The sequence below is a fragment of the Alligator mississippiensis genome, chromosome 1, assembly GCF_030867095.1.
Source record: "Alligator mississippiensis isolate rAllMis1 chromosome 1, rAllMis1, whole genome shotgun sequence".
NCBI classification, from domain to species: domain Eukaryota; kingdom Metazoa; phylum Chordata; order Crocodylia; family Alligatoridae; genus Alligator; species Alligator mississippiensis.
Genome location: NC_081824.1, coordinates 269,246,075 through 269,390,253, shown reverse-complemented (window position 1 = coordinate 269,390,253; position 144,179 = coordinate 269,246,075). Strand labels below are relative to the sequence as shown.

Sequence of the window (144,179 nt, the reverse complement as noted above, 5' to 3'; positions counted from 1 at the left end):
CTCGCTTTCCTTGATTTGCTGGCAACACTTTCCTCAATCTGCAGGCAACTAATGCAGCCCAGTATGCCATTAGCCTTCTTCATAACAAGGTCACACTGTTGGCTCATATCTAGCTTGTTGTCCACGGTAACCTCCAGGTCTTTTTCTGCAGAGCTGCTGCTTAGCCAGTTGGTTCCAAGACCATAGCAGTGCATGGGCTTCTTCTATCCTAAGTGCAGGACTTTGCACTTGTCCTTGTTGAACTTCATGAGATTTCTTTTGGCCCAATCCTCCAATTTGTCTAGTTTACTCTGAATCCTAGTGTGGCGGCGAAGTGCCCCCACAGGCTAGTGAGGGAGAGAAGGGGGGACCCACAGGCCCCAGACCCCAAGAACAAGCCCCCAGAGGGGCATACGTACCGGCTGAGGAGCAGCGGGAGGAAGAGCCGCATCCGCGGCTGCAGCCGCGCGAGCCGCCATTATGCCGGCTCTGGCAACAGCTGTTCCCCACGCGGCGAACAGCTGAGCCAATCCCAGCGGCTGGAGCGGCCGCTGTGGGAAGGTTTAAAAATGCCGGCAGGACAGGGAGGGAGAGAGAGCCAGGGAGAGAGCATACGGGTGTGCTGCCCATGCTGCGGGCTCTCGCACAGAGTGGAAAGGACCCAGCCTGTGGGTCTCCAGCAGGCAGCTCTGACAAGAGCTGGAAGCCTTTCGCAAACAGCAAAGCGAGAGGCAGTCAGAGAGTGCAAGACGAGGCACTCTCTCTGCATCCTGAAGCGGCCGACACTCAGGAGGCAGGGGAGCGCTCTGCTGACAGTAGGAGAGGGGAGACAGCGGAGGCTCCAGGAGGAGGCTGGAACCAGGGGGAGCACCCACCAGCTCCCCCTGATTTGGAGGAGTATTATCTGTAAGAGAGGAGAAAGGAGAAACCCCTCCCAGCAGGAGGGAGGATGACCGGGAACCAGGGAACTGGTCAGAGGCCATCATACTGGGCCAGGCAACATCTGGAATGCATTGCCCAGCGGTTGGCGTGTGGACGGGGTGTAGGGGAGGCGGAGCCCCGTGGATCACCGCGTCCGACAACTGTGAGTAACACCATCTATCGGGAGGCCCCACCCAGGATAAAGATCTCCACTGTAGACCCCTCTGAAGGTAATTGATTACATCCAAGTCGTGGCAGGCGAGTTGAGGGGAGGGGCAACACCCCGATAGGCCAGGTGGAGCGAAGCGCAGGCTCCACACCTAGCCATACTCTCAAGCTTATCTACTACTCCTCACAGCTTGGTGTCATCCGCAAACTTGCTGAGGGTTCATTCCATCCCATCTTCTAGATCGTTGATGAAGACATTGAACAAAACCTGTCCCAGGACCAACCCCCCTGGGGCATTGCACTTGATACCAGCTGCCAACTAGACATCAAGCCATCAATTACTACCCTCTGAGCCCAACAATGCAGCCAGTTTTCTATTTACCTTATAGTCTATTCATCCACTCATACTTCCTTAGCTTGCTTGCAAGAATATTGTTGGAGAAAATATCAAAAACCTTGCTAATGCCAAGGTGTATCACATCCACTACTGTCCCTGCATCCACAGAGCCAATCATCTCCTCATAGAGGACAATCAGATTGGTCAGACACGGCTTTCCCTTGGTGAATCCATGCCAACTCTTGCTAATCACCTTCTTATATAAGTTTTATTTTACATCCTTGTATTCTTGCTCAGCAGTGAGGCTTTCCCTAATTAGTGCAATGCATCCTATTTATCCATTAAATCAAAGCACACAGAATTTTTGAAACACAAGGCTTATTTTCCTTTCCTGAACTGTTTGGAAGTAGTATCACAGAAAGCATAGAACATATGTTTCTTATATGCAGTAGTTTAAAAGAATTTTGGAATTATTCTTTTTTGTCTTTTAAAAAACATACGTAACCTTAGCCTCATTCTCCATGCTAATCATATGCGTGTAACACTTAAATGTGCAACAACAATACTTTCTGAATTAATGTCATCATTAAAAGAGAGCAGATATTAATACCAAATACCTTATGAACAGAAATATACTTAAAGCTCCGCACCAATATCCATGTGCAAAATGAATACAATATTAATTTGAATATGTAAAAATTAAGAAGCCTAGCCTCATCAGTATATTGATCATTAAAAGTCAAAATCTTGAGGTGCTCTATCTGGCATTTAGTAATGCCTTTGTATTCCAAAGTTTCAAAAATATTTATTTTTCCTGAAGTATCTGAGCTCCATGAACTAATAGTTACACATACTCCTGGAATGCTGGGCTGGTTTCACCTCAATATCCTCAGCTCCTTTCTAATTACATCGACACAATTTGAAGGTTGCTCAGCCCCCTTCAAGAAGTATGGTCAGAAGACACAGATGAAATAGAATTTTTTTCAATTCAACAATGTGGGTGAATAGTAGACATTGGGTATAGGAGCTTTTGTGGAAACATATTTTATATTTCCTTCAGTAATAAAGGAAAAACCAGCTTCAAAGTATCATATAGAACAATAGCTCAGCAGAATTTCTTTAAGGTGGTGTTTTACAAGAACATTCACACTTATGTTACACAATATTTGTTTTAAAAAGGTTTAGAAGGGATACAGAACATCATGCGTAAGCCAACCTCCTATTGAAGAGTTTTGAAAGAAATATGCCTCATCTGGGTAGATTTTTCCACAGCTGCCTGCTTTGGGTCTTTTGTGCTTTTTCAAGAAGCATCTGGTAATGGTCTGTGATGAGGCCAATTGCTTAAATTCAAGGAGAAATTCTGCAGTAGGAAAAATATTAATTTCACATAGTATACTACTATTACTTGTTCCTGTAACATACATTTATAAGACCCAATTCAGCAAAGCATACACCACATAATAAATTTAGGAGTAGTCAGTAGAAATATACACATTCTCCCCTGTTGCATGAAGCTGTAAAAATGGTAGCTATAAAAGAGTTATCCATGTCAGGAAAACCAGGAGGGAAACCTGACTGAGCAGAGAGGAAAAAGTACTGCACATTGTTTTTTACTTCCTTTTAAATACTCATCTGCTTGATTCAAGAGATTACATGAGAACCACTGCTTTCATTTTATAAGTAAATTTCAAACATCTTCTTTCTTTAAATAATAGGATATATAAAATACATGACAGCATAATGTTTACCCTATGATATACCATCTATCAATGTGCATTATGTGTACATTGGTATATAGCATACCATAGGGTATACATTATACCATCATGTATTCTATATATCCTATTATTTAAAGATTTAAAAAGTTGTTTGAAAAAAAGCGTCATAAGTATTTACGTTCTAGTAAAAGATTAAGTCCCATTTGTAGAAGTGTCCAGAGGTCTGGCAAAATATACTGAACTTATTGAATAAATATCCTAGTTGTTTTGCTTGTTACTAGGATTTTTTAAAAAGACATCTTAGACATTATTGGGTGCCTGGATTCCAATTTATAGACTGCAGAAGGCAATGAGGAATAATAACTAATACATTTGAGAAAATAGCTTTTCTATGCATTGTAAGGTAATGATTTTAAAAATCAGGTACCTTGGTCCTTTCTGTGCTGGAAGGAAATGCTGGCCGCATCTACATGTGCTATTAATGCGAAGCAATAAACTACAGCACATATTGCACCAGAGTTTATTGCTCCCAGGCACAACATTTACATGTGCACCCAGAACAGGGGCAGAGCAGCCCCACCTGGCAGGGGGTCCTGGGGATCAGTCTGCCAGCCCAGGGCTTCTCCAACCTGGCTCAACATGCTATGGAGAGGTGAGGTGGAGCACAAGGGTGCTGCAGTGTGGGGCTAGTCATCAGGCAACCCTGCACTGTAGCACCTTCATGCCTCAGCCAACCCCAGTCACTATCTGCACATGCACTGCAGCACACTAAGTAATGCTGCTATAGGAAAGTACTTGTGTTGGTCAGTGCTATCTTATGGCAGTGTTCATTAGTTTAACAGGAGTCTCCTGTAGATTCACAAGGAACACTTGCGTGGCCCTGGATTTATCTGGGCTTAGCTGTCTATCTTAGACGTCTTTTGAAAAGCCATCTCCCAAAGCAAACACCAAGTTATTTATATATGCCCAATCCCTGTGCTATCTAGCCACAGGGCATTGGGCATACATGGTAGGTAGGAAAAACTGGCTGATCTGGAAAAAAAACAAACAAACAAAAAAAACTTCACTACACACACTATTATTGTCTTGCTACTAAAGCTTACTAACGTCCAGGGCATTTTTTTTTCATTTAGAAAGAACATACCTTTCCCATCATGTTTAAAATAATTGTTCCATTTCTTCACTTGAAATCAAAATATTACACACACACCCACACACACACCCCTATTTGTGTTTTTAGAAAACCAAAAAAGCAGCACTGAAATCGCTGTGGCTTGGCTCAGTAGCATGGTTTTCAATTGCAGCATATGCTACAATACTAAAATTTGGCAATGTGAGCAACCTCTGTCAAGAAAGGTCCTAAACCAAATTATTGCATAGCAGGTTGGGTTTGAGAAATTAGTTAATTTGTGATAACATTTGCATCTGTCTACAATATGTTCGACAAATCAGTCCAGTTCGTCTCCACTTCATACTAACACTTTTTTACAGAATTTAAGTTTAAAAAATGTGAAGACATTTCTAACAAACTTTGAACCAACAAACTTTCATGGTTGCCAAAAATTTTAGCCACCAAGCTACTCAGATGTTATGGTTTAAAATGGAAAAAGAAATGTTAAGTGATAAATTAGCCACCAGAGGGAGTGTCTCCAGTTTCATAAATATAACAGAAACAAATGAAAGCTGACCAAGAAAAATACACTTCAACATTAAAATATTTTAATGTAGACATCTGCAGAGTTCAAAGTGCATTCCAGCTTTCATTCCAACCTCTGTACACACAACTTAATGGGGACTGGGAGGGAAGAAAGTCAGATTTTATTGTCCATACTTTTCATTCTCAAAAAACAGGAAGATAGTTAAAACATGAGGAAATGTGCTAATACATGCACATACGCATGTAATATAGTAACATGCATAATACTCCACATTAACACAACTATTAAAGCAAGTTTTACAATCATGCCCCAACATATGAAAGATGCGTACCTTTCAAATAAAAAAAAAATACCATTGGAGCAAAACTTTGGCTTTCCAATTAACTTGTATCTTGACAAACCACAAGGAAAGGTGGAACAAAGATGCAACAAAGCACTCTTTGACCATACAAAGGTGGAACAAAGCACTCCTCTGATTTTGGTGCAGCTGCATCTAAAAAACAACTAGAATATTTAGTGCATTTTCCCATCTTGCTGCTGAACTAAGGAAGTTTTGTCTATCACATGTGATATTTGCTCAATGTTATAGTTTTATGCCACAACTGTTAAATGCTGCAACTACATTTTACACGGTTCATTGTCCTCATAACTTGCTTTAGCTTTGCTTAATTTTTATAGACAAAGCTATCACTAGCATTTTCACAGATCTTTTCCACATTTAGTCTTTAAGAAAATGTTGTACCAAAATAAGTGATTTTGTGATTATTTTCAAGAACACTATAACCTGGATCAGGTAATGATTCTGAATGGCCTTTTCTGTTTTTGTTGCTGCATCTGAATGCAATAGTTTCTTGATACTGTGCCTTCCTGAATAGTTCTGATTGTTACTATATACAATTCCATACACATCTTTTTAATAATATGGAAGTTAAATATGCTCCCTGAACATATAATATATATCCAGAAAGAAGAAATGAAAGAAGTTGCAATAAAAGAATTCCACAAACTCTGAGATACCTGAATACAACCAGAAGAGTTCATATTACTATTGTCAGTGTGTAACAAGCCTATTAGTACAGGGTTCCTACAGTCAAGGTATAAATTAGAAGATAGAGACCTAGATGAGTTAAGGATCTGTCAAAACCCACAGAAAGACAGTAAAAAATAATCCCCTACCTGTAATAAAAAGATGGGTGAAAGAAATATAGTATATGAAAACTCTCAGATCAAGGATTTATCCCTGAGAATGACAGTAAAACTAGCAGGTGCAATTTAATTATGAAAGAGAATGTCTGAACAACAGATTTATCATGAGGGTCTACATACAAATTATACATTACTCTGTATCTTGCAGGGTTACCCCAACTCACTATAAATCAAGGTGATAGATAAGGCCTGATCCAAAGCCCACTGAAGCCTAATGAGAACATTCCTACTGGCTTCTATAGACCAGGTCCTTAAGTCAGACCATTTCCCTTTGGATTCAGATGGAGAAATATATCTGCAATACCCATTTTCCCCATAGTCTCACATAGCACTCAAATGATTCCAAGGAAAAAAAGTATCTTTCCTTATTAAAGAGCGAAAAAAGGTAGCAAGGATGAAACAAAAAGGGTTCTATCTAAATTACCCTGAAATTTCTTCTTATAATACTTTTATAGTGAGGTGCAACAAGCCATAATCACCAATACAATACTGGTAATTCCTGGAACTTGTAGTTAATTGTGTTTAGTCATTCCATCAAGCTCCAATTCTACACTCCTTTCCTACTTAGCAAAGCACTGAAGTGTATATTCAAAATCCAGTGGGACTTAGATATGGACTATGGGACTTGGCTTTGTGGAACAGAAACAGTTTAGGTATGCGCACAGGCATAACTGTTTTGCCAAATTAGTGAGTTACTGGCGTTTAAATAAGCAAATCTCAGAGGCCAGGTACAGACATTACACTTTTACCAGTATATAAGTGATCAGAAACTGGTCCATACCTGTAACAGAAATTCAGCACACACACTTGTTTAAAAATGGTAGAATCCTGTCCAAGATTTGCCCCCACACCCTCAAGGGTGTTTTGTTCGTTACCAATGTAAACTACTCCACTTACCAAAAACAGCGTAACTTAGATCACTTTCGCCTCAGACTTTTTGAATGTCTGTACCTAGCGATAAAGTACATGCTCTTAACCCACTACAAATATGTGCAGCATAGTTGGACAGTAGGTAAATAACTTTAAAAGTCTGTATTCAGGCAGAGCCTGAGTAAGGAAAAGCAAAGTGGCTATGCAGGATTTAATTACAATGCGGCCAACTCATTTTTAGCTATTCTTTATGTTCTATAATTATCACCTCATGCTATTTTTCTAATTACCCATATGCATATCATGCACTGACAAGCAGCTACAGTGGTAGAGCTTAATTAAAATAAAATTAAAATACCTGTGGTATTGAAGATACCTGGGGGGGGGAGGGGGGGGAAGAAAGGCTTGAGGGTTAAGGGAATTCCTGCGTATAGACCATTGTCCTGTTCTTAAATTTAAAAATGTTCACTTGTGTTGATTTTCTGGTGCGCAATAGAACCCAGTTCTGCATTAGGTTGGCACCTTGTTTGGTTGTTTTACACTTAATTAGCCAAAAGACAGCAACATCTTTAAATCAAAAATAGTAGCATTTTTCACATACTTTGCACAGCTACAGATGAATGCCAAGGGGCATGACAGTGGTGAATCAGGCCCAACATTTCCCAAGTGTCCATGATGAACAACATTCTGCTACTATTGACATCCAAATTAGGAGCCACATGCTACCTCGGTTGTAAGAACACATTTTACCCTGTTATACAAACAGCAGAGAGTAAAACAAGCCCCTGTAATTCTGAGTCTACATTGCCACAGTTGAAGTGACACTTCTCCTCAAACAAAGTAGATGGGGCTGATATGGAAGAAGTGCAGTATGTGGCATTTGATGGCAAGGAACTCCAAGGCAATCCTCACAGATCCTGATCATCCATATGCAACATTCTTTTCTGTACCAAGCCTTCCGATTCCTCCTTGCTGTACAACCTCTAATCAAGTTGCCACCAATTCACCCAGAAGTTTTTTGCCGATGGATTTCCAACAGAAAATCCATCCCACTCCTTGAGGGGAGAATAGATTGCCCAGAGTAGCTCCTTTCCAGCTGCACCTCTTCATACCAACATGCCTACCCCTCTTACACAACAGAGACATTACAGCATGAAGGAATGCAGCATAAGACTCACTGTTCTCTTCCTTTTACATGTTAGAGGAATGTCTGCCACATCTAACTCCCCATTATATAGCAAAGAGATTCATGTACCTTGCATTTGTTGCCTAAGAAAGTTTTAGTTGCTTAAGGAAGTTTTGGTTGATGGTACCTTTTTAAGTTCCTTGCTAGTATTACCAGTAGCCTGATGAAACTGACAGCCTTTGTGACAACGACACCTTGAAGGCTCCAGAGTAGGGATTTTAAATCCGTTTTTATCGACTTTAAAGTTGAATTACTTAATAATCCTAAATGTGCGATTTCTGTCAAAATATTACACGATGAAAAAGGCAAATTCTGCTAAATAAAAATCTTCTGTAGGAAAAATGATTGTTAAAATGTCTCATTTACCCACCGGAAAAAAAAAATGCATCTGATATTTTGTTTCAGGCAAAAGGCACGATAAAGGTACACCTTACAGACTAACTAAATCTATAATCAAAGCTATATCTCTGATTCAGCTAATCCAGTAGTTCTCAACATTTTTAGGTGCTTGGCACCCCTCAGAAAATGCCAGCTCTTAGTTTTTATTCATATTTTGACGACAGAAGAAATTTAAGCCATTCTTCTGTTGCAAAGAACTTAGAAGAACACAAGAGGTCACAATGTGTTTTGTGCTATTGATTCCTATTTGAAATATCTGGGTTTATCTTGTGAATCATGTTTACACATGTAACAGGACTATCATTGCAAGGCACCCTGCAGCACCCTTTAAAGGCTCTCAAGCCACCCTAGGGTGCAGCGGCACTCTGGTTGAAAAATCACTAAATCATTCCATAGGTGTACCTCTACCCTATTTTGTTCAAGTTGGGTTGACTGGAATTGAAATTTCCCCCATTCCCAAGCCAAACTGAAACATTTTATTTTAACATGAATCTGCATTCACTCGAGCTGCTACAGGACCTTACGGAAATTGGCACATATGCTCCTTCATGGGATGGACTCATTGACTAAATGACATATCCTATGACAACACATCATGGTTTCTGCTGGGGGAAGACCAAACTAGTTTTAAGAAGAAGCTTGATCTGTTTATGCACAGGATTATATGAAGTGGCTGCCTGTGTTAGGAAAGACTGCATTCAGTGACTCAGAAATCCTTTCTAGTCACATACATGTTCCTGAGTTTTAATAAATGTAGAATATCACATGAAGTAATGCAGTCTGACCAGGGACTACAAACTACAAAACTCATGCGCTACAACATGGGTTCTTCCTATATACAACTCAGCAGTTGTTGTCACTTTCTAAAGCTTGCAAACATCCTGTTAAATATTCACCATGTTTATGACACTTTCAGGGTAGGATCTTGCCTTAATTTGAAAAGAAAATTTATATTAACCACTACTTTCTTCATATATCCACTCCCCCACTATCTCCTCAGCCATTCCCCATCATGTTCTTCTCCTTCGTGTTGTCCTTAAAGTATCCATCTACTTCTATCCCAACAGCCTGTTTGTTCCACTCAAGCACATACTCTTCAGAGTTCTTCCCTCTCTTTCTTCAGGTTCCCCCCTCTCTCCTCAAACATGCTAGAGCAACCTCCATATTTACATATCTAAAAACCCCCAAAACATAACTTTGACGAGCCTTCACCTCCACTGGGTTTCCAGTCTCCCAGAGAACATTCCTCTTATATTTAAAATAGTGCATATTTAACTTAGTGCATTCCTCTTGTATTTCATAACCTCCCATATACTCTGCCATCCAGTTTCTACCCTTTTGGACTTCTCCTTGTCAGCATAAAGGACCTCTTTTCTATTCTCATCTTTCTGTATTTGCTATAATTGGTCATTTGTTTCTGTTAAATTGGCCTTTGTAAGATTTTGGGGATTCAGTAGCTAAGTAGATCTTCAGTTGCTCACAGGTTTCTCTTTACTTGATTGCCCCTCTTTGTGTCTGCACTCCTCAGGGCTCCATGGTTCATCTTTGCTGCAAACTACAGTACAGGGAATAGATAACTGAAGTAGCTTTTAAACAAACTACCTTAAGTACCTTAAGGTAGCTTTTAAACAAGCTACCTTAACTTCCATTCTGCTGAGGCAGTTTAGCCACAGCAGAATGGAACTAGCTTCTGCCAAGCTAATTCTAAACTAGCCTGGGGTTCTTTCTACACTACACTGAAGTTGAGGTATGGCATATGCTTCATATAGTCCATTCTCTCTATCCCTAGTAAACATAACAGCTCTTTAGTTACCATCTTCAAGGGGAATATTCCCATATTTATCACTTTACTTATTACATAGTCTCCCCGCTCCTCCCTTTCAGGGTGATGTCATATCTAAAACCAACTTTTTAGTATCTCCCTTAGAGAAGCTATAGTAATCCAGATACAGCATAGCAGAGACATGATGGACCAGACTCTCAGCTCCTGTAATTTCACATAATTCCATTGACATCCACTGAATTACTGCAAGTTTACCTCAGCTGAGGTTCTGACCCAAAATCTGTATATGGCTTTGAAAATTATAGTAAAAAACTGAAGAGTTTTGTATTCTTTCAATGTTCTTAAAGACTGGTAGAAGAATAGGGGTGAAACGATGGGAGTCGATCTATACAAGATGCAAGAGGACAATGTTAGTTTGCTCAACCAACTTTAAAACCACTATGCATACCCTGCCGTGCTACGCATATTTTAAACTGAGACAGTTACATTCCATGTATTTTCCATTTAAATTATTCAAATAGAAATTTGGATTATAAATCCCTTGAAAATTCAGAGCCATTTAATATACAGTCAGGAGCGAGACAGGTTATATTTATGAATATGAGTCTTTATAATTTGTTTCAGTGCACATATAGGCATGCACTGATTTTAAATGCCATTATGGAACATTACAAACTAAAATGAAATATTAATTAGAAAAAGATGACTGGCTTTACCAGCAAAAGTGATCTTTGCAACAGTTTGTTTAAAATTTGTTTCTAATCCGGAAGACAAAAAGAGACTGATAGTGCCATCTGTTGGTCGAATTAAAATGGCCATTTCAACAGAAGATTTGTGACTTAAATTTAGCTAGCTATTGCTGTAGGGGAATTGTCAGTGTGACCTTTGTGAACCTCCAAAGTTCTGGTCCTCAGAGTAGAAAAGTTCTGATGAAGTGCTGATGAAGCCCAGTTGAAATGTCAACACTACAAAAAGGAAAAGATATCTTTGAGGTGCATTGTGCTGTACCATGTACATAAAATAACAAAAAATAAAAAGGTTCATTTTGGAATCTAACTAATAAAATGACTTTCATTCCCATCTCACTTGCATCCAAAGAGCTCAAAACATTTCACAAACATGTTAAGTTTCACAGCATCCCTGTGATACAAACTACACAGGGGAAACTGAGGCAGAAAAAAAGCTAAATTACTTTTTTCAGAAGAAATAGACCCATTCAAAATAATGCTTCAGGAATGTCTCAGGAATTCTGTCTCTCATTCTCATACTCTAAGAATCAAGATGCTGTCATTCACTAGAAGCATCAAACACTCAACTAAGGAATATTATTTTTCTAATATACATGTATACTCAATACCTTGTTTTTCTATTTACACTTGTACACAAGTAATGGATTAGATAGCTGTGGATTAGCTAACAGCAAGGGTCAACAGAAGATCACACAAAGCTTAGCTGGGATGCTGGGCAAAAGCATGCTTTAAAGATGAAGCAAGGCTCCTCAAGGGATTTAATGTCAAGGGGAATCACTTTCTCAAACATTTACATATTTAGTTGTACCACTGGGTGATGCATTCTTTTCTGCTGATAGCTAATTCTGAAGCTGTCATCTTAGCAGCAGGGAGGTTTTAGGGAAAGGAAGAGATAGACAACAGTTTATGAATTCGGTATCAGTTTGCAAGAAGGCAAATTTATATTAAGCTACCCTCATGGAATGGTAGCCTCGGTTTACTGGGATGCTGTGCCACTATTTTCATTCTTTAGATCAAAACACTGAAAAAGAGCAGTTTAGTTGCCTTCGGCCCTATCTGTCCATGTGTAATCACATGTGTTCCTGGATAGCAAACTCACTAAAGCCTTCTGTTCACCTTGCATATATTGAGCCCACATTTTAAACCTTTCCTTATTAACAGGATTATTTTCAGTGCATTCATTTGATCTCTCTCATACTTCCTATTAAAAGGTGAGAAATGTGGTTACATTTATGCTTAACATGACAACTGAGTTCTGTCCTGGCATTTCAAACCATATTACAAAGCCCTTGGGTCAGATCCTGAAATGGTGTAAGTCAGTGCAGCTTTGCTGACATAATTTCAGAAAACATCAGTTAATACCAGCTGAGAATCTAGCCCTTACATTCACCACTGAGAAATGACAATCTGTCACAGAATTTTCTTTTCCTCTTTAAATTATTTTAACATTTTTATCAGAAAGGAAAGGTTGTCTTTTTTTAAAAAAAGAAAGAGTTGGAAGTTTGCTTTTACAAGATATTTGCAGTTTTAATTGGAAAATGCATTAAAGATGTTTCTAATCAGCTTAATTGATGTGAAAACCTGACATTCTCTTGCAAATGTGGATTTCCAGGGGAAAGTGTGGAAAAGAAGGACTTTATAAAAGAACACCTCCACTAAGAGAGAGGTTTTCTGAGTAGAAGAATATCAGAATAAGCCATAATTCCATTAAATTTCTGTGTGTGTCAATAATTTCTCAGTATGTACGTTAATTATCAGAACTATTTGTGTATAGCAGAAGAAAGTTTTTCTTTTTCCTTCTCTTACTGCACTGGATAACAGAACAGTAGCCAGAAGAAACTATTTATATAAATATTTTCAGATTTCCTAATGCTATGGTTCTTTTGAAATGAAAGAAGCAGAGACAAAGAAATATGGAAGCAAGAATAGTAATGAGTAAAACAAAAGCTCTAACAAGAGGTGGTTTCATCTGTTATGCATAAACTATGTTTCCAGGACTGCTTCCAAACTTTCTTTGAAATCCTTCAAGATCCACTGTTCTGCAATATATACAGGAAAACTGACAATATCAACTAATGGTTATTCAACTGAGACACACCCACAGGAGCTGATATCTGTTTGTTTGCTTAAATCAGATAATCTATTGTTTTCCAGTTGTGGGCTAGAATGACCCACCCCATACCAGAGGCCAGCAAGCAGGCAGATGCTACTTATCTCCATGGCAGCACAGAGAAAGCATCTGCAGCCAAAGCACCCTGCCACCAAAGCCCTAAGTCCAGTGGTTTGGTGGGCCTCATTTGCCTTATAGGCCATAGGCTGCTGATCCCTGACTTAAGTACTTTCTTTTGGATACACCTACACGTCACCCTATGGCAATGTAGCAATGTGCTACATCACCATACTGCACACTATAGTGATGTAGCAATCATGTAGGTCTACATGTGATCACCAAAGTGGTGTGCTCCCTGCTACAGTGACGTAACAGGGAAATTTAAGTTTGAGCCACCTGTACTGCATAAAACCTTGTCATTATCTCTAAAGCAATGCTACAATTCCATGGGTTAGCAGCAGTATCCCAAATTAGGACTTTGATGCTTTGTACAGAGAAGTGGTGGCACAAGTAAACTGATTAGGATCACATAAGAGAATGATAATGGGCGATTATATACCGTACACTAGGGGTGTGCAAAACGGGCTGTATTCAATTCGGATTCAGATTCAGCCCAAACTGGGGACAGTGATTCAATCAATTGATTCAGATCACTGTTCTGATTTGATTTGGCCAAATCTGAATCTGAAGATTCAATGCTAATTCAGAGAATCAGCAAATTTGGCCATAGACACAGCTTTAAATCTATGAAATGTTTTTTCTACATACCTCAAGGCACCAGGCATGGCTCGTGAATGCTGTGATGTTGGGGTGGATGGAGCATCCCACAGGAATGTGAGGGCCCCCCCCGCACACTATGCAGCGAAACCGGAAGTGGACTGAAAGTATTTCTGGTCCACTTCTGGGTCCGCCACCAAGCATGCTGGGGACCACCCCCCTCCCGGCTTGGCAATTAGCTGCAGAAGGACCCTGGGTGCCCTCCCAGACCCAGGAGGCACCAGCCACCAAGCCAGGGGGGGAGGTGTCCCCCACGCACTCCCCAGAGGACCTGGAAGTGGATCGGAAGTAATTCTGGTCCAATTCCAGGTCCACTGCTGGGGACCCCGCATGCTCCCATGGGATGCTCCATCCGGCTCAGCATTCACAAGCCACCTGGTACCTTGAGGCATGTAGAAAAAACATTTAAAGCTGTGCCTATGTCTGAATCATTGAATCTCTCCGAATCGATTTGAAGGGGTCTGATTTGATTTGGAAAAATTAAAGGGTCTCCTGATTCAATTCAGATTCAGAGATTCAGCTGCCAAATCGAGCCAAATCTCCACCATATCGAATCAGTGACTGAAGCTTCACACAGCCTTACTGTACATCTCTTCCACCAGTGTTACAAAGAATAATAGAAGGCATTAAAGACGTTTTTGGACCCAGCCTGGAGACTACCAGGCCAGAGAATGCACGTACCCCAGACATGCCAGCTTCTCATATTATGCCAAGAGAAAGATTTACGTTGCTAGTAAAAGGCCCCTCTTCCACCTTCAGCACCAGCTCTATCATTAACAAAACAGCTGACAAACAAGGAAATCAAAACAGTATCAACCATTCTGATACCTCAGTATTTTCACATGGGACTGGGAGAACCCAAATGCTTATATAATGAAACATATGAGCTAATCATGTTAATACCTAGAATCTGTCTTCTAACTGGAGAAGTCCAGTGGCCACTGATATAAGATAAAGGTAGATAGACTCAGGCCCTCTGCTGGCTGCCAAGGTCTTCTCCCCAAAGTGCATTAAGGTCCAGAACTTATTCCAGTTATTAGACACATATGTGAAATTTTATCTCACTCTGGTTAAAACCCTGAAAAGTTATGTCTATATTTGTAACATGCTGTCATCTTCACCCTAAGATCAGGCCACAAAATATAACGAGGAAGAAAACTCACTTGCCTTTTTCATACTTGATCAAGGAACAGGTCCCTGCTCCCTTCTTTGTGCTCCAACTGCTGGCCTGGGGGCTACAGCTGCAGGCAGCAGCTGTGTAGAGGGATGGGCAGGGCTGGGAATGGCAGCATCAGCTGGTGATCCTCCCTTCCAAAGCCTGATCCTGTATTGCATGGGACACCTGGGGGGGAGCGGGCAGAGAGCATGAGCACCTGAAAATAGGGAATCACCCAATGATACCATCATCCCATCTTGCCCAGCACTTCATGAAGCTGCTTCCCACAGCAGGAGCCCTCAGCCAGAAGGGCAATGTGGTGGAAGCAGGGACTTTACCCTGCCACTGACCTTGACCCAGGCCTCTCTGCAGCTGCTCCCCACAGCACTCATCTGGAGTGGAGCAGGAACATTCCTGGGGCTTACCCTGCCTCCAAGTCAGCTGGAGATGAGAGCAGCAATGGCCTTCCTGGTGCTCCTGCTCCCTGCCATTCCCTCCAGATTTCTCCCATGATCTGAGAGCAGACATTGGAAGAGGGGACCCACCCGTCATTGCCACTAGTATCCCCAGACAAGCCTGATGCTGCCACTTACTGAAACCCCCAGTTGGAGTAGAACAGGAACAACCCTGGGTCTCCTCCACCCCTGGATCAGCCACGGACAGCAGCAGTAGCAGGCAGTCCCTGCCTTCCTGCGCCCAGAGGGAACTCCTGATGATGATGGGGAAAGGAAAACGGGAAGGGGAATGGAGGTGTCAGCAGTGGAGAGGGTGCCAGGAGCACTGGTGGGGGTGAGGGGGAAGATGAAGGCTTACCTGCTTCAGGGACTCCCAAGAGTCCCCAGTAGTTGCTGCCCTGGTGGGGTCTGCCTACAGAGGTGGGGGGGGGAGGGAGAGACTGCAACCTTCTCTGTGTCATGAGTGGCACCTCCCACACACCCTTTTCAAATTCCTGGATCCTCCCATGCCCACATATAAGCGTTAATGTGTCCATGGTAAAACTGAACTGGATTTGTCAATGCCTGAATGAAAATCCTTTGACAATCAATCTATTGTTTTCATTAGCTATAAAATACTGATACACGACTAGTTACTAATTTGAGACAAAATACACTTTGGTCTTATCTAATCTTCAAGATGATCCCCCTGAACAGTCAATGGACTTGGCTACAACTAGTAACTATTCTGAAAAATTCTCCCTGCAGCTTCAAATATGGACTAAAGCCCCTTCTCAAATGTGAAACATACATCCATATGAATTTGAGCATTCTGGCTTTAGTCAGTAATCCTTTGCTGTGGTAAAGAATATCTTTTATAACCAAACTTAGAACCAATAGATGTGCATGCATCACTTATTTTAATGAGATTGTATCCACTTCAACCAGGTCTCAATATGCAATAAAAATGCTGAAGTATTGTTACGTGAGAGAAATGAATAACCAAGTTTAAAAAAAAAATATAAACAGTAACACAAAGAAAAAATTCTACACAATTAGGTCCATCTGAATAAATTACTAAAAAGAGTATCATGAATAATCCATTCATTCTTATTCACTACCTAACACTTGTGCAGAATGATGCTCTAGAGAGAAGAGATAAGGTTTCTTTTTTCCTTTAAAAAGGAAAGGGACAAATTAGCCGTATTTTTCCACTGGCTAAAGGAATATTAAAAAAAAAGTAAGTTCTGAATTTTTTTTGCATTTAATGAAAAAGGGATTTCTTCTTAAAGAAAATTTTCATAAAAATCCATCCATTTATTCAACCAGCTCTGCTAAAAGATAGACACAAAAATCTTGTCTGCACCATGACTGCAAACATCCACACTCAAACCTACACTATATGGCAGCGGAACCCCTTTTTTCTGTTGTCAGAGTTATACCAACTCTGAGTGGAACAGAAGTTGCCTGACGACTCATTTGCGTCACCATAAAAATGTTTATGGCAGCACAAATGGTGAGCAAATAGGTGCCAACACCCTTTGTCGCCACATATCAAAGGAAAAAATCAGTGGCATGACAAAAAGCGATAATAGATTCTGTCACTTTATTGTGACAGATGTCTATTACTTTTGTGGTGGAAGAGTACAAGCAGCCCAAGCCCAAGCTCCTCAAGCCTCTGGAACATCTGTCCAGTTTCCCCACTTACACAGAGGCATCCCAGGGAATCTCAGGGTGCCTCTCCATAAGTGGGGAAGTCAGGGTTTCTCCACTCACCCAGACCTGCTCCTCTGCAATCACAGGGGAGTGCATCTGGCCCACTTTCAGTCAGGATCAGGCCCTCAAAATCTTACAGGGGTCCACCCTCCACAATTTCAGGTTCACCATACACACCTGTAAACACAGAGGAGGGAACCTGTGTGGGAGTCCCATGCTCCCCAGCAAAGGGGTGAAACCAGCTTGCAGATGTACACCAAGTCAGGCCACAGCAATTAGATAGAAATGCTTGCAGATGTCTGTAAAGTGTGATCAGTTGTGCTATGACTTTTTCCAGCACAGCTGACCATGCTTTACTTAGCGCATCTGTTTACAGCCACTAAGTAAAAGAAGACTTCTACCACCACCTGGCCACTGATAGAAGATACAGGCAGATAGACTTGGGCCTTCTGCTGGCTGCCAGAATCTATTCAGCAGCAAAGTCTCCCCAAAGTGCATTTTTGTGACCTGTCAGCACAGCTGATAAAATAAGAGCTGTGTGGAGTCATCAGAACCTGTGTAGGTATTCATGTGCTCTTGTGACTTCCCTATGGTGATACTGTCCGCTAGCAGAAGTTCTGACAGCCAAAGATCCTAAGTGTACACATGGCTTAAGGAGATGTCAGATTTGGTTCTCATTTCATTTGCACCAATGTAAACATAAGTAATTCAAATTAAGTAAGGAGAAGTACAGGGTGCATCTACATATGAAACTGATGGGCAGCAACAAACTGCAGAGCTGTTACAGCCAGAGTCATCTGATCCCAGGCTCAGCGTCCACTCATGCACCCAAGAGAGCAGCACTTTGAGTTGGGGTGAAGCAGCCCTGGGCTGGCAGCAAGCTTGGGGGCCAGGTCCAGGCTCCAAGGGGTGGTGTCAGGCACTGGAAGGGCTGGCTGGGGCATAAGGATGCTAAAGTGAGGAGCTGGGCAGTAGGAGCCCCTGTATGCCCCAGCCACCAGCCTCTGTCACCATCTACACATGCATTTTGACTGAATAAATGCCATAAAACAGTACTGTCCCCAACTATCTTATAAGACAATGATCAGGCTTATTGTCTACTTCAACTTCTTTTCTTAGACATTATAGAGAATCTTTTTTATAATAGAGAACTTACATAGAACCTAGGGAAGTGTTTGTTAGTAAACCTACTAGCTTATAGGGACAACTGTTTATGTATCATGTAGTGCTGTAGGGCTAGATGAGCACAATGCATTACCCCAACGCATTAGAAAACTCATATCTGGAACAAGTTATATCTTATTTGCTACTGATTAAAATAAATAATGGACTGTGGCATTTTGTCCAAATCATCATGGCATTTGTATGTAAAAATGCATTTGTCTAGAGAGGCTTATTGCTGGGCTAGTAAAACTTCTCCAAGTTGTTTTGAGGCATCATAAGGGTTAAAAAAAAAAGTTTAGCAGCAACATTATACTGGAGCAGTCATTGGTATGTAAGTGCTTAGGGCAATGACAATCTGTTAGCTCTTTTCTAAACCTAGTATAGGCACTTGTAATGCAAATGTTAGTACACGCAGTATATGGCATTGTTTTTATATTAATTCATGTTAGAGACAGAAAGAAACATGTAGTCCCATCTCTCTGCCAGTGCAGGATTGCTCCCTACAGCTATTGTGTAATTGATTGTGTTTTTCCTGGTTTAGTTTTAATGACTCTAAGTATGAAACTTTTTAGAACTGGTCTTATATTTTAGATTCTTGCTCTTGAATAGGAGTATTGTCTATGGGTCCAATTCTCTTCTCACATTTTTACAAGCTATTGATAGTCATTAGAGTTAATCCTGATTCAGTATTTTGTAAATAAAATGGTCTGACCCTTTGTTTCAGTCTCCCGATATATAAAACAGGACAAGACTTGCTCATTTCAGATCTGCACCTTCATTGGAAGTCTCTGGACAAATTAACATAGAACATAAACACTGGTACGTTGCATGTTGGGTGCATATCAATTCAAAAACAGATGTAAGTGGTAAAGTTATACGCTTTATACTTACCTATGTACAAGGTAGAATCTGAGTCTGCATTTAACTGCAGTGATGCAACTCAAGAGCAGCTCCACAGAGAGCCTGACCATTTAAAATACTGCTATTATTAATGAAGAATGTAAAAAGGTACTTAAGGAAAACAAAACAAAACAAAAAACAAAACATAATAATAATAATAATAATAATAATAATAAGGAAAATGTTCAAAGTAAAGGCTAACACATAAGACATAGCAGCAATTTCAAATTGGACCAAAGAATAAATTTCAGGTGTTACAAGTTTTAGATCTATCCCCAGAAATCAACATTAATATGTCATGGTCTTTTATGCTCAACAGTACTATAGACACTGCCACAACCTGCTGTTCTCTTAAAGTCTGGATAAAAGAAAGGAAATTAGTAAAATCAAAACATGACACATAGACACCTTCCCCCTCTCCCCCCAACGCCCTCCCCTCACATCCCTAGAAAAAGAAATAGCAGACAATCCATATAACATAAACAAAATAAGATAAAGGATAAAGAGCCAAAAGAAGCAAGAGAAAATACATGGATAATATTCCTGAAGCAAGTGCTGGAACAGGTAATGTTCTAATAAAACACTGTATTAATTCAGCACAGTTCTAGTTGACAAGTTTACAATAGCCAGAGGGCCTGTAAAGGATAAATAAGGAACACCTGAACAGAAAGAAACAAAACAACAGAAAAGGTAGAGATGGCAAAGCACTCTGAAGAGATGTTAAAAATACCACCATAAAGAATTATTTATTTTTGACAAATAAACTAGACCCAAAACAAGACATTGTAACATCCTGCATCACAAACAGAAAAGTGAAAAGCATAATTAAGAAGTTAAAATCTGTGTAACAGCATTTGGGGAGATGTTTGTAGTGAGACTATGGATAAAATAGCAAAACTTTTCAGTGAAATATGAGACTAGGAAAAACCAAGTATCACAAAGGTGACCTATGTGACTTCAACAACTGACTAAAGGCTCCACTCCTTTTAGTGATAAGATTATACTGAAGAGGACATAGCCTAAGGAGAATAAACCAATGTTTGCAACAAGGCTAAGAAATATCAGGCTGAATTTTGACCTGGAAGATCACATGCAGGTCTCTTGAGGCTAATCATCTTCACTGGAGGGAGCATCAAATGGCAAAAAAATATATATCATTTATTATAACATGAGATTGTAAGAAAGCATTTGACAGTCCCTATCATGAAATGCACACAAATATTTTGAAGTGTCATGGCATTGCAACAAAAATAATTAACCTGACCAGGGTACAGTCTGCAAAATAAGTTTGCACAGATTTGATCAAGTACTTTAAAAACTGGTGTCAACCATGGGTGTATTCTGTCATCTCTCTTGTTTGGCATTGCTCTTGATTTGGGAGAAATAATGCAAACAAATGTAATACAGACATTGCCTGGCTTAGCAGCATTTCACTAATAAATCTACATTTTGTAACAAGATAGTTAATTTAAGTAGTTTGATGGTACCCTTTTTAAGAACAAGGTAAGCACACAGGGCTGTCACAATAATAGAGGCACAAAACTAGTGAACCACACCAGGAAACTCTGAGAAAGAACCATTGAACAAAGACTGCGAAGTCAAAATTGGAGAAAATCAATTCATATTCATGCTAGGTAGATCAATGACTGACAATCTTTGCAGTGAGATTCCTAATGTAAAAGGACAGAGAAAACAGGAAAAATCTTCATATGGTCTTCATTGACTGGGAAAAAGCACACACTATGTACCACAAGAAGTGACATGGTGGTGCTGGAAGTCTATTCAAGATACGCACAGAGGCACAGAAACACAAGTTAGAAATGTAATCAAGGAAACTGAGTACTTCCCAGTCAGGATTGTGGTCCATCAGAGATCAGCACTAAGCCCTTGCCTGTTTGTGCTAGACGTAGGTACACTCAACCACAATAGTTGGAAGGATGCCTCTTATTTATGTTTCTGGATGAAGTGGCCTCTATTCCAAAAAAGTGAGAATAAGTAGAGAGGGACTTAGATAGACACACATCCTGGAAAGGCATGGTCTAGACATCAGCATAGGAAAAAGAAAATGAAGTACGCATCATGCACAATTTCAATTGATAGAGAGAGGAATGCACCTGTGGCACTGGACAATTAGCACATACCATCTACATTTTAAGTTCAAGTGTCTAGGGTCTATTGTGCAAGAAAAGGGAGAGGGAGAAAGAGATGAGGAAATAGGAGCAATATAAATAAGACCTGGATGAAATAGTGAAAAGTTAGTGGAGTGGTTTGTAATAGGCAAATGTCAATTTCTCTAAAAGGGAAAAATCCACAAGACAGTGATACAAAACTAGTGCTGTTGTATGGATAAAAGTGCTATGAATGGATAAAAGCAATGAATTAACAACTGCTGTCCATGATTAAGGTGACAGAAATAAGGATGCTTAGATGGATCTGTGGAGTCAATAGGAAAGATCACATAAGAAATAAAAAACAGGCAAAGGTGACTTCAATAGAGAGGTCAGGGCATGTAACCAGACAGCCTGAAGAGTATGCAAGAAAGTAACCTCAGGCCATGAGAGTGGGGAGGGGTAGGAGAAGAGTGGAAGACCTAAAACAATATAACAGGAGTATATACGCAAGACCTGAGAACATACAGTGATTCAGAAGAGATGGCAATAGAAAACAGCTTATGAAGAATGAGAGCTCTAGTGGGCCACAGCTAGTAGGAAACAATACACTCAAAAGAAAAACATGGCTTTTCTAAGCAATGGTTCAACTAATTAGCAAAAGCTGAAAGATGGTCCAGCATCACACAAAATCAGGGCTAATAATAAATCAGTTACAAGAAAGTAGTTGAAGTATTGCATCCAGTTCTGGGTGCTGTGTTTCAACAAGGATGGGCTAAAGCTCTAGAGGGTCCAGAAAAAAGCCACCTGTATGATCAGAGACTTGCATGGCAAGCCATACAAGGAAAGGCTGAAGGATCGAAGGCTGAGAGGGGACCTGATTGCAGCTTACTGCTACATCAGAGGCGTACATAAGGGGCTCGGTGAACAACTATTCACCAGGGCGCCCTGGGGGAAAACTAGAAACAATGGCCACAGACTCCTGGAAGATAGTTTCAGGCTGAATATTAAGAAAAACTCTTTCAAAACTAGGGTGTCCAGACTGTGGAACAAACTCCCCCCAGAGATGGTGCAATCACCTACCCTAGAGGTCTTCAAGAGAAGACTGGACCATCACCTGGCTGGGGTCATCTGATCCCAGATGTCTTTCCTGTTAATGCAGGGGGCTAGACCCAATAATCCTTTGGGGTCCCATCCAGGCTTATGATTCTAAATCAAATCTTATGTCAATCACAGCAACTCAAGTGTTACTTGAGAAGACAGTGGAGTATAGTCAGTTCACATACCTTGGCAGGAATGTGAAAGCTAAGAAGTAGATCCAGAAGAGAAATGTGGTCACTGCACTCGCTGCTCAAGTAAGATTGGGTCATCAAACCTATGCAGCTTTAACACCAAGCTCTAAATCTTTAACTCAAATGTTATTTCCACTTAGCACAAGAATGCAAAAGTGGGAAATCAGCTAAATGTACAGAGAATCATCTAGGTGTCTCTGAAAAATATCTGACATTAAATGCAATAAATTTGTAACATACCAAAATTTGTCCAAGTTCAGCAATCCCTTATCTTTAAACCTATCCAGAAAAGCAGATAGAATTATATGGGACATGAATTAAGAATGTAGTTAGCACTGGTGATGGCAAGCACACTATTAGGTCATTAGAGGAATACACGGAGAGTTGGACAGTGCTCAGAGAGGGAAATATATACATTGTAACAATGTGGACACAATGAATCATCCCAAAATAGAATGATGGAGACCTGTTCATGTTGTGGCCTCATACAGGTGTTGAATTTCTACTGGGAGAACTGGAAAATCTCCCTTGTGAGAAAGTTTCTTTAGTAAAAGTGACCACCGTTCTGTTCCCTGACTCCCTGGTTTGGAGAATAAACTGGGGGTGTTGCCCCACTGCTCTCCTCCTCACCCAGACTGATTCAGGAGTGGAGCAGCAGCTGCTACTCCCTGCCTATTTCCCAAACTAGGCAGTCCCCAGTTTGAGAAAGATTGGAGGGCCTTGCCAGGCCCATCCAGCTTCCCTCTGCAGATGCTGCCATCCAGCTGGGCAACAGGAATGGGGATTGGAAAGCTTGATGATCAAGAATTGAGCTCAGCTAAGCAGAGGAGCAGGGATTACAAAGCCCTGGGGGCCAGGAACTAGGGAAGGAGAAACTATCTTAGCGGTCCCCAGAGTAAGGACTCCTCATTCCTTAATAGGGGAGGCTTTTCTGCACTGCTCAGTTTGCTAATATGCTGGACACCAGAAGCCAAGTAGAGAAACAGCCACTACTGCCATCCTGCTTGGCACTTGCAGAGCCCTGAATCTGCACCTCCACATGTGAGGCTGTGGATACTGACCTTCAAGTGCCGCATGGGGAGAAGCTCCTTTATGGAAACAGTACCTTCAAAGCCCACACCTGCAAGTGTTTATCTGATATTTGAAAGCATGAGGAGATGGTCTGGACATTATTCACTTGTTTATTTATACTGCAGTACAGTCTGACAGTACAATTCAGTGATCACATCCAAATGTGCTAAGCACCGTACACAGAGAAGTCATAGTATTTTAACAGTTACACTCAAAGAGGTAAATTATTGTGGTACTTACAACACTGATTAATTTTGTGATGCTCTTCCCTTCTGATAATCATTATTCAAAAAAAAAAAGAAAGCTGTTTCCAACAATGAAAGCAAGAGTCATAGAAAGTGTACAAAGATTTATGGATAGGATTTTCAAAAATGCCTAATACCTAGTTTAGACACATTTCACCTGTGTACCTTTTAATAATATTGGCATACCGGTACAATCTCTAGTGAGTTTGCAGGCAAACCAGTTTAAACAGGAACCTAAATGCTTAAAGGAATAGCTTATTCTCCTTTTTATCAGGGCATAAGTATCTTTATTATACTACTATAATCACACTCACATTAGAGTATACCACTTAAATATATTGGTATAGTAAAAACAGTACAACATAGAAGTGTTGATTAGGCCTAAGGAACTAAAAGTCAGCCATTCCACTAAACAACAGTGGTAATGGTGCTTTTAAATTAGGCAAGATATTTTGACATCCCTATCCTACGCAGTACGTCTCAGCCTTTGGTTCACATACAACCAACGGCCCACAGAACATTTCTTAGCCCTGGATCCTCCAATGTGCTCTGCATAGGAAGTCTCACTGTAGGAATCAGAATCACAGGCTTACTACACACAGTAGAAATACCTAGAAAACCCAACAGAAGGTAACTGAGAAGAGAAAAGCTAGAAGCCTTCCTTTACTACATGGTCTGAAGAATATAGGAAATAGAGAAGGATTAGACTCTCTCAAAGAAAAGACTGAACTTTAGAAAGTCTTACAATATCCGTTATTGCCTTTTTAAATTTACAGAAGCAGTTCTATTGTGAATGAAAGTTACTACTAATAAAAAGGATATCCTAGTCACATTTCTCCACCTAAACTAATGTATAAAGTATTATTTTGATTTCTTAAGGAAAGTAGTTTACTCCTTTAAGCATATAAACTGAAATTGGAAGGGATGTCCTACTGAAGGACTAACTCTCCTTAATGCCCTTATTCTTCCTTCATTATGCTATCTATGTCCCAGGATAGCAACATTCATTTGACATGGATGAGTTATGACCTACTGTTTCTTGTACCACCCTCTCTATGCCTGAGGCAGGGTTTCCTCCTTTGGGTATTGAGGCCAGAAAGACATGCATAAATCCAGTGCTGTAAAAGGAGCAATTAAGCTACAGGTAGTTTAGCTGTAAGCAATTATCCAGATGTGCCTAATAAATTAGTTGATTATATGCCCTTCCTAGTGGTTTGACTTTTGTTGTAAGCATGCATAAAACTATGATTCAGTGCATTTCCTCAGGTGAGTATACCATTGCTTCACAATGCATCTCTCTAATTCAGTGCAACTGACTTCGCTACAACATTTAATGAAGTAGCTCCACATGGCTCATGACCCTGATTGGGGCTGTGGCCAGGAGTGGAATTGAAAATCCCAGACATTCAATTGTCCCAGATGGGCTCAGATGCTGGAAATGGGGCTGTGTACATTTGTGAGCCAAACAAAAGTTGGGTCATGAGTCCCAGAGTAAGAAGGCAGGCCAAAAAGATTGGGAACCACTGATTTAGTATGTAGATTACACTTTAAATGTTCACAGCATTTCACAGATGTTAACTAGTAAACCCACACAACAGTAAAATGAACAGTAAAACAGACAGCAAGTTGAATCGACTTGCCCAAATCTATACATCCACTCAAATGCATAGATTTTCAGTAAGGACTATAACTAAAGAGCTCGTGATTCCCAATCTGGGTTTGTTCTGGACCGTGTTTGCTCCCTACAATAAGACAAATAGCAACTAGAGCAGAAGCAGGAGAAGGCTGACAGAATGTAAATTCTTTCATATGATTTAACTTTTCTAAGACCTTCTAAAACACTACAAAACACTCACCACAAATATTAATTTAGACTCTAAACAACTGGTCTCTCTCACCATATTCATCCCTTAACCTTTATGCACATGAGGTTTTGCATCCACGGAATGTTAGCGGGTAAGTGTTCTTCATATGAATAGTTACCTTCTCATGTTACCAAGGGAATTCATAGATAAATGTACTTATTTCCTGCTCACCATTCTCTGTTTATAAGTTTCAGTCCCCTACAGGAAACAGAAACAATATTATGACTATGACCAATCATGCATCCTACATAACAAATAATCAAGGAGACATGTCATGAATTCAAGAGCTGCAACTCATGAAACTATTCATCAAATTATTAAGAAAAACAAATAGATCAATGGAAATTTGTTTATCCATGGATAATTCATGAACAAGTACTACATTTTTAAAATAAATTATTCATAGTGAATGAGCTCATCAATGCTTTCCCCCCCATAGACTATTATAATAATGGGAGCTATTTATTTTATATCTGTACAACAGGATAACTGAGGATTATCCTTTTTTTTTTTTTTTTTTTACCCTTTATCAAAATATTTCATAAATATGTGAATTTATTAGTGACAGTGATGAATGCAGGAACTGGCTGTAAGTGAAAGCAACATGAACTGATTCCAAATCCTTGGTGGTTTCTGAATTTAACTAAATACTGCAAATTACAGTGGCACAGATTAGGTAATTAATAATGAAAGACCTATTATATTAAATGGTGTAGCCAGCAGAAAGAAGAAAAATGAATGAAACCTCTTAGTTTCATAATTCTATCCTTCCCACATAAAATGAGCAGTACCATTGGGGAAGTTATTACTACTAACCAACAGGAACTGATGAGTGGATTTTTAATCGGAAATCTACCCATTCTCCAGGCATGCATATTACCTAAAACTGCTGTTCTCTAGTTCTTCTCCCTGCTGTTTTCTCAAATCATGTAGCCCCTACTACTGGGGAGGGGCTTAAGTTTTTTCTGGACCCCAGCCTACTACAATTTCCTTCACTCCACACACCATACTGCTGAAGGACTATTTAGACACTTTAAAGGAGGAAGGGATGCTGCTACTTGAGAGCTGCAGCAGCTGTTAAAATTTAACTATTACATCTGCCTGATCCTGTAGCAATACTAGCTATTAGCGAAATCCTTCCAACTTCAACCCTAAATGAAGCAAAGTTAAATTTAGAGTGGTATCAATACACTTTTATCACTACAGAATCTTGCAGATATAACAGTTGCTTCCTTGCAGCTTTTTTCAGTCACATTTGATTTCAGTGAGGTCCCTCTGTAGCCTCAGAGATCCTGAGTCAGCGTGATAATTAAGCACTTGCCTAATTTGCAAAACATGAGTGGTCCCATTGAAAGTAATGGGGCTAGTCATGCATTAAATTTTAGGCATATGCTTCTGTACCTTGTTCAACTGGGACCAAAAGCTGGTTTTACTTCAAGCCAACCCCAGGCAATGTGTTGTAGCCGCTGTAATAACAGAGGTCTTTGAAAAAAAAACACATAAGAATCAATGACCAACTTGTTTTAGTGGTATTACTCCACAAGCCAAAAACTGGGACATGCATAGTCATGTCAGTGACTTGATCCCAGATTTAAAAAAATTAAAAAGTAATTGCATTTACAATTTACACCGGATCAGACTTAAGAAGGAATCAAAGTTCTGGTAGTGCAAAGACTAGAATTCACTTTGGTCTAAAACATGAGCCAAGAAACTAAATAAGATATTGGACAGCTGCACCCTGAGAAAAGAACAGGAGGGAATTCATTTGAAATTATTTTAAATACCAAAAGGAAAACATGCCTACTTTAGCGCAGGATGAGGAAAGGAGTTTACAGAGAATATTTCAGACACCGCACTAATGGAAAATTAGGCAGCAGTTTCTTTTAGGATTTTTATTGTCCACCAAACCCAGTACATGGTCCAGCTCCTTGAGCGTGGACTGCAATTAAGTCCTATCTTTTGAATCCTAGAACAGTACCCAAAGTGAAACATGGAAATCCAAAACACAACTGTGGCCAAACAAACACAAATGAAGATGCACATTGCTGATGAATGCCCCCTTGGTCATATTCAGTGGTGGTCTGATGATATCAAATCTACCAAATAAAAAAAAAACTACTTATGGGCTCTAAATATGCATTTGCTAAAGAAGAAAGCATGTCATATACACCCCTCATTTTATGCATGCACTGCCTATATTAAAACCAGTGGAAGTTCTACTGCAGATTAAAGGAACTGGGTTATTAATTATCTTAACCATCTAAAATATTTGGGTTCATACTCTTTCCTCTGGATACAGAGAGATGAAATTTACACTCTCGTATGTATGCACAGGCAGATGAATCCAAAAGGAGAGTCACCTCTTGAGCTGCACTATGGAAAGAGCAATTCCTAATCCAAGTTTTAAACCCAACTCCCAGAAGCGCTGCCAAAAGAGATTGCTCAAGAGATGTTTCTGTATCATTGTATTTCTCAGCTGGCATGGCTTTGTCCCCTTTGAACCAATTCTGCCTACTTTTGCACCTGGATATCTGAATACAGACTCACCAGTAGTGCTATGGCTACAAAGGGCTAGTGTCCCTATGTGCTCCACTTTCTCCTGGGAGTATTACCTAAAGCTTGGTTCCCACTGGCATAAATATGGGCAGAACTAGGATTGTGAAAGGTGGTGGGGATCAGCTGGTGTGGTACCTCATCACATATAGCACAATTCATTTTTCTCCAGTTAAAAAGAAACTAGATTTACTAATAAGCTAGGGGTCCAGGGCTATGTTATTCCGTTTAGTGTTCTTGAGGATCTTGACAGAGCATTCAATGATTCACTGAAAGTTATTTCTGCACTCAAATAATGATCAGCCAAGTTAACATTTTCACATCTGAGTTAATGTTTTTAACTAGTGTTAAACAATGTGCAGGATTGCGAAATAGAAGCCACATTACCAGAAGCAGCTATGAGATAGCAGAATTGCAGAAAAAAGGATAGATTGATTAATGGAACATCAAGGCCATTAAAAAGGAGAGGTTAATTAACACCTGTGGATTGAAGGAATTGGGTAGATTATAATGAGCCATGATATTGACTATCTCTCTCAGATATAATGATATTAGTGTGGATTACAGAAAAACACATTAATGGTATTTATCATTATTAATATTTTATTTGTATTCCTTATTGGGCCCATTTCATTAATAGAAAAATATGGAAAACTTGTTTATACTCCTACCTGTATATCACATGCATCCTAGCCAAGGATAGGAAAACCCAAAAGCCTGTATGTTTACTTCTTTCAAATGCTATTAAGGTTTTATTTAATTTATTTCACTCAATGTCCATTATTTTTTCTATATCATTGTACAAAGTTATGACATCTTTAAAAATGCCCCTTTAAAAATGGATCAGCTATTTCAATGGCCAAGTTGAAGAGAAAGTTTGGGTTATCTGGGTGTTCCTAAAGCATGTGATTGTGCACAAGAGAGGGAAATTAAGTGAAGTAGTCCTAATTGTATCTTGTTTAACTAGTCAAATATCTTGGCTGAGATGATCAAAATATATTAAAGGGTTTAGCAACCCAGCTCTAATTGAAATTAGTCCGAGTTGCATGTCTGAATTTCCTGCTTGGCTCTGTAACTCTCAGCCTCCATCTTATATGGCTATGCTGTTCTTTTTTGAATGTGACAGGTATGTTTTACATGGATAGAAATACAGCACAGGCAATGTTAGAACACTAAGAAGGAAATAGATAGTAGGCTTTAAGAATGCTGAACTAATCTGCAATAAATCCAGCATCCTATTAAACAGCAAAGAAAACATTGATTCAAATTTAATTTTTTCAGTACTGGTTTACAGAACAAAGGGAACATGGATTCAAGTGAAGCTAAATTAGATTAAAAAACACTTGCAATGCTAGTCGTGAATATAAAACTTACACTTGGGCCTACTAGCCAAGAACTGCTGCAAGGCATAAACAACAGTATGCAATAAACATTTTGATGTTGCCACATTGGACATAAAGTTATAAAAAAAAAGGAATAAGCCATTTTTACAATACTTTAGGGCCCAGTCCAGCACAAAATATGTCTGGCTTTCTGGGTCTGAATATTGTGTGGGTTGATTTTTAGTGATTTCAGTGGCCCTACAGTAGAGAAGCTGAACATATATTTTTGTTGAATTGGACCTTAAGGACAAGTTTTGCTCTCAAAGGAGAGTAAACCCAATAAGCAAACAGCTTACTTGTGAAAGCATTAATCATTAAGAAAAAATCAAATTGAGTGAATCCTTGTTTCAGCTTCTCTGATCTTAAGAAACAAAGCTCTTTGCAATCTTATTTTTGTAAAGTCCATATACTAGATTTGCCTGGTAATATATTTGAGTGGGTCTCTGAATCTGCAGGCTTAAAAAGAAGATGAGTTAGGGAAAAATAATGGTCACTATATCAATGAATGCAAATTTAATAGGTAATTTCATAAGACTGCTATTGCAATTTAACATGAATGAATGTCCGTGTAATCCTTTTACTCCTTTTGATGATTATCCATAAAAGATTAATATGCACTTCACTGAGAAGTAGTATCATCACAGGTATGATATTCTTTGCTTGTTAAAGGGCTACTGTTGGAAACTGAAAAATATATGTTAAAAATAGCATCAATATAGGGTTTTTTTTAACCTATATTAATTAAAATGTATAAAAACCTGCACTAAAATAATCATACAAACAAAAAAATTACAGATGTAAATTTATAACTATTTTTATATTTATTAATAAAATACTAATAAAAATCTAGGAATGTATAATAACTTTATTTAATAATGTACTATTTCCTCTTTAACTTTTTGTGAGATATGTTTGGTGTTTTATCTTCGTGCACCTTGTATTTTCCGAGCACATTTTATTTGTTGGCAATCTTATCTGCAAATACAAGCTCAAATATTATCTCTACATTGATGACTCACAGGTCTACCCTTCTATCACAAACCTTTATCCTTCTGTCCCAACTAAAATTTCAGCCTGTCTCTCTGACAACTTACAGAATTGTAGCCAGCAGCTTAAGCTCAGCAGCCTAGAGCTCTTAGGGTATGAACGGGTGTTAGCAGGGCCCAATTTAGGTTTAGGGAGCTTGCTTTAAGCTGCCTAAACCTAAACTGGGAGCAGCTCATATAGGTGTTCACCCTGCCAAAAGCGGTGCAGGCAGCTGGAGCACTGGAGATGTTATGGTGAGGGAGGAGGGGGCTGGAAGAATTGGTGGAGTGCACAATCCACATAAAGTAGTAGGGGGCAAAAACTAACTCAATCAGAGTCCAGGTAGGAGCAGTATAGCCTAGCCGCTTACTTCAGCCCTGGGGCTACACTGTGAAGACCTAGTTAACCTGGTTCACTAGACCAGGTTAACAATTTTAGATTGGGTTAACGCAGTTTAATCTATAGTTCATCCCTTGAAGTGAACTAATGTAGATTGGGCACACCATTTTATAGACAATTTAAGCCCTGTGAACACCTGTACACTTGGGCATTTTTATAAAACTATATATATATATATATATATATATATATATATATAAAATATAATGCTTGTATGTGCCCTTAATCTTTCTCCTGTTCCACACCCTTATCCTTGATCACTGGGGACAGCATCACCACTTAATATTTTTTATTCATCTTTGACTTGGCCTTTCCCTAGATATTCACATTCATCCTATGTCTTACCAGTTTTCTTCAAAACACCTTTCATATAAGAGCCTTTATTATATATCTACACAGTTAAAACGCTCAAGCAGGAATGCATTATTTCACATCTCAATTACCACAATGTATTTTTCTCTGACCTTAACAAGTCTCATCTTACCCTTTTCATATCTATTCAAAATGCTTTTGTAACATTAATTTTCCTAGCTCATTGCTTTGATCTTATCACCACTTTGCATTCTTCACTTGTCCTTTATTCATCGCTTCACTAGTTGTTCAGTAGCCTCTCTCCAATAATTGTCCTTTATTCATTGCATCAGCTTCTTGTCTCTGCTTTCAAGACCCTTCCTGGTCTACCCCTACCCTACCTTTATTCATCTCTCCACAAGTCCTTTATTCATTGCATAAGCTTCTTGTCTCCACTTGCAAGACCTTCCCTGGCCTATCCCCACTCTACCCTGTCACCTCTTTTATTCATAGATTCATAGATTGTAGAGTCGGAAGGGACCACAAAGGAGCATCATGTCTGATCCCCTGCCCCAGGCAGGAAAGAGGACCAAGGTCAGATGACCCCAGCCAGGTGTCTATCAAGCCTCCTCTTGAAGACCTCCAAGCTAGGTGATAGTACCACCTCTTATGGAAGCCCATTCCAGATCCCAAAAATTTCTTCCTAATGTCTAACCTGAATCTACTCTCTACTAGTTTGCACACATTATTCCTAGCTACTCCTAGGGGTGCTCTGGTAAATAGCGCATCTCCAATTCCCTGTTGTCCTCCCTTGATAAACTTATAGGCGGCTACAAGGTCTCCCCTCAGACGTCTCTTGTAAAGGCTGAAGAGATCCAGATCCCTCAACCTCCCCTTGTAGGGTCTTTCACGGAGGCCACTAATCATGCGAGTGGCCCTCCTCTGAACCCTCTCCAGATTCTCCATGTCTCTCTTGAAGTGCAGTGCCCAAAACTGGACACAGTAGTCCAACTGCGGCCTGAGCAATGCTGCAGAAAGGGGGAGCATCACCTCCCTTGATCTGTTGGTCATGCATCTGCTAATACATGACAAGGTGCGATTGGTTTTCTTGATGGCTTCATTACACTGCCGGCTCATGTTCATCTTGGAGTCAACTCTGACTCCAAGATCCCTTTCAGCTGCTGAGCTGCTGAGGAGGTCATCCCCCAACCTATAGGTGTGCTGGGGATTCCTTTTCCCTAGGTGGAGTACCTTGCATTTATCTTTGTTGAATTACATCCTATTTCGTTCTGCCCATTGATGCAACCTGTCCAGATCGGCCTGTATTTGTTCCCTGCCCTCTGGTGTGTTAACTTTGCCCCATAACTTGGTATCATCGGCGAACTTGGAGAGGGTGCCCTCCACACCCTCATCCAAATTGCTGATGAAGATATTAAATAACACCTGTCCAAGGTGTTAACCCACTGCCCACCTCCTTCCAGGCTGAGAACGACCCGACCACCACCACTCTCTGGGTGCAGTCCCTAAGCCAGTTAGCCACCCACCTGACTGTGTAAGCATCCACTCCATAGCCTGCTAGCTTTCTGTGTCAAAAGCCTTCTTAAAGTCCAGGTAGATGACATCAGCCTCAGCTCCTGTATCAAGGCAGTCTGTGACCTGGTCATAAAAGGCTATAAGGTTTGTTAGGCGGGATCTACCTGTGACGAACCTGTGCTGGTTTCCTTTCAGCATCATTTTCCCTGCTGGGCCTTCACAAATGCACTCTTTGATGATTTTTTCTAGTATTTTCCCAAAGATAGATGTAAAACTGACTGGCCTAAAGTTACCTGGCTCATCCCTTCTCCCCGTCTTAAAAATGGGCACCACATTGGCCCTTTTCCAATCCTCAGGGACCTGGCTGGAGCACCATGAGTGCTCAAACAGCTGTGCCAGCAGCTCAGCTATGACACTGGCCAATTCCTTCAGCACCCATGGATAGAGGTCATCTGGGCTGGCTGACTTGTACCCATCCAGCTCCTCCAAGTGCTCCTTAACTAACCTTTGGCGGTCTGGTGCTTTTTGGATATCTGTCTATGTTCAAGGTGGAGGAATTGTCTTGGTCAGTACTTAGGAATACTGAAGCAAAGAACTCATTGAAGAGCTCTGCCTTTTGCCTTGCATCAACCACCAACTGACCTGATTTGTCCTGCAGGGGCCCTATGTTACTCTGCGCCTTCCTTTTGCTCGCTATGTATCTGTAGGAGGACTTTTTATTGTCCTTAATTGTTGTAGCCAGTCTAAGCTCCAGTCCTGCCTTGGCCTGCCTAACTGATCCCCTGCAATATCATGCCAGGGAGGTGTATTCCTCCTTGGCGGCTGGCCCCTGCTTCCACTGCCTACAAATCTGTTTCTTTGCCCCCAGTCTTTTCTGGAGTTCCCTGTTCAGCCAAGGGGGCTTTTTTTATTCCTTTACCCCTTTCCTGCATAAGGGGATAGACTCCTTTTGTGCCCCAAGGATCACTCCCTTGAGAAACCTCCAACCCTCCTGGACCCCCATTTGCTCGATGCTCTTGAGATCAGCCACCTCACTAACTAGCCTTCTAAGTTTACTAAAGTTGGCCCTTCTGAAGTTTAACACTTTAGCCTCACTGGATATTTTTCCCACCCTTCACTGGATAGTGAACTGTACTAAGTGATGGTCACTATCTCCCAGGTTACTGTGTACTCACAGGTTCCCCATGAGATCATCCCTTGTTGCTAAGACCAAGTCTAGCAAGGTGCTACCTCTGGTGGGACTGGACACCACCTGGGTTAGGTGGAGGTCCTGCACGTATTATAAGAACCTATGTGAGCGGTTTGTTTTGGCCATCTGCTCCTCCCAGCAGATGTCTGGGTAATTTAGATCCCCCATGACCACTGCCTCCCTTGCCTGAATGGCCTCTGAGAGCTGCCTGGAGAATACCTCATCTAGCTCTTCATCCTGATGAGAAGGTCTATAGTAAACCTCAACTACCAAGTGCTTTTCCCCTGCCCCACCTCCTGGATCCTGACCCACAATGCCTCAGTATTCACCTCCTCTACCCTTGCCTTGATGATGGAAGATGTGTACTGCTCCCTAATACTGGGGGCACCAGTCACCCATGGTCTATGAAATACTTGACTAAAATAAAACAAATGATGTGCAAAGACTATTACCAAGCACTGTCAATGTTTTCTCATTATGTCCTTGTGTTCCTGTGCTCTTTTACTTTGTATCCTTGATGTCTCATCTTCTACTTAGATTGTAAACTCCCTGGGTCTTGAAGTTCCTTTCTTTTTCCTCCATGTATATACTGTTTGGGTTTGGGATAATGTTATCCTTGTAATGTAAAATGACTGATATGTGCTTTCAGCACTAAACTACCTTAACACAGCTTTGGTCGAGGAAAGACTAATTGCTATTAAATTCCAGTTGCTAGAAATGTGCTTATTCTTCTTCTGACATATGCAGCTCAGGGAGAAGTGTCTGACACGATCATTCATACCACAGGGCAAATTTGATACACCCTCCTTTGCCAAACTTCTCTGTTCTGCCCTATTACACATGTTCATTATTCAGAGTACTCAGAGGCTTACTATGCCTTCCCCCCCAACCCCACAAAACCAACTTCCTAATATAGTCCCCTTGGCATATTGGCATCATGGAATTGCCATTCATGGCCAGTCTGAAATTTTGCATAGGGTGTCATCTTTTGGAAATGGGAGGGGTACATTCTCCTGTTTTGAACAGAATCATTGGGTCTGTCTGTGTGTGAAGTCTAGCTCAACCTAGATATCATGGAATATAACCCTACGGGCTAGTAGAAGGAGCCATTGCAAGACACGTGAGTGGCTACAATTCAGTTACCCAATCTCTACCTACTCTGCCTTTCTTTGTGTCCTATATTTGGGTTTTGGAAAGGCCCCAAGGAATTTTCTCTGTTCTTTGTGGTTGCTAAGCTGACTTACGTTTCATGAATATTGGATCTTACTCTGCCCATTCCAGTGCTCACTATGTGAATGTGACCTAGGCTGTTTCCCCTTTATCTTATCTATTGTGAAGAAAAGACCAGAGCAGGATCCTCAGGGAAAGGTTTCAGTCTTCAAGTCATAGCCACATATACCTGGCCCATTTTCCCCTACCACACAGGTTGTGCCCAGAGTCTTGTCCCCTCATTCCTATTTTCATCCTTTATTCCACAAGGCATAACTGTGAATGTCACCAATAAACTTGTCCTGCGCTGTTGGTGGAGACCATTGTGAATTCAGAAGCCCCATTTCATTCGTTCTTCTTTGGTCTGAGAATCACACATACTTGGTAGTATACTATCACACTAAACTGTATATAAATGTACACACATACACAGTAAATAAAAACAATAATAATTATATAAAAGGAGTCTTCATTTGGACTGTGAAGTTCAAGGATGAAAGCAGATTATTTTCAAGCAAATTACAAAGGCAATATTCAATCAAATTGACTACCCTCAGCTATAAAAATACAGCAACCTCTAACTACCAAGGGTAATAATTCTTGTATATTATTGTTGGGAATTCCTTCAATGCCCAAACCATTTTTAGTTTGCAAAGCTGCTTAATTTATTTGACATGGTTGGGAAGAATCTGCTGCTCAACCAAAACTATAGTTTTACCCCCCATTATCTCTGCATATAAAGAGTCATGAAGCTTCAGGCTAGAATTAAAACGAAATAGACTATAATGATTGTAAGAGCATTTAGAAGTCCCTGTTGACTTTGCAGTTTGTAATAATAAATATCCCCCATGTAATCTCTCTCTCTTTTAAGCTCAATGCCTTGAGGAGCTCTTGTGATAAAATACTAACAGCATTCGCCTATTTAGGTGATACCCTTGACTTCTGTTTCTCCTTGGGCAAAGTCATTTAAAGATATGGTATTTGCAAGTAAAAGCCTTAAAAAAATATAACCCTTGACGTTCTGAATGCCCTACAGAAATATGATTTCCTACTGTACCTGATTGCTAAAGCTAAACCAAATCTCCATGGTCAAAGTAATGGCACTGCTTTAAAATTAAGTGTTCATTTGACTGTTTCAGGAAGGAAAAACCTGCATCAACCAAGATTAAAGAAAATGCAATTTACAATACAAACATTTGTTAATAATAACAAATGTAACAATTACAAAGATGAATTTCTGTATGATGGGCTGGGCAGCTAAAATATTTCATGATGCCTTATGTGCATATCATGAGCAATGAGGAATATTGATTCTTCACTAAGGAAGGATTCTTGGAGGCACTTATACATGAGTCAGTTTATGCATTTGAGTATTCCTGTTAAGTATTTCCATCAAACTCAATGGAAATACTCACATGTAAGATGTACTGAAGAATTCTAGCTCAGATGCATATAGGAATCAAAAAATCAAGCCATCACTGATTGCTGACAAACCACTTTTCTGAATTATATTTATCAAATGGTGCAAGTATTTTTCAAGTTTATTTTAGAGACTATTTTTATGCTTACTCTCATCTTTAATTTACAGTTATTTACCTGAAAATTATTAAGTGAGTTTAATGGATCTTAGGCCAGTTCCAGTTGCACAGGTGTTTACATTATAGAAAACAGAATCATAAGTAGCAGCATAACTGGAAGATGTTAGTCTCCATAGGTGTCAAGCCAGTAACTATTATGAGTGCTGAATTTATTTAAAGCAATTTAAAAATTAATTTTTTCTTACCCAAATTTGTCTTCCTTTCTGTCCTACACACCTTGTTATGTTATATAAGGCTGCTAATTACTCCTTTTTAGAAAGAACAAAATAAAAAAAAAATGAAGCATTTGCTAGAAATACTAATAATTCTTACATACATGCAATCACATGAATTCCACTGACTGTGCAAACAGTTACAAAGAAAATATTCAGTCAGAGTTCAGGCTCACTGCTCTTAACATAATCTAGTTAAATTAACAAAACAATTGTTTAAAACATATTCTTATCTCATCCATGTTCCAAAACAGCCACTTCTATGTGAAAACAAATAATGCACATAGGCCCAAATCTAGCACAGCTCCTCAGCAGGATTGTGTCAGGTAACTAAGCATGCCCCTGTCCAGTCAAGCAATTAAAAACAAGTACTTTGCTGAAGCAGTGCCTGAACTTAAGTAATTGTACATTATCTTTGGAATTTCTTCCTCTCTTTCCATTGTTCTCTCTATTTCATCCTTCCCACTATTTCTGGGTTACCATATTTCCAGGTCCAAAAAAGAGGATGCTTGACGGGGGAGGGGGGAGGGAGGGAGGTGGGGGCAGGAGGAATATGATGGTTGGGGGGCAGTGATATGCTGATGCCCTGCACCTTCCCATTCTGCTACCCCTCACTGACAAGCCACAGCCCCCCCAGCCCTGCTGCTGTCCCTCACTCCCGACCCACTGACCCCAGCCCTGCCAGTGCCACTCACTCTCTAAAAGTAGTACCCTGCCTCCCCTCACTGGCGCCCCTCACTCCTGGCCCGCAGCCCCCTGGTGCTGCCAGTGCCCCCCGAACCCAACCCACAGTCACCTGCCCCCCCATCCTCAGTGTCCCTCACTCCCAACCCACAGCCCCATGCCCCGCTACCAGCCCTGCCAGTGCCCCTCATTCCTGACCTACAGGCCCGCCTTTCCTAGCCTCATGGTACCCCTCACTCTAGACCTGCAGCCCCGTCCCCCCCAGTGCCCCTCATTCCCAACCCACAGCCCCTACCCTCCCCAGCCATGCCAGCGTCCCTTACTCCTGACCTATAGCCTCCTACACCCCTGGCCCTCCTGGTGCTGCTCATTCCAGCTCGCAGCCCCTGCCCTCTCAGCCCTGCTGGTGGCCCTCACTCCCAACCCTCTGTACTCTGCTCCCTGCTGCCTCTATTCACCCTCCCCCTGCTCCCACCTGCAGAGCAAAGCAAAATCAGGCTCCCAGTCAGGCATGTGCTGCACTAGGTATTCTGGGAACTGTAGTTCTACCTAACAGGGGTCATGTTGAAAACAGACCAGGGCAGAAAATCCCAGACATCCGTCATGCATTTTAAAAAACCCACCTGGATGCAGCACAGGGGGCAAAAAAAGAGGATGTCTGGGAAAACTTGGATGTATGGTAACCCTACACTATTTGTTATCAGCAGGTGTGGAACCATATCTATTGTGAAACCATAGTACTGGTCAATGCTTGCTTGTGCTTAAATTTCCTACTATTAGATATCAGTGAGACTATAGTAAAGATGAGCATGTGCATAAGTACTCATGTGGATTGGGTCCTTAAATTATAAGGTATTCAAGTCAAGGGCCATGTCTTTTATTTCTTCATTTTACATTATAGGCATTACCTAAATAATAAATATTAATACTTTTTTTTCCACTCTTTCATCTTCTTTCATCTTTAGCTTCCCTTTATTTTCTCCCCATGACCTCTTCCTTCTCTAGTTTTTTTGGCTAGGTACAGACAGTCAAAAAGCCTGAGGCTGAACCAATTCAGTCTTTGTAGGTTAGTCTAAAACACACATATCAAATAGAAACAAATGTGTACAGATGTTTACCTTTGATTCAAGAAATACAGACATATGCCTGTGATGGCTCAGGCCAGAAGCTGTGGAGTGCTAGAGGCCAGCTCTTTGGCTGTGTGTTCATTTCCCCTTTCTGCTGCCCCTGAGGTCTCTAAGATTTGCAGTCCAGAATGACAGTAGCAGGACTCTGCAGGGTTACTGGTCACTTCCTCTTCCTGCTTCCAAGTGCCTCTGAGGAGGATGAGACCTGCTCACTGGAGGCGGCAGCAACAAAGTGGATGGAATGGGGGGGTGAGGCCAGCAGCACTAGCCTTGCCCCCCTGTCCTGCTCCCTGCAGGTGGCAATGATGGAGGGGGGAGGACAAGGCCACTGGCACTGGCCTCGGTCTGCCCCTCCCCACTTCCATCATTGCTGCCTGCAGGGCCAATGTGGAGGTGGTGGGGGGAGGGGTGGGCCCAATGCGGGGAGGGGGTAGGAGCAAGTGCACCTCGGTGGCATGGGGGTGGGGAAGAGTGGGCCTGGGCTGACGTGGTGGTATAGGGGGAGGGGAGGAGTGGGCCTGGGCCTGATGTGGTAGGGAGGAGCTGGCCCGAGGGGGGAGAAGCTGGCCTGCCATGGCAGTGCGGGCAGGGAGCAGCAGGCCCAAGCCAACATGGCAGAATGCCCGGCCCAATGCGGCAATGGTGGGGGCAGGGGAGGAGTGGAGTGGGCTTCCTCTCCCCCTCGCACCTGGGCACACTCTTCCCTCTCCCACATTGGGTCTGAGCCCGCTCCTCCCATCTCTCGGCTGCCACTGTATTGGCCCGGGCCCACTACTCCCCACCAGAACTGGCACAGCAGACCGGCTTCTCCCCACCCTTGGGCCCGCTTCCCCCCACACCCTCTGCATTGGGTCTGGGCCCACTCCTCCCCTCCCCCCACCACCACAGTGGGGAAGAGGGGAGCGGGCTCATATCCCAAGAGCCAGGAGGGAAGGGGGGAGTGGGCCCAGACAGGGGATGCATAAGGCTCTGTCCCCACCTGCTCCCCCCTGCATCATTCTTGATGGGCAATTGGCTAGTATATATATCTATATCTATATAGATAGAGAGAGAGAGAGAGAGAGAGAGAAAGAGAGAGAGAGTGGTGTTTCATTTTAATTATGAAAAAATATAGATTGTGGGTTACTGTTTTTTAATCCAAAAATTGGGGATTTGTTTTTCAGAGAAAACGAGACTTCCTGCTCATGACAGACACAGCTCACTTGATAGTCTGTGACATACATCATTAGTTAACCATCATCATTCCTGTTACAATTACTGCAACCGTGCACCCACGTGCTCATCACCATCTCCTTTAAACATTACAAGCACACAAACTCACCTCTGTGTCCAAAACCAAAAAACTCATAATTTACCATATAGTTATTGATCTGGGCTCAGAAGAGTCAACAATGTTTAAGCCAAGGTGACTCCATAGCTCAGACCTGCTCAGTATGTGTTTATACTCCAGATACCCACCTCCTTGAAGGAACCATGTGCTAATTAGATCCCCACTTATGACAATAACCAGGTATTCTTATCACAAGTCATGGGATCTCCCAAAAATTTTATACAGATGAGATGCAGGGCAACCTTGTCTAGCTCTACCTCATAAGGGGCAGGGCCACACTAATCATATAAGAAAGGCTGAAAGGTGGGGGCAACAGAGGGATTCTATGTGAACTGTTTGGGGCCATGTTTGATGATGTTTTCTAGACATTTAAGTCTGGTCAAGGAACAAGAATCATTGGAACTAGTAAAGAAAGGGACAGCTCAGCTGTGCAAATGAAGAAGTTGAAATGAAGTCCGTGTAGTGGCTCACTATGACATGAAAAGGAGTCAGCACTGAGGAGGACTGAGCAGAATGAACACTACTATACATCTTATTTAGATGGCTTGCACTAAACTATCCTTGTGGCATGTTCTCATCAGCATTCAAAGCCTGATCTATTCCTTAAAGGCAGAGAAAAGGATCAACAAAACGTCCAGGTGTTAGTAGAGGAGAGAGGCCCAAAGCTCCAAACAATAGCAGTGGTGGCAAGTATGCATGAAACGGAAAAAGTTGAACAGCAGAAATGAAAATCTGGAGACAGATGGAAAGTGGACAAAGATGGAGAAGAAAGGAAGAAAGAAGGTGACAACAGGAGCAACAGTGGAGGCAGCAACAGTGAGAGTAATGATGCCAGAAGAAAGGCAGGAGCAGAGGAGAGCAGGAGACAGAGTAGGAGCAGCAGGAGGAGGTATGTTGGGTGACAAGCAGAGAACAATGGGAGAAAGACAGCAGGCCAGCCCACTGGGAGTGGCATAGCAAGAAAAAATGGAAGAGGCACCGAAAGAAGCTAGAGAGGAGTGGAAGCTGTGGATAAGGGCAACTTTAACTGGTGATGGGAGGTAGATGGGATCAACAATGAACAGATATGATTTCATGGAAAAGGTACAGTTTGAGATTTTGGAGGCGCAGGCAGAGCATCTACCAGCCTGATTGCTTTCTTGAACCAAAAGACTTGGGAATTGACTTACTGGGATGGAGAAAGGCATAAGAACTTTTGGAAGAAACAAGCGGAGAATCGTGGGGGGAGAAATTAAGAGGGATAAAGTTCATAGCAGAGGAAAAGTCAAGAGAAACAGTGATTATAGTTTGAATATATACAAATTTACTAGAGGGAGAAGACCTAGAAAGATACCTGGAAAAGTACATCCAAAGGGTCATGTCAATAGAGAAAGTAAGGAGTCTTGGAAGCCATGAGTAGCGTTACAAGCAGATGAGTAGAGCCCAGGTGGGGTTCTGGCACTTCCCATAAGTGATCCAGATCTGGGCACATCAGGATTTTATAACGTAGATGGATTTGGGTCAATCGGCCGCACTGAGGTAGGGCAAGTGGGTGCCATACACTCAATGGGTGTTTTATTCCCCTATTTTTGTATCTCACCTGCCATGACTTAGTGTAACTATAAAGCATGTCACAGTGTAGCAAAACCCCCAAGTATATTTTTTAATTTAAAAATACACTCCCTCCCCTTCCCCTAACCACTTCTGACTTTCTTTCTGCCCTCTCTATCCCTTATAAGTGATTACAAGTAATACTAGGTAAGTTAAGTTCTTATACTCCCACATAGTAACAAGCCACTTTTATATTGTAAATAGTGTTCTATTATGTTTGTATTGATTTTTACTGTTTTATGTTGAATTTATATGATTCAGACCTATGTCTGTAAAGTAATGTCAAGTAATATCAAGCCTCCATCTTGTGTTCTCTATCCGGGTGTAACCTATGTTTTAACTGTGACTCATGTCTAACCAGTCTCATGTAAATTGGTTCCTGAATGAATGGGAATGAATAAGGGTGCTTGAGGTACAATGGTAGCAGGCCTCTACTGAATGATCAACTCAACGACTGGACCATCGACTCAATGACCGAACCATTGCCTTGCATTGACTCACCCAGGAACCAGGGACCTCACCCAGGAACAGAACAGAAACCCAGCATTTGAAAGACAAAGACCCTATAGAAACTAGCAATCCCACCATTGTGTCCTACCAGACAATGAGGACACCTGGATCTGCACAAAGGCATCTGAGCAGGACTGTCCTTGCCTGGACATTTCCCTCCTGTAGGAGACACGGGTAGCCCACCCCTATGAAAGGGGTGGTAGAGTGTGACCTCCTTGGGATGCCTTCTCCATCTGGACCAGCACTACACCACACCAGAGACCCTGCCAGCAACCCCCTCTAGACAACACATTGCTGGAGAAGACCCCAACTGGCCATCGAGGATCAATTTACAACCTAGGATAGGTAGCTATTACCCACCATCCTTCCACAAACACAGGATCTGGACTCTGTCCTTATACACTTTAACGTCAATCTCTCCACCAAGCCTTTTTCCTCCCCTGCTACAATTGTGTAAGTGTGTGTGTGAATGCTTGCATGTATGTGTGTAGGAACCAAAAACTCCCTGAGCTGTACAGTATACTGCTTGTTTAATAAAACTGTTAATTTAGAACCCGAGTTGGGTTTTGTCTTACTGACCTTCCAGCCCCAAACCAATTCCTGCTTTCTGCCCCTCTGATCTTCCCCCCTGTGTCTCTCTCTCTGCCTTTGCCTTCTCCCCAATCCCAGTCTCTTCCACTTTCTCCCGCTGATCTCTCTCTGTGTCTCCCTCTGTTCCACTGCTTCCTGCCTCTGCCCTGCTGCCTCCACGATCTCTCTCTGTGTCTCCCTCTGTTCCCCTGCTCCCCATCTCTAGCCTGCTGCCTCCACGATCTCTTTCTGTCTCCCTCTGTTCCTAGCTTTCCATTTCTGTCCCGCTGCCTGCACTCTTTCTCTGTGCAATCTCTCTCTGTGTCTCCCTCTGTTCTCCTATTTCCCGCCTCTGCCCTGCTGTCTCTGCTTTTCCTCCTGATCTCCCTGGTGTCTCCCTGCTTCTTACCTCTCTGCTGTCTCCATCTTCTCTCCCCAACCTTCCACCCAAACCAATTCCTCCTGGCACCCGGAGTCTGCTGCCACTCCCTGCAGCCTCTCCAACTGCCCCCGGAGCCCCAATCTGGCTCCTAGCCCCACCCCCAGCTTTTCGACACTTCCCAGAAGTCCCTGCTGTAGCTCTCAGCTCCTCCTGGCACCTGGAGCCCTTCTCCAGCTCCCCCACAGCCTCCCGGTTCCCGCCCCCCGAGTCCCAGTTTCCTTTTCTGGGTATCTTTTGGTTCTCCTGCAGCTCTGGCTCTGGCCCCAGCCTCTGTGCTGGCTTCTCCCTGGCATCCTCCTCTGCTCTGCCAGCTTTCAGCATTTTCCTTTAATCAATTAACATCAATTAACCTCAAGTAACCCCAGCTCCCCTCCAGTCTGCCAGTTCTAATCCCGGTCCCGGCAACTTTCATTCCTGGCACTTTCACTCTCTTATTTTTCCCTCTCTCAACTTAACCCACATCCATCTCCCTTCTTCCCCTCCTTCTGGAAATGTTTAACACTTCACTCCCCCTCCCATAGTCACCAAGCACCCTAGGTATCCCAAGTACCTCAAGGACACATACCACACCACACAAGTTCGGAAATCACCTGTGTGTATGTGCTCGAATTGGTGATAGGTGTGCATGTGCTTAGACTGGTAATCTTGGATGTGTACGTGCCTGAGTTGGTAGTGTGTGTGTAAGCACCTAGTGTGTGTATGTGCCTAATTGATTTGTGTGTTTGTATATGTGCAATTGTGTCATACTCTCCCATCTAACAGCACAATTTTGAGATCCTGAGAGTTGACCTGGCCCCACATGACAACATCAGGAGGTGGTACTTGATTTATAGGGTTTGTTGAGACTAGTGAGGGTCATGATGTCCAAGTCTTCTCTGGGCTCCACCTCCCCTACAGCCCACACCTCTCTATTTGGGTGTGATCAGAGCAGGTGCCTGGTCTTCCTAGGCACCTAGCTTCATGTAGGAAGAAAACCGAGTGGCCTGGGGTCAGCATAAGTTGGCCAAGCCCAGGGGGTCTTGTTAAAAGTCAAAGGCATCCAGGCTTTGTAAGAAAATTAATAAACAAAGATAATTTAAATAATAGGGTCCATGTTTACCACAATGGGAGTGGGGAACTGGAGGGACTTACAGAAATTAGGCCTTGAAATGAGAGAGAGAAATCAGAGTGCTAGGGAACCCAATGGATGCTGAAGGAAAAGGTAATATAGCATGGGGAAAGTTTTTGGCAAGGCTATGCCAAATACTTTGACTATGGTCCGGAAGAATACTGTCCTTTGCTGGAAAAGTAGCAGTGGTTAAGGCTGTGCTACTGTGATTATTCTATTATACGGCAATTGTATTCCCACCGATGTGGCAAAAGATAGCAAAAGTATAGAGGGAAATGTGTGTTCTTCTGGATTGCCAAAAGAGAAAGTTTGGCTACAGCTGAATTGTACAAAACAAGAGATGTAGGGATGGGTTTGCCACACTTGGGTTTCTGTATGAAGAAAACATTTTCTGTAAGGGTTTGGTTTTGGTGGGAAGTTGATGTGTGTTTTTAAGGGTTTAATATATGTAGTTGTATGTTTTTGATATGTAGTTGTTTCTGTGCTATGAAGGATGCTCAATATGTGTAACTTTGTAAGTGCAGGGTGATAAGTATGTTTTTAATAACATTTGTAAAAAAAAGTAAAAAAAAAGGTTCTCATCAGTATATTTGCCCAGTATGGGCCATGTGTTTTATAGTTATGCTCAGTGTTGTCTGCATTTAATCAACATCATAGTAGGTTTCCTTTACTGAGCACATGCTGGGTTTTTTGGTAGTATTTTAATGATTGACAATGTATTTAATGAGTTTTTCTTATATGCAAATGTAAGATTAAGAGCTTTTTTTCCCCGTGTTACTTGGGGGGACCCCATCTTATATTTAAGTAATCCCATCTTATTTTCAAGTAAATTTAACCAAATCACCAAGGAGAAAAGAAGAGGAAAGGGAAAATGTTCTCTCTGTGGAAAAGTCACTATGCCTGCCCCTTCAAGTTTAGGTTAAAAAAGCCCCCATTCCACTTCCTGCTTTTCAATGGAGCTCAAAAACAAACACACAATGATTTGATATTTCTAAAATAAGAAAAAAAAACTGCCAACCAACCAAAAGGTAACTGTGTAGAATATAACTGTACACAAGGATATTTCTTGCAATAAAGTGCTGGGTACTTCATTGTACTGCTCAACATAAAACATGTACTTAAACACTTGATCTGAGAGCTAGATTTATAAAATGTATCTATCATTTAACTTAATATTTGAGTTCCTTGTATCTAGGTTCTGTGTATGCAGAACCAAATGCAGAACCAAACTAAACATACCATCATTTAGGTTTGTGACATGAAATAGAGTTTACCTGTAGAGATGTTTAGATGTTGTAACCAGCTGCTGAATTATGAGGTCTAAAGCAGACCTCTTTCTTCTCCTTAGCATGTCAGTGCAATAGTACTATTGTGGTAAAGAAGTAGTGATTGCCTGGCATTGTTCTTTTAGCTAATTTGTTTAATTTAAAAATACACAACAGTAAAGATACACAGCTGCAGAGAAACCAACTGTGTAGACAGATGAATGTCAAGAGATAAAAAGAATGAAAAATAGTAGGCTGGCAACCGACATATCGGAGAAGGGGTGGAGAGAAAGTTTCTCTGTGGACACATTTGAACATTGAATCCAAATAGCTCGCAATTCAGAGTACTGTACATATAAAACCAAATTATAAGCCTGCAATTTGAGAGTTTCAAAGCCAGTGTTTCCATTCTGTTTATTACAGAGAGGAGAAAATTTGAAATCAAGCATGAATTGTAAAATAGGATCTGAATTCAGGGGCCATATGTTGGCTAGCATTTGTTTGTTCATTGCAAGCATTTAAATAAATAAGCAAATACAAGGTAAATATTTAGAAGGGAAGCACAAATACAGGAGTTCCTCACTGAATGTTGGGAGGGCAAAGGACATTAGCAGGTATATAGCCAGATATGCAAAATACAAACACAGACTGGCAGACCCTTGCATTTCACAGAACTCATTAAACCTCTAAAAGGTGGCAATGTCTTTACTAGGGTTCGAATTACTGGGAGCTCTAGGGGGTGAACCTCCTCATAAGAGATGAGAGCCCGTGGTAAGATTTGAAAATCATAACTGGGGGGGGGGGGGCTCCAATTTTATTAGGGCATTGTGATGGGCAGCCCAATTTTTTTTGCAGACCCCCACAAAAGTCAAAGTATAATTTGAACCCTGCATTACACATACATATTTTAAATATTAAGCAAGCAGATACAGTAAAAGGTAAGTAGTAGCATCTTAGTAATGAAAAATGCCAGTTATAATAAAAATAGTATTTCCAGAAAATTAAACACTGTATGTCTTAAAGTACATAGTTTATGTGTGCATGCATCCATATACATTATTAGCATGTGATGACAATGTGAAATTACAAAAATAGAAATATTTCCATGTAAGTTTATACAAATCTAGCAAATAACGCTATTATAAACATGGATTATAAAACTCTTTCAGCACAGGTTTTGATCTAGTGATGAAATTCACTACTGTATTATGATCATATGTTTTCTTTACAAGTCTACAAACAAACTACCTTAAAAGGGGGGGAATGACAGTATTTTTATGCCATTATTCAGAGCCATAGCTAAGCATTTTATGTAGCAGGCCTAAGATCTTTTGCTTTTATGATGCTTATTTGATGCTTTTCTATGATGGTCATTAATTCTACAACATGAACTAGGTTACTAAAATTAAGAATCTTAATTAGACCATAAGAAAAGAAAAAATATGAACTTGGTTACTAAAATTAAAGATCTTAATTAGACCATAAGAAAAGAAAAAAAATATTGTTAATTACTCCACGCTCTTATTTTGTGTATTGTGGCACTAATGATCTTCACATAATGGCTCATTGCAGAAAACTGATTTACAGTAAACACTGTGCAATGTTTTCTGACCAAGATTAAAAGATAGGGTTTCCTTAACTAAAATATTTGTGAAGGTTTGTAAGCTTGTTTCTTCTATTTAATATGCAAAAAGGTGTTACACCTTATTTTCTGAAAATAGAATTGGAAAGACTACAGGTAAGCATTTTATAAATCACAGAAATGACAGTCTCATCTGTATCTTCCACTTGTCACTCCTGTTTCAATTTTTTTACATATGAATGGACACAAAAAGATGTACCAACAGAACCATCTATGATGTACGAGGCATGAACCATACAACATTTGCGCTTCCATTATTCAAAGCAAACATTAGGTCCCAGGAACTGAACCCCGACCAGAATAACTACCACAGCCATTTCGAATGTTTTATATAGCTTCAACAAAACTGAAAAAGAAATGGCACATTGCATGAAATTACCATGGTTCCCTTGCTTCATCTGTGTTGTGGCAGGAAGTTGTTAAGTCTGTGTTGCGGCAGGATTGATGGTAGGCTTATGTAGAGTTCAGGTTATGGTTTGTATGGGATGGTATGGATAGGACTGAACCTGCCTCAGGCAGGGGGTGGACTAGGTGACCTCTGGAGGTCCCTTCCAGCCCTACTGCTCTATGATGCTCTATGAAATAATGAACGGCATTACAAGAAAATATAACCAGTGTTTAGGGCCTGGTTGTCATTAAAAGCAAGACAAGAAGCTTCACAGTGCATCAAAATATCGTATGAATCCTAGAAGATACTGAGAAAGGTGGCAACGGAGCACGTGTGAACGGGACTGCACTGCTCAACGCACAGGATTTCAGTGGCAGCTTTAGAGCTGCCTGGGACCTAGGTAAAGTGGCAATGGCATTGTCTTCAATTCTGCAGTGCCCCTGCAGATTTCAGGGGTGTTTCAGCTACCCAACTTGCCCATCTCTAAAGGGACTGCCCCATCCTCCATCTTCCTCCCATGGCACCGGTTCTCAACCTTTTTCACATGGGAGGCACCCCTATGCAGACACAAGGCCTCCCAGAAAACTCCAGCTTTTAATTTTCCCATTTAAAAAAAAAATTTTTTTTGACTACAGAAAACCCTAGAGCCATTTTCCTATAGCGAAGACCTCAGACAGACCACAGTTACAGGTTTCTATTTGCCATCCCTGGGTTAGCCTTTGGTTGTGACATTTGCACACCCGAAAGCACCGACCCTGTGTGGCACCCTCCAAAGCATCTCAAGGTGCCCCAGGGTGCTGTGGGTTGGGAGTCACTCGCCCTGGGAAATAAGAGGAAACCTATGTTCCTCGCTGCCTCCGCCAAAGGTGGTGCCAGCAGTTCCTGCACCTGCCGGGCATGCTGTCAGGGGCTCCTGTATACACCAGGGCTACGTCAGGAGCTCCTGTACATGCCAGGGGGGGACACCAGGGACTCCTGTACATGTCAGCCATGTTGCCAGGGGTTCCTGTACATGCCGGGGGCGGAGAGACGCCAGAGGCTCCTGTATGCACCTGGGGAGATCGCAGGGCTCCTGTACATGCCAGACATGGTGCCAGCCAGGAGCTCCTGTATGCACCGGGGCTATGTCAGGGGCTCCCATACATGCCAGGCTTGGAGCCAGGGGCTCCTCTACACGCCAGGGGGGAGAGGGGGGGCCCGCCAGGGGCTCCTGCACATGCCAGGCGTGCCGCCAGGGGATCCTGTCCGTCCGTGCCAACCACGGTGCCCCGCCCCGCCGGGGGCGGCCTTTGTGCGGGGCGGGGCGGTGACGCGAAATCCCCGCCCGGCGCAGAGGGGGAGGGCGGGGGCAGGCTCCGCTTCCCGGTCACCTGAGGGAGGAGCGGCCGGAGCTGGCGGCTCCGGGACCTGCGGCCGCCGCTATGGCCTCGCTCTTCAAGAAGAAGACGGTGGACGGTGAGGCCTCGGCCGGGCGGTCGCGTCCCTCCCCCCCCGCCCCCCCGGCGGGGCCCTGCACCCTACCCCCGCGTGCGGTGCCGGCCGCCCCGAGCCCCTGTGACGCAGCGGGATTCCCCTCCGTGGGGCCCGGCCGGGAGCGGCCCCGGGCTTTCCTTCCGCGGCTTCTCTCGGGTCAGCCAGCCCTGCTGCTGTCACAGGGTCATAGGGAAGTGGGGCTGGGGGGGGGGACTGCAGAGGCCATCTAGTCCAAGGCAGGGCCAGCCCTACCCAAATCATCCCGTACAGTGCAGCAGCTGAACTCTACCTAAGCCTGCCATCCCCCCTGATACAGCACAGACCTAACCCCTTAGCCTGCCAGGGGAAAGCAGGGGAACCACAGCAGCAGCCCTCCTAGAGCCGTAGGGCAGGAAGAGGCTTCCAGAAGTCAGCTAGTTCAACCCCCTGCCAGAGGCAGGATCAGCCCTATCCAAACCATCCTGTACAAATCCATCCTCTAAGCTCTGCATACTGTCAACCCTGACCTTGAGCCCCTTAACCTGCACAGGTAAAGCTGGAGACCATGGCAGCCAATGCCCCTCTTCTATGAAATGATGTTGATACAGGCTCAAGGGGTCCCGGGTAGAGGCCACATTTTCCCTGCTACGAAAACAAAGGATGGGAGACAGCAGCTAGGGATTCCTTTTGGACACCCCTGGGTTGATTTTGCAAGCAGCATTTGTGTGCAGATGGGTGCTTATACCCCCACAGCACCCTTAAGGCGCCCCAGGTCACCCTGGCTGAATGTTACTGGTTGGAAACGTGTCCTCCTTACCTATCTGTGGGAGGAGAGTTTCTTGTCTCTTATTAGCACAAGGCTTTAAAATGTTCATGCACCAGTTGGATCTCCTGGCTCCTCACCCTAAAACAGTTCAACTGAACACAGCCTCGAGTCTTGGCCAATTGCTCTTCACCAACAGCTGGCCTTTTTCCCTGTTCTTGCCTGGAAGAAACTCCTGGCACAGATCAGCAGAGGAGGGGGATGCTGCTGCCTTGATCAGGGAGGTCAGATCAGCCCCCTTGGGGCCTTTTTGTTAGCCTGGGCTTGCAAGAGTGCTCCTGATAGGCCTGTTGTAATGCAGACTAGAATGGGCTGGTTGCATAGGGTGATCAGACTAAGAAGGACTGAATTGGCTTCACACTTCTAGGTCACCTGGGATTCCTAAACACAAAGGGGAATCTAAGGTCAGGTCTGTGTGGACTGCCCCCTAAACTGCAGCAACACAGTGAAGCTGCATCTGATTTAGAGGTAGCCTACCTGGAGCTTGAGAGCACTACCACAGCCAAAGGCACCTTCCCATTTTAGGTGAAGTGAGACCAACAGTTCAGCTTTTTGGCTTGTTTCTCTCTGGTCATTGCTCGTCTTGTGGTCACTGCAACTGAAGGCCAGTATACAATTAATAAATACAAACTATAGGTACTTATTGCTATGTTTATATTTTTTTTAGTGAGCGTAGACTCAGAAATAACATGGGGAAAATACTTCTGCTGATTTTTCCTTGGCTTCTAACTTATTTAAATTCCTTGTGCATTACTGTCTTTGGGTTTAGTTTCTACTCTGTTGCAAGGTTTCTAAGGGAATAGTGTCTTTAGAGAAAAAGCTAGCTCATGTATAGCTTCTACTCTATGCTTATAAAGCTCAATTAAATAAACACTGTGAGTTCCTCTTTTAAAAAAGACTTTTGCCACATCCTATGTCTGATCCTTGAAGAAAAGCTAGAATAGCTTCCATTGTAGTTCTGGTTCCAAATGCACTCTTTGAAAAGTGTTTCTTGAAAATGCAGTTTTGGTGAACTTGGAATCAATAACATAAAGGTGATTTTCAGTATCACTTGACATTCATAATTTCTTTTCAGAACATATATCTCAGGTTGAAAACAGTTGTTGACCATGAGGGTTTTTGTATGGTCTTTTTTAAGATGCCATTAAAAACTTTTCTATCAGAACCCTAGTATGACGGTAATGATTTTGGCCTTAAATAGCTCAAAATACCTCTATTCAGGCTGGGGAAACAACAGCCTGAATTCCTTCCCTTCTGCTTCAGGAAAGAATAATATAACTTAAAATGAAGGCTATGTCTGTAGTTTCTACTTATGCTTTAGTTATACCTGACTAAAATTCAGATTCTAGATTGTACTTCACTTGTTACACAACTAAATGAGAAATAACAGCATCCTGTACATGGATTACAAAACTGTGATGTAGATGTAGTTTGGGCGCATTATTCCTTTTCCGGATTTGTTTGTGTGACATTATTTCTCTGACTTGCAATTTCATATCAATTTTTTTGCTTGAGATTAAGGTTAGATAGGTATATGAGGTGCTATTACCTAAAAAACTAGAAATTGCCTTCTAATCACATTAGAAATCAACTGCTGTTGGTATTTGCTTCATTCCTGTGGTATGGTATACAGCACTACAGATGCAAACATACTACTTTAACGAATCTAGTACCAGTAGACTCCATCAACTACCGACTGTCTCTCAAAACTGTATGAAATCAGAGCAGTGAAGGTGGGACTGTTTTGAGTACATAGTCCATACCTATATTTGTCCTTGAAAGAAGGGAGTGTGGGTATATATCTGGACATTAAGTTTTTCTTGATACTTCCTGCACGATTAAGAGACTTGCAATGGCTATAAAAAGTATATTATGGCAAATAGTCCTCTCAGTTACAGTGACCATAAAAGGAGAATTTGGCATACATATTTGGAATTTAAGATAGTACTGAAGACTTGTAAACTTATATTCTGCCAACCCTGCATATATTTGACATTCCTGCTCTCAGTAGGCCAGTGTTTTTCTGATAAAAATCAAGGTGGGGAAAGGGAACTTTCCAATAAATTGAAGGTTTTCACCACATACTTTACCCTGGTGTTTTGCTAACATAGAAGAATTTTCCCAACTCTTAATATTTCCTTTCCAGATATAATAAAGGAACAGAATCGAGAGTTAAGAGGTACACAGAGAGCTATAACAAGAGATCGAGCAGCCTTGGAGAAACAAGAAAAACAATTGGTAAGCAAAGCAGTGACTTTTAGCTTAACTTTTAAAAGACAACATATTTTTAGGGAGAACTTAAATGATAGGCGAAAATGAATTAATCGTGTTAATTTTTAAAGGCTGATCTTTCCCTTTGCTAAGTTTATTAAGCTGTAGGACAGTGGTGGTCGCACTTTTTGGCAGGTGTACCACAAATTGCCTCCCTCTCCCTGAGTGCCACTTTGATCTAGGTTCCCCAAAAACATACCTGATAGAGTTTGTAGCCTTAGGCAGAGGGTTTTGAGTCTTTGGCCCCATAACTACTGCAGTTTTATATGGTAAGAGAGGATCCAAAGCCCTTAATTTGGCAGCAGGTGTGGGGCCAGGGAAGTCTTAACCTGGCTCTTAGCAGTGAAACCTCCTCAGAAGCATTCTGCCATTGCTCTGCTCGGTGGCTCACATGCTACACATAGCTGCCTGTGACACATGTCCTGTGGTTGGCCAAAGCACTGCTTTGCATCACCTGGGGGCTGAGAATTAAAGAGAGTCAAAAAGTAAAAACATTTCTTGTAAATATTTTGAAGAGGTTAGGAAAAGCCCTGCTAGTTGTGTGTGAGGCACTTAGCAAGGGAGTCTCAGGGCCTGAGGGTTTCATGTCCCTTGTCAGCAGTTTATTGCACCAGCTGTAACAGGTGTCTTTCTCCTGTGACAGCCCCCATTGAAGCACCTTGTGAGGCTGTATGTAAAGGTACTTTCACTGATGGTTTTGCCATGTGCCTAGTGGCACCTTCAGGGCTTGTGCTTCCCATGAGACAGAACAAGCAGGGCCCTGTTTCCTGACACACTGCTGCCTTCAGTACCATATAATCTGTATCAGCTGGTGCTTCCATGCCTGGGGATGCATTCTGCCTCTTTCCCTCCTACCTCCCACCCCTCTTCACTGGGCAGCTGCTTCAGCAGTAACTCTCCTAATGGGGCTGCCCCCAGTTATACCCTCAGGGCCCTGTTAGGCAGCACTCTTCTGGTCTGAGCAATTCCATGGGGCACTGGGACAAGGTGTCCTTAAGGGCTGTCTCTGAGGCAGTGCAGTGGGGCTGAGAACTCTCTATGGGATCATGACATAAGAAGTCTGGGTCCAGGTGTATTTGGGGCAGCAACAGGCCATGACAGGCTATATAAGGGGCATCCTGCTGTGTTTCTGGGGGCAGCCAGCATGGGGTGCTTGGTGAAGGGCAGCATTGGGTCTCACGCTAGGCTTCCTAGACTTGGAGCTGGCTGCAGGCATTTAGATCTTAGTCTGGGACTGCCAGGCAAGATGGGCCTGGGTAAAGGCATAACCTTGTACCCTGGGCAAAACCCCTCTGTGCTCTTGGGTATGTGGTGGGGGGGTGCCAAATGCTGCAGGGTAGTAAAAGGGAAGGAGAGCGGTCAGTCTTGTCTCTCTCAGGAAGGCAAAGGTTGGAGCTGCTACTGCTGCTGTGTCCTATGCCTGGCTTCTATAACTGGGTAGTGCTGGTCTGATTTCTCTTCCCTGCACACGCACGCACATGCGCGCGCACACACACACACCTCTTCTCCCTTTCCCCCTGTGCCCTCCACCTCTATCCTTCTCACCAGCTCATTTGCTTAGTTGCATGGGGCAGTTCCCAACCAGAGCAGGAGGGACTAGCTGGGCCAGGTTCTCTACAGCATGGTCAAACAGTTGAGTAGGATGCAGCAGGCAGTATGGGCTATATCACCCTGGCCCCTTGCTGGACTCCTGTTGTGACAGTGCAAGCCCAAAGAGCTGCAATGCACTCCCAGCCCCTGGCCTGCCCTGTGTTCTCCTCCCCACTTCAGACCTGCCCCCATCCCTTGCTTGTCTTGTCCCCATCCCTTGCTGTACATGCCACATGTGGCATGCATGCTGCTGGCAGTGGTTACTGCCTAAAATCAAGTTGTCCTCACGCCTTCAAATCTCCAACTTATGGGGAAGCCAGAAGTTGTAGTGGGTAATATTCTTTCTTATCTTATAGCATGCCGGGAGCTTCAAAGAGTTAATCTGAGCCAGAGCTTCATAGCCTTGCCACTAAAGGAATATCAGTTGCCATGTTTTTATTTTCAAAACTAATTTTAATTATGAATAAATTATCTATGTGATTCTCTGGCATAGATTGTATTTGTAATAGTTTAATAATGTATGGCATTTATATTGGTGTTTCATTTTGAAAGTGTTCTTTACAGACTAATTGGGTAATGTGGGATAGCAGTACTCCTGGTAGGAAAAATAAATGTTTCTTAAAGTTTATTATGCTACTGCTTTGAAAAATATTATCACATGCATATCATGGCAAATATGCTCTGCCATGTCATTGCTCCAGCAGCTAAAATAGGTCCTAATTTACCTACAATATTGGAGACACAATTAAAGAATGTGACCAATTTGGTGACATTTTGGGCATCTAGAGAAAATTGCGCTCTTCACAAGCTCATAAACTGTCTTGATAGCTATAAAGAGGACTCATGTTTTTCATACCACAGTACTTGCCTAATGGTCACGTGTACTTCTCACTTTCCTGTTTCTGTTTTCTTTGGTGTACTTGCATCTCCTAAGAAATCTTACATGAACAGGTGTCATAAATAAGGGATGTATAAGAAGTAATTTATGTCAGACTAACATACCAACATTAACATAGTTCTCTTTCAGTAATCCAATATCTAAATTGGGGATTGCCAACCCCTTGCATGGGTAATGCAAATGGCATGGGTGGCATGCAGCAGATTGGGAGGATACAAGCAACTCGATGGTAAATAAGGCAGGGCAAGGAGCAGAAAGCAGAGCAGCAGGTCAGGCAGGATAAAGTGAGTGGCAACCAGGGAGTGTGCAGGGCTAATCTGTGGCACAACTCCCAAAAAGGTTGGCCCTCACCTATCTAAGTAATATTATACTTCTCATTGCAGGATAGTATTCATACAGGAATGAGATAATTAACACTAGTTTTGGAGCTTCTTGTCTCTCCCAGTGCTTGTTCTTCTGTGCTTACCTATTGTAACCTGGTGACTGATCTTCACATCAGCCTTTTGGACTTCCACTGCTGGAGGATGAAGCACTTCTCTCCTGTGGCAGGTGCTTTACCACCTGTAGTTGTATTCTAATTAAACATTGCTTACCTGGCAAAGTATTATCATACACAGCTCATATATGCCCAACTGTATGTTCCTGCAGTCACATTATTTCATATTAAGGGGGAACATTTTTCTCTCTTTATTAGCAAATAATTGCATGGTATGGGGGTTTTATGATATTATTGAATCCCAAGTCAAATTGAGCAGCTTATCCTGTGTTAAAACAAATAAACAAACCAGTCAAGTCAGTCATATTTGCAAAGCATTTCCTGCTTTTGTTAGGTCACTCTCTATTCCCCAGAGTAGTAGTAGAATTTCATAGAAAAGATCTGAGTCAGGTTTCACTATTTAAGATGTGGTATTAGAGAGGGCACTTACCATGCATGTACTAAGTTGACCCGAGTAAATGCATGAGGAGGATCCTCAGCTTTAAGAGTTCCACATATAACTTTTATATAATTTGCTAGAAATAAAGAAAATGATTAAAACCAGCAATGGTCTAGCAAAACAGTCTGTGTAACTGCAGAAACAGAAAAATTACAAAGAAAAGAAAATCCCTAATTATATATAAAAATGTGGAAGAATAAAGAGTTCCTTGGATTTACAGACTCCTCTATCCCTTCAGTTTTTGTCAGTGTGTCCTTTGTTAGTTGTATTGCCATTAGGCTATGGCAAATGAACAAAAGGACAGTTTGAAAGACCAAGAAGGAAGTGAGCTGACTTTCATGCTGGTTGTGTGTTTAGTTCCGAACAGATACATCTGTCAACCTTCATACTATTTGCAGCCTAAATGATCCCCTAGAAAAATAAACTTTGTCACCATATATAATATCTGTCTACATGTCATTTTGTATCATGGAAGTACATCTTTCCACAATATAACATGAATCACACTTGGAGTAAAGGAATACTGTGTTAATCATATGTTCACTAGACTTTTGCTAGAAAGCTGAAGGAAAATGTTCTTGCAACTTTGCTGATGTCTCCATCATCACAAGGATGGTTTTGGTACCTGTAGCTAACTTGTCTGGCCTAGAATTTATTAATTCTTTTTAATAAGATAATTCTCTTTAAAAAGATACGTGCTGTGCAAATATAAATGATTTATTTCTTGAAAACAGGAACTGGAAATAAAGAAAATGGCTAAGACTGGTAATAAAGAAGCCTGTAAAGTTCTAGCAAAACAGCTTGTGCAACTGCGAAAACAGAAAAATCGAACCTATGCTGTTAGTTCAAAAGTTACCTCAATGTCAACTCAAACAAAAGTGATGAACTCACAGATGAAGATGGCAGGAGCTATGTCAACTACTGCAAAAGTAAGGAGTTCAATGGGTATAAATATGTAAAATGTAATTCATCTGTTGACCAAGTTTTGACAAAATGAGTTTGTATTTTGTTTAAGTTTATTCAGAGATGCAGATGCATTGTGCAGTAGTACAGCTAGCAATTAAGATGTTGCAAGTAACGCGCAAGTAATCAGTCATATTTTCTTGGTCAGTACCTGTTGTGTTAAATAACTAGGTTGCTTCAAAACAGCTGATTTTTATAAATATCTTTGACCAGGTCTATAAAAATGTTAAATTTTGATTCATAATGATTAAAATGAATGAGACAGCATTCTCATGAAAAGGAAAGGCTCCTATAGTGCAAAAATTTAAAATCCTTGCAACCATGCAAATATCTGCCTTCAAATTCTGTCATTTAAACTGTTTCTGGATAAAGCTAAAGTAGGGCAGACTGATTCTAGAAATCAAGGCAATGTGTCATAGATGTTTGGTGTGAAAACTAGGGCACTACTCTCTTGCTGACGCTTTTAAAGAGCTTAGGAATTCCTTTCATCCTCACTCTCTGCACATCCAGGAAATTGTGTTAATTTTTTTTCTCTCATATGCAGAAATAATGTCGCTTCATAAAGGCTACTTACAGATGTGGAAGAAAAAAACAAACTAGTGCTCTGCTTTAAGCTGAGTGCGCCCCTGCACTGAGCGCATCTCATGCTCAAAATAGGCATCACATTAGTTTGACCTGGCTTGCCTAGAGTTTGCAGATCAACGCGCTGCCGCCACCCCCCAGGTGAGGGAGGGAATGGGCCTGGGACTGGGGTAGGTGCTGACCAGCCGGGGCAGGGTGGGCATGGGGCAGAGCTGCAGCTCGTCTGGGGGTGTGGAGAAGGGAGGGTAGCTCCCGCCGCTGTGCACCACTCGCCCAAGAGGGCATGGGGGGCCATGTGCCCCTGGATCTGCGTGGGGTGGGGCAGAGCAGGCTACAGCTGCAGGCTGGGGCTGGGGGCTGCACTGCTCCGTGCTCAGGCCAGGCAGCAGGGGGCAATGGGGAGGAGCTCCAGCCACCCCAAATTTTGCTGTAGCTCCCTCCCAGCACTACTGCCATTGCCCGCCCTGAGCGCAACACAGCGTGGCCCCAGCCCACCACTGCAGCCCGCCTGGCCCGTCCCACACAGATCCGGGGGCACATGCCCCCTTCCCCTTGCCCCCTGTGCTTTCCCAGATGAGCGGTGCACAGTGGCGGGAGCACCCACTTCCCCTCTCTGCCCCCCTTCTCCCAGACGAGCCGCGGCTCCATCCCATGCCTGCCTTGCCCCAGCCGGGCAGCACCTGCCCCAGCCCCACTCCCTCCCTCACCACGGGGGGCATTAATCTGTCTCCCATGCCCCTTCCCTCATCTCCCCCTCCCCTTCCACCACAACAGACTTACCAGCTGCACACGGCTTTCCATGCTGCCAAGCTGTGCTCCTTGCTGCCTGGGTGCTGTACTGTGGCTTCGTGAACGCATGGGCATTTATCGGCCAAATTATCAGCCACTTCAGCCCCATTTCCAATATAGTCAATTTTCTATATTTCGGTGCCAATCCAGTATCAGACTGACGTATCGGTGCACCTCTACTATAAAGTGTAAATGTTCATACAACATTAATTGTCTAGCTTCTTCAACAAACAAAATGAATAAAACATTTCCAATATCTTGTCTAAAAATTGGCTTGTATTAAAGTACTCTGAAATTTATGTCTGCAAGAAAACTACATGCAGTATTTTAATAATGCATATGATCTTCAGTCATTTCTGAAGCTACATGAATTCTGTAACAGGCATAAGATTTTTGTGCCAAGGAAAGTGCCATATATCACTATAGACAAGGATTAGAGAAAGGAATGATTCATAAGACCTGTTCCTCTCCATATATAGTGTGTGGTTTTCCCAGGGGAAAAAATATATATTTACTAATACAGTGCTCTATTTGAATCTAGAATACAGGGGCTTAGTTTCCTTATTTTAAACAAGATCAGACAATATAGACAATCCTTCCTTAAAGTCTCTAGTTGCAAGGTTATCTAACATGTCACTACTTGATGCGTTAATAACTGATAGTATCCTTTAAAACTAATTTATTCTTTACCTCTTCCAGAAGTGTCTGTTGTGGGTTTTTTTGTTTTGTTTCTGTCAAAAATGTTTGAGCTGGAAGCTTTTTTTTTTTTTTTTCCTGTGGAGGAATACCATAATTTTATATAAAAGGAATTAGAGAAGAAGGTGCTACTGCATGGATGAGTTACTACCATTAATAAGAACAGTACTTTAGAGTTGTGGTATAACAATGAGTAAGGTTCAGTAGAATGCAGCAGATGTTAGCCAAGTGATAACAGATGTTCAATAATTTCTAATTGAACACCTTGACATTTGCTATTCAGAGAAAAGTCATACTTTCCACTAAATAATAATATGTAAAGAAATGTCAGAGATGTAATACGCTCTTTCCTAGTGGTGAGTGATGACATTGTTCCTAGCTAACTAGAATCCTGTTGCCATTTGCCTGTTGAACAATTAGTTAAGAAATTAAAAAGCTTTTCCTGTCTTCAACCCAAGCTGGTCCAGCAAGTCAAACAAGCTTCCTAATTTCAGCTCACTTTGGTAGTGATACAGCAGCACTCACTATGCTACTAGCCTGTAACATAAATGACTAAATGTCGATTGCACAATTGGTCCCTACCACAGCTCCCACAAAATTAGGAGCTCTCAGTGCCTAGAATTAGGATTGGCAACCTAGGGCCCATGGTCGGGGGCTTTTGGTAGTAGAGGTCTTTTCTCAGATGGTCAGAAGATGTGGTGGGAGGTGGGGCAGAGTAGAGTGAGGGGGGTGGGTGAAGTAATGACCTGAGCCAAGTTGGAAGTGGCCTGTGCTTGGAGCTAAGCGCTGTTAAAGTTCCCCCTCACTCCAAAACTTCGTCAACCTCTGGTCTTAAGAACACAGAATCTGGTCCCAAATTTGGTAGGTTACAAATTGCCTTACTTCTGAATCATATATTTAGCATCCTGCATATATTTGTATGGCATTATGTTGTATGGCTAATTATTAATATTTCACAATATTGTTAGACAATGCAGGCAGTTAACAAGAAGATGGACCCACAAAAGACATTGCAAACTATGCAGAATTTCCAGAAGGAAAATATGAAGATGGAAATGACTGAAGAAATGAGTAAGTTGTGTATTCTAGTAAATTACTTGCTTCAGCAAGCATGCATAATGCCAGGCCACTTAGAGGTACAGCTCATTTAATATCCAGAAGTGGGATTTTTTACAATTACTAATTAACGCACAAGATTACTGTCAACAAAGGATGGAAAAAAGGGAACAAAGGCAACAATATTTAACTTTCTTAGTCTGGTGACTTTATGCATTTGACAAGTATTGGTTATACTCCATTTCATCTACAACATTTAAGATCTCCAATAAAATTGGAGCTAGAACTTACTTGAGAGAGGGGAAACAACTACTATAACAAGACTTGAGTAGATTGACTGTCAGCAACCAGAAGTTCTAGTAATGCGGAATAACTGAAATAGTATTGTTTTGTTTTTTTTTCCCCAGAGATAGTAGAAACTTGTTAAGTGGTATGAGGAAAGGAGAGTAGGTACTGTATTGCAAAAAGAGAACAGTAGGAGTAATGCACAGTGTGCTTCTTGTGTGGAAGGATCTGACTTCAAGATTTGGATATGTCTGCAAATGAGAACAGCCTTCATAGGCTTTTTGACTTGCAGCTATCGCAGTTATATAGAATGTGCAAGGAGTTGTTGAGAGGGCAGGAGCTCTGAGAATGATCTTTTGCTGCAGTTGTTACACTTTATATGTAAAGCGAAATGAAAGGGACCTGGGGGTAATAATAGACCACAGTATGAATATGAGCCAGCAGTGTGATGCTGTAGTCAGTAGAGCAAATAATACTCTGGCATGCATTAATTGATGCATCTCCAGCAAAACCAAGGAGGTGATTGTTCTGCTCTACTCAGCACTGGTGAGACTGCAGCTGGAGTATTGCATCCAGTTCTGGGCACCACACTTTAACAAAGATGTGGACAAGGTTGAGAGAGTCCAAAGAAGACCCACACATATGATCAGAATCTTAAAAGGCAAGCCATATGAGGAAAGGCTGAGGCATCTGGGACTCTTCAGCCTGAGGAAAAGAAGGATGAGAGGGGACTTGGTAGGCAGCTTACCACTGCACTAGGGGAGTACATCAAGGGCTCAGTGAGCAACTGTTCACCAGGGGACCTGAGGGGAAAACCAGGAGAAATGGCCACAAACTCCTGGAAGATCGATTCAGGCTCAACATCAGGAAAAACTCCCTCACCATCAGGCTGTCCAGACTGTGGAATAAGCTCCTTCCAGAGGTGGTGCAATCACCTACTCTGGAAATCTTCAACAGGAGACTAGACAGTCACCTTGCTGGGGGTCACCTGACCCTCAGTTGTGTTTCCTGCTTGGTGCAGGGGGCTGGACCCAATGATCTTCTGAGGTCCCTTCCAGCCTTACAGTTTATAAATCTAAAACAGATTAGATGATGATAAAAAAACAGTGAAATCATACCCCTGATGTCACTGGTAGGGGACATGTATCAAAAAGTTTGAGGATGAAAAGCCATCCTTTATATTGAAGTGTTACCCTTATTTTGTTAGCTGGGTCATTAAAGGGCTGACTTTTTCTTGCTTTTCATGTTTACCTTTCCAGGTACTAGATGTTTTTTTCAGATCTGGGGATTTAAATTGAAGCGTTATTTAGGGACTGCTGAGACTTTCAGCTGGTTGTTTTTCTTCAGTGTCTTAAGTTAGGATAGTTACCTCCTCGATAATTGCAGCCCTCCACTTTCCCTGAGACTAAACTGAACTTCCTAATGTTAACATAACCTTATTCTAATCCCTATCACTGCATCAGTTGTACTGGATGAGAATTAATACTATTGGGCAGTATTGCACCAGCACCACAAAGATGGATTTTTGTAGTTTGGGTAGGTAGGAGGCAAAGAGTATACATAATAACTTTGGTTTTGGTGGAAAGAATGAGATCTTCAAGGCCTGCATAAGTTTCTTAAGTGGCTTGCTCTTTAAATCTAAATAATAATATTCAGAACTTAAATCTCATGTACAAAATGGTGAAACCAAATTTCTATTACATAAAGTACTGGTGCCTCACTTGTGCAGAGCACTATTGGCCGGCACTTCTGGAGAGACTAGTTTAAAAATGAGAGCTTCATACCATATATACCTTACTTAATGGTACTGTGGCTGCATGCTAAAATCAGGTATCCTGTGTCTTCTAGTTTCTTTTGCTTTCATTTTGTTTAATCTTGCTGTACAAAAGTGACTTTATTTCACTTTCCTTCCAAGTTAATGATACTCTAGATGACATTTTTGATGCTTCTGATGATGAAGAAGAAAGCCAGGATATTGTGAATCAGGTGCTAGATGAAATTGGAATTGAAATCTCTGGCAAGGTATGGAAAAAATTGCTCTTTGGGATAAGGTCAAACACCCTTCTGCCTCCACCTCCTCCCTACCCCCCCCCCCTTTAAAATATTTTAAATAAATAATCTGTTAAATGGCTTTCAGTTGATTGCATTATGTGTTGTTTGAACTTACTGTGTTGTCTTTGTCTTCTACAGATGGCCAAAGCTCCATCAGCTGCCAGAGGCTTACCAGCTGCATCAACATCTAAAGCGACCACCATTTCTGATGAAGAGATTGAACGGCAGCTCAAAGCCTTAGGAGTAGATTAGCTTTATGGCAATATGCAGTCTCCTTATAATCATTATTCAGCTGCAGATTTGTGAAATGTGCACACTTTCTTTCAGCACAACTGATTTTTTTTTCCCAAGAAAATTGAAGGCTTCAGAAATGACAACTTGAGTTGCACCAAGAAATGTTTTAAATATTTTTGCCAGAGAAGCATTATCAGTTCAGTGAATTCCTCAAGTTGTTGGAAAAGCAGCTTTAAATGACTTGACGTTGATAGGTACATACAATTTTTGTGTTTGTTGAATGCAGGATTTTTAAGTACTGGATCGAACTGAGATCTAATTGTAACAGAGACATTCATTTACTCCAGACCTGAATTAAGCTTATGTTGCATACAGATTTTTTTTTTTTTTCCCCAAACTTTTTTCCTTGTGCAGCCCTTAGTTTTTTCAGCTTGCAGGATATCAGGCAGCAAGCAGACTTGGAAAAATAACAGTACTACTAATAGTCCATTATCTGTTTCCTTTGAACCTTTTTGAACCTGGTCACATCCTATGACTGATGGCAGTGTTTCTTTTTGGAAAATGCTTACAGCATGGATCCCTTTAAAGCCATCACCACTGGAAGGGTCTTAATCTATTAACCCCTCACAAATGAAACTTCACATTGCCTTTTTGTTTGGAAGACAGAATCAGTCCTTTTCAGTGAGAAAAAACTTAATAGAATGCTAAGGTTATAAGTAGTAGTAGCTTTTCTATATATTTCTTTAAAGTGTATGTATGAGTGAATTCAATCATAATCATTTGGATTCTTACTGAAGGGTATGGGGGAATCTGGCTTTCTTTAGCTTCAGTGGAAGAGGAATGGACTCTATATGGGTTTTTAATGAATTGTTTGCATGAAAGGCACTGACTAAACTTTATTGTACTGTAACATAGCTAACTTCAATAGAAGTTTTGTGCCTTTTTGTATATAACTTTGTCATACTCCTGATTTTGCAAACTTTATCTTCAAGGGGTGAAGTAACTGCTGTTAAGGCAGTTACCACCAGCTACAAAGCACTATTAAAATTCCGCGTACACTTGATAGCAGCCAGTGTTGAAGTTTGTGCATATACTACTTTAGCACTTGCAAAATGGGATCCGTCCTGAAATCTCATTTGTAAATATTTTACAGTATTTCTTAATAGGGGATGACGGTGTTCAAAAATATTATTTACTAAGGCTTATTCAGTTGCATACTGAGAGGATAAATCTAAAGCTTACAGTTATCAGAGTGAAATTTGTTTCCCTGTGTTTAGAGGACTTAACAAGAAAATCATCTAAATAATAGGAAAATGCTCAGATTCTGTGGAGATTTCCTGGGGTCTCTGGACTGAATGGTTTTGATCTTATATGATACTAACTTTCAGGGGAATAATATATTAGTCAAAGAAATATAATCGATCTAGATTCTAAATAGAGAGTAAAGAAAGGGAGGAGGCCTGAGTCAGTAAAACTACCATTGTCTCATCATCTACTAATGCAAAATTGAACAGGGAAAAAAAGACTTCTAATCAAAGTTTGTGAGCTCAGGTCTTTGGTTTCTATGCAGGAACCCAGAACTGCTGCTTTCACTGGAAGATGTGGGTTAAACTGAGCGTTTATAACCTAGTGTGTGGGACATAATTTGGAGTGTTTTTGTTTAAACAACTTATTTTGTAAAAATCTAATAAAAGCTTTTATTCCCATGGAAGCTTTGTTCTTCATAGTAAGTCATCTTTTAATGGACTTGCTTGAAACTTCCTATTGTTAAGGCCACTTGGGCATGGATTCTGCAAGTGTTTTAGTGTGACTGGTGCTGTTGGTCATGCATGAGTTCGTTTGGTACACCTACTACCTGTACAAACTTAGACTAAGAAAAGGTTCTTTGGGCTTTAAAAATATGTGGGAGCTAAGAACTCCAGGCATGCTTTCCTCTTCAGTGTTTCTCAGGAAATTTGACTCCAAGATGTAATACCCTGGATGAATGGAAACCTGGTCCTACATTATCAGTAGAAGTTATGAATAATTATTTAGTAGTTCAGATCTATACAGTAAAGTCATGCTACTGTAAACCAATTTTGTAGTTTTGGTTAATAGGGCATTTCTGATGCATCTTTCACCTGAGAATACAAAATGTATAAATTTGCATCAAGCATAATGCCATCTATGATAGAAAGCTAACGCATCTTTTTCCTTGCTGTAGCAAGCTACTCCTCCCCCCCCCCCACCATAATTTAAACCTTGGCAGTCAAGTGGAGTTGCAGGGAGAGCGAAGGTCAAGAGAAATTACAGAAGCTGGGATGTTGAATGTGCTTTGAAGGGGGTGATATTTAACTTTTTTCTTTTTAATCAACATTAAAGTTCAGCATAATACTGTTTTGATAAGTTCTGTTGAATCCTTATACCGTAACTATCAAAAATGCAAGAGAACACTGTCCTATAGAAATTCTAATGTCTATTTAGTAATTCAAACACTATTTTTTGTAACCTCAAACTTTGCTTTGTCTTGGCAGCTCAGCCCAGTTTTTAAAATCTTTTGGTTGCAAGGCAAAAGGTAGTATGGCTTATCCATTATGCCCTTACTTTTATCACTAGTTCTCTAAGTACGTTTGTCAGAGCAGTATTTTAAAATAACACTGTATATTGACAGTCCTGTATTCCAAATGAAATACACCAGGGGTTTTCAACCGGGGTTACTTTGGAAGGCCCCAGGGGGTACACGGCTGCAGCACAGAGAAGCTGGTGGCACTTTTGGTTTCAGCACTCCTCAGGGTATCCTCCCCCCTGCTCATTGACCAGCCACAGGGGGACACCCCCCCCGCCCTTCCACTCATTGACTGGCTGCCGGGGGTACCCCAACCAAAAAAGGTTGAAAAGCCCTGAAATACACCATTATTAAGAATGACAGCTTTACGTAATAGTTCCTCCTAAAATAGCCCTCTGAGTAAACTCATAGAGCTCAGTAGCCCTTATTCTCAGTGACAACACCTACTGCAAAACTTCCTATTTCTTTCACTACCTAGTTTCATAGATTCATAGATTGTAAAGCTGGAAGGGACCTCAGAAGATCATCAGGTCCAGCCCCCTGCACCAGGCAGGAAAGTCAGCTGGGGTCAGGTGACTCCAGCAAGGTGACTGTCCAATCTTCTCTTGAAGATTTCCAGGGTAGGTGATTGCACCAGCTCTGGAGGGAGCTTATTCCACAGTCTGGACACTAACTGTGAAGTAGTTTTTTTCCTAATTTTGAGCCTGAAACAGTCTTCCAGGTGTTTGTGGCCATTACTCCTGGTTTTCCCTAAGGGTGCCCTGATGAGCAGTTGTTCGCCAAGCCCTTGATGTATACCTCTGATATGGCGGTAAGCTGCTACAAAGTCCCCTCCTAGCTTTCTCTTTTTCAGGCTGAAGAGTCCCAGGTCCCTCAACCTTTCCTCGTATGGCTGGCCATGCAAGTCTCTGATAATATGGGTGGCCCTTCTCTGGACTCTCAAGTTTTACCATATCCTTGTTAAAGTGCGATGGCCAGAACTGGACACACTATTCCAGTTGGGGTCTCACCAGTGCAGAGTAGAGTGGAAGAATCACTTTCTTGGTTTTGCTGGAAATGCATCGATTGATGCATGCCAGAGTATTATTTGCCCTGCTGGCAACAGCATCACACTGCTGGCTCATATTCATACTGTGGTCTATTATTATCCCCAGGTCCCTTTTGTTCATGGTGCTGATCAGTTTGGTGGCACCAAGACTGTAGGTGTGTAAGAGGTTGTGCATCCCCAGGTGGAGTATCTGTAGCCTATCTTCAAGCATGACCACGCTTCCCCATAATTTGGTGTCATCCACGAACTTGGCCAGTGAGCTCTTCACCCCAGCATCCAAATCATTGATAAAGACGTTTAATAGTACCTGTTAAGCAGCACTTCAGGATTACCTCAAGAAAAGTTTTCCTGGGGAAAGGAATAGAGGTACAACTGCAATTCGCCACCTAAAGGACTTTGAGAAGAACATGCAGGGAAAAATTCTTAAGCTAGACAGGATGATCAGTAGCAAGCACCAAATCATAAATTGTTCCTAGAGAATGGATTGACAGGGCCAGGGATCTGGGTATATAGTTCAGAGCTGCAGAATGGTGTTCTGAAATAAATGCCTGCCTTTGTTAGTATTTCTGTAACAAGTATCTAGATGTTTTTGGACACAAGCTGCTTCATTTAATTAAGCATTTGTTTTCCATTGCATGAACATGGCATTGTCTCTTGTTTCTTTTTATATTGTTATGCCTCTGATGTTAACCTCCAGCCATAAAAACTTTTGTGAACAATGGGATTCTCAGTTTGGTGCTGGCAGCTGAGACTTAACTCTTGCCGCATATTGAGAAAACGACAAGCTACCAGAATATAAATACAAGCTTTTACCTTTAGTACTAAATATGTACAAACTATACTTTATTTTGTGGCAAAAAAGGCTAAAGTTACAATTTCTTGTATAAAGCCTCTTTTCTACTAGCAAAATAATTAAAATATATATATACCACAGTGTCAGTTTTTCCACGTATGCATAATGCAATATATTACACAACAATTCTACATTTAAATAGCAAGATAATCAAAGGTTACAATTCTAAGACATTGCATTCCATTTATTTCTTATTGTTCCCATTTTCTTAGGGAAGTGCATTTCTGTCAGTAGGCCACATGTAGGTAAAGGCTGAGGTTTAATCTTAGAAAACTGGTATTATTCTACTATGGGAGGCTTGTTCAAATAACCTGTAGATTGGAACAGTTAAGTTCCATGCATAACATGTTCCAGTGAGCAGGGGGATGGAATCCCTACCTTCCCCCCCCATTTAACAATCCATAGTCTTTTATACTGAAAAGCACAACACTACAATTCCTTCATGAAAATACTTTTGCTTAATTCAGAAAACTGGGCACATCTACACATGCATATTAATACAACACAATAAACACTGATGCATATCATGCTGGATTGCTCCTGGGGCACCAGGTTTACATGTACACCTGAGACTGCAGCACCTTGAGCTGGGATGGAGCAGCCTCATCTGGCAGGGGAGGTCAGCCTGCCAGCCTGGGGTTGCTCTGATCTGGCTCAGTGTGCTGTGGAGGGGCTGGCTGGGGTAACAAGGGTGCTTCAGTGTGGAGCTAGCCGGCAGGCAGCCCATGCACTGAGGCACCCTCATGCCCCAGCCTGTGGGACGTCAGCATCTACATGTGTACTGCAGCAGGGTAGTATTTGTATTTACAAGTACTACCCTGCTGTGGAGTTTATTAGTTTCCTGTGATGCCAAGACGTTTATTGCAGAACTAATTAGTCAGCTCCGCAGTAAACATATAGTTGTGCCCTGTATTCCTTTGTTTAATCTGCCTAGGATGACTCCCATAACTGCTAAAGTACTCAGGGGGCATTAGGGTGAATACTTTCTCTTTGGTATGTACTTATAGTGGCCTTGAACATCCTAACCTTTTCTTTCTAGATCCATTATCTAATTTTTTTTAATTTTTTTTTAAATTTTCTCTCACCATGTATGTGTTCCTTTCATTTTAGTCCTGGGAAAACACTAAGCTTGAAATGTACAAACATTACTTCTTGTTATAATGCTAATTAATGAGAACCATGTTAAAGAGATTGCATGACTATCTGTTACTGGTAAGTGGTGTTGTCACTGTTTCAGTTTCCTACACTCCCTTGCCTCCAAGGAGATGGAGTTAGGACACCATTTTGACTGTAGACTAGAAGACCGGCTTGTCTTCACTTGAAAACTAATATGGATTAATAGAGAGTGTGAATCAAAGTACAAAAGCTGTTTCTGAATATCTCCATGTGTAGACAATTTTATTCTAGAGTAAGCATGCTGCCTTCTTATTTAACTTATTCCACACGCAAAGTTGATCAGGAACAGATCTATGCATAGAGAAGCCTGACAGCCGTCTCCCTAGGTTTCTCTTCTAAGGCACATTCTCAACAGTAAAAGCAAAGCACCACATACCCTGTTCGAGTATACCATAAATTAAAGTTTTGATGTACCTAGATTTAAGGCATTTATAAAGCAGCAAGATGCTTCTTAGCATTTGGGACTAATTTGCACGTAGTGTTTTCACTCAGAACCAGTCCAAGTGGATTAGACTGTGGATTGGGCTATATCACACACTAGCTAGAGTGTCAGTACTTGAGGTGTCGTAAAATACATTCTGCTACAGTTAAGGTTGTATTCACAGCATGCTTCTATAATGTCTCCATCCTAGTAATATTCAAAGCTGTTTCCTGTGTTCTTTGATTCAGCAGCTAGAGTTCATCCTTGCTCTGGAAAGCCTGTTCTTAGATCTCTTCAAGTATAATCCCTCAACATTCAATATTGCCAGCTAGATTCCCACAAAATGGAATATGCAGGGGCCGCTTTGAAGAAGACAGACTGGTGTAACTAGTTCTGCAGTAATGTTGTCTCTGTATTATCTAAACTACCTGTTCACTTGTTATGTTCTTCAGAGTTCTAACCCCACAGTGGTGTTGCAGTTTTTTAGTGGGGAGGAAACAACTTGGCTCTCAATGTTTCATGCTGCAAAGCAGCCCTTTTTGTGGTCCCAATAGTTTTGGCTTTCCTGGAAGGTCCTCAAAGATGACTGCCATCGGAGGGTGGCAAATTACACAGATGTGAATAGTCAGAGTCAACATTCTCTCAAAAGCTACAGTAAGTAACCTCTTCTTGTATTTAATACAAAGGTTTTGGTTCCAGAGCTTCAAATTTAAAATAAATATTAACCAGTCAGTATTACTACAGAAAGACACAGTACATGAAAAGTACTTATTGTGCAGTTTGTCAGACATTTATAACCAAGTCATACCTATTAAATTACTTCTGACTAAGCAATGGCTTCCCATCCACAAATGCATACAGTGCCTTAAAAATATTTTCATCCTTTTAACCCACTAAAAGCAACAACTGTATTTTATAGCTGAAATGTACTGATTTTTAAAGGGATCAAATGGTTTGCTGCTCCGTTTTTCAGATAACAAAGTATTTCTTTAAAAAATAATAATTTAAAAATCCTAGAGACCCCTGTCCCCCAATCAGTAACTACGCACAAGGAAGCTTTACCGGCACTCATGATGTTCCTTGATAATAGCGTTAAAGGTGTTCTGGTGTAAGCTTGTCTTCACTCTTTTTTCCCTTTGTCGTCGATTGCAAAACCAAACTCTGACAACTTCCTTCTCAAGATTGAGCCCTTCAGCCATCCTCATGATCTCTTGAGAAGAAGGTTTACTTTGTTCTCCAAAGTGTCTCTCTAGAGCTTCTTTTGCAGCAATGCTGGATGAAAGAATCATGTTTATTGTCAATAACTCTCTCATATATCAAGGCAGCTATTTTAGGATAAAGTTAAAGGATGAGCATTGAAAATACAGCACAAAAATAAGAAAGAGAAAATGCACTAAGTGCATTTGAGGTATTTGTTGATATGGACTTCAAAAATCAAATAGACTTTTCAGTGTGGATTATTTTAAAGGAAGAGATACTAGGGTGGTTTCTCTAACTGTACAGGAAAACCACAAAATGTTCATCCTTTACATCCTGTGCAGGCTGTACCTGGCTACTAGGAAGGAATATAATTATGTGTACTTTTAGAAGTGTGACTGGCCATTCCATCTAGTAATAGGCAGCATCTTAGCTATGCAGAAGACACAAACATATCTGGAGATGCAATGTGTACATGATACAATTATTCTCACTCAAGGAAAGAGTTGCAACAGTGAATGTGTCATATTCTAATCAAGTTATGTATCCTCTTACATGGGTAGTCCTTTAACATTTTAAGAATTGTAAATTATATGGATCAGTATAATTTGTTCCAACCAGCAAGTGTCTCAAAAAGTCTAGTTTAACCCTTTTGTTTGATTAGTAGTCACCAAAGGTATGTTTTGGCTGAGCAGATCAATAAATACAATAAGTTAACAACAGCATTTTTCCCATATTTTTGGAAAGCTAGGATGGATATTGAAAGAATGTCACCTTTCTTGGTACTTATTTTTAGAGCAACAAGAACAAAAAAATCTTGGATTCACTTTATAAAAAAATGTACACCTTATCGTTTTGTGTTTCCTTTTTAGAGCCAGCTTTACCAGTACCTTATATTATTTTGGCCACAAGGGGGCACTCTGGGATTTAGTCTTGATGTGAAGTGGGACTAGTTCTCCTAAAAAGGTGGAAGAAACTTCAGCTAAAATTCTAGTTCCTGAAAACTTTTTCAGTTGTACCTTTAAAATAAACATTTAAGTTCTGGTTTAATTATCCTCGCTTCTTGAAATGAACTAATCAAAAATCATAATGTTCTATGAATGTATGGCTGTAGAATCATCAGTATTTAAACAGCTTTTAAAGGATGGGACAACATAAAATAATTCCCATAGCCACATTATATTGGTCTGGGACTTGATAGCAGGTTACTGCTATATCTGAGGAGGGCATCAGGAGCTCAGTGAACAACTATTCACTAGGAAACCCCCAGAGAAGACCAGGACCAATGGATACAAACTCCTGGAAGGCTGCTTCAGGCTTAATACCAGGAAAAACTCCTTCACAGTCAGTGTCCAGACTGTGGAATGAACTCCCTCCAGAGGTGGCGCAGTCACCTACCCTGGAGGTTTTCAAGAGCAGACTGGACAGTCACCTTGTTAGGGTCACTTGACCCCAGTTGTCTTCCTGCCTGGAGTGGAGGGGGCTGGACCAGATGATCTGCAAGGTCACTTCCAGCCCCTAACAATCTATAAATCTATGAATTATAGATAATTTGATCTGGGTGTACAAAGATCCAGCATGAGAACTATGTTAACGTGGTCCTTTTCTTTTCCAGTTTCTATTATGTCTTCAGAAACGTATTTATGGACAATTCCCACTAACTTGGGTATACTGTAGATAAAGATTAACTTTCTGATTGTGTTTGATACAGTTCCCAAACAAGGGTCCAACATTCCTCGAGTTATCTGCAACGATTCCTACAAAGTGCCTGGACTTTTCCTGCACTGTGTGTGTAATTGTACAAAGCTGTGTTTATTTATAGTATAAGGAGAAGCACTTAACTTGCCTGGTGTACAGATCAAGTGTTTGATGATTGCCAGCACGGTGCTCCAAACAAGTAATACAGGAACAGAGATACAGATGTCAGTTGAGTGGTAGCCTGCCATAGAGAAGTGCAGCTACACGAGACACTTAACTTTGCATTAGCATAGTTTACTGCAAAATAAGCATGTGCATCTACATGTGTTCATGCTTACTTCACAGTAAACCTCCCTAATCCCAAATAAATTCACTACCTGCAAATGCAAGTAGCAAATTTACTTGAGATTAGTAATGGTGCCATAGTACTTGTGTAGACACCTGACTGGGAGCAAAATCTGCTCCTGGTCAGCCAGCCACCAGCAGTGGGAGATTGCTCCCTGCCCCAGGAGCTGCCTGCTGCTAGGGCAGGCTCTACCACAGAAGCTTGAGCAGAGACTGTGTCCCCCCGTCACAGCAGCAGCCAGCTCCATGCCCCTGCTCCAAGATCATGATCGGGGAGCAGGGACTGGGAAATGCTTATCTCCCAGTCCCAGCTCCGTTGTCCCAGGGCCAGTGCTGAGAGACCCTTATCTCCCAGCCTGAGCTCCATGATTGCAAGGCTCAGGTTAGGAGATCCTTATCTCCTAGCACTGGCTCCACAACTGGGGTTTGGAAAGAGCTCCAGGGGTGCAGTAGATCCCAGCCCCCTACCCAGATCTGCTGGTGGGGTAGCTACTAATGAGCCATTTCAGCAATTATAGAAAGGGTTTGGGGTAAAAAAAAAAAAAAAAACACCTTTGAGAACCCTGCAGATTGAAAATCACATGAACAGGCATTCTTATCAACAGAAACCAATCTGGAGAAAAGTTACTCTTAAAACATAATTTGTATGCATCCTACACTCCCAAGAACAGCAGCAGAGCTGTAAAGGCTGTCTTTACACCTTAGGACCATGACTTGCTAGGGAATGGGCTGACATGGAAATCAACCCTCCTTAGCCTCCCAACACTAGTTGGTCATAGAGGGTGCTTATACATGTAACAAAATTGCCCTTTTTAGCAGTTTAATTGCCATTTTTTATCAATTTAATGTCACACTTTACACATGTGGCAGCGTATTGCGCTTTTGTCACACTGTACACATACAGCAGCATATTGTTAATGAAATTACTTCAGGTAGCAAACTAAAACACATCCTGATGTATTTTAGTTTGCCATGTAACAAATTGCAGCAATACATCCATCCCCAGGACCCCCTACAGACCAGAGGCCACTTGGCCCACCAGCAGCACTCTCCCCAGCCACAGGCAGGCTCTGTTGGGGGGGGGGGGGGGATAGTGGTAAGATGCTTGGTGGGCTTCCAGCACCCTGTGCACTGTCCCTGCCACCTTCCCACCACCTGGGACCAAGCTGGCTTGCCCCTGGGGCAGTGAAGGAAGGTGGCAGGAGTGCAGCTGGGTGTTCCGGCTGGAGAAGGTGGCAGGGATGGTACATGGGGTGCCGAAAGCCCAGGAAGGCTCAAAGAAGCTTGGGATTGGAATTCCAGCACCCTGTGCACCATCCCTGGCACCTTTCTCCAGCCAGCTCTTCTGGCTCCATCCCTGGCACATCCAGCTGCTCTTCTGCTGCCTTCCCACGCTGCCCCAGGGGCAAGCCAGCCCATTCCCAGGTGGTCTTAGGAGACAGGAAGGTAGCAGGGACAGTGCATGGGGGTGCTGAAAGCCTACCAAGCTTGAGCTTCCCGAAAAATGCCCAGGCTTCCAGAGTCCTATGCACCATTGGATCGGGCCAGGTGCTGCTTGCAAGCTGGGGCAGCATCTGTGCAGCTAGCACTGTGTCCAGGCAGCCCTGGGGGGCACTGCCACTGTGAAGGGAAGCACCGGGCCCCCCTGCAGCTCAGGGGCTGCGTGACCTGGTGGCAGCTCATGTAGGCAGGCTCCACCAAGGAAAAAAAAAAAGTGGCAAGAGGCCCCCAATTATTTTTTCTGGCGGAGCCTGCCCACCTCTCCCGCAGCCGGGGGGTGAGTTGCCGGCAGTGTCTGAGCTGTAGGGGGGGCAGTTCTTTCCTCTGTTGCGGTGGTGCCCCCCACCCCCTCCACAGGCCACCTGGGCAGGATGCTAGTGGGCCAGGGGCAGGCTCTGCCTGGGAACATAAAAAAAGGAAGTGGCAAGGGGTCTGATCGTTTTTTTTCTTTCTGATGGAGCCTGCCTGCAGCCAGCGGGTGAGCTACTGGTGGTGTCTGAGCTGTGGGGAGCCCCATTCCTTCCCTCTGTGGCAGCATCCCCTGGGGCCACCGGGGCTGGGTGCTAGTGGGCCAGGTGCTGGCTCTGAGCAGCTCTGGGCTCGCTGGCAGCTTTTAAGTAAAAGCCCACCAGTTAAAAATCCACCGTTTCAGTTTAGGGAGAACTAAACCCCAGTCTTGTGTACAAGGGACCAGAACTAGCAAGCAATCCCACTCTTACTATCAGCTTCCCCTATTTGGAAGAATTGCTGAGAAGGACATGTACTGCCACTGCAGGCCCTCCATGTGTTGAGAGTCTGAGCTCAGCACTGGTTCAGGTTTTCTGTGAACCTGTACTGCCTGTCAGCATCAGCTACTACCCAAAGGTATCTTAGTGTCAGGCTGAAGGCCTGAGGTGGAAGAGACTGTAGCCAGCATTGGATTCCTTTTAGTATCTTGGATTTCTCACCTCCTAATGACTGACTACACACAACAAAGACAGCCCCACCCCCCATTTATGCAATTAGAAGCATTTGTGATTGATCAGTGTTTTTGAATGATTCCTGGGTGAATTCGCTTTCCTAACAGAAGAAAGCAGAACATCTGAGTGGAGAGGGAAGTCCCCACTCCAATTCTCAACATGTTTAGTTAACAGGATTCAACCTATCCCCATTTCATATTGCTTTGTTTCTTTATGCATGTTTATGTGCAATCACTTTAGTAATGTGACATTTAAACAATGATGGGATTCCAGCCTGCTCTGTTTCCATATGCAGAGGGGGCTAAACTCTTCAAATTAAGAGAAAAATAAAAAAACACCCCCAAAAAAGCCAGCTCCAAGCATGCTCCCGTATTTGTCTTTGCCCAAAAAACCCTACTGCAGAAGCTCTGCAGGTCCAGATCCCTAGCAGGAGGATGGGAAATGAGGAGAAAAAAATGCATCATTTCTTTAGGTGGTTTCTAAATGGGATATATTTTCATTTACTTAAAAATTGTACTTTTCATTGACAACTTTCAGTTGTTTTTTTCTTCTACTAGCCCTAGATAAGGCATTTATGGGAAAATATAACTTACATTTTTAATCCAATGGAGGCATCTCAAAGTAAAAAGGACTTCCAGTACAAAGTTTCCTAAAGTATTTATTACCTTATGGTAGTTCTGCGCTTCCTTTTTCGCTCATTCACTCCGACCTTTTCATTGTACAAAGCTATATCAAATTAAAAAAAAAAATGATCTTCAATACAAAATGAAAGCCAAGCACAATCTTTGATAGAAATAATTGTTACTGATATTTTAATAGTGGGGAATGCCAGATACTGGAGATGAATGCAGAATACAGTTGACACTTGGAAATCTTCCCTCTCTAGGCCATCTGGTGGCTGAGTGGCATAACTTCAGGCTTCAGAAACAAGTGATTGTTTATAATGTAAAAAAAATGAGGGGATCTTTTCATGTTTGGTTTAAAGCAGGTTCACGATTTTTTCCCCCCTTTTTAAAGTTTGTGCTTAAAATACGTTTGACACTCAACCCTGGATAATATTCCTCTCAGTGGACTCTTAGCACAACCTGGGCCTGGCAGGCTACTGGAACTAGTCTTTGGCATTTTCAGGAAGCCAACTGTCAAAAAGCATTTACAAGAGCATCTGCCCCAGCTCCTGTTTTGTACACATACAACCACAGGTCACCCAATAAATAATAACCTACCGTGTGCCACAGGAGAAGCAAGGGGGTGGCATCAATGCAAAATTTATTACATTGAATAAGCTCACGTGATCCTAGGAAAAAGACTATGCTTACGACACGTAGGAAAACAGCAGTCCTTTCTGATCTAATGTTAAAGGACTCTTCTCTGTCCTGACCCCAAATCTGATGCTTCCTTTCCCTCTGAGTGTGTGAACAAGAGTCACCACCCAGGAGAGTGAGCCAGTACAATTTAAAGTCACAGCCCACCCAAGCAAAACTTACTTGCAGTAAATACTTCAAACAGAAGGGAAAAGGAAAAGAAGCAAAATAATGCATTCAAGGGGAAAAGTTTCTTTCTGGCTCCAGCAGACCAGCAGAGCCCCAAAGCATGAAATTACTCCCATATCCTTTTATTTGGAATATCATTCCCTAATTTCACTCCTCTAATGGTTAGAAACCTTGTTCCAATTTCCAGAGTAAATTTGTTCATAACCAGACTGCGGTCATTTGTATAATTATTCCTCTTCTGCTTTCCTAATATTCAGGGGTTTAGGTTGTAGCCATGTTGGTCTAAGGACATAGGCAGACAAGGTTCCTTGGGTGAATTTGATATCTTTTATTAGACCAACCCAAATGGTTGGAGAACAGTTATTAAGCAAGCTTTCGGGTTCAAAAACCCTCCGTCAGGCTAAGGAAGTGTTAGCAGTTACACCAACTGCTGACACTTCCTTAGCCTGACGAAGGGTTTTTGAACCCAAAAGCTTGCTTAATAACTATTCTCCAGCCATTTGGGTTAGTCTAATAAAAGATATCAAATTCACCCAAGGAACCTTGTCTGCCTAATATTCATGTACTTATACATATATATATATTCATGGTCTCTCCCCTCAATGTTATACCAAGCTCTTTTAATCTCCTCTTACAGTTTCATAGTAGCTAGGGTCAGGAGGGACCTGAACAGATCATGTAGCCTGACCCCCTGCCACAGGCAGGAATGAATGCTGGGTTCACAAGACCCCAGACAGGTGATCATCCAACCTCCTCTTGAATTTCCCCAAGGCAGGGGCGAGGACCACTTCCCTTGGAAGTTGGTTCCAGATTTTGGCCACCCTAACTGTAAAATATTGCCTTCTGATCTCTAACCTAAACCTTCTCCATCAGCTTATGACCACTGTTCCTCGTCACCCCAGGTGGTGCTGGGGAGAAAAGGGCTCTACCTATTTGCTGTTGATCCCCCTGATGAGTTTGTAGGCAGCCAACAGGTCCCCCTCAGCCTCCTCTTGCTGAGGCTGAACAGGTTCAGGTCCATCAGTCTCTCCTTGTAGGGCCTGTCCTGCTGCCCTCTCACCAAGCGGGTGGCCCTCCTCTGAACCCTCTCCAGGCTGGCCACATCCCTTGTGAAGTGCGGCGCCCAGTACTGGACGCAGTACTCCAACTGCGGCCTGACCAAAATCGCACAGAGGGGGAGTATCACCTCTCTGGACCGTTTGAGATGTACCTTTGGATGCATGACAAGGTATGGCTGGCCTTGCTGGCTGTGGTCTGGCATTGGTGGCTCATGTTCATCTTGGAGTCAATAATGACTCAAGATCCCTTTCCACCTCTGTGCTTTCAAGAAGGGAACTCCCCAGCCTGTATGTATGCTGTGGATTCCTTCTCCCAAGGTGCAGCACCCTGCATTTGTCTACGTTGAACCCCATCCTATTCTCGTCTGCCCATTTTTGTAGTCTGTCTAAATCTAGTTGCAGCCTCTCTCTCCCTTCAAGTGTGTCCACCTCGCCCCACATCTTAGTGTCATCAGCAAACTTGGACAGCATGCTTTCCACCCCCTCGTCCAAGTCACTGATGAAGATGTTAAACAGTGCGGGCCCGAGGACCGAGCCCTGGGGTACCCCACTGCTCACATCTCACCAGGTTGAGTACAACCCATCCACCACTACTCTCTGGGTGCGCCCCATCAGCCAATTTTTTACCCATCCAACTGTGCAGGCATCAATGCTGCAGTCACTTAATTTGTTGATGAGGATGGGGTGAGAGACAGTGTCAAAGGCCTTCTTAAAGTCTAGAAAGACTATGTCCACAGTGACACCATCATCCAAGGATTTAGTTACTTGGTCATAAAAGGCAATCAGGTTGGTCTGGCAGGACCTGCCTTTGGTGAACCCATGCTGATTGGCACTGAGCATAATCTCCCCTGCAGGCGCCCCACAGATGTGCTCCTTGATGATTCTCTCCAAGATCTTCCCAAGCACCAAAATCAGTTCTCCATTCCCCTAATCATTCTAGTAGTCCTCCTCTGCACCTGTTTCAACTTAATATTCATTTTTTAATATAGACAAGAACTGTACGACTAGAAATGTACACAGTATTCTAAGCAGAGTCTTACACATGATTTTTACTGTACTACTAATTCTTCCTTGCACCTGCTACAAATAACCAACTTAATATGCCTTGAATTGCATTAGCCTTTTTTTCTTGGCTGCATTAAAAAAAAAGGCTAATGCATCATGGTGTACATCAATTGATGGTATGCATCAATAGCATGTAGCCATCTTGCAACCAATACACCCAGGTCCCACTCTTCCTTCATCACCAGAAAGCTGTTGACTCCTATTTTACAGCAGAAGTTCTGGGTACCATGCACATAAATTAGCACTGTACTATTGATAGGCAATCATCAATCCTCTGGATCATGGTGTACACATAAGAGGTCTAGTCAGATATTTGATGAATAGTACAACATAGTTATTTGTATCTTATGAATAGTACCATCCTTGTACCATCTTCAAATTCCATTTGGTTCAACTGTTATTCTGTATCTTCATGTGGGTCTAACAGGTTTCTTCTCCATTACCAAAAGAAGTCATTTGACCTTACTGAATTTAATATAAATACTACATGTTCAAACACTAAACAGGTAAACAAAAAGCTTGACCAAGGGAAGTCATCAAAACGATTCTTGTTCAGGTATGAAAATAGGTGTTACAAATACCTACCTCCTACTTGTTCTGCTTCCTCCAGCCACTTGGACAGTATTGATTTCAGTTTGCAGGCATTCTTGAAGCTCAGCTGCAAATTTTCAAATCGGCAGATAGTCGTTTGACTGAATTCAGAGCCATGCACAGCAGCCAGGGCTTCTCCAACATTTGTTTGTGTATAGCCTGTCATAAAGTAATAAAGAAAAAATATAGAAACCTTAAGTTTTCTACTATGACTGCCTTGTATTAAGTCACATAGCCATTTGTTAATACTCTGAAAACACACTTTTTTTTGGGGGGGGGGGGGGACATATCTATGCTCTTCTCTCTGCTCAACTTATTTTCCGGGGAGAATGCAATTTTTACTAGTGTGCTGGTTTCAGGAATACAAAATGCAAACTCAAGCCACATACAGGTGTTTATTTCTAGCAGTAAGAATTTTTCTGGAATTCCAGCACCCCTGCAGGAGAACTACAGAGGCAAGCTCACCAGCCACTGAGAAGTGGACTCCCTAGGGCACCCCCACCCTTAGGGGAGCCTATTACTTGACAGCCTGTCCTCTCCCCTGCCTGGGAAGGACATAGGCTGTCAAAAGACAGCCCCTTCCATTTTAACGCACCCCAGAACGGTTGCACATGGGCTGATTAAAAGCAGGAAAGTAGGGCCAGGGATACCTTCCATGAACCTTAGTCCTGGCTCTCTGGCTTTTAAATCACTGTGTGTGCCACTAGCCAAGCAGTACACACAACATTTAAAGTCTGTGAGGCCAGTTCCTGGCTTGAGGGACTGTGCAAGTCTTACCCTGAGCCCAATCCCTGATCCTTGGCCTTTGCAATCCATGTCCCAACTCCCCAGTTGGGTGGCAGGGAGAGCATTTAAAGCCTGGGGGCTGAGAACTAGGCTTGGAAACAGCCTTCCTGAGCCCAATTCCCAATCCCTGGGCTTTGCAATACAGCCCAGGATAAAAAGGCAGTAATGGGAAGCGAGAGGGAGACAGCAAAGCCCCACAGCCTCTTTCCCAAACAGCGGACTTCAGGGGAAGAGGCAGGGACCAGTAGCTGCTGCTCCCCTCCACTCCCAATGTTTGTCTCCCACTGCCCAGGAGAAATGAGAGCTGCTGCCCTTATGCCTTCTCAAGACCGGGGTGACCCTGCAAGACATAGGAACCTTTCCTGCAAATCTGCTCCACCTGGTCCCTGGGAGGACTTAAGCCTTGGGGAAGTGTACAAGTGTTCATCTCCTGGGAAAAACTCTCCTGGGATCCACTTCTACCTGATTGGAACTGAGCTTTTTTTCTCTTGGAACTGTTATTTTTAGTCCAGGAGAAACAGCATAAATGCTTGTATACTAGTGGTTTCTACTGGGAGGGTGATGATTAGCAGTTATGGACAAAATCTCTTTGTAGATGGTGTCCTTCAATCCGAGGTGTCTGATGATGCTCACTAGCCCATTTTTGATCTCATATCAGTTTCATGCTTGTGAAACTCCCTTGGTTTCAGTTGAGTTATACAAGTTACAGATCTGAGCTGGGAAAAGAATCAGAACCCAGTGCCTTAGTTATTAAAAGCAAGGGGTTTTTATGCTATCTTTTCTTGGAACAACTGTATAGTTGGGACAGAATCCTGGGTACGCTTCCAGGGACAAACTTTCCCTCTGCATGTTATTAAACAGTGGTATTTGACCACTACAGGATGTATGTAGGGTCACTGCTGACTGCACATTTACTACAAATTTCATCAAGTGAGACTCTGTAGAATTCCTCACAGAGAATTATGATTTTACTTTAAATGTCAGAGGTCTGTTTAAGCCCATAAAAAAAACAAATGAGCAAACAAAAAGAGTTAACAAAAACCCAACCTTGTGCTTTATGCTTAATTCTCAATAATCACATTCATTCTCAAAATTAATTATTGTAATCACTTATTACAGGAATCATTTTCAAACCAAGTTTGATTGTTGTGTCCAGCTGCAGTTTCTCATTACATACCTGGGTTGTTAATTCTTTGGGGAAGGAGCTTTCTATTACTGGATATATTTGCACAATGCCTAGCTCAATGGTACCCTGATCCCTGAGTGAGCCTCTAGACAGTAACATTATGCACAGAAGAATGTAAAACTTATCATTTCCATTGCTGTTTCCAGGAATGAACTTAACCATCAGTTGAGGGTTTTACTGTGTACTTCAGATTTTTCAGACTTTGTAGATATTGGTCAAACTTAAAAGTTAAAAGTTACAGCTGTGATTCAACCTGAGTGCTGCGAGACCGTTGTGGGGCACTGGACTACAGTAGCACAATTAGCTTTGCAACCATCTGCATATCATTCACAAGATAAACCCAAAGGTTTCAAATAGGAATTTCTACTGTCAAAAACATTCTGACTTGTTATGACCCTGAATTCTTTGCAACCAAATAATTCCTCTTTTATTTCCCTGTAGTCAGAAAAGGAGTTAAAGCTGAGAACTGGCATTTTCTGAGGTGTACCTTTAAATCTAATGAGGGTGTTTTGTGTCTAAAAAGATTGAGAAGACTGTGTCTAAAAAGACTTGCACAAAGATTTTCAGAAGACAAAAAATAAATTCTTAAAGAAAAACCTCAGATTTTACCCAAAGAACTTTGTCTGCTTAAAGAAAACCCATCACTTTTGTCTTGATATTACTCATCTTGTTGATTCTCTAACATTTGTTTTCTTAACCTCTTCTTAACATGACCTTACTTTTGGAATGGATTTCAGAATGATTCATGGGTGCAGATTCCTGCCTACTTGCATAGTACCCAAGGGTTGAGAGAGAGACCTGAGAGAGAGACCTGAGAGTTGATTTAACCAGACACTGGAAGATCACACCAGTACACACAGGGCTCCTATGATGACCAGGAAAGGTGACTCTACCACCTTGCCCAGCTACTAGGATATCAGGGAAGAGCAGGAATAGTCAGAACACACATGCACTGAGGCAATGTATGGCTGCAACTTTGGCCCTGTGTGGGATTTTGGGGGGGCTAGTGCAGCCCCTGGATATACAAGTACACAACAAATTCAGGGTCAGGGTGGGTTATCCAAAATCCATTGAGTATACTTTGCCATACTCCAAGACATGACCCTGAATTTCTTTCCCTCCTCCTCCACCTGGGCCAGTCTTACAAGGTACTGAATATCTCTTGAGAGGTGCCAAGAGCATGCTTACCGATTTCAGCCAATATTGTCGGTACTACGCATTGCATGGTGTCAGATTCTGCCTAGCAGGTCGTTATCCACTTATAAGGCTTCTTGTGTACATCACAAGTTTATCAGAAATGGCACTAAATCCAATGCTGGAGTCCTATTTCATTTAGTAGGAATTTTGTTCTTATGTGTATTTAGAAGTAGACCACTGTGAATAATTACCTCTGAAACAGCCTTGGGTTCTGAAAATCTTGCCAATTCTCTGACTGACACAACTAAATAGTCATAATATACAGCAACTGCAAATAATTTTCCAAACAGATTCCCACTCTTGTCCTCATTTCTATACTGTAACTGGAAGATAATATCTCTCTAGGCACAGAAGTAATACACAGATGCTTCTAAGTCTCATAAATTATTTGATTTTATAGCATTTGAATTTACAGTAAAATGGAATACTCTGTAATGATATAATATATTGTTATAGAAGATAAAGCCAAGAATATACAAGTGAGTATTTATTCACCAAGGCGCCCCCGGGGGTTACAAGAAACAATGGCCACAAGCTAGCAGAGAGCAGATTTAGATTGGACATTAGGAAGAACTTCTTCACAGTTCGAGTGGCCAAGGTCTGGAACGGGCTCCCAAGGGAGGTGATGCTCTCCCCTACCCTGGGGGTCTTCAAGAGGAGGTTAGATGAGTATCTAGCTGGGGTCATCTAGACCCAGCACTCTTTCCTGCTTATGCAGGGGGTCGGACTCGTTGATCTATTGAGGTCCCTTCCGACCCTAACATCTATGAATCTATGAATCTATGACTCTTAATCCATAAAGATTTTGTACTTGTTAAGATTCTGTATTTGCAGTGCTCAACACACAAAAGTCATTTTTCAATATAGCACAGAAGGTACAGGATAAGCTTCCTCACACTGCTTTCCCGGTGTCCTTCAACCTTGTTCTTGGGGGGAAGAAATCTCTAGAGGACAAGGGATAATCCAGCAATCATGTTCATTCAACCTTTGTACTTCCCTGAGGCTACCAGCAGATATGACATGGGTATCTATTAACCCGGAACCAACATGAAATGATTCATTCATTTTACATATTCCCCAGTAGCCACCAGATGGTAACAAAATAAGGTCATCACTATGCACACCCATGGTTAAGTATATCAAATAAGAGATAAAAGTACTGCCAACTTACATGCACCAGACTTCATGCCCATGAGGTCTAGTGCGTGTAAGTTGGCAGTACTATTATCCCATAGTGAGGTGATATGGCATCACCTTGTGTAATAGAGCATGTCATGGGAAAGAGAACTGGGACAAGGGAATACATCATTTAGTGTAGGAAGTTGCAAAAAGCTCGAGCTTATGATGTGTCATACATCTCCTCACCAGAATAAAGCTAATCTAACAATTTGCTCTCTCTCGGTGGGAAAACCAGGAGTACTATGTGCACCAAAAAATCTTAAAATATTGACTGCAGTAATCTGCAAAAAAAAATGACCTTATTAATTCTATAAAAATCTTCCAGACTTGGGAAAACCTTGCCAAAGGTGGCCTAGCATATAATAAGGTATATTAAATTAGAAGATGAAACATGCAGAAACACTTGGGCTTTCATTTGGTTTTTCTAGCTGTCATCATCTGTCAGAAAATACATACCCAGTTTAATTCTCCTGAGTTTGAACTCATTGGCAAACTTCTCCAGTTCCCTGATTTCAGGGGAATCCATATCTATTGGCTCTTCAACAGACTTGGGTTTTCTACGGAATTCCTGCTTGAAGTCAGTAGTGGTTGGATCATCTCCAAGGATAGTCTGGTGCATGGGTGTGAAGCCATGGCTCAGAGCACAGGAACTGGCACTCAGGGCATGTTCAGGGAATTTATAAAGGCAAGGAGTCAGGCTACCTGCATGAAGCCAAAAAGAAAACCCAATACAATTATACTCCAATAGTGCACTGAAAACATGTTCAGCTTTGTAATCTTACAGAACAGAGAAGAAGGGTGGCCTAGAATTTAGGACATCAGCCTGGAACCTGCTGTCACTCTTTACATCAGTTTTCCAGGTGTAGAAAGGAAATTATAGCACTAATCTTTTCCACAGGCATGGAGGCTGCACTCAGATGCATAAGTAGGGCATTTTAAATACCTTAGGCACATGGACATTTGACTTGGTCCTTAACTGCTGCAAAAAATCATAGCTTCATTGAAGTGAAAAGATTTATCAACCCACACCTATTTAGGATTTGGCCTACAGTCCTTTTGTTTTGGTACCAAGAATACTCTTTAACAGATTAATACTTTTTAACAGATTACTATATTTATTGTTCAGATTGGATTCTATATGGGTTTGATTCAATGTGAGATTTATTTGAGGAAAGGCAGGATGTTCCCTAGACTGTTATACGATATTCACAATTATTTCAACTTTAAGACAAAAAAAAAGTACTGATTTTTGTTCACTCCTATTATAACAAAATGTGTCATTTAATCAGGATTAATGTTCTTTCTTACTAGGCACCATGTGCATGAACAAGCACACACGCAGACTGTTCAGGTCACAGACAAGGCAGATAAAGCACAGGGGAACCCCACCCCAAGAAATATGCAATGCTTTTTACAGATGGGAAACAAAAGAGAGCAAGATATTTCTTAAAGTACTAGATAGTTCACCCCCCACTGAAATCAGAGGCATAAGCTTTCATTGGCTATAGCCCACGTTGTCAGATGCTATGAATGGACTTGCAGAGAGCAGAGATATTAAAGGAATAAAATAATTTAATTACAAAGGATAGGAAAAGGAGGAGGGAAGTCTAGGGGGAGGAAGCACTTCTGAGAAGAAGGTAGGTTGAGGAGATCAAAAGGGGCACACAAACCAGTGAAGTATGGTCTCAACAAAGACTCTGGATTCTTATTTCATTGCCCGGACTAACCTTTATAACCCCCTGTGTGTTCCTCTGTGCTTTGTTAATCCCTTTAGATCTCTTCAACACACCTTCACCTCTCAGCACTGACCCATCCCCCTATCCTTTCCTCCATTTGTCCTGTCCTTTGTATTTAAATTACTTAACTCCTTTTTATTTAGTACTCTTCCTGCCTGCAAGTTCATCCATAGCATCTGATGCAATACACTATAGCTTACAAAAGCCTTTCTGAACAAGTTAGTCTTTAAGGTGCCACCCTGCCATGTCTTTTGCCTGACTAAGATGGCTAACTATCTCTCTGTACTCAAAGCGCTCCTCAGAGGTGCATAAGTAACTTTTGGATTGAGGCCTAGGTGATTTCCCGGAAGGTGCATAGAAAGCTTGTGACAGACTCAGGATTTGAATCCAGAATTCCTGAATCCCATCCCAATATCCAAACAATACCAGGTTCCCTCCCCCAATCTTTTTCATCCTTTTTCTGATGCTTTTCTTGTGCTGTTCATTGCTTAAATGTATATCTTCCAGAGTCAGAAGTTTAATAGAGATTCTAACTTTAACACGTTTGTTAGGTCCTTTATAGCATGGCTGCAAAAAGATTTGCCAGAAGTGAAAGGGAAAAAAAGAAGACTAAGTAAAAGGACTTGCTTTGTAGAGTGCCAACTCCATTTACCACATTGGGATGGGACATGCTGCATGTCTGTAAAATTCGACTCTGGGAGAGACTTGCTGATAACATCTCTGGAGTAGCAGGCTTGATGCCTAAAAGGAAGTGGGAAAATAAAGCAGAGAATTCCAGAACATTGACTTCTTTTGCAAGATAAATAAATTCATATTTCAAACCCCTTTTTGCCACATAATTCTTCAAAGGACTTCCCAAAGAACTCTAAGTGACACCAAGAAGGTTTGCAAGAGACACAAGAGGAAAGTATGATATAGAAGTATTTGACTGTGTGTGCAGAGTAAAGCTCATCTTTTCTGTCTCAAAGAAACACTTACCTTTCCCAATTCCTCCATTCTTATGTAATATATTGTTCTACCTATAGCTGACCCTGTAAAAGTTGACCCCTCCTCCCCCCTTTTTAAGATTCAATTTTAAGAAAAATAGTTTGTTCCCACCCAGATACATACTGATAAGTATAGATAAAGTCCTTGAACCTCTATTATCTTTTCAAAATCCCATAGGCAAATCAAATAACACACTACTGTTATGTGCAGTGGTCAGCTCAGATCTGACTGTCCCTAAAAGTGTGAAAAGAGTACATCCAGCTAATCTGTGTTTTAGAACAATGAAACATATTAGTGTCTTTTAAATAGTTTAAATTCCGCTTCAAACATTTTGGTTTACATTTTCAGGATCCCAAGTATGTTCCAAATAATAAATGGCCACTTTAAAAACTAGAATAGGTTTTAAATATTGAATATCCACTCTGCTAAAATATATACTTCTAAGGCACTGCTGTATGTTTCCTGCCAGCTCACTGTGTGTGGTGTTTCCCGTCTCAGTGGCTCAAGTAGTGACTTGCCACATGGGCTGCCCTGATCTGGAGAATTAAGGCATCCCAGCTCCCTGTTTCCTACAGTGAAGCCAGTAGTCTGAAAGCCTCAAGCCTCATGTAATAGGTACCAGGCACTTAGTATGTCAGAACTCCTAGCTTTATGGTACAAGTGGTGGAGCAGACCAAGGAGATCCCCAGAAATTACAGAGTGATGGTCACCTTGGTCACCCATTTTTTGTAACATCCTTTCACCATTATGATGGCAACCTATGTGACACCCTTAACAACCACAGTGGCAGGCCCTTAAGAGTGTTGTGCAATATCATCTGCTCTGTTATCATGGCAGCCAAGCAGATGATCTTGCATGGCACCATTAAGGGTCACAATACCTGGCTCTGAAAGGTATTATATAGGGTTATTGACTCCATAAAATAGAACCATATCATTCTGATTTTAGTTGGACCCCATGTATAAGTCTGCTATGTTTATGGTTCTTCTTGAAGTAGGGATAAGATCAATTTATAACCTGAACAATATGCTAAAATTAAATGCTTTGTCTGAATCTGGATTAGCTTTGAGAGATGGCTCTCTTGTCCTGCTATCCTGCTCTATTCTGCTAGTTTCTACTTAACTTCATTGGGTGTGTCTACATGAGATAATTTATTGTGTAGTAGTGTAGTTTACTACACAGTAAGAGTGTGCGTCTACATGTGCACATGCTAACTGTGCAGGAAACCTTGCTAATCACAAGTAAATATGCTACCTGGAAATGCAAGTAGCAAATTTGCTTGTGATTTCTTATTGCAAGGTAGCACTCATGTAGATGCCAGACCGGGAGCAAATCTGTTGCTTGTCAGCTGGCCACCAGGGGACAGGAGATTGCTTCCTGCCCTTGGGAGCTGCCTGCTGCCAAGGCAGGCTTGGCCACTGGAGCCTGGGTAGGGACTATGACCCCTAGGGAACTCCAAGCCCCACTTTCCAAGATCACAAGTGGGGAGCAGGGGCCTGGGGGATCCTTATCTCCCAGCTCCAGCTGCATGACAGCAGGGCTACATGGGAGATCCTTATCTCCCAGCCCAAGCACTGGAAGATAAGGATCCTTATGCCTTAATTCTCCAGATCAGAGCAGTCCATGTGGCAAGTCACTACATGAGCCAGAGAGACAGGAAACAACACACACAGTGAGCTGACAAGGATCTCTCAACACTGGCCCTGTGACCGTGGAGCTGGCACTGGGAGCTCTCTGCTGGCAGGGACTGGGGAGCCCCCACCCAGTTCCTTGACTGCTGGGTGCAGCAGGAGCTGGTACCTGTCCTGGTCAGGAGCAGGTCTCAGCCCTGTGCCCCAATCAGGTGATTAAGGCCCAGGTCTTGAAAAGAGCTGCAAGGGTGGGGTTGGTCCCAGCCACCTGCCTCGATCTGTCAGCGGGGCAGCTAGCAGTGAGCTAGCTGCTCCACTACCATATTGGGTCAGAGGACTGGGACCTGCCCCTCCCTTGTAGTTCTTTCTAAGTCCCATGCCCCTGACTGGGGATCCAGGGCCAGGAGCTCCCTGCTGCTGTGGCAGGGCAACATTGGCCCTGCCCTGGGCAGCAGGCAGCCCTCTAGGGGCAGGGTGCAATGTCCCAGCCCTGGCCAGAAGACAGCTGGTCCTGGTGCTCCCTGCCAGCTCTTTGGCTAGCACTCCAGCCCCCGGGCCAGCCCCAGGCTAGCACCCCTGGGCTTGCAGGACCCCAGGAAGTGGGAGTAGTTTTCTGTCATTAGCAACAAATCTGCTCCTGCTTCCCTGCACATTTACTCATAAGTAAACTGCTCCCGAATCAAATGCATGTGTAGACACACCCATTTTGAATAACAATTTATCTATGGCTTGATGGGTCACAAACTGCTAACACATGCTCAGGAGTAATATTAAAGTCTATAACCATCTGTATGGAAGTAGTTTCATGTTGCTGATTGAAATTTGAAAAAAATATCGATTTTATTAAGCTCTTTGCCCTGCATACAGTTTCTTTCCCTCTGAAGGACTGGCTTCATCTCCTTTCAGCAACAGGACCTCTTCAACTAGGCCTGTTGATTCATAGATTCATAGATGTTAGGGTCAGAAGGGACCTCAATGGATCATTGAGTCTGACCCCCTGAATAGGCAGGAAAGAGTGCTGGGCTCAGATGACCCCAGCCAGATGCCCATCCAAACCTCCTCTTGAAGACCCCCAGGATAGGGGAGAGCACCACCTCCCTTAGGAGAGAGCAAGTTGAATGTAATCTAGTAGAAAGTAAAGGACTATTATAAACATAGTGCTGAAGTACAGAAGAAAACCCCCCACAAATCGCATACTGCTGGTTATGACATATCACCCCTCCCTTGAACCTGTACGGAAAATCCTCAAAAAATTGCAATCCATACTAGACAGAGACCCTATTCTTAAAAAGATCTTCCCAGAGCCACCCATCCTAGCCTTCAGACAAGCACCGAACCTTGCCAACCTCATCACCAGAAGCAAACTTCCTCAAGCCCAGAACACACCAAAAGGATCCAGACTGTGCCAGGACAAGAAATGCAAAACCTGCCAACACATCTCCACCACCCCCACTATAACTACACCCCACAACAGAGCCATCAGCATCCCAGGATCTTACAGCTGCACCTCCAGAAATGTAATATACCTCATCCAATGCACCAAATGCCCTGATGGAAGATATGTAGGAGACACCAAACAACAACTGTGCACCAGAATGAACGCACACTGGAAATCTATCAAAGACAGAAACACCCAATTACCGGTGGGGGCACATTTCTCACAGGAGGGCCACTCTCTCTCCAATCTCTCAGTCCTGATCCTCAAGGGAAACTTACACAACACTTCCCAGAGATGAGCTCCATTTCATCAACCTCCTGGATACTAGAGATCATGGACTAAACATAGACATTGGATTTTTGATACATTATAATCTGCCTGGCAACTGACTTCCCAGCCCAGCCGCTGGCTTCTTTACTTTTCATTCCATCCAGGAAGAGCGCACACCAACTGCTGAAACTTCCTTAGCCTGATGAAGGGTTTTTGAACCCGAAAGCTTGCTTAATAACTATTCTCCAACTATTTGGGTTGGTCTGATAAAAGATATCAAATTTACCCAAGGAACCTTGTCGCTCTATTATAAACATAAGAACGTATTTCAAATCTTAACATATTTTTAATCATACAGCCTGCAACAATTGCTATGTCTCTGTAAGAATAATGATTCTTATTCATTAGTAAGCTAAATCACTAAATCATGCCAAGTATGGCATTTCCTTTGATGTTTTATAACTACTGTATGGTAGTAAGCCATATAGTATCCCCCTTTATCACAACACAGTGGATGGCAGGGCAATTCTAATAGGCAAACCTATTAGATGTTCATCTCTAACCTCAAACTACTCTGTTTTGCATCATGAAAGGCCAGAAAGGAAAACAAGACAAAAATATATATTTTTAATGCATTATCCCTCCCTTCTCCAAGATAAGGAAAAAAGGCGAGGACTCCTTACTGACCAATACAACAGAAAACAGAAAGCCCCAAAACAAGGAACTGAACATTCCCTATTTTGTCTTAAGTTTCATGAATCCTCCAATTATGCTATTTATAAGGAACTTGGTTTTTTCTAATGTACTGCACCACAGAGTTATGATCATGAACCAATACTGTCATATATGAAACAGGGTGAGCTAAATTCACCAAATGTCAGTAATTATTTTTTTATTTCATATTACTTGGATGCCCCAGCTGAGGTTAGGGGCCTATTGCACTAGGTACTGTACAGGCGTATCGTGAGAAACAGTTCTTGTCCCATGGAGATTACCAATCCAGAGAGTAACAGAAAGGAAGTTTTATCCCTGCTCCATAGACAGAGAAATGAGTTACGTAGATGTGCCTCACAGTCACACAGGAAGTCCACGGCATCACTTGAAACAGAAAGGGCCTTACTCTGATGCTTTAACCACAAACTTGTGCTTCCTCTCAGTGTCCTCTAACTCTTCAGTTCCTCTGCAGGAAAATCAGTCAATCCATCAAGCCAATAATTCACCTGTTAAGAGTTATTATCTCTTACCTGCCATCACTCCATAGGTAGCCTGTTGGTTTCCATAATGACAAGAAGGGACTGAATAATGAAGACCTGCCGGTGTGTTTCCCAAAGTCGTCATGGAGAAGCATAAATGGGAAGATTTAGGAGTTTGGATCAAAGACAAAACAGACGGGACTGGTAAGAAAATATATAAGGATTCGAGACATATCTGTTCAGTTCAGAGATTTAAGTATATGCATTATATTTTATTTCCCTCTGCATACTAACAATTTATACTGATTCTTAACTATCAAGATACAGTATACCTTCATAAATCTGAATATCAAATATCCAGAATTCTCAAAAATCTGGCACTTTTTAAAACTACACTAGATCGGGGAGCAGTGGAGCAGGGAGCTTGCACTTGACGGCTGCTGTTGCCATCCACCACCCCATGCTGCCGATCTGCGTGTGGTCTCTGCTCCAAGACCACCACCCACTCTGGGACCGGCTGCCCCTCTGCTTTAAAAAATCCAGAGTTTTCAAATTTCTGGCAGGTGCTTGGTCCTAAGCATGCCGGATTCATAAGGTTATACTGTAATTCTGTTGGAAGCCTATGGTAACTCATCAAATGTCTCAGAAGATTAGACAGCCAGATAGAAAACTGGAATAACCACTTTTTTTCCCCAAGAACAATGATTTATCATGCCAAATTGTTAATATACTGAAAGATGTAGACCCACACCAATTGAAAGAAAAAAATGAATACTACTGTATGAGTAAGGAGATCAGGTTCCCGATACCTATATTTTCAAGACAAGCAATCTGGGATGCTCAACTTGAGACACCTTAAAAGGCCCTGTTTTTGGAAGCCTGGGGCAGTTTGCAGGGATCCTCTAAAACCAGACCCTCAAATGTGTTTCATGATAGACAGGAAAGAGAAAGCAAGATACCCCCAATCATTGCCATAGTTGGTTTTGAACATTAGGCCTAAAGAAACATTTGCAATTGCAGCAGCACCTCTACATACAATGCATTGAATCAGAGTCCTCACAAGTGGCAGAAATGCATTTTAGGTACTCGACAGGGACCCTGCAGCAGCTGATATGAGTTGAGGGGAGCATCTATGTGATGTTGAACAAGGCTAAAGTTGAACAGGTTTTTCTATGCTTATACAGCTACAGAGTTAAGCAGGTGTAATAGGTACATCGTAATAGCTTTTATCAGTATCCATTGATAGCAAGAGACTTGTTACCTCTGTCTATACCCTTTGAGAGCTGAAAAGGAACAAAAAGCAGGACCTACAGTTTGCTATTACTAGGAAGGACCATGGCTCTCCAGTAACAAACATATTGGTTTCTTGGGGCAACGTTTTCACTGATAAGATATTCTTCAAACTTCTTGGTATTCCTAGTTATTGAGGGGTTTTGGCCACCTTCTGAAAGGAAAATATAAATAGCCTGGGCTGGCTCTAATCTCTGCTTTCAGTGCCATGCATCCCAAAAATCTCCTATGCATTTCTGCATGAAAAAAGCTGGTTGTTGTTGCTTCTTTTGTGTATTAAAGATATACACATAGATGGAAAATTGCACCCAGGAATATGAAAATATTGTCTACTTTTTAGTTACCCTAGAGAATAAACAGAAATTATAAAGTAAATGGAGCTGTTTTTCTGTGCCTGAAGGTTTCTCTATGTAACAAAGACCCTTGGCTACTCTATCAGTGAATCAGAATGCATCAACAGGAGGAAGTACATCGCTCTCTGAAGAAATGTTCAGAGGGCCAGATCTTCAGCTAAGGATCTGGTCCATAACATTTTAGATCATGTAAATGTGTTGTTATTTAAAGAATAAACCGCAATTTGATACATACATTTCTGGCTATGGGCCCTACTAATAGAAATAAAGACTAATGATTATCAAAATTCTGGTTCTTAGAACTACGTATTAGTGATGTATATCTACATTGCATACTGACATAATTATGTGTTAGGGATGTAATTATTTCAACCAATGTATTTATAATGTTTCACCCATTAGTATTAATGAAATCTGATTAATAAAAATATACCAATAAAAGGTTATAGCACTATATAAGTATTTACACTATACTTCTTGTATATACTACTAGTATGTATCATGTTATACTATTTATACTTCTCAAACAATACAGGGAGAGTGAGTTAAAGCTGTAGTGTTAAAGTGATAGTTAGCACAGTTTTTTAAATTTTTTGTACATTATTAAACCGTTCCAGTTATCAGTTTGCTAATTCACACACTTCATCATTTTCTGCCATAAAAAAATGGCCTTTCCAGCTTCCTAAAGATCATATAAGAATTGGTGCTGGAAAAGTATTCCATCATCAAAACTTTATATTTAAATTAAATATAGTATAGAACACTTATCTGTGTGCTTTGATTATTACTGTAACTGAAGTATACTTACCTACATTTTAGGATTCTTTTTGTGCATTAAATTAGACAATTATAAAAAATTAACACATTTTCAAAATTCAATAATATGCAATAGATATATGGAGGCTATAAACACTGTGAAAGCTTTTGACAGTTAAAAAATAAGACAAAATTATGTGTAAATATCTTCATACATTTCGTTATTTGGACAAGTTCTTTACATGTTCTCACCATAGTAGCACTGTTCGCATTGTCTATTATAAGTCTTGCAACCTATATTTAAAATTGAGAACATTTTCACCGTCACAGGTAAATGTTTTCTATTACTGCTCAGTTTGTTATAAGGCCATATTCTGGCTTTTTTATTGCATTAGTCTTCATAGCAAAAAATCCCAGCAACTCCTGATCCTGCAGTCCTATTTCAGACAAAAATTCCCATTGGCCACAATTGAATTTGGGCTTGTATAATGACTGAGATTCAGCCTATGACTATTAAAAGCACAGACACAAACCTAAATCATGTAAGTACACGTAAACATACACAAAACTATTAGTAACATTTTCTGCCAACGTGTTTAATTACTTACCATGAAGCATATGAAAAAAAAAATCGATTTAGAAAATGCTGCCATGGAATTATTACCAAACTTTAGCTTCTTGTTCATATTTTAAAGAATAATTTTGCCCCTAACACTTTGCTACATTATTCTCTTATTAAGACTTGCAATTTTAGTCTACAGTGCTTAATATGGTGGTTCATTTTTATATTCTTATTGAAGGGTTTTTGTTTCAAGCATGCTTAATGAGAAATCATTTTATTGAACACTCAAAGTACAACTCTTACCTCAGTACAACATTAATTGAGTCAATAATATAATTAAGATTAATATTCAATTCTTTATTTCTGGAGAACATTAATATTCCAGTGATAAAAATTCAGGTTCTGTACATCTTGAGATTACAAGTAATTTTCCTCTCTATTAAGTAAGATTTGATTCTTGAGTAGTTTTCATTTATAAACTTTTATTACTCACATTCAAATTTGTAGTTAGATAAATGTACATGCTAAGATAAGGAATGGAACTTGTGCTCTAAGTTACTTAGGCATTTCCAAAAATCCTTTCAATATTTAGATTCAGATCAGACCAAAAAGAATTTAAAAAGGAATGTTAAAGAGAGTATTGTTCTGATTATTATAAATAAATAAATAAGTACCTGTAGACACGACATTAGTGGCATGGCTGGAGACTGGCAAGCACTCTGCAGCACTATGATGCATCATCAGTGGCAGAGCAGCAGAAGAGTCCGAATTCAAGGGTACAAAGGTGTCAGATGAAGTAAATGCTTGACAACTCATTCCCACAGACGGAGGAAACACAAAGAAAACCCTTCTCCTATTTTCTAACACAATATATCCTGAGTGATTAAGAGCTGCTCAAACTCTATTTCAGTTCTTTTTACTTGCATATATACATAAACAAGGGCTCCAGAGCACAGGGAGGTCGTGTGCAGGTATTTATACCACTAGGAAATCCCTTTATCCATTTTAATATTCTTTCCCCAGCAGTATTGCTATATCAGCATAGAGCCTCCTTCCTTCCCACCCAAATACAATAGATGCCCAATTAATGGTGGGAGAAAAGGGAAACCGGAGATGTGACTTGACAGATACTTTAAATGAAGCCTTTTGTGAAAGAACAATAAATCAGAAAAAAATAGTGTCTCCCAAGTTTGTAGGAGTGAGACAGGTACAGTTAATGCTGAGAAGCTTTCCAGAGCTAACACCTGCCCCAAAAATCTCATACTGGCAATTGTTTTGAAGGCAATTTGGCTGAGAACTCAAATAGGAGTCTATGAAAGTCCTGAATTTATAGAGAAGTAATTGATATTTATCTAATGTCAGTTGTGAAACCTCTTGTCTTTTGACTTGTGATTGAATAAATCAGAAACACACATCACAAAGTAAGCATTTCTGGAACAGAAAGCTTTATATAAGTATTAAATGCTAAATGTTTGTGTAAGATCTATTATATTCATTAACCCCCCCACACACTTGCATCATAAAGTCCTGAAAGAAAACAATGTACACACACTATATACGTAAGCAAAATATAATTTGGTTTATTTCAGTTAATATTTGTTACTGAAGAGTACTGGGTCTTTACAAAAATATGAGGGTATTTTGATTATAAAAATACTGTATATAAAAATAGTGTGCACATGCATGCATGTGTGTGTGTGTAAATTATTTGCATTACCATAGCATCTAGGAGCCCTAGTCAAACACCAGAACTTGACAGTGCTAAATGTTTGTTACAAGGCAGAGCAAAATGAAAGTCCCTGCTCCAAAGAGTTTAAAATGTAGGTGTTTTATTGGCTGCATTACTTAGGAATAAGAAAACACCCAGACAGGTATGGAGGTCATCCCAAAAAGGGTGGAAAAAATCCTTGTAATGCACCATACAATTATGCATTCTGTATATGCCACATATTTGAAGGCAAAGTATTTAACTAATGCAGCCATGCCAATTTAAAATAGCTGACTTTTGGTCTCATATCCAAATATACAAGGTTCCAAGAGGTATCAAAGCTCCTCAGGAAATATATATATATTTATCATAAAATGTGTTCTTGAAACATCCTCCAAGGCAGGACTAAGCAAGTATTGGGCTCCATTAAGAAGCTAGTAAGCTCTTTTGCTTGACATCATAAAAATTCTGTTTGTAGTTCTGCATTCCCAATATCTGATTCTTTTTTAAAGTACATTTTGTTAAAATTTTTAAGAAAAAAATTCTTAACATTTTCTTAAATTTTCTTAAAATCACACATATAATTCCTATTTATTTACAGCAGTTTAAGAAGTAGATATGGTTGTCTAAGATTCTTCGTCTTGTTTTTCATCCATAATTCAATATACTTTCTGTGCAGCTTTCTCCAAGAATCATATCTGAGATCTATGTGAAATGTGGACGATTGCATATTATTTAATATTCACAGTTAACTCAGAGGTCAGAATTAAGAGTTTATACCCTTGTTTCAAGGTGTGCCATATCCCTGTGATCCAGATGTGATACCTTCACAGGAATCTATTTGAAAGAGTTATATTTAGTCAATTAACTAATCTGAAGAACCTTTGAATTGCCTCTTTGGGGGGCACCATTAAGGATTTACAGCAGGTACCAATTTTATGTTTGTATGTACTAAATGTCTCATCATCTTTTTAGTGTTAAGACATTTCCAAAGAATTACAGTAAGTGGACAAGTATGAATGAGATTGAAATGAGGTAGACCATCGTATCCATAATCACTTCTTGAGCATAAGTTCACATGTTGCAATAAATGCTGAAACTTTAGGAATAAACATTACAATACTATGGAAAATACTTAAAATGAATGTATTGCCATCATTTAGGTTTTGACTGAACTTGCATTAAAGTCAGTGGAAATTTTACCCTTGACTAATTAAAGATGGATCAGGAATGTATGCATTTAAAAAAAAAATCTATGAATTTCAAATTTTCTTGATCTACACAGATTCAGGATCAGATGCAGAGATATAAATTAATTCCGTTTACAAGGCCTTAAAACCTACCAGGGTCTCAACAGCCTGCAGATGGAATGCCTGTTAGATGACACAAGGCAGAATATTTAGCTTTTCACTGGGCACATTTACATGTACACATGCTGCTGGATGGGTTTACCCTGAAGTCATTTACTCTGGAGTAAACCCATCCTGGGCAGGTGTCTACATGTGTGGGCAATTGGGAGCAAATTTGCTGCTCCTGGCTGCAGTCTGCTCCCACCCTCTCTGGCCCTACACTGGCCCCTTGAAGCAGCCAGGGGGAGCTGGAGGCTCCACTCATAGCTGCCTGTGGCCAGTGGCCATCTTTAAAAGCCAGCCCTGGTCCCTGCTCACCTGCCTTCCTGTCCCACAGCAGCCTGAAGAGATCTGTGCCAGCATGCTGCAGCTCTGTCACCAGAGCCTGTGCCCACCATATGATGGCTGCTTCACCCCCATGCCCTGAGAGTGATGTCCAGTGCCCCAGGCTCCTGCTTGACACCCTGGCTGTTGCCCTGCTTTGCCACTGCACCAACTGCTGCCTGGCCAAGGATAGTCTTGGCCCTGCCTCTCCCCTGCACAGCACAGCTGCATGGCTAGGTTCATCATGGCGTGCAAAGCTCCCTGTCACCACACTGCTGCCACCTAGGCCCCATGCTGTTACTCGGACCTGAGCAGGGATGCCAAAGAGGTGTACCTGGATGCCACCACTGGTGCTGTCTATGAACCCCTGGGGCTCCAGCCCTGCCATCTGTGGGCCTGCCTAACCAGCCAGGACTGGTGCCTGCATGTCATCCAGCACACCTGGGACAATGAACAGTAGCTGGAGTCATTCTAGATGTCCAACACCTTCCAGGAGCTCCTCGAGCTCATCTGTCCATGTCTGGAGTGGCAGGCCACCACCAGGTGGTGGCCCCTCCCCATGGACACCTGACTGGCCATTGCCCTGCCCAAGCTGGCCACACCCCCAGCCTGCACTACATCAGCCACCTCTTGGGCATGGGCAAGGTGACTGCTGGGGAGATTGTTCTGGAGGTGTGCAGCATGACCCCCTGGAGATGGTGGCAGAGTTCCACACTATGGACTTCCCCCAGTGCATCAGGGCCCTGGACGGGACCCACATCCTCATCAGCTGCCTGCCCTGTGGTGCCTGTCCCTGCTACAATCAGTGGGGCTCTCACTCCATCCTGCTCTAGGCAGTCATTGACCACCGTGGTGCCTTCACCAATGTGAGTGCCAGTTGGAAGGGCAGTGACCACGATGCCCACGTCTTCAGCAAGTCCACCCTGACAGCCTTGATGGAGAGCAGGCACTTCATGCTGGGGGTGACAGACCTCCAGCTGGGCACAGTGGTGGTGCTACCCCTCCTCATCAGGGGCCCTGCTTATCCGCTTCTCCTTTGGCTCATGCAGCCCTATACTGGCCAGCTGAACCTCTGCCAGGCACACTTCAACAGGTACATGAACCGGACCCATGTGCTGGTGGAGTGCACCTTTGGCAACCTGAAGGGATGCTGGTGCATCCTCACTGCCTGCCTTAAGGTCGTGGAAGCCAACATCCTCTGGGTCATTGTTGCAGCCTGTGTACTGCATAATACCTGAGAGGGCCAGGGGGAGTTGTTTCACAAGGCCTGGGTGGAGGAAGTACAGTGGGCAGAGAACACCTGGTACTGGGAGTGCCAGCTGCCATGGCAGTGACAGCAGCAGGGCCCCCCACTGAGACCCTGAATGAACCACCCACTCAGCAGTGGGGGCCAGGGTACCAGGTGCAAGAAGCCCTAGCTGACCACTTCCTCCTGCACTCCCCACTCCAGGCCACCTGGATGGCCAGCCAAGGACCCCTGTCCCACCATGCCTACCATGCTCACTGCAAGACAGTTCTCAGAAAAGCACTTTGTTCCCCTCCACAAACACAAACTGCCCCCTCTCCCTCCCTCCCCAACAACAGAGCCCTTCTCCCCTCCCTTTCCCACACCAGACCCTGCCCTCCACCCCCCCAAGAGAGGCCAGCTCAGCATCTACACGTGCATTACTGTGCAGTAACTACTTGGGAGCTAATTTGCTACTTGTATTTGCAGGTAGCAAATTAACTCCTGAATAGAGCAATTTACTGCATAGTAAGCATCTGTATGTGTAAACAGTGAGACTTAAACTGCTTAGTAATGTGATCTACTTTGCAGTAAAGTGTCTCATGTAGATATGCCCACGGTTCATCAGTGGATAGAAAACATTTTGGCCAATCAACATTGTAACAATCAGAATAAGTAAGGTGCCAAAATATTGTATGGGTTACTGAATATTTATTTTTTGTCGTCATTTAGCATAAATTGTTTGAATTCTTGCAGCTCTTTCTAAAAGTCATGTAAAGAATAAAGGGTTTTTTGGTGTGTTTTTTTCACTACACAGCAATTTATTCTATTAACTGAAAGGCCAAATGTTTAGGCCCTAGAAGGATAGACTGCAAGGAGAGCATGGGTCTATAATCCAAGGCTAGGTCTGCACCTCTCACTGTGGTTCAGTAAGCATTCAGAGGTATGTCATCTGCCACACATCTGTTTTGTTCAGCATTTGGGTTCTGATCTATCAGTACATGAGTATTTGCCCAACTATTGGTTCCAAACAGCTCATGTCAGGACTTTTTAAATGGTCCACTTCCCCATACCCTTGTTTCTCAGCCAAACATTACTACCAGCCCCCTTAACAACCAGTGCTAATAAAGAATTGTAAACATGTAAAGCCCACCACTAACTAGCATTGCTCACTTAGTTTCTGCAGTGTCTTATGTTGTTCAGTGGTCCTACAGGTTTCTCCTCAGACATCAGCACCACTCTTGTCAGGTGGCAACGAACCCATTATTTCTGTTTGTGCTGTGTACTGGGGCCCACTGTGGTTGTTGACTTTCTGAAACCTCAAGCAAGATGGGTGCTCATCTCCTGTCTTTACAACTGTGTTGCTACCTCTTGTGTTGCACAGCTGTTTGCAACTACTATTTCCCATCACAGTCTTTTTCATGAAACAATAGCAGCTCCTGGAACCCAACTAATATTGATTTTTTTTTCTGTTTCTTTGCATATCTGCAAATCCCCTCCAAATGGACTTTAGTTTGTGCAGAGAAAGCATTCTTGTTTTCAGGTTTCTATTGAACAAAATGTTACCTAGTGGCAAATCATGCTGCATCAATGTTTTGCCGTAACTGAACAGTGCTAAACATAGATTACGCTACAACTCCATCATCCTTTTAAATAGATGCTTAACTCTATGCACCACTTTTCAACAACCTGTTCCTCACTAACTTGTACCAGTACAAGCTATCTAAACTCATGCACAAGAGCTGTGGCCTATTGTCATGCATTAACATGTAAGGTATATACACCACATCAAAGAATGGATTTAATACACATGATTGTGTGTAGAGGTGTAGTATATTTTAGTAGGTATCTCACAGAAGTGAGAATAGCAGTCTGAAGTAAGAACATGTGTTTTTTGTCCAGCAAACAGGAACAAATCAATGCCTATGTATTGAGGGGCAATTTTCTTCTGCCACTAATATAGGGTCTTTAGCAAAGCCTGGACTGTATTTTTGCCAAATACAACCAACGTGAAAAACATCCTCAGCATGCTTGTTCATTTAAGGCCAAAATAAAATATCTTTAACCTTTCTCTAGGATTTTTCAATCCCGAAAGGGATGCTGGTGGCTTTAAAATATGCTCCATCTAGCTGAGAAAGCTTCCCATTAATTGATAATAAGGGCTCTATATATGCCTCCCCGGGAACCCTGTAATTATCGATCTTAACCACATTCCATACAATTTTACCCTCAGGAGTAGCTCTGGCAATCACAGTTCTTATTTCATCTGAGATTGTGTAAATGGGCATCTGCTCTGTCTCACTATTAACATGTTCCATTGCATGTTTGTGAAATGTCCTAGGGAGCATGTCTCTAGCCCCCCAATCTCTCCTGTATTTGTTCTATTTGTATATCTGCTATTTGCAGATTAGACCTTTGTAGCTAGACATTTGTTTTCTTTGGGAGGTTGATTACAAGTCTTCTTTTGGCAATACCAGTAAACAGTTTGTAAGTTGGTTTCAGCTAACCCTGGCTTCACATAAGAAACCCCCATGGACTAAGAATAAAGTTTCTCTTTTTGAGCATATTCTCACTCAGATATGGGGAGATGTAAATTACATTGAGCTCAGTAATGGACAGATATGCAGCTACTTTGGGATATCCCATGAATAATACAATAATTATCGTGTCATTCTGATAGGCAGCAGAAAAACAGTTAATAACCTGTTTGCCTTTAGCAGAGTGCACAGACACAGAAAAAATACTATAACCAGCGTAACTTATGCCAGTATAGTTTTACCTTTCATTCTCTGGACTGGGATAGAATGGATTGATTTCAAGCACTTGCATGTAAATCATGTTTTATACTACCCCTTGGAATCTCGATATAAATAATTGATTTTAATCAACATTTTCCTTTGAACTTCAGTTATTTTCTAAACAAAGAAACATTCTCACTGGTTGGTAAAATCCATTAAAAGAAACAGATTTACAAGTAAACAGGGCCTTTACACTAGATTTGATAGATCTTTTTACTACCTATGATGGTGCACTATAAATGCTTCTGCAGTTATATAGCCCAATATTTTCAGAGTCTTATTAATTATACATATTTGTATGCTAGAAAAAGGTGAATGATAGATTCCTTATTTACTAAATAATTAATTTTTGCTCACAATGTGTGTCAAACAACTACATTAAGATGATAATTAGAACTTAATACAACACATAAAACAGTTTATAAAATGTATTTACATTAAACAAAACCTTAAATGTTTTCAATGCATACATTTCTCCTATCACAGCACATTTCACATTTACAATGACATGATTTATTTAATAGATGGAGTAGCATTATTCAGTGAAAACTGATTAATTTGAGTTAGATTTGAAAAAAAATCAAATAGACCAAGTGTAGGTGATTGGAAATTTAATTTTTACTTACCTAAGTTTCTTGAAAATGAGTTAATCTCCTTAGCTATTTAGGGTTAGGGTTAGCACCCTTCAAACTTCTAAAACTAATAGACCTCATCCTATTTTTACTCATTTTTATTCATTTAAAGAAAACTTGAATTCACCATATTTATTTTTAATGCTTTAAAAGATTATAATAATTTAGGTCCAAATAACATTTTGGAGTAAATTTAAATTTCATTTTAAGTTTATTTAAAAAAGGAAAAAATACAGCTTAAACCAAAAAAAAAAAAAATGTAAGTTCAGTTAAATAAAATATCTGGTTTAAATAAAAAGTATAAATTTTGAAAAACAAATCATAACTTTTTATTAATCCTGGATTGGGCATAATGGCTATTTTAGAAGTTTGTATTGTCTGTTCATTACTTTTTTTTTTTAAACAGCAAAGTAATGACAAACACAATGGTATAAACTTTTTGTCTATCTCTGGCTCCAGTTTTTGTTAACAGTTCATAATGCCTAAAGCACTGATGCCCCTTGTAAAAATAACCGTACCAGCAACCTCCTGGAACACATCCATGGACAGCTTAGTTTTGCATTTACTGTGATAGTCCCTCATGACTTAGTGCTTCTAACTTTCAGTTTCCCAATCCTTTATTAAGATTCACTATTCATGTCCATTAGCCATCTCTTCTCAGTTTTGATCTCTAAATGCTTTGTCCCTACTCCTCGGACATAATTCAGGTAATGCTTAGCCTTCCACAACCTCAAACTGCAAAACCTTTGACCATTTATTAGCTTTTCTCTGTTTTCTCTGCTTTTTTTACTTTCTATTTAAAAATATCTAGTATTTATTTTTAATGCAGAATACATCACTCACTATATAGTCCCATGGCCTGTTCTACCTAAGTGCAAACTCAAAAAATTATCACTTGGGATATTACACTCAGGATATTTTCTTGACTTGTTTTACTCCTGAGACCATGTGTTCAGAAATTACATGGAGCCAAGCAGTCTCATATAAATTTGCTTCATTCCAAGTCTGAGCTGTAACCAAAGAGGACCATTTAATATGAGACTATGCTGGGCACAACAACCAGATCCAACTGTTTCTTCAAGACCCTCTTAAGGGCAGCAGGAGGAGGGCGATTACTCCCTGTCCCTGGGAGATGCCTGCTGCTGGGGTGGTTCTGCCACACAAGCCTGGGTGGGGACAATGTCTCCCTGGCCTGGCAGCAGAGAGGTCCCAGCCCCTGCTTCACAATCATGGGACTGAGGCTGGGAGATGGTTATATCCCAGCATCAGTTCTGTGGTTGGGACACAGGCCCGGAGATAAGGAACTCCCAGCTGTGGCTCTGTGATCATGGAGCAGGGGCTGGGAGCTCCCAGGGACAGGGATCAATGTTTCAGCCCCTCCTAGGAGACAGCTGTCTTCTGGTCCCCAGGCTAGCACCCAGGGAGCACTTAGGGCTCCCCCTTGCTGCTGCAGGGTCCACTTGTAGGGCCACAGGTAGTGGAAGCTGCCTGCTGCTAGGAGCAGTATATCTGCTTCTGCATCCCTGCACATTTAGACTCATGCCTGGGAGTGTTTACTCCCCAGAGTAAACTGCTCTCAGATCTTTTGCACATGTAGATGTGCCCTGGGTGCAGTGAATGTCCACATGTATACCAGAAGTATTACAGCACATACTAATGGCTGCAACTTCTGCTTCTAGGATCTAACAATAACTGCAATTCTAAAATTTTTACCTGGTATGTAAATCCCTGGCTCTTCATCTAGTTTATACCAACACCAACCCATAGAGGTCATTGACCCTACTTACCTTGCATATACAAGGCTTGATACCCACTCTGAGAAGCCCAGGGGATGCACAGGGAATCCTGCATGGCTAATCACCCAACCAATCCCAAATACATATCATATATAGGGTTGGCCATCTGCACTTTAAGTGAATATTTCTTTCTTATGTTCAGAAATACTGAGCAACTGCATATGCAGCTGATGTCAATGGTGGCTGCAAGTGTTCAGCACTATTGAACAGCCTGTGTAGATTTCATTGCATCTTGATCAAAGATGCCATAATTACTCAGAGCACATGATCTTGGCTTAAATAAACAATAAACAGATTCTATGAAGGGGTATCTACAAAATTTCAACAATTAGCAGATGTTTTTAGATTTTCTTGCATTTAAAAACCTTCCATTTCCCTTGTTATCCAATGAGCTCTTTAAAACCAAGTTGAAATCATTATCTCTACAGTTATAGTGACATTTCTACTTACAGTAACAGAATGAAACCAAAAGATCTATGATATCATATCTATCTTTAACTAGAAAAGTCTTTGTAGTATATTAGACTTGTGTATGAGATACAAGTACACTTACTAGAATGAGGCATACAGATGGACTATCTGACAATATATGTTGCAGATGACTAATATACAGTGTAACACAGACAAATGGTGAGGGAGAGGATTAAGAGATTTTTAAAGGAAGACACTTTCCCATGGACCAACATAATGCAGTTGGCTTTTTAAAACATATAGAAGGCTTATTAGGTCTTTCTGCCAAAGTCTGGTTCACCGAGCTTTGAATAAAAACAAACATAATTGCATTATAGCAGACAATAGACTTAAACCCCAATTCAGAAAAAGTGGGTCTACCTGATAAAAGCTAAAAAAAAGTGTAAGATTATTTTTTTCCTGGACCACCTGTCCTTGCATTAGACTGTCTGCAGGAGAAAAAAAACCCCTCTAAACGTACATCACAGACAAGATCTGTCATTGGAACAGAAAGATGCTGTTCCCACGGTTCTCAGAGAACAACATAGTTGGTATGTATATGAGCCCTAAGTAGTTATTCCTCATTCTTCTTCAAATTTTGAAATTTGGATGCAGTAAATATTATAAAATCTGTTTAAGATGGTGAGCAGAGCTTTAAAAAATGCCTAAATTATGTAGGAGGACAAACTTCAATGTCTTGATTTGTATTCCTAGTCACTTGTGACTTTTCAAGATTTCATTCATTATCTGTAATGTATGCATAAGCTGCAAATATAGAAATAATGTATTGATTCCTTACTGTGTTACTCTGTATCTGCAAGCATCACCACTGTTGGTCATAGATTTATACGTTGGCCGGTAGTATTAAGCAAGCCCCAAAACTATATTGGGCTAACCAGTAGGTTTTTGCTATGGAAGAATTTTGTTCAGTGCATCTAAAAATCATATTTTATAACTCTGAGTCATTAAAAATGACTGATTATGCTAATGCTGGGTATCAAAATTTAAAATATTGATGTTTTATGGATCACTAACTTTCAAGGACCATTTCTCTAGGGATTACACAGGCAAAACTCATTGACATCAAAAGCAGTTGTTCATCAAGAAAGACTATAAACTCACTTTCTAGATGGGAAATCAAACCTTGTACACAGTGCAAAGTTTTCAAATATAAGCTAAGTCATGAATTTACACTAAAATAATGGGCTAACTCTTGTGAGGTCATTCCTCTTTCAGTACAAGAATTTCTCAGTTTTATCTGATGTCCCTTATATATCTTGTAAAACTGTCCCATGTAAGCCAGGGTTTAGTCTCCAGCATACTGCATATATCATGAGATTTTTGCTCCTCTCTCTTGTAGAAGGGATATTAAAATAAACTCTCAGAAAACTTTTGGACAACCTTTATGATAGCATTAATAGTATCCCTATTACTGTGCACCTCACTGATTCCTTCTCATTTTAAAGTATCAAATTAATATGTTTATTGAAAAACACCAAAGTGTAATTAGTGAAAACATGCATCACTGTTCAGTGCACTGCATACATTTGGAAGTATAGCCCATTAAGTTTATATATTTATTTTATTTATTTATTCAATTGATATGCTACCCTGCCCAACAAAGGCATAGGGTTATTTACAAAAAGAGAACAAATAACTTAAAAAACAGAACAAAAAGGGAACAAAACTTATAAGAGAACTAGAATATCAATATAAAACAGAGACCTCCTTAAAAAATCTCAGCCTAGCTTTGTTTGTTAAATGCCTTCCCCAATAGGAAGGTTTTATAGCACTTCCAAAAATGTCCGGCTTAGGTGGACCTCAAGAGGGACAGAGTTCCAGACTCAGTAGCGACTGGTGGGAAACAACCTCCCATACATTTTTGCCAAGGGAACTTGGTATATTGATGGTACTTGTAGGAAGTTACTCTTGGCTTACCTTAGGGATCACAGTGGGGCAAAAGGGAAAGGGTGGTTCCTTACATTTGTAGTGTCCAAACAATTTAGGACCACATGGGCGCGTCTACACATGCATTAATGTGCTTTTCCTAATGTACATTAAATTTAGTACCTCCAGTTTGAGGTACTAAATTAATCTCTCCTTGGACTGTAACCTTGTCATGGTGGAGAGCCGTCTGTCCCAACAAGCCTCAGAGCTCTGTCATCTGGAGTGTCTCCTGGCAAACAGATCTGAGGTGAGGTCCCAGACTAAGCATAGTCCAAACCCCAGAAGACCCCAGTGGTGGAACAAGCATACTTGAAGACCTGCTGGTTCTCTCTGACTGTGAAGGTGGATGAGAGGTGTGTGAGAGCCCAGAGGGCACTCACCAGGGGCATATCCCGGGCCAGGGACATGAACCACCTTGCACAGCGACATCTACTCTATGGTGAGGACTCCTGGTCTGCACTGGCTCAGCTTTACCTCCACGTCAGGTGAAGTGAATTCAGGCCAATCTGCAGCACAGGATATATCCAGAGGCCAGGGGCAGACTCGAAGGAGGGTCAAAGGAGCAGGAGCAAGTAGCCAAAGAATGAGAAACGTGGGTAAGCCGCTGAGCTGAGGCTGAAGAGGCGGTGGCACCCTCACCGCAGGAGTGAAGCGGAGGGTGGAAGAGGTTGGGCACCAGAGGGGAATCTGGGGATAGCCCCTGGGAGTGGCAGAGTCGGTGGATCTGCCTGATCCACCCACCATGGCATTTTGTTTCTCTCGGGTTTTTTTCTTCTTCCTTTCACCTCCTGTGAACGTTCTCTGGCCAGTCAGAGTCCAGACCAAGGTTGGGTGCCTGCCCAAGAAAAGGGGAGCAGGGGCCCACCACCCAGAAGCCTTCATAGCTGAGGCAGGGCAGGCAATAACCCAAGCGGTGAAGACTGTGTCTGCCCCAGCTGATGATGTCCGAGGGAATCCCCTGCCGCGGGAGCGGCACTTGCTGGTAATCAGGTTCCCTGCGGTGCGGTTTGAAAGTCCTAGGGAAGAGACCCGGGTGGGGAGGGTGGATCATAGAAGAGTCTGGGGTAACGGCCCCAGGCAAGAGAGCACCAGACCTGGAAGACCCCTGAGGAAGAAGAGGCCAAAGGTCAAGGACTCTTTTTTTTTTTTTTCCTTTAAAAAAAAAAATTATTAAAAGGAGAAGAGGGAATCAGAAATTTGGCTCCAAGCTGGTCCTTTCTTCACTCCCAGAGTTGGGCCCCAGGGTGCGGGGCAGCCCCTTTGATTGAGTTGGGCAGGAGATGGACAGTCACCACCTCCCTTTTTCAGATCTCTTATATCATCGTCATGGCAGGCGGGAAAAGAAGGGGCGTCAAATCCCATCCAGCTCAGCCATAGGGGCACAGCCACCTTAAGGGGCCAGTGAATTTCAGCAGGACGTCGGGGTGTATGCCCTTACACAGTGACAGCCCAATAAGGTGCAGCAGGATGGAGGTCTCTAGTTGTCTTGGACATCCTTGCCACTGGGTTCAGGGCTCCCTCCTGTCAACCTCACATGGTTGTCGCTTGTGAACTGGCTTCTCCTCTTTAGAAGATGTCATGTGCAGGCCTCTGCCAGGGATGTTAATGTCTCCCAAAAACTAAGTCCTGTGGCGATGGACAAATGGTGGTGGGGGAAGGAACAGTGATTTTTGGGAGTCCCTAGTCACAAATCTGCATGTAGGTGGTGGTCATGTGTTGGTCTTTTTATACTTACCAAGACAGAAGTACAAGTCAGCAGCTGCAGCTGGGACTAAGCAGTCCTCCTGAAGATCCCCTCTGCTCACCCTGAATGGGGAAGGGGCTACAAAAGGTGCCCTAAACATAAGCTGCCTCACACCCCCTGCCCCCCACCCCTGCTGGACTGCCACATCCAGTGGGATCACTCTACTTGTGGATGAAACCAACAAAATAAAGTACTGAAGTTTGCCAAATGGAATGTCTGCCCTCTCATGGACTCCCCAAACAGTATGCATCCTGAAAGAAGAACCACCACTGTAGCTAGAGAACTTGCAAGATATGGCATCAATATTACTACTCTAAGTTACCAAGGCTGGCATCACTGACTTCAGTATGATGACAACTGTGTTATCCTTGCACACACTGAGACCAATCTGCAGTCCACACTTGACCTTTTCTCAGGTGCCTATCACAGCCTGGGACTCTCCCTTAATACTGAGAAGACCAAGGTATCTGAGAAGACCAAGACCATCAGCCTGCCCCAGCACAAGCTGACCCCCCCCCCCCCCCAATTACTATTGTTGGAGAATTCCTGGAAAATGTTGAGCATGTCCCATACCTTGGCAGCCACCTCTCCCAGTCAGTCTTGATGTAGAAAAAGAACATAGTGGATACACTGTGCCAGTATATCCTTTGTAAAGCTGCTTCTCTGCGTCTTTGCTGACCAAGATCTGCAGATGGAAACTAAGATCCTGGTCTACAATGCAGTGGTTACTCCCATACTCCTTTACAGGTATGAGACATGCATGACATATTGAAGCCATCTTAAGCACCTGGAATGGTTCCACCAGCATTGCCTCAGGAAGATTCTCCGCATTAGATGGGAAGATCACTGCATCAATGCCTGTAATCTCTCTGCAGCTAACATAACCAACATTGAGGCAAAGATCATGAAACATCAATTCTACTGGGTTGGCCACTATATGCAGATGGTTGACAGTTATCTCCTGAAGCAAGTCCTCTTCTCTCAACTTAGTCATGGTAAAAGGAGCTGCAGAGGACAGAGGAAGTACTACAAGGACACCTTGAAAGCATACCTTAAGGGTGGCATCAACCCTACAAATTGGGAAGTGCTGGCTGGTAACAGATCTCAATGGTGCTACACTATACATCAAACCACAGTTGTTACACAATGTATCACAATCGCTCAAATGACAAGCGAGACTTTATGAGGGGGATAAGGCAAGATGCTGCATTTATTCATTAAAATGTTCAAAAGAGTGCTCATACATTCACACACACACTCACTCCCAATTACTCTGCAGATGTTATAGTTATCAAAGTCTGTTGCTTAGTACTGCACTAGGTGGCCAGCCTAGGAGTACGAGATGAGGAGCAAGGCCTCGTCAGATGCATGCCTGTGCTCCAGAGGAAAATGCAGAGTGTTACCGAACCTCTTGCTGCTAAGTCTCTCCCCTTTATAGGGGGCATCAACTTGGTGCTGGATGACCAGTTTCATCTTTCCTGACTCCGTGCCTTCTTTGTTTGAATCTCAGTACTTTTCCATCCTGATGAGTGGTCAGACTCACACATCACTGTCACAGGTGTTGATCCTCAAGTACTCTGTTTACCACATTCCTCCATTATAACTGGTGCAGGCCATGTCAGGTGCAGACGGGGCCTTCAGCCTTGAAGAGTTGCAGACAGCATCTTCAGTCTTGTTTCTTCTGTTTATTGCATTCCTCACCTGGTACAGACTGGATTTGGAATTGCATCTTCAGCCTTTTCTTAGTATAGTCTACCATTTAGTAACCTGATTATTAACACATATCCTACTATACTTTTCCAGTCACTCCACACTATTTCATCCATACATTTCAAATATCACAAAGAAATCTTCATTTTGCTATACATAACAACAAGCCTAATTCATAATAGCAAACTTAAAATAGCTACACAACACACTTTGAAGAGAACGGTCTTACTCAGGAAGCTGAGAAACGACAGGAGGAAGGCAAGCACCCAACATCCTGGCCAACAGTTTTGCCCCTCCCACCCCAAGGCACCACTTGGCATATCTGTGGAAAAACTTTCAGAGCATGGATTGGACACTTTAGCCTCCTTAAAACCAGTAATTCTCTGCCCCCCCCCCCCGCCCTCACCCCCCCAAGCAGATATGGAGGGATAGCTGATGCACACTAAATTAATGCACATTAAACTGCTGTAACATGCATTAGCCAAGTGCACAATTTTTAGGTGATGCTTAATTCACAGTAGTCTATTCTACAGTGCATTCACTTAGTAACACATTTTCTACACACTGCTTTAATACGCAGTAGAATAGGCTACTGTGCATTAAAGCACACGTGTAGATGCACTTGCACCCAATAGGGCAAAACCAGCACCTTGAATTGCTCGCAGAAAGCTTTTGGGAACCAGAGCAGGCTATGGAGCACTGAAGTTTCTTTCTTTATCGGGGAGCTGAATAACTCTATCTAGTCAAATAGCAGCATGATGTCTATGTAATGTAATGATGGGTCTGTTTCTTGGCTTGGTTGGCAGCAACATGAAACATGTAAAAACACTCATGTTTAAAGAAGGCCTCAAAATGGAAGTAACTTATAACTGTTTAAGCCCTCTTTATACTGCCAAAATGATGTTAAATGTGTACATGAGAAGTAGACCTTGTGGTTCTTGGTTTTCAAGCATCACAAGCTTCACAGAACCAGTCAGGAGTTTTTATAATTATCATTCTCCTCTAAAACCTGAACAACAATGAACATTTTCATTTTTATCATCCCCCCAAATTTGGGGGACATTCATTGTAAAACTAAAAAATCTCCCCTCCATCATGTCCCCCCAGATTTTTGTTTATTTGTTTTATGTTTTAAGGGTTTTTTTTTTCTTTTTAAATTTATTTTCTTTTACTTTGTTTTGGGGGGGGTTGGTTTGGGGTTTTTTTGTTTTTGGGGGGGAGGTTTACAAATATGGTAAACTTTTTCTGATAGTTTCTATTTAAGCAAAAAGCAGTTTTTTATCTAAAAAGTTTTGGCTAGGTCCAGGGCTAAAGTCATACAGAAATGTTCCTTTCAATTTCTGGAGTGAAATGAAACAATGCAAACCAGAATTTTGAAAGTCTTATAAACAGCAGAGTCAGAATACATACAACATCAATGAGGGTCATGAGATAAGGAGATTAAACAGAAAAACATCTTAGAATTGAACAGTAATCAAAATCCTTGGTATAGTGAAAGTGAACCCAGAAAATGCCTCAGAACTTAAACTATTTCTTAGGCCCTATCAAAAATGCCTACTAGTTTTGCAGCAAAACATCACTAATATTATTTATAAGCTGATGCAATGAAATGTAGCCTCTGCAGTTAGACTACAGATCAATCTATTTGCTGTTAAAGGTTACACAACACAACATCAGAATCATATAAAGACCTGTCAGCATGGTTAGAAGGGCTGTCCAACTTCTGACCAGCCAGGGGCTGCAAATCACATGGGTCACCCCCGCTACACAGGCTGTGTAGACTCCCCATGCTTTCCTGCCACATGGACTCTCCTGTCCCTGCTATGGTGCATTGGCCACATGCCCCATCTCGCCCCTCCAATGCATGGGTTGTGCAGGCCATATGGGCTCCATGGGAAAAATGCACAGCACAGCCCTTGGCAATGCTTGTATATAACCATAGCATCACACATTTTGTATTATTCACTAAGCTAGAGATGGGTCTGAACCAAACTCATAAAATAGCCATCTCATAAAAATAGGAAGGGTGTGCATTTTAAAATAAAATTCAATTGTTTTACAGCTTTCCCTATCCTTAGGGGAAATTTGTATGTAAAAAAGTATACTCTGATCAAATCAGGACATTTCCCCTCCCAGCTGGGATTTTGAAAAGTGTTTTTGAAAGTCAATGGGACATCATCTTCTAAGTCATTTTAATTCCCAATTTGGGATTTAAATATTTTTTTTTGGAGGCTGAGGAGTTGAAAGGGAGCTATTAAGGAAAGTATTTAACTGCTTGTTCATTTATAATGATAAACAGTACTGAGACAGTGGGAGCCCAGTTTATGAAAGTATAGTCAGTAGCTTTATTTGCTTTGGTAGAGGTGAAAATCAATATTGCATGTTCATGTTCCTAACCAGGGCAGTCCTATTCATGGTTTATGAGGGGTTAATCTACAGCCCATGGGATTTTGCCTAGTTGCCCCTCCCACACACAACTGCCAGGATCTTTACTTCCTGTCCCAACCTGTGGGAACAGAGTAGGGTAGCCCATAGAGGCCCATGAAGCCTGTAGAGTGCAGGATGGCAAACTTTGTGGCCTCAGCAGTGGCTAGCAGGCCTGCAGCTGTCACCCCGCTGCGCCTTATAACACAGTGTCACCCATGTCACGAGTTTTGCCTGTCCACAGCTTGAGGTGCAGTTCCCCCAAACCCCTGCACTGATCTTTTTGAAACTTGGCAGGATTTGTGGCCTCACCAGCGCCTACCACCCCTGCAGTTTTCACACCCCCTGTGGTGATACATGTACATGTGACATGAGTTTTGCTTTCAAGAATGTGGGGTGCAGTTCCCCCCAAACCCCTGCACTGATCTTCTTGAAGCTTGGCAGACGTCATGCTCTTAGCAGAGGCTACCACTCCAGCAAGCTTCATCCAAATTGGACGAAGAACAACAAAGTTATAGATATTTCATTGATTCCCCATTATACCCTATGGCCGGATCTCTAAAGCAGCTCTGAAGCTTTTCCGAAGCCTAAAGAAGCCAGCGCTTTGATCCGGACATGCTGCTTCAGATGCCAAAGCATCCGAAGCTTCTCCGGATCCAAAGCCTGGCACAGCCCTACCTTATATACTCAGACCCTGTAGGGAAGTTTGAGATGGGTGTAATGAGCAACAGTGGAAATCACATTGTAAAATACCGATTATTTTCGCCTTCCCATTGCTCTATTTTATTAGAAGTTCAAGGCATGTATACTTTTAAGAAGTGATGGAAAAACACTGAATAATAAAGATTTTTATTTGAAGGTAACTTAATTTGTCTCTACCACTACGATTTGAAGGTCAGACATTGTCCCCTTATCTAGTCCTCCTTCCTGCCTCTACCCTCAGTTCCATTCTTCTTTGTAACCAGATATAGGTGGATACAGTCCCTATTACTTCTTACATTTAAATGGTTGACCAGTAGAAAATGAGAGTAAAATCTTGGAGCCACTGAGTGGCAAAGCTCACACTGATTCCACTGAACCAAGAATTTTATCAGAATATTTAATGTTTCGAAGCTCATCAGGCCCCAACTTCAACATAAAGACACTCAAACAGATATTGCTTCCCTAATCACATTTAGTAGTGTTTTTCTCTCTGTGTATCTTCATTGGAAACAGTAAGATTTCTTCTGCATTAATGTAGCACTCAGCATGACTAAGAAAGCTGGTAGAATTATTTTTTTTTAATTGAAAAGTCCCCGTACAAATCAACTGAGACAGAGATAAATTTATTTTTACGCTGATTGTAGAACTGGAAAATTATGCACTCCAAACATAAAATGTTTTGCTTTATATTTCTTTTTTTTACAAAAACAGTTTGTTCTAATTATTTTTCAAAAACAAAATTTTGTCAAAATTGATACATAGCAAATTGAAATTTCAATGTGAATGTAAGCACATTTGGATTTTCACAAGCTGTCACAACAGAGTTTCAAACAAAGATGCTTTGGGCCAAATAGTATAAATACACTAAACAGACTATAAAATTTCCCCAGAATAATACAGGTCAATTTTTCCAAAGGGTTGTAATTTGTAGCCTTGCTAATGTTGTTTAAAGTATAAGTAGGTTTTAAAGAACCAATATGCAAATAAATTCTTTAATGTCAACTCTAACCAAATAAATGTCCTTTGAAATGACTCCAAAGTGATATTTTATAGGATTATATTGCCCAGTTTACTTAGTTTTAATAAGATTTACCATAGCAAATGACACCAGGTCAAAATTTAAAAAATGAGGATTGTGAGATCTTTTACTGAGTTTGAACCTTTTTTGAATGCTTCTGTTTTTATAACCCAAACTTCACGTAACACCCTTTAAAAGTAAATTCTCATCTTCAGAAAAAAAAAAAAAAATCACAGAAATTATAAGTTTCATACTGCTACCAAAGAAAATGATGTATAGGTTCATCCAGGATAAAGATAATTAAAATGACAATGGCACATCTACATGTGGAATTAATGCAAAGCAATAACCTCTGGAGCTTATTGCTCCTGAGCACATCATTTCAACACGTACCTGGGACAACAGCACATTGAGCCAGGTTTGAACAGCCCTGGCTGGTATGGGACCTGGGGAGCCAGCCTGCCAGTCTGGGGCTGCTTCCCCCAGCTCAGTACTGCAGAGGAGTTGGCTGGTGCACAAGGGTGCTTCAGCACAGGACTAGCCTGCAGGGAGTCCCCATATTGAAGCATCCTCATGCTCTAGTCAGCTGAGGCAGTGTCTACACAAGCACTGCTTCACAGTAAAAAACTCCATAGTAGGTTAGCACTTGTATTTACAAGTATTACCCTGCAATGGACTTCATTAATTTTCTCCAGCCTAATAGAGGCACACATTTAGACACACAACATTTACTGAGTAGCTAATTAGTCTACTCCGTAGTAAATGTACAAAGTAGATGGGCCCAGTGGCAAGAAAATTTGTGAAGCAAAACCAGTTTTTAAATCTGTCCACCACATAAACTCAAAATATTAAGGGCCAACTTTCGAAACACTTATGTACACTGCATAGTATGGTGAGCTGTGAATAGTTCTGTTGATTTTGATGGTTTTACTCACAGGAAAATACTGCTCAGTATAAGCGTGGCTGTCAAAATTTGGCCTTAAATGAGAAATAAACAATAGCATTGTTAGTGATGGGAAGCTAATTACTTTAGCACTGATAGAACTGAATGATAAAATATTACTTTTTCCTTCTAAAAGTATAAACTAAAGGTCACCATGTTGCTAAAAAGATCAAGACCTAAAGGAGATTATCTGATGGGCTCCTGGAATATCCTAGTTATCTATATTCATACTTGAACTTTGCTTGAACACATTGCATTGATGAATATTAGTGTATTGGACAGAAAAACATCATCTGTTCACCACGGTAGGCAGTTTTGAGTTTCATTACTGAACAAAAACATCTCTCAAGCAAAGTGATTTCATCAGCATATTCAAAATAAAGACTGACAGAGTCTGAAGGTTATATACAAATCTTTGAAATATGAGACAAAGTTTAAAAGTTTTAATCTCAGGTAACATTTAACATCTATTATTCTTTACGAAAGTCTTTCATAACTCATGCTAAAAATAAAATCTACGAAGCTCTATTAATCATCTCCAAATGATATTATATGTGAGAAAAGTATACAGCAGGGATAAGAAGAAAAATAATTACGATATAATTCTCAGCGTTTGAATATCTCCCTTTATGAGAAGATCTTATATGGTTTATTCCCCAAAAGGTATTATCTTAGGTTTAGAAATGGGAAAAGTGAAAACTAGAGCAGTCATTTGGTTAACTCAAGATAACACAAGGTCAGTGGCAGAGTTGGGTAAAGGTACGCAAGTTTGCTTAGTTAAGCTCCTAGACCTATGGTCCAAGCACTAAAACATTCAACCCTTAGTCTCTATCCCCATATCATAGGAGAAGGGTGATACTAAAATATGGGGTGGCCATGAATAATCACACTCCTATTTTCACACACTGGGGTTCCTCAAAAGTCAGAAGAATGCACTGGGCTGTTGCCTAAGTCAGAAATATCTAACTAAAAGCAAGACAAAATTGGTGCAGCACTGGTACATTTGGTAGGAAAAAAATAATTCTTCTTCCCATCTAAAATGTGGAGGAGATGCTTTGAAAAAAGAATCAGGAAGAAAAGTGATATTCTCAGTATGTACACATCACTTTTTAACTATCATAAGGAAAATGCCAAGAAAGTAGTACCTACAGGGTGTATCTACACATGCCATTAAGATTATGTAATAAAATCTGGCACAATTTGCACTGGAGAAAACTGCTCCCAGCTGCAGCCTTTTCACATGTGCCCGGGACCGCAGCACTTGGAGCTGGGGCAGAGCAGCCCCATGCTGGCAAGGGGCCTGGGGGTTTAGTCCTGGGCTCCAGGTGGTGGCAGTGATCAGCAGAGAGGCTGGCTGGGGCACGAAGATGCTGAAGTGTGGAGCTAGGCAGCACTTTAGCACCCTCATGCCCCAGCCAGCCCCTTTCACTATCTACATGCGTATTTCAGTGCACATAATTACTCTGCCACAAGACAGTACTGCCCCAACAGTACTATCCTACAGTGGAGTTAATTAATTTACCGCATCCTAATACTGGTGCACTTGTAGACTGTGATGCTTTACTGCAGAACTAATTAGTCAACTCCACAGTAAAGTGCATTTGTAGATGCATCCATTGACACTCAAAATGTACCCATTCAAAATGGTGGAGGCTGGGGTGCTGCAGGTGCTAAGGTGCATGGTTGATAGCTGAGAAGGCAAAAGTGTGAGGCCATAGCAGAAATGCTCATGGCATGACCTGTCAGATTCCAATGAATCTGTGAATTCTGCTGAATACCTCGTCACAAAACATGAAAAAGGAAGGATTCAAAATGGTCACTGACTAAGCTTTTCCACAAGCAGTTGGTGTGAACACGTGGAGATTTTCCATCTATGAAAAATGTTCATATGTGCTTTTATTCTTCAACCAGACATTATAGCAACTTTGATTGGAGCTGCTACCGTTGCTCTTTCCTAAAATCTCTATTTCTGACACTGCGATGCTGCTGCTCTTTCAGTACACACTATCATGTGTTTTTGAAAGAGAATCTAAGCATCAGACACATCAGAGACTTGTTTTTTTCTTTAAAACCACAGTGGTAAATTTCAGCCTAGGGACAGACATGAGAAACACATAGAAAGAAGGATTCCCACAACACCAGCAGATGTTCTGGCCTGTGGAAATGGGATATTTCTAAAACGAAGCATTGTGCCATTTCCTAGGTGTTAACACACAAGGGGCTCCATTAAAACCTTAAGCTTCTCTATGCAAGAGTAATCCTCACACAAATGAAAATTAAACTCCACCATGTCAACTCATAATATTCCTTAGGAATTCTCTTGTAGAGGTGGGATTTCTTCCTCTGCAAAAGCAATTATAATATTCTTCAGGTACTTAACCTAGGGATCTGCAAAGGTGAGAAAGATCTGTTCATATGATCTCCCTTTCTTCTGCCTGGACACCATCGGCTCTTGCCAAACTTTGGGCTACATGGCTTCTGCATATACCATGATTCTAGAGGCTCCCCATAACTGGGTATTTCCAGAGCATCTGCTATTGGGGGTAATGGCTGTTGCAATACAAAGTGCAGCACCTATTTCATAGATTTCATAGACATTAGGGCTGGAACGGGCCTTGGAAGATCATCGAGTCCAGTCCCCCACCCAAAGGGCAGGAAGTCAGCTGTGGTCACAGGATCCCAGCAAGATAAGCACCCAATTTTTTCTTGAAGGTGTTCAATGTAGGTGCTTGAACCACCTCCAATGGCAGGCTATTCCAGACCTTGGGAGCTTGGACAGTAAAGAAATTCTTCCTTATGTCCAGCCTGAAATGGTCCTGCAGTAGTTTATAACTGTTTGACCTCGTCATCCCTTGAGGTGCTCTGGTGAACAAATGTTCCCCCAGATACTGATGGTCACCCCTGATAAACTTATAGGTGGCCATCAGATCACCCCTGAGCCTGCGCTTTTCCAGGCTAAAGAGCCACATAGCTCTCAGCCTGTCGTCATATGGTCTGTTTTCCTGACCTCTGATCATGCATGTGGCTCTTCTCTGGAGTCTCTCAAGCTTCTCTACATCCTTTTTGCATTGTGGGGCCCAAAACTGGACACAGTACTCCAACTGCAGCTTCACCAAGGCCAAGTACAAGGGGAGAATGACGTCCCAGGATTTGCTTGAGAAGTATCTATGGATGCAAGTCAGCATTTTGGTCACTTTACTAGCCACAGCATTTCATTGAAGGCTCATGTTCATCTTGTGGTCAATGATGACCCCCAAGTCTCTGTCTTCTGTAGTGCTAGCCAGAGTAGCACTACTGAGCCTATAAGGATGCTGCATGTTTTTCCTCCCAAGGTGGAGAACCTTGCATTTTTCAGCGTTAAACACAATCAGGTTCTCGTCCGCCCCTTTGCTGAGCCTGTCCAGGTCAGCCTGGATCACCCTCCTGTCTTTAGGTGTGGATGCTTTGTCCCAAAGTGTGGTGTCATCGGTGAACTTGGCCAGTCCACTTCTGACTCCAACGTCCACATCATTAATGAAGATGTTGAACAATATGGGTCCAAGGACAGAGCCTTGGGGGACCCCACTGGTCGCAGGGCACCATGACAATTGACTTACGTCAGTTACCACCCTCTGGGTCTGACCAAGGACCCAATTTCCCAGCCAGCGGATCATGGTGGAACCAAGGCCACAATTGGCTAATTTTGCCAAGAGGTGATCATGGGATACCAGATCGAAGGCTTTTTTGAAGTCAAGATATATGACATCAATCTCTTCTCCCTTGTCCAGGTGATAGGTCACCTGGTCGTAAATGGAAATGAGATTGGTCAAGCAAAACCTACCCACAACAAACCCATGCTGGCTATCCCTCAGGATGTTGGCGTCGGCCAGTCCTTTTAAGGATGGCCTCTTTAATAAACTTTTCTAAGACCTTTCCTGGGATAGAGATCAGGCTGATGGGCCTATAGTTTGCCGGATCCACTTTCCCCCCCTTTCTTGAAGATAGGTACCGCATTGGCCTTCTTCCAGTCTTCGGGTGCTACACCAGAGCGCCAGGAGTTTTCAAAGATCCATGCCAGAGGCTGGGCAATGATGCTTGCCAGCTCCTTGAGTACCCTGGGGTGTAGATTGTCAGGGCCAGCTGACTTGAAGGTATCCAGCCTCTCAAGGTGTTCCTTCATGAGGTCAGCATTGATGGAGGGTGGGGGATCTCCCTTACCCGGACCTCCCTGTCCCATAGTGGGCATGGGTGTCCCATGGGACTGATGGAATATAGTTTCAAGCTATAACTAGTGCTGTGTTTCCCTAATGAATTGGGGTAAGCATCTACAGGAAACCACTCCTCCTCCATACCCCAATAGTTTCCTTATAGAAAAGCTAAAGGTGTCAAGGGAGGTGGCTGGGGTCATCATGGAGCCCTTGGCCCAGCTGTATGAGCATTCCTGGTCATCTGGCCAGGTGCCAGGAGATTGGGACCACATTATCCAGTTTCCAATTTTCAAGGAAGGGAGGAAGGAGGACCCAAGTAACTATAGGCCTGTAAGCCTCACCTCGGTGCTCAGGAAGATCTTAGAGAGAATCATCAAGGAGTACATCTGTGGGGGGCCTGCAGGGGACATCAGCTCAGAGGCAATCAGCATGGGTTCATCAAAGGCAGGTCCTGCCAGACCAACCTGGTTGCCTTTTATGACCAAGTAACGAAATCCTTGGATGATGGTGTCACCATGGATATAGCCTTTCTAGACTTCAAGAAGGCCTTTGACATTGTGTCTCACCTCAGCCTCATCAATAAATTAAGCGACTGTGGCATTGATGCCTGCACAGTTGGATGGGTAAAAAATTGGCTGATGGGGCACACCCAGAGAGTAGTGGTGGACGGGTTGTACTCAACCTGGCGAGATGTGAGCAGTGGGGTATCCCAGGGCTCAGTCCTCAAGCCCACACTGTTTAACATCTTCATCAGTGACAGTTTGCTGATGACACTAAGATGTGGGGTGAGGTGGACACACTTGAAGGGAGAGAGAGAGAGACTGCAAATAGATTTAGACAGACTACAAAAGTGGGCAGATGAGAATAGGATAGGGTTCAAGGTAGATAAATGCAGGGTGCTGCACCTTGGGAGAAGGAATCCACAGCATACATACAGGCTGGGGAGTTCCCTTCTTGACAGCACAGAGGCGGAAAGGGATCATGGAGTCATTATTGACTCCAAAATGAACATGAGCCGCCAATGACAGACCACAGCCAGCAAGGCCAGCCATACCTTGTCATTCATCCAAAGGTGCATCTCAAGCTGGTCCAGAGAGGTGATACTCCCCCTCTATGCAACTTTGGTCAGGCCGCAGTTTGAGTACTTCATCCAGTATTGGGTGCCACACTTCAAAAGGGATGTGGCCAGCCTGGAGAGGGTTCAGAGGAGGGCCATGCACTTGGTGAGAGGGCAGCAGGACAGGCCCTACGAGGAGAGACTGAAGGACCTGAACCTGTTCAGCCTCAGCAAGAGGAGGCTGAGGGGGGACCTGGTGGCTGCCTACAAACTCATCAGGGGAGATCAAAAGCAAATAAGTAGAGCCCTTTTCTCCCCAGCACCACCTGGGGTGACAAGGAACAATGGAAATAAGCTGATGGAGAATAGGTTTAGGTTAGAGATCAGAAGGCAATATTTTACAGTTAGGGTGGCCAAAATCTGGAACCAACTTCCCAGGGAAGTGATCCTCGCTCCTACCTTGGGCAAATTCAAGAGGAGGTTGGATGATCACCTGTCTGGGGTCTTGTGAACCCAGCATTCATTCCTGCCTGTGGCAGGGGGTCAGGCTAGATGATCTGTTCAGGTCCCTCCTGACCCTAGCTACTATGAAACTATGAAACTAAGTAAAGAAGCTATCACAGAAGTAGAATTGCTTCCATGGTGCACATGTTTGACACCCCTGGTTTAAGTGAATGATGAACTCTTCTTCAGCTATCCCTCGATACAATGATGATATCTGCTGGGGGGCGGGGGGAGCTTATTGGTGTATTTTAAGATGGCTGACAAGTCCAACCTATGCTCTGTAAGTTTCTCCACAGATATAAAATGACTAACTACTAGAAGGGTGGAGCAGATGCACAGCATGTTCTTTCAGTACCCACAACAAAGGTGGGAGGGTGTAGGGAGGAAAATAATGCTGACCTTTGGAGACTGGGAGGGGGGCAGAAGAAAGGGGCAGGGAGAAGAGTCTTACCCATCCTGACTTTCCTGACTCAGGCAGCAGCTGCTACTGCTGCAGCTGCTACAGCTCTTCAGGCTCACTGCTGCCACTGGGGGCTCCTCCTGGTACCTTGTTTGCTGCCTCCATTCCAAGTGCAGGACTGAGCCTACCATGGCAAAGCCTTCTGGGTGGTGCATGACTCAACCCCCTTCCCCAAGATACATGGCTGGGCATGAGGTTGTGCCTGCCCAGCTCTATGGCTGGGCTGCCCAGGGCTATATCTGCTGTGGCAATGACTCCTAAGGGGAGATCCTGACTCCTAAGGGCAGATTATGGGGCTGCTGCCATGGTCCCTCTCCTCCCCCCCCCCCCCCCCCCATGTACAAATATGTAAGAGAGGAACTGTGGCTTAGAGGAATGTCTCTGGATTGATGCTTTCTGGGTTAAATCTGTGGACTAATTCACTCTGGGCTTAGGGTTGTCCCTAAAGCCAAAATCTATACTGTAAAATGTATCATTATAAGAACTTCTATGAAGGGTTATAATAAGAGTGGAGTTTAAGTAGTCTGGGAGGTCAACTGAACCATGAAATGTACTTATAGCCATAACTGCAACTTTACATTTAAATAAGTTAATGTACTCATTCACACTGAATTTTCCAGCCCACAACACTTGACATGACAGAGGCCAAATCATTAGGCCAAATAACAAGGAAATATGGGGTATACAGTCCACAGCAGACAACGTCATAACCTGGCTGTGTGCACATCAACACTTCTTAAGGTGTTCAGGTCCAGCATACAAGGTTTTTCACTCTCTCTGGCTGTATACACATTTTCAAATGACCTGGAAGGATTGTCCTGGGTTTGTTTTCCTGGTAGAAAAACTTATCCAGACATGTCTGAACAAACAGTTGAAGTCTGAGCCCCTGAAGAGCAGAGAGCTTGCAGTGCTAATGCTGTGCTGCCAGGTGGCCTCTGAGCTCACACCTCAGTCTGCCAGAAGACAGATGGCAGCAGTGCACAGCAGCACACAGCCTGTGTCTCCCTGCAGCAAAATATAGGATTATAAGGAGGGTGAGCTCTGCTTCTTGCTCAGCAAGAGTAGTATGGCACATCCAGACGAGCATGCACATACAAGATGCAATGCTGCAGACCTCTCTGAGGCACTGCATGCCACACATGCCACATGTGCAAGCATTTCCATGCTGCTGATTTGCAGTGTGTGTGGAGGGGGGCGGGAGGGTTGACACTGGAAAATCCTGGTTAAAAAAATCTGACACCTAAAAAAAGCAGTGCAGTGCATGTAGCAGCAGTGTACACCATCCAAAACCAGAGTCTGGGCAGCTGGAGCCATGCTTCAGCACCCAGCCAGGCTCCCTGGTGCTGGATCACTGTGGCTGCAGCCCTTGGAGGCCCTCAGAACCCCAGGTAAGGCTACTGGGTTCAGCCAAGGTGCTGGCCCTGGCCTCCCCTACCCCACCTGAAGCAATGTGACGTGTGCCAGAGCATGCGTGCACAGGCATTCCCCAGGGAAAAGTAGCAGCAGCACATATTGTGCCACTGCTGTTTGTCCCCAGGAAAATGCACATGCCCACTCATGGAGACATACCCATAGAGTCCAGCCTGAGCAACCCACTGTCCACACTGTCTCTGAGGAGGGGGAAGCAAACAACCCAGGGGTGCTGGAGAATTATGCTGTGGTTTCTCTCACAGGGGTAAGTTGTAGAGACAATTCGTTTTCTCAGGAGAAACTCTCCTAGGATTATTCTCCAGGTTGTTTTTTTTTTTCCAGGAGAAGCCATTTTTGCTCTGGGAGAAAAATCTTGAACTTCAATATATTCATAGTTTCTCCTAGAAAGGCAGCTTTTCCAGGAGAAACTAAGTGTCTATACATGGACTTTCATTTTTCTTTTCTTACTTACTTACATCCTCTCTCACTGCTCTGAAAATGGACAGTGGCTATCTTTCAAAAGCACTTCCTCCATTTCAGCTGGTCTGAACATATTTCATGATCACACTCACCCAGGGATGTGTATCATTCTTACTGTTGTCTGGTAGAATATAAAATAAAACTAGTTGCAGTAAAAAAGTCACTGAAAGAAGTTAAACAGGTGGATGGTAGCTGTAATTTTACCATGATTTCCTACCAAATTAATCTTTTCAGGTATTAACTTCAGTGAGAAACAAAATTGTCAGAAATATGGTCTGCAATCTTTGTTTAATGAAAACAGGATATTTTAAAAAACAAACCAGAAAAAACAGCATATCAAACTGTGAAGCTGTAATGAAAGCTAGAAGCCATGAACACTTACTCTTCTATAAGTCCTCTCTTTCTCTTAATAGGTTTGAAGGAATATCATTGTATTCTAATTATTATTTGGGCACTACATATATTAACAACAATCTCCACTTCTACAGCACATTTCATCCAGCTGTTTGAAAGTGCTTTACAAACATTCATTGTCACACTTCCCGTCTCTGAGATGGTGGTTTTATTAGACTGGAATCATTACTAACTCAACTCCTATTCATTTGGAAACAGTGATAATTCACTGGCATTTTAAAACTCTGTTTTCCAGCTCTTCAAAGAATGCATAAATGCTTGTATCTATACAGTATATTCAAACACAGAATGTAAGGAACATAGATTTAGACATGATTCACTACTCCAGAATACTTAACAGTACACGATGAATTTCTGAGTGCCTAATGAAATCACATTTGATGACCCTCTTTATAATCACTATTCTCACATGTTTCACAGTATCATTATTTATCTTACTATACAGCTCTCACACAGATCATCAAATCCAGACAAGCGATTTTGCATGATTAATTAAGTCCTTCTGATGAGATTCTTGTGAACTTGCTGGTGAATGTTTTACAACAGAGCTAAACAAATTACCCATGCCTTTGCAAAAACCTTAGCAAAGAAAGTTTACTAAGAATTGTAGTGTTATAGGAAAAGCATATGTTACTCGCAATGCCTGGAATAGCCTACCTTATGTACATAGCAAACACAGTACCTGAGTGGAAGCTGTTTCCAAAGCCATCCCTTAATCTTTTCTTTAATCCAGAACTCAATAGACTCATCTTCAAATTTCCAAAGCATCACCATTTTTTCCTTCCTCCTCAAATTATTGAAAGTACGTCCTTGGTACACCAAACCATTGTGTATTCTTTGCCTACATATATAGTACAATGTACTCCAATAGCATGCCATTTTTTAAGACAGAGCAACAAACTTTATATAGAGAATAAATAAATTTATACAATAAATGCTTCATATTTAAAGAGAGAACTAATTGATATTACTAAGGGTCTCCACCTGTCAGAGTATTTTATTAATAGCTTCATTTTAAATAATCATTCTGAGAAAAAGATTGAGTTATTTAATTATTTCTTCCTGATGGTGAAGAAAACAGCAAAATATAGTATAATGTTATTTGTATAGACAATTTAAATCTCAGATTAACTTGTTCCAAAAATACCAGTAATAAGGTTTGGTGAGGAGGAGACATATTGCCAAATTCCCTATATGCCACAGGAAAGTAAACTTGGACTTCAGTCCAGCAACGTACTTTAACATATCTCATTTTAAGGCGGTGAATAGTCTTATTGATTTCTCACATATGCTTATAAGCATATGTTTAAGTGCTTCATTGGATCAGAGCCTTAAAAACTAACTATTACCAATCCAAGGATTTGTTCAGTACATTGGAAACCTTACCCCTGTTATAGATAGGTAAAGCTCAAGCTTCAGGCTTACCTCAAGACAACTCTATTCACAAAAGCAATCACTGCAGAGTAGCTGATATGCTAGCTTACTTTGGAGGAACTTGTTCACATGTCTAAACATAATAAAGGAAGATACAGAAAGGAAATTTTTGTAAAACAGTAATTCTTTAATTTTTGTAGATTTGTGTCTCTGTGATACTTTGGGGTTTAGTAAGCTTGTTTTTGCCTTTTGCTTAGAGAGAGATATTTGCAGAACATGCAAAAGACAGGTCTCCTCTTCCTTTACCACATATTGCTACCACCAAAGGGCAGGTCCAGAGTGTGCATATGTAGTATGCGATGCTGCAGACCCATCTGCAGTGCTGCATGCTACATGCGCCACACATGCAGGCATTCTCCTCACTGATAATCTGCAGCACGGAAGGGTTTCTTGACACCAGAAAATCCCAACATCAAAAAAACCCATGCCTAAAAAAAGTAGGGTGGCGCATGTGGTGACAGTGTGTGGCACTGAAAAAAAAGCCTTGCTGGCTGGAACCACAGCTGCCAGCCAGGTTCCCTGCTGCTGGATCACCGGTGCTGGAGTCCGGAAGGCCCCCAGAACCCCAGGTAAGGCTGCTGGGACCAGCCCAGGTGCTAGTCCCAGCCTCCACTACCCCACCCAGGGCAACTTTCTGGGTCCCGGAGCACACGTGCATGGGCATTCCTCAGGGACAAGTAGCAGCAGCACAGATTATGCAGCTGCTATTTATGAGGGTTGTGTGAAGCTTCGGTCACTGATTTGTTTCAGCAGAGATTCAGTAGCCAATTCAGGCCCTATTCAGTAGCCAATCTCCAAATCCAAATTGAATCAGGAAACCCTTTAATCTCTCCAAAACAAATTGGAACCCTCTGAATCGATTCAGAAAGATTCAGAGATTTGGGCATAGACACAGCTTTAAATGTTTTTTTCTACATATCTCTAGGTACCAGGCAGCTCATCAATGCTGCAATGGTGGGGCAGATGGGGCGTCCCAAAGGAGCATGGGGAGGGTCCCCAGTGTGCTCGGCACCAGACCCGGAAGTGGACCAGAAGCTCTTCCGGTCCACTTATGGGTCTGCCAGGGAGCACGCTCGGGGGGGCCCTCTGCACCCCCCAGCTCAGCAGCTGGTGCTTTCTGGGTCTAGGGGGACACCTGGGGTCCCCCCACAGCTGGCTGCCTAGCCAGAGGAGGGGTACGGAGGGAGTCCCCAGCGCACTCCCCGGTGGACCCGGAAGTGGATTGGAAGTACTTTCGGTCCACTTCCAGGTTCACTGCTGAGCTCATGGGGAGCCCCACCCCAAGCTCCTGTGGGATGCTCCATCCGCCCCACCATCGCAGCATTGACGAGACGCCTGGTACCTTGAGGTATGTAGAAAAAACATTTAAAGCTGTGTCAATAGCCAAATCGCTAATTCTCTGAATCAGCATCAAATCTTTAGATTCAGATTCAGCCAAATCAAACTGTGGACCATGATCCAAATCAACGAATCGAATCACTATTCCTGATTTGGGCTGAATCCGAATCAAATAGGGCCCGTTTTGCACACCCCTACTATTTATCCCTGGGGAAAGCACATGTGCTTTCATCTGGACACAGCCAAGATGGCACAAGGCTCAGACTAGAACAGCTCATGCATAAAGAACAGCTTTTCGAAGGTGAACCTGGGCAATACAGAAATGATATTTGGGATAGAGGACACTACTTCAACAATTGGCCAAGTTGCAATCTCCTTTGCTGGAAGGAAATTCACAACAGGTCTGGTTGGTCTAAAGTTTAGGAGCACTCAGGGATTCTGCACTGACATTCAGTTGTTGCATTGCAGTGTTCACATTTAATTTTTTTTTTTTTTTTTACTTCCTATGGTTTACTTATTATGATTTAATTCCTCCTGGCCCCCTGGGTATAGGTATCACTATTTCCTTTCTGGATTAAACCACTGCAATACACCCAACCATGATGCCACTGGTGCTTAGGAAGTTCCAATTAATACAATATATCCCAGCTACACAAAACTATTCTTCACACCTGGGACTTGCCCTCCATTTTCCATACTGGCTTCCTATAAAATAGTGAGTCAAATCCATTGGTCTTACATCATGATCTAGGAGCAGAATACCTAAAGATCATCTCAAGCTTTAGAATGATGAGTATGTTCAACATTTCCATTTCTTTGGCACAGTGGAACTTTATATGGAAAGAGTGTAAACTCTACTCTGGTATGCAATAGAGTACTTTTTTAGGGTTGGACCAAGATTATCAAACAAATATTCTATATGAGCTAATGATCATTGTAAACCTAATTTCTTGTCACACAGGCTTAGTCTTTTCTAATATAAACATACAACATATGATCATGGGAAAGTAGGGCTGGAAAGGACCTCATGACATCACCTAGTCCAGTCCCCTATTCAAGGCAGGATTGACCCTGGCCAAAGCATCCCAGCCAAGTATCTGTCCAACCTGTTCTTGAAAATTTAAGAAATATCCAAAACCTGAATCTTAACAAAATATTAGAGACTCACCCTTTCTTGGGAAGAGGAGACAATAAACCACATGCTATTGATGTTTTTCATGTTATTTCATGCAGTACTAGAAGACATGAAAGATAGCATTGTAAGGAGGACCATGTAGGAACATATATAAAATAGAATCAACTGACATCCCTCTATTTCACACTTGAATTATTTTCCAAGTTACCAGAAGTTGGGATTTCTCAACAGAGGTAAACTAAATTTTGCATTATAAAAACAACAATATTTACTGGGTTTTCAAACAAAACAGTTTTAACTCCACCCTCTTAAAAATAGTACATCATTCAGAAATCTTTGAGTTTCTTTAAATATTATTCCTTTGAGCTCCTTTAAGTACTCTTCACACAGGCATTAGAGACACCTTTACATGTGCTCCAGGATGTGGGGTTTAGGGAGCACTTTCAGTAGAGTGGCTCTCAGGAGCATCCCACACTTCAAAATAGTGGCAGGGGTGGTTTAACAAAAGCTTGTTTGATGAGCTTTAAAGTGCCCCCACCATCATTTTGAAATGCAGGGGCACTGAATACATGTGATGCCCAGGCTGCTGAATTAGAACACATCGCCGTAGGAAACTATCCTGTAGATAGGCCACTTTTGAAAATGTAATATTTAAAACTAATAGCATTATTATTTTACACTTACAGACATTATTATTATTCTTAATTCAGAAGAAAATTTTCATCAAAACCAGAATTTTTCTGAAAAGTATTGTTTCCATTTTGTGTCAAAATTTTGTTTTCACTTAAGTTTTCAAAGAAGGTATACCATGACTTTTCATTAACTAGAGTTTGGAAAATAGAACTGCATGGGAAAATATGGATGCTATTTGGTCTTTTCATCACAGTGGTTAATGGTCTAGGCCTAGCATATCTGAAAGTTCACTAAGTTCCAGGGAAAATCTTTGGTGAGCAATTATGTTCCTCTATTACAATGGCATTCTTTAAACTAAAAAAAAAAAATGACAGAATTTTCTTGGGCATTTCCTCCTGAAACTCAAGACTAGTACAAATGTAACCATCTTTAACTCTAGGACAAGGCATGCTTCTTTGAACTTACCTCGAGTAACATAAGACAGGACCCTAGCAAAACATATCAGTACTCTTTCACACTCTAAAAAGACTCCCCCCACCCCACCCTGGCCCCCACATAACACATCTGTCATGCTGGGTGATTCACCATTGAAAGATGCTCAGATACTAAAGGGATGGAAAAAATATGAAACCCTAGTATACAACAGAGTACATGTGTAAGTATGTTAGATAAACATGCAGATTTACATAGAAAATGTCTGGGAAAGGTTTGCATATTGGACCCATGCAAAGTAAACTGAAAAATAAAATAGATTTTAAAAAAGAATGTACTCATCTATTTCTTTTTCTTGGTAATTGGACAATAAAGGAACAATAAAAAGCTGATTTGAAATCTGCCTTCTGTATATAGAAGTGGCTGGAAGCACCCAATATGTCTTGAGTGTGCACTCTGATTTTATGACAGTCTGCATGTTTTCTATGGAAAAAATTAGCATAAAAATGAACTGGTTGATACAAAGAATTCAATTATTCAAGCTTTTGTATAAACTCATTCACATTTCTGAACCACACTATTTCCACACCACCAACATATTTTTTTTTTATTTTGCATTAAACAAATCAAAAGAAAGAATTTTTGTCTCAGCTGACACTTTAGACCTACATTCAAATGAAAGGACTTGGCAAATCAGAACCCAGGCATAAAACTTAGGTTTCTAAATCATCATGAGCAGTTCCCTTTCAGGTTAATTGGAGTTCCCTTACAGAGCACTGGGCATCAGTGAATCCAGAAAATTTTAAGGAGGACTCAGTTTTCTATGATGAGGTCTTCTTCAGATGAGACGGAGGTGAGATACACTAATTAGAAAGTATTAAAAGCTCAAACACCATCAGATGCCATCAAACTTCACTGTATTCCTTGCATCGTTTCACGCTTTCATTAAATCTTAGCATAACATTAACAGCTGTTCTTTACAACAGGAAAAACTACTAAGAAAGGAGGGAGGTATCATCTGCTATATTAACATCAATTGACTAAGCCTCCATGCATTTCTGTGATGTCAGGAAAAAGCGTAATTTCTATTTCACAGACAGATAAAATTATTCAGTCCAAGATTCAAAAAGCAAGTGGCAGAGTGAGAAACAAAACACAGATCACATCACTCTCAAGCACCACATTATTACTTTAATTTCACTAGTCTGACTTGACTTGCACTAAGATTTCCAGCTATCATTCTTTTTTCTAACTCAGCAAAAAAAATCTGAATCTTTTAGTTGGAAAAAAACCCCAGCAAAACTACGGACAGAGACATATATAGTCTCATACCTTAAGTACATTTTCTTAATAGACGGGACCACACCCCATTGTGAACCTCTGTACAGAACAAAGAGACATCTAGTGGTTACACAATATACTAGCAGTAAACATTTTATATTATTCTATCTGTGCTTCTATATTTATGTTCTCCTTATCATAGTAATTACACATTACAGTTCATTAAAAACAACACAGAATCTCTGTTTCTGCCACCCTGTCTGCAGGAAGCAGAGATCAAATACAAATGTTTTATCTATGTATCCAGGCACAAACACTGTCCTCATCATCAAACGGTGTCTACCATTTGTTCTGAAGGCAGCAAGTTTGCAACACGTTCTAACATGTTCCAGGAGTAATCTTGCAGTCATGAGTTGGCTGCTGAGAAAACTACATCACTAGGTTCAAACAGCTTCATGCCATGAACACAACTGTTTAAATCAGGCCTAGTAATGACTGGGGGATATGGTTCCCCTCAGTTATCCTTTGGGTCACTTGTGTACAGAGCTCTGAAGATCTGGACTGGAGCCTGAGGATGATTGTAGTCATAGGGTGACAATGGGCAATGGGTCATAAAGAAATTAAGAGGATTGCCTGACTGAACTCGGCTGCTCTAAAAAACTCTTCCTCAACCATCTTAACACAGTATCCAGTGAAGAAGAAACTTTTTATAGTTTTCCTAGGCCTACAGGACAACCTTCATAGTGTTCCCTTATCTCTTTTCTCCCAGGAAAAGCTATGTCTCTGGACCCACTTTTTGCCTACTGGTGAAAACTATTGTGTTGCCTGTATGTGGCTTCTGGAAGTATTAAAACTAATGGAGAAGATCATTACAAATTAGTGCACACATTTGAAAAAAAGCTCAGTTACCAGTAGGCCAATGACATAACAACATACTATTTTTCCCTTTCTCACCACATGCCTGACCCCTTCTGTCTGATGCCTTTCAACCTGTTCTTGGCCCTGTCTCAGGTACTTTTCCTCTTCCCAGCCCTTTGTCTCAGTCTCAGTCTCATTATCCTTGCCTACCCAGTTCCACTTTTCATTCCTCAGACTTCTCATCCTAGTTCTAGAGTCTCTCCATCCAGTCAGTCCTAGTCATCCTTTCTGTATTCACCATCTCAATTCCCACCTCCTAGTCTCTCCCTGCTTTCCATACTCCTTTCCAGATTTTTTGTTCAGGTATTCCTGTTTCATCCCTTCTTGTCTCCTAGGCCATGGATACAATGTTAGTCTTTCTGATTACCCAAACTTTGGTTTCTTGTTATACGCAGCAGGAGAAAAATTATTCGGGGGGGGAGGGGGGGCTGAGTATGTGTGTGCATGCATGTGCATGCACTCCACTCTCCCCTCCCCCCCCAGCAGGTAACTTTGTGGGGGAAGGGGCTGGCGAAGGGGGTAGGGACATAGCGGGGGTGCAGATTGAGGCCCCTGCAGTGAAGAAGGGAGTGGGGCACAGGCAGGGGCAGGGGCTTGGGTGAATGGGGACCCAGCTGGGCCAAGTGCTGGAACTATCAGAGGCCAGGCAGCTTGTCCAAGGGTGTGGGGGGCTACTGCCACTGTGCACACCCTGGTGGAGGCCCACTGGGCACATGCTCCTCAATCTGTGTGTGGAGCGGAGGCGGCTGCCGCTGTGTGCTGTGCTTTGCACCCCACTGCTCCTGCCGCTGCCTCTGGACCCCATGGCACCACATGTGTTCCTCCTCTGGGCAGGCAAGAGCATGGTGCAGCCTGGAGGTGGGCTGCAAATGGTGTCCCAAGGCAGCTGCAGCACCTGGCCCAGCTGGGGTCCTATGGCAGCTGCCTCCAGCCTACACACAGATAGGGGGGGCATGTGTCCCTCAGGCCTCCACCAGGGTGTACGCTGTGGCAAAAGCTCCCCTGCGCCACTGAACAACCCACCTGGGCTCCAACTGTCCCACCACCTGGCCCAGCCAGGGCGCCATTCACCCCAGAGCCTGCCCGTGCCCCACTCCTTCCCTCACCATGGGGGCCTCAATCTATTCCCACCCCCAGCCCTTTCCCCTTCATAGAATGATAGGTACTTGCCTGCTGTGCTGGGCAGCCAGTGATCCACATGCCAGGCTGCAATCCTGGTTGCATGCGCGCCCTGCCTCCCCTGCTCCAACCGCCAGGAGCCTGTGGCCAGGCTGCCTTGTGGCCCTACCCACTGCCCTGCATTTGAGAGGGCTGAGCCCCCTTAGCCCCAGCCTTCTGCCACCTATGTTTCTTGTTCCAGATTCCATCTACCCTACCCAGCCCTTTTGCCTATCCTTTCTTAACACAACTGGGATTCTTGCTAGATCTGGCTGCCCTCCTGTCCACTCCATTTTCCAACATACACTTGTTTCTTAGGCCCAGTGCCTCATCTGATCCATATTCCCCTTTAGATAGCTGACTCCCCATTCCAATCTTTCATCCTCAACCCACAGATGCCAGAACTGACCTTTCTTCCTTCTCACCAGAACTCAGTCCCAGTTTCCACTCCAGCCCATCCCAGTCTCCCCTGACTCATGGTCTCTCATCTCCCTCATCAGGATTTTGTCCCATCTGTGTTTAAATTAAATTGCTCCCTCTCCTCCATACTACCTGAGGGTTGCCAGATGACTGCCTGTACAAGACAAAGAGGCTGTCAGTTCTGTTGCCAAGCCCCATCCTAGAGCATCCATTACAGGGAAATTCTGGCTTTGACTTTGGAACTCTTGCCTGGAACAAACCCAGTTGCTCTGCAAGGACAACATATACATAGCACAGAGCTCTGAAGAGACTCCAACACACTCAGTGAGGTTGGACTCTGGAGCTTTTGACTGTTCAGTTCTTTAAAAAAAATTCTACTGAGTACATAGGAGTTACAATTTCTCCAGCCAAAGTTGAGCAGATTTCCATAGGGATGGCAAATGCATAACCCTGACACAAAGCCCATTCCTGTTCCAAAGCATGGCAATATTAGAGCCATGTAAAAAGTTGTTACCATTTTTGCCGAACCTTGTTCTCAGAAATAATTAAAGAGCTTGAGTTGAAATTTTCCACAGAAATTTAGTCAGACACTAACATTGAACATGGAAGATTTCACTCAGAATAGTTTAAGTGTGGCAAAGGTATAAGCAAATGAAAGCAGAATATCATAATGTTAAGTGGTAGATGCAACTTTAATATTAGCCACCATTAGCTGCCTGCCTGAAATTGAAACACTATTTCATTAAAGAAAAGCCACATTATAGCTTACTTTCTCTGCTTTTCATGAAGGGTCTTTATGCAGATAGTTTAAGAACTTGTTTTCATCAACTTGCCTTATGCTATTGGTGTCAGCCCACCTTACCCTATTAATATCACTGACATGCCTTGAGAGCTCCCAGAGACATCAGGAACCTATAGACTTATTCAAGTTAATCTTATCTTACTCAAGTTAAAGAAGTTACACTGCAATTAGGCAATTTCATGAAATTCCAAGAGATCTTTTTTTGCTGCAATGTATTCTGTAGTCTCTCTTGGTCAAATGTGGTAGTCAGTGAAATTTGAGGAGTATGGATTGTAAAATTGGCCCTCTTGGACACAGTAAAAGCTGTAATGTATACTTGGTATTATGTCTTTGTATGCTGTGTCATTCTGTGGACATAATAAGAGCCATATTATGCTGGCCAGCTTTAGATAGGCATTCAGACTTGCCTTCAAAGCTGTTCCAAGGGATTTGAAAGCCAATTCCTATTCTTTTTAATAGGATTTCAACATCCAAGCTATTTAGCCTTCTGTGAATATCTCCTCATTATTGTAAATATTTTATAGCCACAATATATGAGAATTTGGCCCTAGTGCCATGCACAGACATATAAACCTAATTATGGGACAACTGGAATTTTTTAATTCAAACACGAATATAAAACAATGGTTAAAAATGAACAGACTTAAGCCAAAGTGATTATATGAATTAAAAAACAAAAACAATCCCTCCCCAAGGAAGTCAAAACAATTTTCTAAAAAAACCCCAATATTTATAGACATATAAGAATATATCCCTATTTATGGGGTCCATTTTTTGCTTGCATTCTTTGGGGAATTAAGAAATCAAAGGAAATCTTTTCAATAAATAATGCTATATTTTTACCAGGAGATGGCATCACCAAACAACTAGACTGAACAAAACGAGATACTTAAAATCCCTAGTAACTACAAAGCAAGGATTATTCATGGTTTTGCACTGAGAAAATGTGCCCAACTATTATATTATATCATCTCCTCATTGCATTTAATGTATTCCATTGTTTTCATCTCCTGTTTACACTCAACTATCTTAGCCCTGCTCCCTAACGACATATAGAAAAGCTAATAAGAAATCGGCTTTCACATCTTGGTGTGAAGCCTGTAAGGTTAGTAAGAATTCAGGCATGGCTGGCAAAATTGTAAGTGCATCCAAACTCATGGCTTCCCTATGGTGACAAAGCCCCCTTCATTCTACCAGCAGAACAATGCTAGATATGGAGGACAGAAGACTTCTGCTGCCATAGGGGAATCACCAGAAAATGTATGTAGATATACATGTACTTTCTGAGGACTGCTGCAACCCCTTTAGCAGCTAGTACTTCCCAGGATGTAAATAAGCATGTTCAGTTTGCAGAAAAAGTTCTTAAGTAAGGAATGATGGCAGTCTTAAAATATCTGAAGTGCTGCCATAAATTAGAGGGAGAACATATTTTATCTCTTACTGCAGACAGGAAGACGCAGAACAGTGGCTTGACATTTCAGCAAAATAGGTTTAGACTGGACAGCCAGAAAAAAAAATTCACTGTTATATAACAGTGTGGAAATGGAATACACTGCCAAGGGAAGTTGTGGACCCTGAAGAAGACGCTGGATAAGTATTGGTCAGGGTTTATCTAGGAGTAGCTATGCTCTATTATGGGTTTCTCCCATGCTTCCAGGTTTTGCTGGGCCTGGGAAGGAAATTTTTTCCCCTCCTGTTGCTACATGTGCCAGGAATTTTGTTTGGTTTGGTTTTGTCTCCCTCAGAAGCACTGGGTTTGTCTGCACCAAGGCTGGAGATTTTGACCAAAGTGTGCCGATCCTCTTACTAGAACTAAAATCTGGGGCTCCTATGTCTTACCCCCCTCCACTCTGGATCAAACCAATTGCCACATTTGGGATCCAAAGGCATTTTACGTCCTAATCAAATGGTATGGACTGTGCAGATTTTTGTCTTCCTCGGTACAGGGGGAGTAGCTCTCTTTCTAGGATCTCTTGAATGTATTTTAACAACTTTTGCAGTAGCAGAACATTGGCTGACATTGTCTCCCTGCATTAACCATGGCAGGTTAGAGTGCTATTTCTAGCGGTTGCATGAAAGGTTTGATTGCATAGGTTTAGTACTAGATTGGACAAGAACGTGTATGGGCAGTTTTGGATAAAGAAGGTCCTGCTTTGGGCAGAGAGTTGGACTAGATGACCTCCAGACATCCCCTACAGTCCTACTTTTCTATGGTTCTATGATTCTGTACTGCCCTTGATGGCTTGCCAAAACTCAGTAAGCGGCCCCCCAACTGAAATAACTGCCTGACCCTGAAATAGACAGTCTCTTAGGTGTTAAGCACCCTAAAATATTATTAACAATGTAATTAAATCCCAGCAACATTAAAACTCTCCATTGAGCAGAATTTCTTTCCATAGCTTATTTGGTGTGGGCAGCAAACACTTTAACTATCTCTAGACCCTTCTCAAACACATGTTTTTAAGTGTGCATGCAAGGAATCCAAATTCAACCTATCTTTTTAACTAGTTGGGAGCATGTTAAACAGCTATTTAAAATAACGTGTCTCTGGTGTATTCCCTATTTTATGCCAAGGAAGGTCCAAACTAGGAGTCTGAATAGCTACTAGGAGAGTATGTTGCCCAACATTTTGAAACTAATGATCTTGTGTTCTCCTCCTAGCTTGTCCCCAAATAAAACACCCCAAATCATTATTTATGCCTAAAAAAATCTCTTTGTCTCTGACCATCTTCCATCCTTTGCTTATCTAATTATATCACGGTCAGTTCCAGGGGTCAGGGATTGTCTTTTTGCTAGATCTTTGTACAGTCTTTGTACAGTATATATAGCACATTAGACCGCTGCTCTGGGTGTTACCCATATGCAAACATCAAATAGCATGTTAAAATCCAGTTTGGACATCAGCTACAATTATTAAACTTCAAATTCCATTCTGTAATTCTCACAGATATATTAGTTCATTGAAGAAGAAAAAAAAATGGTTAAAATTAAAGAATTTTCTGCTAACAAAATCCTTGTGTTTTTTATGACTGGTTTTTCTTCACAATAGGCAAAATTAATGAGCTTGCCAAAAAGACATTATTCTGTAAGGTACCAAATTGGAATCAGGATTGGGTCCTAAAGTGGAGGGAAACTGTCAATATTTCAGTGCTGTCAAGGTTCCTTCCTTCTCCCCTCCCTTTTCAGGCTAATGAAGTACTATTCTAATTCCATCAGCTTTTCTTTAGTTAACTTGATTGATTTTACTTGGCTTTTATAGATAATGACTTTCACAACATGGAAATTATTTAATCAATTACCCTCAGCTAGTAATACTATACTTTTTTATTGTTGACTTTAAATACCTTATAAAAAACAAAAGTATTTTCCTGTTTGCCAGGCAAATCACTTGGGATAACTGACCATTTAACTGAATCCATATAAGAGCAGTAAAGGTGTTTATAAGGAATCAAGAGTTCATTATTTTAAAAATGATCTTTCAGGAGAAAAACGTTTTTTTTTTAAATTTTGATAGAATAAAAGGTTTATTCTGAAGGCTACCTCTGAACAGAGATAAGTCAGAGCCCACTACACTGATACCTATGAAACCACTATTTCTGAAAGTTCCATGCCCAAAAGATTTTGTCTTCTATAAATTAAGCTTCATTGCTAAAATAACAGAGTTTTCAGTTCTATCGTATCTTTATTGCCTCAGTTACCATATATTCTCACATACAATACACCCTGAAAGAAGATACACACCTTGTTTTTGAAATGAAGAATTAAAAAAGGGCTGTATGAACATAAGTGGCAATGTGTCTCAAATGGAATGTACATATCCCTGGGAGTAAGCTGTAAGCTTTGAAGTAAGAAATGAGAGGAAGGAATAGGAAATAGAAGAAAGGAAATTGAGGAATGAAGGATACTCCCAGCTTACTCCCAAGGACAGAATATATGAATATATGCCCACCATTGGCGTGGATCTTGTGAGGGAGTATCTTGAGAGGCTGACCCCCCCTCCCCTCCCCCCCCCCCCCCGGCCCCTCTATAAATCAGCTGGTCTGGATAGGTTGCACCCAAGAGTGCTAAAGAAACTGGCAGACATCATAGTGCAGGCACTGGTGGGGATATTTGAGAACTCATGGCACTCAGGCAAAGTAACTGAAGATTGGAAGAGGGTCATGGTGGTGCCCATTTTCAAGAAAGGGAGGAAAGAAAACCCAGGAAGCTACAGGCCAATCAGTTTGATCTTAATCCCTGGAAAGATTTGGGAAAAAAATTATTGTCAAAAGTAGACTGGCCAAGTTCACTGACAACACCAAGCTTTGCGGAAGAGTGTCCACACTTGAGGATAGGCTGGTGATCCAGGCCGACTTCAATAGGCTTGCAAGGTGGGTGGATGAAAACCTGATGGCATTCATTATGGAGAAATATAAGGTGCTCCACCTCAGGAATAAAAACCCTTATCACACTTATAGACTTGGCAATGCTACACTCGCTGGCACCATGACAAATAGACTCGTGGGTCATGATTGACCACAAGATGAATGTGAGCCACCAATGCAATACCACAACTGGCAAAGCGAACAAAACTCTGGATTGCATCTACCAATGCATCTTGAGCAAGACCCAGAATGTCATCCTCCCACTGTACTCGGCTTTGGTGAGGACACAGCTGGAGCACTGCATCCAATTCTGGACTCCACAATTTAGGAAGGACGTGGAGAGGCTTGAGAGTCCAGAGGAGAGCCACATGCATGATCAGAGGGCAAGAGAACAGGCCTTATGAAGAGAGGCTGTAAACTATAGGACTCTTCAGCCTGGAGAAGTGCAGGCTCAGGGATGACTTGGTAGCAGCCTATAAACTCATAAGTGGTGAGCATCAGGATCTTGGGGAACACCTATTCACCAGAGCACCCCAGGGGAAGACAAAGTCTAATGGTCACAGACTCCTGCAAGACTGTTTTAGGCTGGACATAAGGAAAAACTTCTTTACTATCCGAGCCTTCAAGGCCTGGAACAGACTCCCCCCAGAGGTGGTGCAAGCTCCTACTCTGGACACTTTCAAGAAACATTTGGACATTTATCTTGCTGGGATACTTTGACCCTAGCTGACTTCCTGCCCCTTAGGCAGGGGACTGGACCCGATGATCTTACAAGGCCCCTTCTAGCCCTAATGTCTATGAAAATCTATGAAAAGGTTAAAAATGAACACTATGTTAGAATCTTTCTTAAGTTGCTGAGATATTACAATGTGCTCATAGTAACATACAGTGTTACATGAAATCAAAGATGCATGCAGCAATATAACAAACTTAAAGAGGGGACCACAAGATGCAAATGTTGTGAACCATTACTGAATATAAATTCTATTAGATGTATAAAATGGCACTATCATCTTCCACCATCATCAATTCCCACTTTAACTCAAGTGTGGCTTTTCAGGTAAAGAACAGTACTGATCAGAGAACTTGTCTTTGCTATATTGCCAATTTGATAATTTTTATCTTTCAGTTCAATCAAGAATGTACACTGCTATCATATTGGTTTGGGGCAGAAATTGGCTCAGATGGAAACTTTCATTTTTTGGCTCCTGAAAGACTTAAAAATCAATGATGATTGTAATAAGGCAGTCTGTCCCTGAAAAGCCTGGCTACAGGACATTTGGATGATGAGTGTCTCCATTGGTACAGACAGAAGTGCAGCTCCCCGCTGTAAATCATGGCACTTTGCAAGAAGTGCCATTACTTACAGCTATCCCCAGGACGCAACAGACATTCACTGTTGCATCCCGGGGGTTGGGAAATAAGCTGCAGTTTAGCTTCCCACCCCCCTCACAGCAGGTAGGGGATGGGGGCTGCAATCCAACCATTCCCCCCTACAGCACCAGATGGGCAACCCCCGGAACAAGCTCCCTTCGCTCCCTTCCCCCCTCCCATTCTGAAGATACAGCGCAATGAGCAGGGCTTAGCTGCATCAGCTGAGCCCTGCTCTGGCCACACTGGGAGATGCTAATGAAGGCACTCTGCTTTGGAGTACCTTCATTTGAACCTTCATATAATGAGAGTTCAGACTGTCACACAACCAGGTATTTTTAAAGTGGTCAGCAGCCACTCACTTCTGTCAGTGCAAAGCTGTTGAGCGCTTTCATTTGCCAATCATGTGACAAACTGTCATGTCTGTCAACGCCCAGTTGGGAGCTTAGAGCCCCAGAGGTGAGAGTGGATAGAGAGCAAAACTGTGACAAAATAGTTGAAAGATGAAAGGAAGCAGGCTGAGAGCTGAACTGCTTGTTGCACTGAGCCAGTCTGCTGTGCTGGGGCCAGAGCAAAAGGGGTTCCCCTCCCAGTGCCCGGGACCAGATAGCATGATGTTGTTTTGCTTGTTGTTTGTTTAAAAGCCTGTGTTTTATTTGGAAGGACTGGCTAAGGAGCAGGCCTGTGCAAAGTGGCTAGTATTCGCTTTGGATTTGGATTCAGACGATTCGGGAGACAGTGATTTGATTCGGTGATTCAAATCACTGCCCAAAATCGATTCGGCCAAATCGGATTTGAAGATTTGGCTGCTGCCGAATCTCCAAATCATGCAGGCCAGGCCCATCCCCCATCTGCTCTCCCAGCCTAGCAATAGCTGCCCTGCCCGCCCCAGCTCCAGCACTTCGGGGGAAAAAAAAGCCCTGACTCACTGGGTGCTGCCAGGTGGGGGGTGGCAATCCCTGCTGCCCCCACTGCCCCACACTGCATAAGGGGCTCTGCACGAGCCCCCTGACCCTCCCCACTCCCTCAGCCCTCCCCATGGCTGCCCCACCCCCCATGGCTCCAGCCCTTTAAAAAAAACAAAAACAAAAACAAAAACAAAAAAAAAACTTGAGAAAAACCTCCACACACACCAATCCTGCTGGTGGGGGGGCAATCTCCACAGCTCCACACCACACGGGGGGCTCTGCATGAGCCCCCCCAAAGCCCTGCGGCTGCTGCAGGAGCAGAGAGTCCTGGGGCTTTTCTCTTTTTTTTTTCTTAAAGGGCTGGAGCTGACCCAGGCCCCAATCTGGCAGGGGGAGTGGGCAGGAGAATCGAATCACTACCCAAAGCTTCACACAGCCCTGCTGAGGAGCAACTCAGGGAGCAAAACCTGCCTGCAGAAGCTCACAACCCACTTAGAATAATATGTAAAGAGCTCTCAGAAAAAGCTCTATTAAATAATTCTTAATAGAAATTCTTATTTAGAATTTCTAGAAAGTTATAGCAAAATCAAAGAGCAACAAAGCAATACGCTGCCTTAGCAATGCACAGTTAATGAAGAAGTTTCAGCAGCAGTAGGAGTTGAGACCAACAGGGTGCCTGACTGCCCTTCAAATCAGAAACTCGGGGGAAAAACAATCACCCCTTTTTATGTACTATTCTATGCCCATTCATATACTTGGCCTACTATATTAAGTCTATCAATATGGCTAAGTAAAGACATTCAAAAAGCCTGAGATGGAACTGATTCAATCTACCCAGGTTTCTCTAAGCTGCATAGATTGAATGGGAAGTGAACAGAATGGATATTCACTCTTGGATGACTGCACTGGCCAGGTCAAAAGGCAGGGGGTGCTCTCACATACTTCCCAGTGGGGCTTCTTTCTCCACTGTCCCCAAGTATGCTTGCTCAGGTGAGGGAAGGGGCCAGGGCTGGACCATGGGGTGGTGGGGCCTCTGCTCCCCTACCCAACTGATGCTGCCCAGCTCAACTGACCGTTCAAATGGCTCTCAGCCCTGCTCCTTCCTGCTGATGTCTGCTGACCCAGGCTGGGCAGGGGAAGGGTCAGGGAGCACAGGCTCCTCCCAGCTGTGCTTTCTCAAATCTGGGGGGGATGGGTCTGGGGTTGGGTCCACAGCATGGGGGCTTTGCTTCTTCTTGCCCCCCCCCCAGACAAACACTGCTGTCTGGCTTAGCTGACATGGGTAGGCAGGAGGCAGGACTGAGAGCCATGCCAGGACTTTCAGCCCAGCTGTTCAGCACCAAAGATGCGGGGTGGCAAAGCAGAAGCCCCTAGCCTGTAAGACCAGTCTCAGCCCCCCAGACCCAAACAAGCACAACTGGTGGAGCCTGAGATACTTCACCCTTCCCCTGCCCTGCCAAGCTCAGCTGACATGGGTAGGCAGGAGCAAGGCTGAGCTACTCAGGCGATCAGCTGAACCAGGAATCTTCAGAGGGATGAGGGGGAGCAGAGCTGTGCTTACCCCCTGCCCTGCAAGCCCTGCTCCCACCCCCTCCAAACCTAAGAAAGCACAGCTGGGGATGCCCACATGGCAGGGGGCCTCCACTTTCCACAGCTCACCCCCTGCAATACCACTGGTAGGTGCAGACAAGACAGGGCTTGGGAGCAGAGGCTTTGCTGTCTCAGCCATGTGACATCCCAGGGGGTGGGGCCAGTGGGCTCTATGGAACAGACAGCATGGACATGCAAAGGATCATGGGATGCTGGAGGACAGCTAGGCAACTTGAGCCAGGAGAGGATCTGGGATAGAAGTTCAATAGACTAGTTTAACTTAAATTAGTTAATTCTAATAATACATCCACCCAGGTCTATCTTAAACCAGTTTCAGCCATTTTGAAACTGGTTTATGTGCACTGAACTTCTGTCCTGTTTCAGGTTTTAAATTGGTTTCCAACAAGTTAAACTGATTTATGTGATTTATGTGTAATGTCTATCTCTAGCCCTCATGTCAAATATGCATCAATATAAAACAAAATAAATACAATTTGCAGGTTTATTTAAAAAATACATTGTGGGTTAAACATGCACTGAGTGTTGTGTTTTCTTTTTGGGTTTTTTTTGTTTGTTTGGGTTTTTGGTCAAGGTTGCCCCAGGTTGCTTCTAAACTTTTCAGTGGTTCTCACCGCTTCCCTGCCCCACCGCCAGGCCAAATTCACCCCACTGAGTCATGGCATCTGGCCCACAGAACTCCCAATGGATTAATAAATATGGGGGAAGAAGGGAGGTAGCAATTAATACTGCCAACTCTCCCCACAGCCAAATTCCCAAGCCACGCACAGCTACGTTGCAGCCACTCGTGTGTCCTACGGGGCAAAAAGATTGACCACCAGTGACTTAAAACTCTAATGCTCGTGTTTCCACAATTTCAGGCCAATCTCGTATTTTATTTAAATTAAATCCTTACTTTCTTTAAAATCTACACTTCTAATAAATTATTTTTTTCTTAAGATTTTCTGGTACAACAGCTACTCACCTTCTAAATGAATCCATGCCTCAGCTTTCTGTCTGTCATCCTCCAAGGAAGGATCTGGCTTATGCTTGTTTATAGACAGACAACAAAAGGTCCCTTGTGAATTTACTCCCTTGAAAGGCTTTACATTGTCTGGTACCAGTTCAGTACAATACTATAATCAAATAGATCTTTTTGCAATTGTATTTTTGTTATCGGGTCAGCTTTTAAACATTCTGTTATCCCTCAAAAAGAAAAATAGTTACCTAGATCAATCATTACTTTAATTATAAGAAACAGGGATGGAGTTGACAGAAATAACTGGAAGTCTCTGTATCTTTAATAAACCTACTTCTGAACTCTCAGACTGCCTCTTTGTTTGATCGTCTATTACAGATAAGTGGCTAGTGACAAAGTGTTTGACTGTAGATCTGCAACTGATTTGACAAAATATACAAGCTATATTTTCAGGGCAATAGACAGGGATTTAATTATATGATTCCCATGCTGTTAGATGTCATGATTTGTCTAAAATCCTAGAGTTCTGGATCAGAAATGTACTGCTGAAAAAAAGATGTTTTCACATATCTAAATAAGTTTTTAATCATCTGTGGTACATCATAAAAGCACTTTTTGTGCTTTGAAGCTGTCAGGCCATGAACCTGTCAATTTTGTTTCAATCTGGAGTCTTAGAAAAATAAAATGCAATTTCAGCTTTCATTTTTTTAAATGTTTCCAGTTATCCTCTTTCTGAAAAATATGAACATGTAAAAATTGTTCAGATCTACATCTGTGTCAGGGCCTCTGATCAATCAAACCTGTCTGGGCCAAGTACTTGAGCCATCACACCTGCCCCTGATCCCTAGATAACAAGATTGCCTTAGTTTTCTGTGGAAGTGAGCAACTGGATTGGCTGCTACAAGCTCCACTCACCCTTTTAAGCACACCTGCAGGCTCAGGCTGCAGACATGTCTTGACACAGGCTCAGTTTGTTCTGGTAAGCCTTGTGTTCACTTGTGGAGCTCCTAGCTCCACTCTGCCCTTGACTTCAGTTCTCTCCTGGAACTAGATACCAGCTCTCTGACTCCTAGTATCTCTTGCCCTGATTCTGGATTTCACTTCTTGGTCCTTCTGGAACTTGGTTCCTGTGACCTCAGCTTTCTAACCCAGAACCTAGCTCAGTACTCCAGTAATCTGTACTCCTGCACTGCCAACCCCCTCATTGCTCCTTGGTACCCACCTGCAGGCCTGGCCACCTATGTCCTGGCTAAACCCTCGCAACCTAAAGCTTAAAGTTTGTCGTCCAAGTTTTTTCTGATGATCACAAATAGTCCCCTCATTGCCACCAAACATTGGCATTTGGGCTAGGGAGAGACATTACACATAAACCAGTTTAAGTGATCAGAAACTGGTTTAAACCTGTAACAGACCAAAAGCTCAGTGCAGAAAAACCAGTTTCAAAATGACTGAAACTAGTTTAAGATAAGCCTGGTTGAATGTAGTATCAGGCTTAACTAGGGTTACCATGTGTGCAGGTTTTCCCGGACATGCCCTCTTTTTAGGACCCCTGTGCTGCGTCCAGGCAGGTTTTTAAAAAAAGAGCAAATGTCCGGGTTTTCTGCTGTCCCAGACTGGCTGCTTTGGGCTGGGAGCAGTGGGCAAAGTGATTGGTTGTCAGGGGTCACATGCTCCCTGCACAGGCTCAGGAAAGCCAACAAGAGAGAGCAAGAGTGAGCAAAAAAGAGAGAGTGAGAGTTTAAGCAGCAGGGGTGGGGGAGGGGGGTGATAGGGGTCTGTGGGTTGGAAGTGCAGGGCACCAGCAGGGCTGGGGGGCAGAGGTGGTCGGTCTAGAATGTGGGACACCAGCAGGGCTGGGGAGCAGGGCAGGGGACTGTGGGTTGGGAGTGTGGGGCACCAACTCTCTGGAATCATATCCAGGGTGGATCTTAACAATTGCCCTCAATATATGTATGCAGAACTTATACTTGCTCTGCCTCTGACTTGACCCAGTCTAGTCCTGTGGAGGGAGAGGAACCAAAAATGCCTCTGGCTCCTCATGGCAGAGAACATGGAGTCTCCAGTGCTGCAAAACTGCCACAAAGCAAACTGAACCCTGCTGTGCTGAACAGAGGTGTCTTTGGCCTTAAAGAGACAGTACAAGGAAAACATGATAAGACACAATATGAACACAGTCAGAGAGCCATGCTCTAGCACCTCCCAGCTTCTGACCTGAGCCACTGCAAGCATGTGGCTGCAAATCCCTGAATCAAAGGTAAATGTCTGTTTACTTTTGTTTCAGTTTAATCTGTGCAGTTTAGACTAACTTGCAAAGACTGAATCAATTCAGCCTCAGGCTTTTTGACTGTCTGTACTTAGCCTTGGGGGACCAGAAAACCAATAACCAAGGTTTTGTATATAGAAAGATATAAGGACAAATTCACAGAAGTTCCCGCCAGGACCCACCTAGTGCCAATGAGCATTGAAACTCCCCTCAGATCCTTGAACACGAGTGAGCCTCGCATCTGGGAAAGAGTACTCTGCTCACTGCAAATGGAACTTCTCATAGTGGAAGTGGTGGCAACAAGCCCAATTCTGGTGTGAGGCCTGATCCTAGCATGCAGGGCTGGATGGAGGTAGCAAGGGGCCCAGTCATAGAATCATAGAAAATTAGGGTTGGAAGGGACCCCAGGAGGCCATCTAGTCCAACTCCCTGCTCAAAGCAGAACCATCCCCAACTAGATCATTCCAGCAAGTGCTTTGTTAAGCCAGGTTTCCTGTTCATGCTATACCACTCTCCTAGTGATAAAGTTTTTTTTCCCAATATCCAACCTAAACCTCCCTTGCTGCAACTTGAGACTGTTGCTCCTTGTTCTGTCATCTTTTGCCACTGAGAACAATCTAGCTCCATCCTGTTTGGAAGAGACCTTCCAGTAGTTAAAGGCTGCTATTAAATTCCCACTCAGTCTTCTCTTCTCCAGACTATAAATAAACACAGTCCCCTTGCCTCTCCCCATAAGCCATGTGCTCCATTGCGTCCCTCCCTCCCCCCATCCTGCCTGAAGACCAGTCCTGTGCCACTCATCTGGTCCACAGGACCATAAGATTGCTCTAAACTCATTGTGCTTCCACTTCCTTGTGTGAACTCACACCTAGGAGATT

At 42.2% G+C, this 144,179-nt stretch overlaps 2 protein-coding genes across 2 annotated transcripts; one reads left to right on the top strand and one right to left on the bottom strand.

Moving 5' to 3' along the window:
• Positions 1-49,202: 49,202 nt before the first annotated feature.
• CHMP2B (charged multivesicular body protein 2B) lies at positions 49,203-64,197 on the top strand. Its single transcript, XM_006262019.4, has 6 exons — positions 49,203-49,315; positions 52,282-52,373; positions 56,564-56,758; positions 59,828-59,930; positions 62,116-62,222; positions 62,391-64,197. The coding sequence occupies exons 1-6, from the start codon at positions 49,282-49,284 to the stop codon at positions 62,502-62,504; spliced, it is 645 nt and encodes a 214-aa protein (XP_006262081.1). The 5' UTR covers positions 49,203-49,281; the 3' UTR covers positions 62,505-64,197.
• A 2,778-nt stretch (positions 64,198-66,975) lies between these two features.
• Positions 66,976-93,812, bottom strand: POU1F1 (POU class 1 homeobox 1). The gene is made up of 7 exons (XM_059720612.1): positions 93,671-93,812; positions 90,087-90,236; positions 85,140-85,257; positions 83,237-83,478; positions 78,427-78,591; positions 74,894-74,954; positions 66,976-69,801 (listed from the first exon to the last, which is right to left on the bottom strand). Exons 1-7 carry the CDS (start codon positions 93,810-93,812, stop codon positions 69,588-69,590), a joined length of 1,092 nt encoding a protein of 363 aa, XP_059576595.1. The 3' UTR covers positions 66,976-69,587.
• Between the last annotated feature and the right edge of the window lie 50,367 nt (positions 93,813-144,179).

Coding starts and splice junctions, on each gene's coding strand:
- CHMP2B (XM_006262019.4), top strand. CDS start 49,282: ATGGCCTCGCTCTTCAAGAAGAAGACGGTGGACG. Junction 49,316..52,281: donor CAAGAAGAAGACGGTGGACG/GTGAGGCCTCGG, acceptor TTTCCTTTCCAG/ATATAATAAAGGAACAGAAT. Junction 59,931..62,115: donor GGAAATGACTGAAGAAATGA/GTAAGTTGTGTA, acceptor TTTCCTTCCAAG/TTAATGATACTCTAGATGAC.
- POU1F1 (XM_059720612.1), bottom strand. CDS start 93,812: ATGAGTTGTCAAGCATTTACTTCATCTGACACCTTTGTACCCTTGAAT. Junction 83,479..85,139: donor GTTGGCACTCTACAAAGCAA/GTCCTTTTACTT, acceptor TCATGCAGGTAG/CCTGACTCCTTGCCTTTATA. Junction 78,592..83,236: donor ACTCAGGAGAATTAAACTGG/GTATGTATTTTC, acceptor ACTTTATGACAG/GCTATACACAAACAAATGTT.